Source organism: Archocentrus centrarchus, chromosome 12, assembly GCF_007364275.1.
Source record: "Archocentrus centrarchus isolate MPI-CPG fArcCen1 chromosome 12, fArcCen1, whole genome shotgun sequence".
NCBI lineage: Eukaryota > Metazoa > Chordata > Actinopteri > Cichliformes > Cichlidae > Archocentrus > Archocentrus centrarchus.
The window spans coordinates 22,655,727-22,795,515 of NC_044357.1; the positions used below are offsets into that span (position 1 = coordinate 22,655,727).

General features: G+C 42.0%; 11 protein-coding genes and 1 long non-coding RNA gene across 23 annotated transcripts; 5 read left to right on the plus strand and 7 right to left on the minus strand.

Annotated features, from left to right (window-relative positions):
• Nucleotides 1–8,071: 8,071 nt before the first annotated feature.
• On the minus strand, nt 8,072–9,368 carry LOC115789359 (growth arrest and DNA damage-inducible protein GADD45 gamma-like). Its single transcript, XM_030742741.1, has 3 exons — nt 9,220–9,368; nt 8,899–9,106; nt 8,072–8,780 (listed from the first exon to the last, which is right to left on the minus strand). The coding sequence occupies exons 1-3, from the start codon at nt 9,318–9,320 to the stop codon at nt 8,667–8,669; spliced, it is 423 nt and encodes a 140-aa protein (XP_030598601.1). The 5' UTR covers nt 9,321–9,368; the 3' UTR covers nt 8,072–8,666.
• Nucleotides 9,369–13,008: 3,640 nt separating this feature from the next.
• On the plus strand, nt 13,009–14,569 carry LOC115789279 (growth arrest and DNA damage-inducible protein GADD45 gamma-like). The gene is made up of 3 exons (XM_030742621.1): nt 13,009–13,226; nt 13,342–13,549; nt 13,668–14,569. The coding sequence occupies exons 1-3, from the start codon at nt 13,084–13,086 to the stop codon at nt 13,779–13,781; spliced, it is 465 nt and encodes a 154-aa protein (XP_030598481.1). The 5' UTR covers nt 13,009–13,083; the 3' UTR covers nt 13,782–14,569.
• Nucleotides 14,570–15,545: 976 nt separating this feature from the next.
• On the minus strand, nt 15,546–20,919 carry nim1kb (NIM1 serine/threonine protein kinase). The gene is made up of 4 exons (XM_030742724.1): nt 20,514–20,919; nt 20,000–20,276; nt 17,927–18,195; nt 15,546–16,485 (listed from the first exon to the last, which is right to left on the minus strand). Exons 2-4 carry the CDS (start codon nt 20,262–20,264, stop codon nt 15,727–15,729), a joined length of 1,293 nt encoding a protein of 430 aa, XP_030598584.1. The 5' UTR covers nt 20,265–20,276; nt 20,514–20,919; the 3' UTR covers nt 15,546–15,726.
• A 994-nt stretch (nt 20,920–21,913) lies between these two features.
• On the minus strand, nt 21,914–30,595 carry ccdc152 (coiled-coil domain containing 152). Its single transcript, XM_030743154.1, has 8 exons — nt 30,397–30,595; nt 29,904–30,009; nt 29,229–29,297; nt 28,140–28,204; nt 25,441–25,576; nt 24,765–24,892; nt 24,289–24,384; nt 21,914–22,895 (listed from the first exon to the last, which is right to left on the minus strand). Exons 1-8 carry the CDS (start codon nt 30,457–30,459, stop codon nt 22,767–22,769), a joined length of 792 nt encoding a protein of 263 aa, XP_030599014.1. The 5' UTR covers nt 30,460–30,595; the 3' UTR covers nt 21,914–22,766.
• A 305-nt stretch (nt 30,596–30,900) lies between these two features.
• On the minus strand, nt 30,901–57,640 carry ghrb (growth hormone receptor b). Of its 2 annotated transcripts, none has more exons than XM_030742734.1 (9): nt 57,504–57,640; nt 56,179–56,225; nt 36,674–36,809; nt 35,132–35,310; nt 34,181–34,359; nt 33,887–34,031; nt 33,335–33,425; nt 33,064–33,133; nt 30,901–32,750 (listed from the first exon to the last, which is right to left on the minus strand). In XM_030742734.1, the coding sequence occupies exons 1-9, from the start codon at nt 57,623–57,625 to the stop codon at nt 31,917–31,919; spliced, it is 1,803 nt and encodes a 600-aa protein (XP_030598594.1). In that variant the 5' UTR covers nt 57,626–57,640; the 3' UTR covers nt 30,901–31,916. The 2 variants fall into 2 exon arrangements, with proteins under 2 accessions (XP_030598594.1, XP_030598595.1); XM_030742735.1 differs by lacking the exon at nt 57,504–57,640 and adding an exon at nt 47,943–48,030 and having other exon boundaries at nt 30,902–32,750; nt 56,179–56,347.
• Nucleotides 47,473–51,949, plus strand: LOC115789356 (uncharacterized). Its single transcript, XR_004020689.1, has 3 exons — nt 47,473–47,645; nt 49,103–49,198; nt 49,586–51,949. It is a non-coding gene; the product is annotated as an uncharacterized LOC115789356 (long non-coding RNA).
• A 996-nt stretch (nt 57,641–58,636) lies between the features above and the next one.
• On the plus strand, nt 58,637–80,787 carry LOC115789353 (complement component C7-like). Of its 3 annotated transcripts, XM_030742733.1 has the most exons (18): nt 58,637–58,817; nt 58,986–59,038; nt 59,258–59,333; nt 59,706–59,847; nt 59,960–60,104; nt 60,209–60,347; nt 60,672–60,800; nt 60,923–61,166; nt 61,320–61,433; nt 61,530–61,696; nt 69,814–70,042; nt 70,207–70,378; nt 70,665–70,752; nt 70,851–70,983; nt 72,244–72,435; nt 72,612–72,708; nt 80,231–80,412; nt 80,498–80,787. In XM_030742733.1, exons 1-18 carry the CDS (start codon nt 58,653–58,655, stop codon nt 80,674–80,676), a joined length of 2,646 nt encoding a protein of 881 aa, XP_030598593.1. In that variant the 5' UTR covers nt 58,637–58,652; the 3' UTR covers nt 80,677–80,787. The 3 variants fall into 3 exon arrangements, 1 of the variants encoding a protein (XP_030598593.1); XR_004020687.1 differs by lacking the exons at nt 58,637–58,817; nt 58,986–59,038; nt 59,258–59,333; ... (12 more) ...; nt 72,612–72,708; nt 80,498–80,787 and adding exons at nt 72,761–73,097; nt 73,410–79,718 and having other exon boundaries at nt 80,231–80,370; XR_004020688.1 differs by lacking the exons at nt 58,637–58,817; nt 58,986–59,038; nt 59,258–59,333; ... (13 more) ...; nt 80,231–80,412; nt 80,498–80,787 and adding exons at nt 72,761–73,097; nt 73,410–79,718; nt 80,031–80,224.
• LOC115789352 (uncharacterized) lies at nt 61,703–69,778 on the plus strand. 6 transcript variants are annotated; one of them, XR_004020686.1, is made up of 3 exons: nt 61,703–69,062; nt 69,145–69,208; nt 69,307–69,778. XR_004020686.1 is itself a non-coding variant. In XM_030742732.1 (3 exons), the coding sequence occupies exon 3, from the start codon at nt 62,820–62,822 to the stop codon at nt 68,715–68,717; it is 5,898 nt and encodes a 1,965-aa protein (XP_030598592.1). In that variant the 5' UTR covers nt 61,703–62,111; nt 62,194–62,257; nt 62,356–62,819; the 3' UTR covers nt 68,718–69,350. The 6 variants fall into 6 exon arrangements, 3 of the variants coding, with proteins under 3 accessions (XP_030598592.1, XP_030598590.1, XP_030598591.1); XM_030742732.1 differs by having other exon boundaries at nt 61,703–62,111; nt 62,194–62,257; nt 62,356–69,350; XR_004020684.1 differs by having other exon boundaries at nt 61,703–69,208.
• An 802-nt stretch (nt 80,788–81,589) lies between the features above and the next one.
• c6.2 (complement component 6, duplicate 2) lies at nt 81,590–99,909 on the minus strand. 3 transcript variants are annotated; one of them, XM_030742757.1, is made up of 21 exons: nt 99,450–99,909; nt 99,031–99,203; nt 98,191–98,348; nt 96,528–96,666; nt 89,635–89,760; nt 89,129–89,285; nt 88,394–88,538; nt 88,164–88,305; nt 87,615–87,753; nt 86,779–86,976; nt 86,436–86,679; nt 86,036–86,158; nt 85,770–85,936; nt 85,456–85,681; nt 84,934–85,102; nt 84,729–84,840; nt 84,075–84,207; nt 83,600–83,794; nt 82,607–82,694; nt 82,218–82,462; nt 81,590–82,122 (listed from the first exon to the last, which is right to left on the minus strand). In XM_030742757.1, the coding sequence occupies exons 1-21, from the start codon at nt 99,579–99,581 to the stop codon at nt 81,944–81,946; spliced, it is 3,390 nt and encodes a 1,129-aa protein (XP_030598617.1). In that variant the 5' UTR covers nt 99,582–99,909; the 3' UTR covers nt 81,590–81,943. The 3 variants fall into 3 exon arrangements, with proteins under 3 accessions (XP_030598617.1, XP_030598616.1, XP_030598615.1); XM_030742756.1 differs by lacking the exons at nt 96,528–96,666; nt 98,191–98,348; nt 99,031–99,203; nt 99,450–99,909 and adding an exon at nt 90,066–90,329 and having other exon boundaries at nt 89,129–89,249; nt 89,635–89,806; XM_030742755.1 differs by lacking the exons at nt 96,528–96,666; nt 98,191–98,348; nt 99,031–99,203; nt 99,450–99,909 and adding an exon at nt 90,066–90,329 and having other exon boundaries at nt 89,635–89,806.
• Nucleotides 99,910–101,070: 1,161 nt separating this feature from the next.
• LOC115789585 (E3 ubiquitin-protein ligase RNF180-like) lies at nt 101,071–107,700 on the minus strand. Of its 2 annotated transcripts, none has more exons than XM_030743062.1 (6): nt 107,479–107,700; nt 105,800–105,895; nt 105,165–105,722; nt 103,015–103,231; nt 102,810–102,908; nt 101,071–102,095 (listed from the first exon to the last, which is right to left on the minus strand). In XM_030743062.1, the coding sequence occupies exons 1-6, from the start codon at nt 107,554–107,556 to the stop codon at nt 101,935–101,937; spliced, it is 1,209 nt and encodes a 402-aa protein (XP_030598922.1). In that variant the 5' UTR covers nt 107,557–107,700; the 3' UTR covers nt 101,071–101,934. The 2 variants fall into 2 exon arrangements, with proteins under 2 accessions (XP_030598922.1, XP_030598921.1); XM_030743061.1 differs by having other exon boundaries at nt 105,800–105,898.
• Nucleotides 107,701–109,870: 2,170 nt separating this feature from the next.
• On the plus strand, nt 109,871–111,213 carry LOC115789548 (5-hydroxytryptamine receptor 1A-beta). Its single transcript, XM_030743007.1, has one exon. It carries the CDS (start codon nt 109,963–109,965, stop codon nt 111,211–111,213), a length of 1,251 nt encoding a protein of 416 aa, XP_030598867.1. The 5' UTR covers nt 109,871–109,962.
• Nucleotides 111,214–129,350: 18,137 nt separating this feature from the next.
• Nucleotides 129,351–133,240, minus strand: LOC115789610 (amyloid beta A4 precursor protein-binding family B member 1-interacting protein-like). Its single transcript, XM_030743091.1, has 3 exons — nt 133,103–133,240; nt 130,335–130,763; nt 129,351–130,160 (listed from the first exon to the last, which is right to left on the minus strand). The coding sequence occupies exons 2-3, from the start codon at nt 130,652–130,654 to the stop codon at nt 129,689–129,691; spliced, it is 792 nt and encodes a 263-aa protein (XP_030598951.1). The 5' UTR covers nt 130,655–130,763; nt 133,103–133,240; the 3' UTR covers nt 129,351–129,688.
• Nucleotides 133,241–139,789: the final 6,549 nt, after the last annotated feature.

The window sequence follows — 139,789 nt, forward strand, 5'->3', positions numbered from 1 at the left end:
TTGGAATTAAGGTCAGGAAAAATCAGGATCTGCAGAAACCATCCGACTAAAGTGAAAATCCGATTTGTGCAACTTCGACTTAGGCGACTTTTACTGTATAAAGTGAATGAAAAATATAACTCACCATAACGCTGAATCAGTGTGAATCCTGAGCTTGTTTCTCTGTGACTTATTTTTACTACAGTAGCTTGTGGGTTGGCTGGGTTCGGCCGACACACACCAATACAAGCTCTGATTTCACAGGACAGGGCTGCAGAGCTGCGGTGCTGTGCGCCGGAGAGTCAGCTTGATGGCTGGGTCCGCCTCACTGCTAGCCCCGTGTTGCTAAATAAAAATGGTAAATGGAGTTCTTATATGGTGCTTTTCTACTCTTGTTGAGCACTCAAATATTTAAACGAGCGTTATGTAGGTCAACCAACCGATTTCATGAGACAGACAGAAACTTCTGGGTGTATGGTGACGTATCACGTGACCGTCTTGACACGCCAAGAAGAAGTCATAGAGGGATGTAACAGTGAGAATCCGCCCATTTTTAAAAATAAAACATAATTCAGCCTCACATAAGTAAAACGGAAATAATGTAAGTAATTTATTCTTTAAGTGCGGGCCGGTACCAAATGACCCGCGGACCGGTACCGTTCTGCGGCCCGGGGGTTGGGGACCTCTGTATTAGACTGCTAAAATCTGACTTTAAAAAGAGGATGAGGTTGACTCAGACTGGAATGATAACATCAGCAGCACTTACAGCTGGATTAGAGCAAATTAGTGCTCTGAATTTTACTTTGGTCATTGTTGTGAGGTTTCACACACAAAAGCAGCCTATAAATGGACTCCAGTATGAACATACCTGCTGGTAATGACAGAGAAATGTTGGATAAAGCACTAAAACTTTAGAGATTGCTGTTGTTAGCACACTTCCCTTGTTAGCATGTGTAGTTCCATTTGCTGGCTGCATTGTGCATGTAAATTTTACCCCCAGTTATTTGATTTTAATCCTGAAAAAAAGGGGGAAAAAAACACTGATCTATAGAACTTAACTGCTCAGGAAGCTGTGTCAGATGCTCTAAAGCCTTGGAGTTCTCTTCAACTGCATGCAAAAGGAATCTTTTCCACACATACGCTAATCAATCATGTCGCGTCATAACCAGTTAAAAATCGTCTCTGACTAGTCTGAATTATCAAAAGTCTCCAAACGCCACTTCCCATTGCCGGTAAAACCCTCCATGTCCCTAGAACCAATCAGAATGCAAGATCGGACCATGTGATTTCGAGCATTTTCTCTTCACGTTTCTATATTCATTTAAAAAAAAGATTGTGCAGAGATAAAGTCGTTGCTCTCATGTAACATTTTATTGTTTCACATGCTCATCATATTTGAAATCAGCGAACTCGACCTCCCAAGCGCAAACAAAACACAGCAAAGCAAAGCAGCGTGGAAGAGAGACCGAATGGCTGACTGCTACTAATTACTCTTATCACCAGACTCCACCCAACAGACCCCTGCGGGAAGAGGACTTTCCAGAGGAGACGGGGTCACATCTGCAGACTTGAAGACCCAACAAACCAACTTTACTTCATTACATGACACACCCCACTTACCCTAATCTTGACCCAGCACAACCCACCCAGTGCTCGCCCCAGAGGGTCGTCACACTGGCTGCTTTTAAAGCAAATTCTTACAGCAATATAGACTGTACAGAATACAGATACAGCTAAAAGTGATTTAAAAGGCAAAGAATAACATTACAAATCACAGCGACGAGTAAAATATAGTATTAATTATGAATTAATTCATTATTAATTATAATAAAATGGTCTAGAAATTACTGATAAATAGAATTTCAGTGCTGCAATCACTTGCCCCAAATTTAATGAAAGGCTATGAAAGCACCATGGCTGTGTGTGGCTGTGTGTGGCAGCTTCATTCACCGTAGTGATTATGTCAAACAAACCAAAGGAAACTGAACAGCTCAGAAACGTTCTGGTCTTTAAAATGATGTTTTCTGTTATTTTACCCCTTTAACAGATGTGTTGCAGTATACTTTCATCTTCTTTATTTATTATCTAAATCCAATTTACATGATTATTTACGGTCATTTATTTTAAGACGGGCTTAATAAAGTCCAGGCTGCAGGATATCGGCGTCACTCACGGCGCCCTGTGCTGCAGGAATCACTTTTAACCGCTAGGTGGAGGTATTTCTCTTCACTCAGCCCCTGAATGGAAGAGCGTGGTTATGGTTGTAGTACCACTGTGACGTTACTGGGTGGCATCAGAAGACAGGTCCGTTATATCTGTATGCAGAACCTGAACTATTTAACAGTCTCCGAATGCAGCGGAGACTCTGATGTGCCTTAAGGAACGTCCAGGTGTGTCCTGACATTTTGTGTCAACCTAACATTATTACTGTAACTTCCTAAAAAGAATGAATGATATATTACACATCAAAGGCCCTGACTGTTAGTGAGGAGTTTAAAAAAAAATCGCTTTGTGAGAGGCATTAATTAACGCTAACATGGTGCCAATAAAGCTAAAGAGGCATTTGGAAACTTTGCCAACTGAAAAAGAGCCGTGGCTCTGAACCAGAGGCAGCAGCAGGAGCATTTGTGTGAAAGTGTTGTGTTCAAAAGTGCCTTCATCCAATGATACAGTCCCAGCTGTCACTGACTGTACAGGTACAGTACAGGTGTGGCCTTGAGCACCAACAGTTTGAAAGCCGCTGTCCTACCATCTGCTTTTATGCAGAGTCTTCTGCAGCTTTTATGAGATCAGGAGCCTCACTGGGAACACCAGCCGCACCTCGAGCAGCTACAACACTAAAACACTGGTTATACACGGATGCATCAACAACACAGTGACAAGTATCACAGCATATCAGTCACAGAGGACATTTTGCTGTCCAGATTATGTCGAATAACAAAATGTCCCATTGGTCTTAATCATGACATCACTGGATGCATTTAATGCAAATGAACAATTTTCTTCTTACATGAATTCAGCTGATTAGCAGCATTACAGACGACATACTGAATAAGTGTAAAAATATGGGTTAATTTCAATTCAGCTACTATTTAGTAAAGATTTTGTATCTCCCAGTATGACTAAGGAGCACGTTCCACTGCAGCTACAGCGCGTAATGAAAGTAAAGAGAAAAAGGACTCGATTTGAATCGTTTGTCCCAGTAAAGAACGTTCACCTGACACAGGATCAGTTTAGAGGAGCAAAACAGATGGCTAACGGCCAATATTAACACATTTTTAATGATACTTATATTATTTTAGGGCACAGGCCTGTGATGTACAGATTCTGCTTTCACACCATAACGTGACTAAAGATATCTTTGACTTCAAGAATCTTTAAGTTAATAAAAATGTAATTTTTTTTTAAATAATGCAGATGTAAGTTAAGAACATGCATAAAGGAAGGTTTATTTATGTGGTATGAGTTGCATTAGTTGCATTACTGTCCACCACTCCTAAATATGCAACATCAAGTTTCTTTCAAACTTGAATAAAAAGGAAACAAAGATTTCTGAATGTGAGTTTTGATGAATCCTGCTAAATGCACTGGCTGCTTTTTAATGCACTTGTTTCATCCTGTGATTAACTGACTTGTTTCTGTGGGTATCTGAGGTTAAATCAGTCACACAAAAAGTCTTAAAAAGCATGCAAAAAAAAAATCTTACAACATGAATTTTGACAGCTCCAAAAAGAGAGGCAATATAGCATGCATTTAAATTCTGGTGTTTTATTGCCTTTCTTTACACCAACAGTAATCAATTCACCACAGAGATCATCCTTAAGTACTGAAACAACAAAGTGTCCTCCTCCTATACCTGGGTAATTGAGACACTGAGCTTCTAATAACTACATCTCACCGGCCAATCAGAAACCAGACATTTGTTGTTGCTGAGTAGCACAGGAGGCAGAGCTCGAGCTGCTATTGGCTTAGCTTGGATTTCTTTTAGTGATTCCTGAACAGATGATGTGCCTACAACCATATGGCAGACCTCGGGGTCCTCCTTTGTGCTCTGACTGATGTGACTCCCATCAACTTTAAAGGCCCCACTTTAAAAAACCCTCCACCCTGCAAAACCCCACCCTTCCCTTCCTCTGCTGCTGCTGCTGATCTGCAGGATCAATGGGGGAGTCAACTCTAGTTGAGCTGGCAAAGTGTGCCCTTCGTTTTGTATACAGCCTCCTCCCTCCTCCTCCTCCTCCTCTTTGCCCCTGCAGCCGTGCAGCCTCCCCACTCACAGCGCCAGACTTTGTTTTGTGGTGAAAAAGACCGGCTCAAATGTCCCGTGCAGCCAACAGCAGCTGCTCCTGGACCTCGCCATTCTTCAGCACAAAAGAGGAGAGAGGGCCGAGGTCTCGCTGCACCTTTGTTCAGGGCCCCTCCTGCCGGTCTCTGCTCTTTGTGTCCATTGATGAGGGCGTAGAAGTGTTGGCTGTAGCTTTTTCTCTTTTTTTCTGCCAGAGTTTTGCTTTGGTGAGGGGGTGCAGTGGATGGGGGTGTAGTACAGGCACATTTAGCCATCTGATCTTGCTCCTCTGCACCGTGCAAGGATAAAGGCTGGCGCTGTGTCACTCAAATACGGTCTCTAATCTACATTATTACATAAATTATGATGGCTTTGGACACGTTTCAGTGTTGAAATTCTGCCATATTGTCTGTAAGACTAAACGCATACACAGCAAATGACTGTGTTGAACCAGCAGCAGCTGAGCCAGGCCCTGGAGGGCCTCAACACTCAGCGAAGAAACAGACCCGTGTTTTGGCAACAGCTGGCAGCGCGTCAGCTCTCTGAGTCCACTTTATCTCAACAAGCTGCAACACTGGACGTAAACAGATAATCTCTTTATCTTCATATTTGCTTATAAACACTCTGGTTCCTGTGAAGATAAAAAATTGTCATGCAAACAAACATATTTGCACTCCTTACTGATTTCTAATTAACTTGTAACAATGCTGTTTTTATACTGAAGTTTTCTGTGGTACAAATACAAAAGAGCTTTGGTTTACTTCTTTAGATGGTGATGTTTAAACTGGGTCTTTGTCCGGGATTGAGGACACCAATGAGACAGCACAGCCTTCAGGGGGGTCGGCTAATGTAATTAGTGATTAGACTCATTAGGAGCCGGAGCAGGTCTGAGTGATTGAGATCACAATCAGAAATTAGCATCAGCAGCTGATGACGGGTGGGCGTTTCTGCTTCGTGTTTGCACGTGCACACATCTGAGTGACTGTGCACATCGTTTGACCTGCAGCACGACAGCAGCAGGCCGTGGAAATGATGGAGGAGGAAATTAGCATAGTTTTTAAAAAATGGATTAGCATAATTGTTAGACAGAACTAGATACTGATTTGTGCAACCTCAACACAACTCAGATTATTGATTGTTTTCTGATTGTAAATGCATAAAGCCCTTTATTGTCAGAAAAAAGTAAGAAATATAACTGTATTTGGGACTGCTGAAGCAAAACACCAATAAAAGAGGCAAACACACACACACAAACACACTGAGCCTGCAGCCCGTCATTACCATCTGCTGCAGCTCTCCGGCACAGAAAAGACTTTAGGAGGAGGAGAAGGAAGCTTTTATGTTGAAAGGACACTTGAGAAGCAGCATGTGCCTGCAGCAGCGCAGCTCTTAATGGCCGGGTTGAGACTGAGGGCAGCTGAGGTTGTTTAGGGTTCGCAGAGGCAGACAGAAAAATTCACCCTTAAAGGTGTTCAGAGGTGTATTTTCAACCTTTGCAGCTCCAGCTTGGCTGAAAGTCTCCAGGAATGCTACAAAATCCTGACTCAAGCTCTGTACATGGGGGACACTGGTCCTCATTCAGTGTATCACGACAAAGTAAAAGCACATGTTGTAAAATGTTGAACTATTTTCCTGATGCCCCAAACTGCTGAACTACTTTTAGGTGCTGCTGTTCTCTGACTTCAGATCTGTTTCTGCTGACTGCTCGGCTGGGGGATGTTGTTGTTAGTCAGGATTTGGCTTTGAATGGATGAATGGCAGCAGACTTGTGCCGGGCACAGGGCCTCCTCCTCCTCCTCCTCCTCCTCCTCCTCCTCTCTGCCTTTCTCTCTCTCTGTCATTAAATTGGTCAGCAGATGGAGCGAGTGTTGGGTTGGTTGCTGTGGAAATTTAAAGGGCTGATTATGTTTCAGCTGGCCCATTTTGTGTTCTTTTTTTGACACAAAGGGCTTGTGGCTGTGCGTAGGTGCACATGAGAGTGTGCACCACAGAGTGATGAAGCTACTTAAGGTGCAACCAATTTAGATCAACCGCTTTTCTCCTTCTTTGGTTTAAATGTTCAGTCTTTTAAAACATCACACTACAAAGGTGCAAACCAACAGAAAGGGTAAGGACTTAAGTAGGAATCCTGTGTGTGTGTGTGTGCGCATCACTTTGGGGTGTAGGGGGCTGCAGCAGCTGTTGATGCCACAATAGTTCACACTGACAGGCAGCATGCAGGTCAGAGCGCCTTTAAAATCTGAATCCGAGTGCACAAAAGCTTCTTAAAGGTTCCGAATTGTAAATTTGAGAAAGAGCAGAAAAAGCAGCGTGTGCCCGGAGCAAAAGATCACTTCCATTAAGCTGCAGCCTCTGTGTAGCTGATTTTTTTTTTTTAAAGAGAGCATCATGAAGTACAGGTAGAATGCTGGTGAGAGTAAATTAGTTGAAAATGTTTGCAGTTAGAACACCGAATGACTGAGCCTCAGAAAACACAAGTTCAGTGACTGCAAAGTCTTAAAAACTATGGTTTCTAATTCATGCTACACACATTCACACTATTTACATAAAATAACAGCAACACAAGATGTGACGCATTGATTAGGAAGCTTTTAAGTGGTTAGTGGATAGATTTGGTTACTAGTTTGATGGCGGCACACAGTCAGTCCTTTGGCCCGTGACCTTTGAAATGATGCTCCTGTGAGTCTCCTGAAGCGTCCAATCAGAATTCAGTTTTACAGGTTGTGAACAGTCCCATCCACTTTTCCATAGAATTCAAATTCAGGGTGGAGGAAGGGCATTAATATCTATTTTTAGGGCATTAAATATGTTTTTATTTCATCAAAGCCATTAGTCTCTGAGACACACAGATGTCCTGGCTGTCTCTACGTAACACTCATTAATGGGTTACATTTAAATCGACAGTAGACTGGTTCATCATCAACACTTCATAACAGACAAAGAAAAGAGAAACGTCACAGTTTGAAGCTCTCTCCAGATATACTGTTGTGTTCAAACATGAGCTACTAACAGCTAATCCAGTATATCTGTGTAAAAGACAAAGCAGGAAATAGTAAAAGGTCGGAAATGTGTCAAAGAGAGCAAATCTGAAAAAAAATGACATTTTGATCCATTGTTGAGATGACAGGGTTCAGCTCACCTGATGTCGTGCCCCAAATAGGCTTCGATGTTGGTGATGAAACATTTCCATTAGATTTTCACACAAATTTCACATGAAAGGAAAAATATTTATTCTGGCACAGCGGCTGGATTTGAAGCAGAAACACTGGGCTGTTATTTTAGCTGGAATCATTACCAGGGAGGAAGTGAAAAGAGTGGATTAAAACCACCAACCGTGCCAGGTAACTTTAAACTCACCTCACCTCCTCTAGAGACATCAGTGGATTCTTCTGATTATGATACGTTTTAGAGGTCTAACAGAGTAACATCAGTAATCAGTACACAGAAAGTATCATAGTTCTGCTCCTTTTCCTGCTTTACTGTTTTTTGAATCCATCTCATAACCACCATAAAGAAATGAGAGTGATAACAATGATCTGAGCTATTTATATTCTCATATACGTGGTTTCATTATGTAACAGAAGTTCAAGCAGCACTGATGCAGCACAGAAATGTAAGTTTGCAACAGAAAATGTTTCTTTGTTTCCACTTCAGACAATTGAGACAATAAAAGAAATAAAGAACAGTCAATAAGAAATAAAATACAAATGTTTTATTTGCGAGTTTTCATGTCACATAAATATACAAGAAAACAAATAATTTTATCTTCCATGAAGCTGAATTTTTTTTTTTTATGTTTCACACTTGAAGATATAAAGTCAGATCAATATTTTTTCTTCATTTCAACCTTTTTAATTTTTTTTTCTAAATATTTTTAAAGAATATTTTGTCATTGTTAAATTTCTAAAGTGAAACCTTTAGAGAATTAAGACAATTCTGGAAAGTGGGAAACATTTCCGCTGACTGCAACTGATGTGATGTTGCTCAGCAGAGAGGACGTCATTAAAAAGTCCCTTTTTAAGAAGGCCTCTCTCTCAGCACCGCTTCTTCTCCTGCTGCGCGTGCTTCAACGTGCGACATTTGCTCTGTGGGGCCACAGGACGCAGAACTCGCTTCTCCTTCCTCTCCAAACCTCATCCGCACAAAGAATGAGGGTCGATGTGTCGCTCTTGTGGCATGCCCGACCTCATTCACATAAAGAATGAGAGTCATCTTGGCATGGACGGGACAAGAGGCGACGGTTCACGGGGGCCCCTCGGGCCGGCGCCGTGCTGCCTGGACGGGAAGCCTCCTCAGGAGTATCCAGGGATGAGCAGAAACAGGGTCATCCTGTCCATCAGGATGAGTATTTCCAGACAAGAAGCTTTGCAGCATCTGAGCAAGTGAGCAGCCAGGTCCCAGATCAGCGCTCGGGGAGGCTGATCTCGGGAACCCAGTCGTTCAGACGCCGGCTCTCCTCACAGAACAGGTGCAGCTTCTCCAGAGCAGGGTCCTCCCAAGACCCGTCAGATGGGTTCTGTTCAAACAGGAAGAGGGAGGCAGATTTAGTCACATGTTTCTTTACAAAAAGCACAACAAATGCAGCCTCCAGATTCCTCAGAATGATGCATCCTCATTAACTGAGCTCTACATACCGTGATGAGGACGCAGTGCGCATCTTCAAACTGCTCCGCCTTGCCTCCAACAATCTCAACCAGGCGCTGCACGTCGCTCACTCTGACTATGCTGATGTCGTTGTCGAAGCAGAAGGACTGGATGAGGGTAAAGTGGATCTGGAGGGCGATGTCACACTCGAACTCCTCATCCATGGCCAGGACACAGAAAGACACGCTGTCCGGGTCTCTGTGGACAAACAAAGTTCACGTCCTGTTAGCTGCTGCTGCTGCTCAGTGCTGATGGACTCTAAAGCTGAGAGAGGGTGCTAAAGTCACACTTAAGTCATGCTGTTTACTTACTCAGTCATAATTTTGGCACTCTCATAGACTCCAACAGTGAGTCTCTCCTCGCTCTGAGCACACAGCAGAGCTTCCTTCAGAGCTTTTCCAGCAGGCTGCATGTTATGTTGTATCTCACAGTTCAGCTGAAGGACAGTCAGAAAGTCCAAAGAAGACTGTTTGTGCTGCTTCCAGGAGTCTGCCAGCATTTATACTGCAGACCCGGCACGCGCTGATGCTCTTATTGGCTGACTGCAGCACAATGGCAACAAGAGGCCATCAGCCCCCACCCCACCCCGAGGCACGCGTGCCCATAGAAAAGTCTTAGAAAGTTGGGGGCAGATTTAGTTGAAAGGATCAAATGTAGAAAGTCTGACCTTTGAGTGCTTATTTGAGCTTACAAGAATAATAAAACCTCACAGGAAGACCAGACTGCTGCTGTTCAAGTCTTCAAAGTTCTGGAAGAATAAGAAGCGACTGAAAACTCCACTGAAATACAAAAGCATATTTAAATCTACTTCTCAATGCCACTGCACACTTTCCAAAACTCTCCGTTCATTCACTGAGTCTGGACCGAACTGGTATTTATACAGAACCTTTCTGGTCTTACTGAACACTCAAAGCCCTTTAGACCACAAACCACATTTAACCACACATTCATGCAGTGCTTTAAACACTTTATCTGCCTCACATCCACAGCCGGCTTATAAGCTTCTATAGAAGAACCAGCTAACCTAACATGCATGTCTTTGGAGTGTCTGCATTCAATCTGATCAAGTTAAACTGCTGTTACAAAGACTTCAGATTGAATAGATCTGAGAAAACTTAAATGTTGCTTTTAACTTAACGCTCATTAAAATTAGTTGAAATCACAAAGAAATGAAAGTTTTAATAGTTTGCTGGTTTATTTTCAGGTTTTGTGGACATGAGTGGAAGGCGGGGGCTGACTGGTCTGCTGGTAAAAATGCATCTTAAGATTATCTGCACTCATGAAATATGAAGGCATACAGAAAGAACGTGTGGCACTTCTTTAATGTTTTGCTTCAGTTTATTTTAAAATGATGGTCTTATGCACACAGATACTTCAGGAAACCTACTCGAGGCTTATCCGGTATTTTGCTTTTTGGAGATACCTAAAAGCTAAATATCTGATTCCTAATGGCTGATGCAAACCAAAGATAAACGTATAAAATAAAAATATGAACCTCGTGTCTTTGAAAACGGGCCACAAATGTCTAAATTATAAGTAATTTTGTGGTTAAAACAGTTAAAACTTGCAACACCAGCGGTCTTAATATTTCTTGAAGTCATAGATGGTTTTCTGGAGGAATGAGCTGTCTTACCGACGTTTGATGTCAAAATAATCTAACTATCCACCACCTCCACTGCACTGACTGTCAGGCAGACTTTTAAAAGTCATGACCAGTTTCACAGCATGAACTGTTTATTGTAGATTAGACTGTGGCACGGGCCGCTGCTTTGCATGCGTAAAGACGGGCGCGTGGCATCTGGAGATGCCTGCATGCTTTATCTCTCTGTCTGCATCACTCTCCATAGTAACCGGGAGATACCATCTGTCCCAGGGGGGGAACGTAAAGAGAGGGTGAACAAAAGGAGTCAGGCAGCACCTGCTGGGCGTGATAGACAAATGTTCCACTGCTGCAAAGAGGATTTTCTAAGTCGTGTTAAACAAAATGCAGAAATGTAGGTAGAGAACATCGGTAAGTTAAATATGATCTAAGTGTGTGCATTGCTTTCTAGCTCAAAAAGCGCATTTTATCAATGAAAAACTATATTTACATAAATGTATTTTTACCCTCAAAGCTTAACTCAGCTTTGCAAATACTAGAGGCGACATTTCTGAAAAACTCCGACTTATCTGCCAGCTTTAGACACTTTCCTTCATAACGCAGAGGGTGGGCTCTGTTGAGTCGCCGCAGGTCACCATTAAAGAGCTTTGACCACCAACACCTGTCGCGCGCTGCCGGAGAGGCCTCCATCTGGCAGATGTGCTTCAGCAACAATGGGTCGGTATCGATTTGCACGCGCCTGGCCCGTGGTCATACGAGCTTATCCTTCCGAAAACAGATCAGTGTTTGAGTCTGTATCAGCTGGATCCAAATCAAACTCTGGACCAGATGATGCACAGATGATTTAGCAGCATGAGGGTGTAAATAAATGGCACTGTTGGAGCGATAATCTGCAAATACGCATTTTGTTGTGAAACCAAACACTTGCAGCATTCTCGCCTGTTTGCAGCGCAAAATGAGTGATTTTTATCTGCCTGTAAATGTCGGACATGTTTTGGAGATAAAGCTTTACGCTGCACAAGTTTAAATCATAAGTTTCATATTTGGTATTCTAATTTAATCAAAACTCAGACAACAGACTGGCGAAATGTGGAGAGTTGTCGACAAAAGACAAAAAACAAAGCCCTGGGGAAGAAGTTGACCTAGGTTTGGGGTGGGGGTGGGGGCTCATAGCGACAGTTCTCCATCTGCCACTGTGCCTTCCGCAGAACAATAGTGCTGAATCAATCACCACCGACCTGTGTCTCCTGCACCTCCATCCCCTCTGCGCAATTTACGCAGCATTGGCAGCAGGTCTGACCTGATGCTAGATGTGTTTGGGATTATTATGCAGATGAAATAGCACCAAATAACCACGAGATGTTGAAGAGAAACTGCACAGCAAGGGAAACAAATGAGGCCGTGCGTAAAAGTTTCGTGATGAATAAAGTTAAGGATAATCAGTGCAAGCCGTCAGAGGTAAGGCTAGATTAAAATAAACACAATATATTAAGTTAAAAGTGCCTAATAGGTGGAACAGATGAAATGGAGTCGCGCGTAAAAGTTCGGTTGGGCATTAAAGAGGTCGTCAGGATCACTTAAAAGCATTTAGTGGCCCCAGGAGCCCAAAAACACGTAACAGTGAAATTAACTTTGAGGGTATTTTTGCAGAACTGAGTCCGCGTGGCTCCTGAGCTCATCAGAGTAAACAAATAAAACCCGAGCAAGGATGCTCGGGCCAGCTGATGGCCACGTGGTCCGCGAGGGCCAGCAGTGCAGATTGTGCAGCACGCACAGCGTTCTGGCACGCGCTGTTCATTTGCATTTGTATAGAAGAGCGTGACAATAGAGGAGCTTCTGTGCTTACAATGGGGCGGTTTTATGGCCAGCCTATACTCCACAGATGGCATCATCCACCTGCCCTTTCTCTGCTGCCGAGGATCAACGGGGGGAGGGAGCTAAACACGTTCTCCATCAGAAAAGTCTAAAAAGAAGGAAAGAGCGTTTCTTTGGAGTTTAAAAATGTTAGCGGAGTTCACAGAGGAGTGAAAGTGCGCATAAGTAACATTTACAAACAGGGCTGGAAGAGGCTTCTGAACAGTTTTGAGTAGCAACGTATATTTACAATTTACTTTAGCTTTATTTATTCTAAGTGCAGGTTAAACGGGTGCATGATGCATCTCTGCAACTTGAACAATATGCTGCATTTTAAGTGCGTTGCGCAAAAAGTGCTCTGCAGAGTAATCAAACTTTTATTTAATATAATTAAGCTATTTTTAGCTGCAGCCCAAGCTGCTGCTGCTGTGTGTATGTGTGTGTGTGTGTGTGTTTGGGGGGGGGGGGGGTGTTGGTTGTGAGTGGCTCGATGACCCCCATCAATCTGCCACGAGCCGGGGTGTGACAATAGCATTATCATACCAATACACCATTCAGCTTTAGCCAATCAGGGCGCAGAGCTTTCACTGCGCCGCACGAGCTGCAGAGTATAAAAGAGGGCGACTGCAGCCTTGAAAGCACTCTGCTCTCTCTGCGGATTTACTCTCTTCTCATACTTTCTCAAGTTTTTCCACTGCGGAATATCTTCATAGCCTTCATCATGACTTTTGAGGAGGTCCTGATCCAGAAGCCCACCGAGCGTGCTCAGTGCGCCGGTAAAGCCCTTGAGGAGGTCCTGGTGACCGCCAAAGACAATGACTCCCTCACCGTCGGTGTCTACGAGTGCGCAAAAGTTATGAACCTGTAAGTATGAGACTTTGCTTAAGACCTAAAGTTTATTACGTGCACAATGATTCGAACACTTTGGATTCTGTTGTGGATTGAATCTCATGGATTTTGATTTGTATTGTCTCCACAGAGACCCGGACAGCGTGTCTTTCTGCGTCCTGGCCATGGATGAGGAGTTCGAGTGTGACATCGCCCTCCAGATCCACTTTACCCTCATCCAGTCCTTCTGCTTCGACAACGACATCAGCATAGTCAGAGTGAGCGACGTGCAGCGCCTGGTTGAGATTGTTGGAGGCAAAGCGGAGCAGTTTGAAGATGCGCACTGCGTCCTCATCACGGTATGTAGAGCTCAGTTAATGAGGATGCATCATTCTGAGGAATCTGGAGGCTGCATTTGTTGTGCTTTTTGTAAAGAAACATGTGACTAAATCTGCCTCCCTCTTCCTGTTTGAACAGAACCCATCTGACGGGTCTTGGGAGGACCCTGCTCTGGAGAAGCTGCACCTGTTCTGTGAGGAGAGCCGGCGTCTGAACGACTGGGTTCCCGAGATCAGCCTCCCCGAGCGCTGATCTGGGACCTGGCTGCTCACTTGCTCAGATGCTGCAAAGCTTCTTGTCTGGAAATACTCATCCTGATGGACAGGATGACCCTGTTTCTGCTCATCCCTGGATACTCCTGAGGAGGCTTCCCGTCCAGGCAGCACGGCGCCGGCCCGAGGGGCCCCCGTGAACCGTCGCCTCTTGTCCCGTCCATGCCAAGATGACTCTCATTCTTTATGTGAATGAGGTCGGGCATGCCACAAGAGCGACACATCGACCCTCATTCTTTGTGCGGATGAGGTTTGGAGAGGAAGGAGAAGCGAGTTCTGCGTCCTGTGGCCCCACAGAGCAAATGTCGCACGTTGAAGCACGCGCAGCAGGAGAAGAAGCGGTGCTGAGAGAGAGGCCTTCTTAAAAAGGGACTTTTTAATGACGTCCTCTCTGCTGAGCAACATCACATCAGTTGCAGTCAGCGGAAATGTTTCCCACTTTCCAGAATTGTCTTAATTCTCTAAAGGTTTCACTTTAGAAATTTAACAATGACAAAATATTTTAAACTATATATATAAAAAAACAACAAACGTCTATATTCTAAAGGTTTCACTTTAGAAAATGGCTAAATTAAGTTAACGTTATGAGAATTTGTTAGATTAACCTATAAATATTTTACTATGTAGCCAGTACTGAAAACAAATGTTTAAAAAAATAAGATTTGACTGATATTTTCTGATGTTCTTGAAGCAATGCTGGAAACAAACAGTGTTAATATTATTGGACGCTGTAAGTGGAAAGTGCTCAATAAAACTAAAAAAAAAAAAGAGGTGAATTTTGTGTTGTGTTTTCACTCTCACTCTTTTTTGTGCTTGTTTTGGGTGTTAAATGGGAGGAGCCAGTAACGGGTCAGAGAGGAGGGATGAAACTAACTAAGTTTTAGAGCGCTGCAGCCCTGCCATCTGAGGGAGGGGGGAAAAAACTCAGTCCCTCCTCCTCCAGACTTCATCTGCATGTGTATGGCGCGGAGCACAATAGAGGAGCTCACGGTCTGTCAGCTCCAGCGGTCCGAACAGAGCGCCTATTGTCTACCCTGCAGATGTCTCCCCTGGCCACGCCGCGCCATCTGCCGCTTCCTGCAGGTTGGGGTCGGACAGGGGTGGGAGGGGTCGGGAGGGTTAGTCAGTGTAGTGCCGGAGGGGGCTGGGTGGGTCTGGCTGGTTTGGGCCGGTTTTGAGGTCGGAGTGGGTGGGGTGTGTGTGTGCGTGTGTGTGGGGGGGGGGGTCCTGACTATCATATGCTGTCCTGCCAGCTGCTGTCGGGACTATTATTTACTGGCAGGCACTTGGTGAAACTTTGGTAAACACACCACAAAGACAGGAGATCAGCTGTGTTTGGGTGCAGCAGCAGAGCCACCTGCTCTGCTGCTGCACAATGAAATCTGCATCAGGCATCAGTCCTTTCATACTTTACTCAGATTTTCATAAATAGGCCTTCTTGAGAAGAAAAGCCTATTTAAGTTTTCCCTCTCATTTAATGTATAGAGCAGTGTAATTTGGCGCAATATGGTCCTATTCATTTTTTTATTTTAGTATTTTAAAGTTGTATTCCTTTGTGTGATGAAAATGTGTAATTATCCGACGCAGCTTTGTTGTTCTATATTGTCTGCTGGAACTTATAAAGAACATTTTATAAATCTGATGGGTCTCAACAACATTTAAGTATCGATACATGACCTCTTCAAGTGTGTAAACATCTGTAAAAAAAAGAAATAATGAATGAATGAAAAAGCACGCTGCTTAATTGAGTACTACCTTTGTTTAATGTCATGAGGCACTTCCACATTCATCTCAGCCTATCAGAGAGTTGCATTGGGAAGAAATTTATCAAAAAGCTACAAACTGTAAAAACTAAAAGTCACTTAAAATTTTTCCTATTTGTTGCAAGTTGGTATAAAAGCAGTCTGTATAAAAGCAGTGCTCTGTTATGAAAGCACACAGAACTTGGAGGTGTGCCTGAGCCCTCTGTAGGCCCGGAGCCCCTCCCTCTTGGGGTCCCTCATCATCCCTCGGACCACTGGGAGAGAGTCGCAGCCCCTCTTCTTCTCGGCCTGGTGCAGCAGGATGCGGTAGACCCCAGTGACGGGGCTGCGGCTGTCTTTCAGCTGATTGTTCTGTAGGTGCTCTGCAGTAAAGCCGAGGTTCTCCAGCGAGCTTCTGATCTCCTCCACTTCCTCCTCTAGGCTGCTGCTCTCAAAGTCCATCAGGCTCCTCAGGGTGTTTGTTGATTCACAAGGCAGAAAAGACCAGGGAAACTCTACAGGTAAGAGCCAATCACAGCCCAGCATCTGGTCAATAGCGTATCGCTCGCTGGGGTCTGGCTTCAAGATGCCCTTTATGAGCCTCTGACAGGGGCCCGGCACCCACGGGGGGACAGTGTAATTGCATTCAATGATGCAGCGCCGCAGCTTGCCCATGGTTTCAGCACGGAATGGCATAGAGCCGGTCACCATGAAGAAAAGCACGACTCCCATGGCCCACACATCTACCTGAGGCCCCAGGTAGCACTCGTCCCTGAAGAGCTCCGGCGCAGCGTAGGGCGGCGAGCCGCAGAAGGTGTCCAGGGCGATGTTGTGGTTTGACACCTGCGTGCTGAATCCAAAGTCGGCCACCTTCACGCAGCTGTCGGTGGTGAACAGGACGTTCTCTGCTTTCAGGTCCCGGTGGATGATGTTGACGCTGTGCTGCAGAGCAAAACATAAAGGGAACGTTGGAATGTCAACACATGAAGCAAATCGGAGGTTATTAAAACACATCAACTCTCCTTCTTTGTAATTGGTCACAAACAGTAAAAAAATGAAACACTTAAATCGATGCACCATCTGAGTGAGTCCTTTGAAGCTCATCATCGTTTTGGCTACAAACTGCAAAAATATTGACAGAACATTTCAAGTCATGTTTACACAAAAAGCAATAAAATAAAGAAAGAAAGAAACAATAAGTGTGAACATTTTTTTTAACAGTTTTGCTATCTGTTTTCACCCTGGCCTGAAAACGCATAGTTACAGCAATCTGACAGCAGAAGATTTCTTATCATTATGAAAATTCACTCAGTGCAAACTGGGAAAAAGCTTTGAATGTGATTTTCTCAAAAGACGTAAAGTATGGTGCAGGTATAGCTACATATTCTACTGCGCTACTGAAAAACCTGCAAAACGAAAAATGCATGAATTGTATCAAGGTGTCAGAGACTGTGAGTAGATGCAGCTGGGGTATGAGTATGAGCCTATATGAGTAAATACACTTATGGCATGGCTGAAAAAAATCCTACATGACCTCCTTTTTGAGCTATTGCATTCACAAGATTTTCAGTATACTTGACCTCTTGGCCTTGCAGTCAAGGTTACCAAAATTCAAACTCATGCAAGACATTTAGTAGATACACTATTGCATCAGTTTGAAAATCCTACGCGACTTCTTTCTTATCACTTGACCTCTGATTAAAACTCGTATCCAATTTTTAGCAGATGCACCCGTGGTATCACAATGAAAATCTTACGTCGCCTCATTCGCGAGTTATCGTGTTTACAAAGTTGGGTGTCCACACCGCCCGCCTGCCTGGTGGGGTGATGACAGTACCCCATCAGCCTTTCAGGCTGAGGGGTAAAAATGAAAATAAATTAAATAACAGTTAAAAACATATAAAGCTCTGCTTCGGAGGTAATGGGATCAGCTCTTAGCTGCTCTTTTAGCTGCCAGCTTCCTAGTAATTGCGAGAGTAGTGCAGGTTGTAATCTGGTTTATTCACAGTGAGCCTGCGTCTGCCTTTTGCACGCTCTACCCAGGCAGCTCCCTCACCTTTAAGCCAAACAGAGTACTGCCAGTGGTGAGAATCCATCTGAAGGAGATGATCTCTTTGTGTGTCTCACATGTGAGAAACAACATTTCAGGGAGTTCATGTGTGAAAATGGCTTTAAAGGCCTGTTGCTACTTTATCCCTCGGTAGTTACAGTCACCTTAAAAAGGTGGCACCTGCATTTTAAGATACCTCACCACTGTCAGATCACTTCTGCCACACACTGTTCTAAGATTAGAGCAGGAGAGATTTAAGGATGACATATAACTAAACTGCATGATGGGAAACACAAACAGCATCTCACTCAGAAAGATTTCGACATCACTGACCATGTATTTGATGGCAGAGAGGATCTGGGCAAAAGCGATCTTGCTGTCATTGTCTGATAGTTTTCCTTCATTGCAGATCCTGCTGTGGAGGTCCCCTCCTCCTGCGTACTCCAGCACCAGGTGGAGGCGTCTCGGCGTCTCCACGACCTCGTACAGACGGACCACGTTGGGGTGCTGCATGGCCTCCATGCTGCTGATCTCCCTGGAGAGAAGACGCTGGGCTTCAGCGTCCAGCCTCGTCTTATCCAGGATCTTCAGAGCCACTTTGTCTATGTAGGATTGGACAGAGATCACGCCATGGTAAAATAACTCCAAAGGACTTGTCTGTGACATCAGAAGCTCAAAGTTTACACTGAAACAATTAGTACAGTGACTCCGAACAAGGGGTACAAGCACTCTGGGGGATACTTTTGCAGCACCTTTAGCTACACGGAAAGATTGACTCAACTAAACGTGTCAGTGAGAAGAATGATTAATTAAATTTATAGCATAGAAAAAGATGGTATGAATTATTAAGTAATGATCCAAAAATTAATAAATGGTTAGCTTGTTAAAAATACACCTAAAATCCCAATAGCTGAAACTGTTCAGCTTATAACAGGGTTGGAATTATCTGGTTTAACAGTGATTACCCATTAAATATTAAAAAAAAAAAAAACACTAAAAGGAGTAAATAAAATATTAAATCAGTAAGCTAAACACTACAGATAAATAAGTATAGTATAGTCATGCTTGATATATGGATGGCTAAATGTAGTCCAGGAACAGCTGAAGTAGCTTGAAAACATTTAAAAAGACCTCAAATAGTTACATTTATTGAAAATGATCTAAAAACACTGAAAGTAAAGGTAAAATGTATCATTCACGAGAATAAATAAAGAGAAGAAACTGAAGCACTGAAAGTTTGACTGGGGGGGGAAATAACACTTTAACATTACCCAGTTTTATATAATTGGTATCACCCGCAGACAGATTGACAAAGGTTTGCAAATAACCGTCGTCTAATTTATAAATGCAGACGGATTCCAGCATGTTTCAGCCAATCACAGTCAGTCTGCAGCAATGAGCACAACTCATCTGCAACATACATCTTTGCAGTAGGGGACTCGTCTCAGCTGGTTGCCAGCTGGTTGTATTCTGGTTGTATTCCTATATAATAAAGTTGCCGAGTGTCTTTTTGTGGTTTCAATTTCAGAATTTCTGTTTAATGTGAATTTCCAATTTTTTGCCACTTTATCACAGTTAATTGCAGTTTTACTATCACAAACAGATTTCATGCAACTGCAAACGAAGTCTGTTTTGTTTGCATTTTTCACGACGTCTCGATGCACCAAACTTGCTTTGCAGACAGCAGATGACTGCTTGTGGTCATGGACCCAGTTCTCCTCTTCAAAGATCACAAGTATGTGAGTACACGCTCGCAATATTTTTTATCATGCTGGGGTCTCCAACCACTGTTTCACTTAGTGCGACTGTAGCATTAGAGGAGTCTTTTGATTTGCTGAAGGCCTTTTTGAAGATAAACTATAATATTCTGTTTGTAGCTTCTCAAATGTGAGATTCTCCTCAGTTTAACTTCGCTGTCTCTGGTCAGGTCAACATTCAAAGATAAGCTATCTCAAGCTATGTGAATCTGTAATTGGATGTTTTCAGAATTTTACAGTGTAATTTTAAAAATTTCCTAAACTTAATTATGAAAAGTAGTAGTAAGACAACACGGCTGCATATATTGTGTGAGGAAGCATAGCCAGTCTGGTGCATTAGACTGTCCATTACTGACTTAAATAAAGCAAGCTTTATAGATTTGATTCTCAAATTTGAAAATTGTGCTGGATGAATTTCTCATGCCTGTGTAAGCTGTGTTTGGCTCCCAGTTTCAGGCCTGTTCAGAACTTTACCAGCATCAGATGTGTGCAGTGTTTAAAAGGTTTCTTATGTTATCAAAGGGCTGCAACCAGTTTAATCTTGTATAGCCGCATTCTGTTCGACCTCTTCACAAAGGCAAAGCAAACAGAGGTAAAACTAAAGTTCAATGCGGTAACATTCTCTTCAAGATTCAGCACGTCCAACTACCTCTGGTCAGAGCATGGAAAGCCAGTTTGACCTTGGAGAAGGTCCCGTGGCCGATCTCTCCACGGACCTTGTAGAATCCAACCCTGCGCCCTATAATCAGTTCTTTCATAGTCTTCTCGTCCTTGCACATATCTCTGGTGAGCTTTTCCAAGGGGGTGAGGTTGTCTGCCTCCCCATCCTCGGCCCCAGCTTCGGAGCTGTCCGTCAGGCTATAGCAGCTGTGGTGGAGCCTGGTGCTTGGCACCTGGTACTGGCCTCCAGGCATTTCTGCAGCAGGCTGGGGATAATGGTTAGGCCGTTAACAGGTCATCATATGTAAGTAATATATGTGTACAGATAAGATTTAAGATTATACACTTATTTTTATTGAAGCCACATCACTCAGTTTTAGTAGTAAAATGAACATTAAAAATTTAAATTCTACACATTTTATTGCTGTTTGACTAGAAACATAACCGTGAAATGGCTGCAATAAAACACATACGCAGATAACTAAAATAAAAAGTGTCCTTACCACGTTTCTGCATCAAACGATGCCTTCGGAGTCCACTGTAAATTATATTAAAAGCATTTTATTTTGGCCCAACAGGACCTTGAAAAATGTCTTCAGAGCAACGCCGTCATAGCCTTCTTCTCAGTCCTCTCAATCAGACGGCTGCACACTGATGGCCAAGCACATGCAAGGCAGCGTGGTAGGGGCTGCGTCTCAGCGATTAGTCAAAGGTTCAGTTGGTGAGCGCCACACCCATCACCTCTGCTTATCTTCATCCCCTCTTCATGTCCAAGGAACGAAAGCTTAAGATGATGTAATGTCCCCTAATCCTGCTTTGATTTGAGTCTGTCCCGGTCCTTACATACAAGTAACATCAGTTGGAGGCCAAAAAATATAAAACAGATGACAGATGCGCACAAATAAATCACTTTTACAGTTAATGTGATCAGAATGCAGAATTCAGGTCTAACACAGTACACCTGTGTAGCTGAAATCCCTGTGCTATCTAGGTAACGTTGATCTCTTGGCTTTCGTGAAAATGGAACGTTATGCAATGGCATTAGCAAATGTTCTCATCGAGATTAACTCTGTCCACTTTGGACACTGACAGAACCAAACAGATAATGAGATTAGAGAGGTCAGCACCTCAGCAGGCACGAGCATCTCCATTCAGGTGTGTCATCGCTGTGTGGAGCCGCGGAGGGACTGCAGTCAAAATGCATCAAGCAATTTACAAGATCATAATTTAATCTACTTTTATATGGCAGTGGTGTAGTTCCTGATCAATGCTTGGGCTCTCCATTGGTTTACATAAAACTATTTTAGTATGAATTAATAACACACAGTTTGTTAATGTGCTTAACATCTGCAGGTTATTGGATTTTGTCTCCCTTGGACAGACCTGAGCAACCTTCCACCTTTTTCTAGTATTTGTGCAAAGCTGGATATGCAGTTTGATATGAAGCATACCAACCAGACTGCACATAAAGATGGACACCGCCACAGGTGACATCACCTATTGGTTTGTAAGTGTTATGAATGCTTGAGTTCGCCATTCTGGTTATCACTATTTTTATATGTTGAAACCAGTTGTCACATTGTAGCCACTTGTCATCAGCTTTACACTAAAGTTAAAACTCTGTCATTACTTGTGTCACATAAGTTCTTCATTTATCTGCAGCAGTAAGAGGCAAACTGCACACAGGCCAGAATCAGCTGTTTCCAAAGGCTAACAAAAAAGCAAATAATCACTAACTCAGAATGATCTTACAGTTGAGTGTAAGCCTCCATTTCTACCTGTACCTATTTCTAGAGGTAAATCACTGTGGCAATCACTGTCAAGCGGCTTTGTGTTAATACTTCATGTTTTATTTTTTTAAAGAAGCAATATATTATATATTACTATTTTTGAGTCATGTCCCAAACACTGGTAACAAGGTAGCCACACCCCAAAGTATAACATTCTTTATAATCAATTTTATTCTCCAAAAGGCCACAATTTATAAAACAAGACTTGAAACTGGGGGCCAAGACGATGAACCCATCAGAAAAGCAGCGCTGATTAAGAAGGGATTCAGGTTGTTTTCTCACTTCTATACCTGGACTTCTTTTTACAACCAGAAGAGCTGCGCCCTATTGGTCGTTGAATCAAATGTAGTTTTTTAGGCCTTTCTTCTTATACAGCCTATGAAACAGACAAAATGTTTTCCAGCTGCTGTTAAGATGTGATGTTTTGCATTTTGATCCCAGTATTGTTAAGACAGCATATTTTAAATACTCAAATGCTTATTTTGGTCCAAAAACCATTAAGAGAATTGCTGAATGACCGCATCTGTATGAATATTTCCAATGAACACAAACAAAGAGGCCTCAGGAACTCCAGGTTTGAATTACAACAACCTGGAAAATAAATGCAGGGGGAATAAATAATAGCAATGATTTTTCTGAATGAAAACAGATGAACAGATTTCATCCAGCCAGTTCATTCACAACTGCACTACTCCTTCATGTTCACTTCCCCTCCCTCTCTCCCTCCATCCCTCCCTGCGGGAGGCTAATTGGATTAAATCCTTAGACAGGAATAAATCTACACAGTTTGAATTTACTGTCTGCACACTGGTACCTGTGAGCAGGGCAGCGAATTTGCAACTCTAGTCTAGTGACACTGCAAAAGCAAACCCCTGTTAAAGAGGCACAATTTGAACATTTCAGAACACTCGATGGGATTCATGCACCAACACAGGAGGCTCAGCAGCTCGTCAGCATCTAAACAAACTAAATCTTTCTTCTCTTCAGACGGCTGTCCTGGGTGCTGCCGGCACGCTGATTCTCTTCCAGCTCTTTGATTCTCTGACGCAGAGCAAAAATCTCCTTGTTCTTCTCCTCCTGGAAAAACTGCAGCTTCTGAGAAAAGCACAAGACATGCAACACATTTCTTAAAACACAAAAATCACTGCTGGCCTATGAAACACTTCCTATAAATACTACCATCTATTTATTTATATTTCATGATTTTTTTAATTATTATTTTTTATTGGATCATTTAATGCCTAAAGTTTAAGAAAAAAGGATGGTCATCTCTAGGGTTTACAGAAAACTGTCTAAAAGAAGAAAATATCCAGTGAGCGGCACGTTCTCTGGGTGAAAATGTCTTAGTGATGCCAGATGTCTGATTGGGATGTTCAGACTGCCTCAAGCAGGTATGAAGGCAACAGTAACTCTGAGCGCACACCAAGTCAAACTTTGATGCAGATGGAAGAAGGTCACACAGGTGCCACGCCTGTCATCTAAGAACAGGAACCTGAGGTTATAATTCACCCGCCAAAATTGAGCAGCAGCAGATCGGAAAAATATCGCCCGGCGCGGTGAGTCTCGATTTCTGCTGCACTGGGATGATGGATGGTTCAGAATTTGGCGTAAACAAAACAAAAGCATGGATCCATCCTGCTTTGTATCAACAGTTCAGGCTGCAGGTGGTGATGTAATGGTGTGGGGGAGATTTTTCTTGGCACAATTTGGGCCTCTTAGTACCAACTGAGCACTGTTTATAACACCACAGCCTGCCTGAGTATTGTTGCTCAGTGTGTCCATCCCTTTATGACTGAAGTGTACCCATCTAGGTGCTTCAAGCAGGATAATGCGCCAGTTTAATTTATGCTTCAAAAAAATCATGCAGTTGGTATTTTGTGGCGACTGCCTTGCTGAAGAAAATATCTGAATCTAAACTTTTATTTCCCACAGAGTTTATTTTCTGCAATAACACAGAATCCCCACAGACGAATCCCACTGGCTTTTTGTCCCGGGATCTAGAAAGTTCATAACTCTCTGAAATTATTTGTTTTATAAGTAGACAAACTCAAAAGGTAAATAATGGAAGAAATGAGCACACTCCACACAGAAATACTTGGAAGTTATCAGAGTAATTAGTGCTCTGAGTGGCCAAATAAGAACAGAAAAACAATGTATACAGGTACACAGACTTGTCATTTAGGTGGAAATTACGTCTGTCAAAGCTTTACTGAAGCTGACGAGCTGAAAGAGCGTAACATGAAGTAATCTGATTACTTAAAATGTGGGGACTAACAAGATGAGACTTCTGGGTCAGACCTAATGGACTTTGCTGTACTCTTGGTTGAAGTTTTTATGAGAAGGATGCACTGGTACATCACTGGCAGAAGTCACACAAATGGACTTCTGGAATATAAGTCACACCAAGAGCCTGAGTAACAACTGCAATTTCTTTTTGTTTATCTGAGTTTAAAAACGGGATGTAACAGGTTCTGCGTGGGCTGCTCACCCTCTTAAAAACACTCTGAGGAACAAGGCTGGGGACATGTTGCTGCTGCTGGCTCCACGGAGTTGAACTCTGAACTCTGGCTAACTTTGCACCAAACTGCAAAACACACACACACACACACACACACACACACACACACACACACACACACACACACACACACACACACACACACACACACACAATGAGCTTAAAGCTGAAACTAGCCACTCAAATCCAAAATAAAGTTCATCTTGATTTAAAAAAATTTAGCCTTCTGCTCGCGTCTCTTGAACGAACACCCATGTGATCCACTAATATGATTCATTATTGCAAATTTAACATAAGCTGTTGAATAAGCAGTGCAACATAATTTAAACCTGATTATGAATCACTGTCTATACTTGTTAAGAAAAAAGTTTAGATCAAGAAACAGTGACAGATGTTTATGTAGATCTGCGTTAATCAAACGAAGCATCATAGGTAATTTCATTTACCTCCATCTGTAACTTGAGGAGCTCGCTCTGCCTCTCCCTTTCCTGATCTTTTAGCTTCTTCTTCATGTCCTCCAGATCCAGATCCTTTTTCTCCAGCAGCTTCTTGTATTTGGCATCGTTAGCTTCCACTGAATAAAATAACAATTCTGGCTGATATCAAGCTTGTCAAGCTGGCATTTGCAGGAAAAAACTGAGCTAAGGTAAGAATATATTAGATAAAAACTTCAGGAGATATCTCATTTGCTGTCTGTGTCTTGCTATAGGACTCAAGGACTGTAATTTAAATAAATAATGTGTCAGTATTCCCTGAAACATTGCATACCCCCCCCTCCATGCACTCAGACACTGGGGTGTGCTCCCATTATTCAGATAACAGCTCAAGGCTATCCACTTGTGAGATAACGTATTGGAGGGCTTTGTCCGTCTAAAGCTATAACAATAAAAAGCAATCAAAGCATGAACACTTTAAAATGGAAATAATAGCTTAAGTTTATGTTGCACTGTTCTCTTCATTCTGTGCAGAGGATGTGATGAAGAGGTATCCCAGATATCAGAGAGTGTCTGGAGCTCTTCTGTCTACCTGTACTCATACATTTGTTGGAGCCTGTGAGGGTGCAGTGGGTTCACTGGAACCAAATCACTGCCTGAGTGCATCGAGTACTCTGTGAGGCCTTACACTGATTAAAACACTCCCTGTGGGCATCCTCCACCTCCCGCAGACACTGATGTCTTAGATCCTCTAGCGCCCCCTTGTGTCTCTCTTCTTCTGCTCTCATTTCTCTCACCAGCTGCTGAACTTCAGCCTCTCCAACCTGATAACAACACAGGCCACACAGCAAAGCTGAAATTACTGCTGAACAAAGTGTTAGCACTTTTAAATCTTATTAAGAAGACATCTGCCATGCTACTACAGGCCCATAGCCCGCAGGTGTTTTCACTTGTGATGATTTCCTCTCAACGTGTTGAGTTTGATTGACAGCTTCTTCACTTGTAGGTATATGTTTCAATAAGGGACCTTTTACACAGTTATCATTATTTTTTATTATCATCATCATTAATAATTCATACAGTCATTCACCAAACTCAGAACAGAACCTGGACCCTTGCTCTGGATATGTGTTCAGCATATGTGACCCTGTAGATCCAGTTTAAAAACACAACCACCTTCCAGATACTGAAAATCTGGGTTTAGGCTCTGCGTACCTCACAAACCCATTAATCTTGTTTTGTAGTTATACCAGTCAGGTCTAAACAGTGAATACAGGAAATGCACTATATTGCCAAAAGTATTCACTCATGGCCACAGGTGTATAAAATCAAGCACCTAGGCATGCAGACTGTTTCTACAATCATTAGTGAAAGAATGGGTCGCTCTCAGCATCTCAGTGATTTCCAGCATGGTACCATGATAGGATGATACCTGTGCAACAAGTCCAGTCATGAAGTTTCATCGCTACTAAATATTGCAGTCACCTGTTAGTGGGATTATAACAAAGCGGAAGTGATTGGGAATGACAGCAACTCGGCCACAAAAATCACAGAGCGGGGTCAGAGGATGCTGAGGGTCATTTCTTGAAGACGTTTCACCTCTCATCCGAAAGGCTTCTTCAGTTCTCAACCAAATGGTGGAGAGACCCAGGTATTTAAACCCCTGTGGGCGTAGTCCCCTGGATGTGTTCACGCACATGATCAATAGAGGGTCATAACCACCTCCAGGGGACTACGCCCACAGGGGTTTAAATACCTGGGTCTCTCCACCATTTGGTTGAGAACTGAAGAAGCCTTTCGGATGAGAGGTGAAACGTCTTCAAGAAACAAAAAGAAGTCCAGTCGCCTTTTTCAAGCTCCAGAGACTACTATGACCTGGATGACTGAGAATCTACACAGACATACTGAGGGTCATAGTGCGCAGAGGTCACCAACTTTCTGCAGAGTCGATCACTACAGACCTCCAAACTTCATGTGGCCTTCAGATCAGCTCAAGAACAGTGAAGAATGGGATGTCACTCAAGTTCATATGCGTGTGAAGGCAGACAAGTGAATACTTCTGGCAACATAGTGTCACGGTGCGTGACCGGGCTGTGTGGCTGTGTATGGGGGTGAGGATCCAATTGCAGGACGCAGGAGATGGCAGGTAAGAATGATGGTAAGTGAATGTTTATTGAGGTGGAATGAGCAGTGGTAAAATGAACCAAAAGACAAGGCAAACTGAAGAAATAAACCTAAACTGAGAATAAAACTAGAAACATGAGGGAAACTGAGAGCCAGAGAGCACAACACAGCCAAGGGCAACAACAACGATCTGACAAGAAACAAGATGAAGACTGAGACAATAAATACACAGCAGGGTAATTAGGGAACAGGCAACAGGTGAGGGGCACAGCTGAGACTAATTACACAGAGGAGACAAGGGGAAGCAAAACTAACTCACTCCACTCCGGTCTGCCTCTCAAACGTCTCCGCAAGCCTCAACTGGTCCAAAACTCTGCTGCCCGTATCATCACCAGAACTCCCTCTACCCAACACATTACTCCCATTCTTCAAGAACTTCACTGGCTCCCCATAAACCAGCGTATTCAATACAATTCTCCTACTTACCTACAAATCCCTCCATAATTTTGCACCCCCTTATATTGCCGACCTCATTCATTCTTATGCTCCCGCACGCTCACTTCGTTCTTCCTCTTCCATGCTTCTCATTACACCTTCTGTCCGTCTTTCTACAATCGGGTCCGTTTTGTTATACGGCTGCCCATCACTGGAACTCACTTCCCCTACCCTTGAAGGGCATCAGTAACTTATCCCATTTTAAGTCTCAAAACTCACCTATTCAAACAAACCTTCGGAACCTAACTACATTGGCTATCAGGGATTTCACTCACTGGTTTAATAGGTGTATGTTTTATTTTACTGTGTTATATTTGCTTATTGTTTTTTTATTATGTGTTTTATTGTTTTATGCTACTGTTTTACTCTTGTAAGGCAACCTTGAGTGTCCTGAAAGGCGCCCACAAATAAAATGTATTATTATTATTATTTAAACACAAAGCACCTGGGACAAGGAACTGTCAAAGTAAAACAGGAAACAACTAGTCAAAGTCAGAAATGCAGACCTGACACACTGCACAGGAAATAAACAACACAACAAAACACATTAGACCAGAGACATGACAGAGGGACAGGACAGACACAGGGCTACCACACAGGGAACAGAGAAACACTATGAATAACTATAACTAACAAATATGGAACATTAAACAAACTAAGACTCTAAATGAATAAACTAAGAAACACCATGAAACCGAACCATAAGAAAGAAAACACAAAATGCTGGGCATAGTGTGAGCGCTCACTCACTCCTGCTTCTGTTCTTACCTCTGCTGTTTTCTCATTCTGCTGTTTCAGATCTGCTATATCATTCTGGAGTCTCTCGTTCTCCACTGAAACATGAATAAGATGATGTTGTAACTAGTGTCACAGGTTTTTGCTTCTGTTTATTTTTATGTTAAATGAGAATCCCCTATCAAGATTTATGGTTCAAAAAAAGAAAAAAGAAAGTATGCCCTCTTTATTATATTCTAAGGTTTTACATATCAGCCAAGAGCTATACCTCAGACTCTACGGGCCTCATGGTAAATGGTTTATGACAGTACAATTAGAAAAAGACTGCACAAGTATGGCTTGTTTGTAAGGTTTGCCAGGAGAAAGCTTTGCAAGCTTGCAAACCACCACCATGATGCACAGCGTCACATTTGGTGAAAACCAAACACAGCATATCAGCGCAAACATCTCACACCAGCTGTCAGCACGGTGGTGATGATTTGGGCTTCCTTTGCAGCCACAGGATTGGCCACCTTGCAGTCTCTCTCTGTATACTAAAGTATTCTCCAGTCAAATGTGATGCCATCCGTCTCACAGGTAAAGCTTGGCCGAAACTGGATAATGAAACAGGACAATGAACCCAAGTACAGCAGCAAATCTACAACAGAATGGCTGAAAAATAAAATAAAATATCAAAGCGTTGCAATGGCCCAGTCAAATTCCAGACCACTACCCGATCTTAAGAGAGCCGTGCATACACAAATACCAAAAAATGAATGAACTAATCAATGCTGTGGAGAAGAGTGGGCCAAAATCCCTTCACAACGATGTGACAGACAAACTCAAAGAGAAAATTACTTCAAGTTACTGCTGCTAAAAGCACTTCTACAAACAACTGAAGCATGGGATATCTTTAATTTTTCACACACTGTTTCTACTGTTTGGTTTAGTTTTTGTTATATTAATAATGGCATGATACAATATGTCATATGATGTTCATCTCAGGTTGTATTTACCTCATTTTAAGACCAAGTAAGGACTACATTTTTTTTTTTTTCATGCTGATATGTAAAACCTTAGAACTGATAGAGGGTACTTTACATTGATCCTATATGCGTGTGTTTGCCAGGATATTAGAGATACCTCTGAGGTTACACTGCTCCTGCAGGGTCTGCTGCAGTCTGTTCACTGTGACAAGCAGGCTATCTTTTTCTGAAAGAGGTTCATAAAAACTCTGCGTTTATGTCCCACATACAATTATATTAGTACAATATAAATGAATTTAATAAATTACTGAGAGTTTATTTAACCACATTTCTTTTATGTTTTTCTCCTGGAAGTTAAACTTTTTCCAAATCCATTTTGTTACTGACTCCCATGTATTTAGTTGCAATGCTGGATGCTCATATGAAACATGGCCACAGTGTCAAATGAGGTCAGCATATGTACAAGTAATCCCTGTGAGCTTTTAGGTTACTTGTACAGCTGTCTGAGACAAGCTCTGACACCTCACTTTAGAAAGAACTGAGGGGCTGCACCGAGGCCAGTATCATTGGATAAGGTGATTCACATGAAACTGCTAGTAGTTTCTACTAAATAATGCAAGATGCCATATGGACCCAGATATTACATGCACTTTTTTTGGGGGGGGGGTGGGGGGGTGGTTCTGATTATATTCCCCAAAATATCAACCTGACAACTGTAGACAAAGTTAGGACAGTAATTTCTTGAACAGATAAGGGCAGTCACGAATGCAGAAGCACCACCAGAGGGAGATGTTATTAAAGTGAATCTCAGGCTTTGAATATTAAAACTCACCCTCAATCAGACTCTTCTCCTTGGTCTGATAAAACTTCACCAGTCTGTTGGCATCCTCCAACATGATCTGCAACATGCTGTTTTTGCCATTAACCTCTGTTATGTTCTGTTTAATAAAGGCCAGAAATAATACTTCAATCCACAATCACCACACAGAGATGTATGCGAATTTTATTATAAAGTAGAATCTATATTGAATACATATCACAGTATGTTCAAATGAAGGCTTGTTTATAGTTTAATCCCTTTTTTACTTGTTAGATTTCTTTTTTTAAAAATTTAGCAGGCTAACTGAAATAAAATAAAAAACAATAGCTAACACTAACAAAGCTACTTAAAAAAAAAAACTCCATTTCGTAACTTATTAAAGCTCCTCTATAAATGTCTATAGGTATTTCTCTTTAACATTAGTCTAATATATGACAAGGCAAATAGCAGACAATTAAGTTAGCGAATTAGCGCGTTAGCTCGCTAATAGGCTAACCTAAATTACCTGTTCTAGTTGATAAAACTCCTCCATAAATTTGTCAAGAGTAACGCAGTTTAACTTTGTCATCTTTTAAGTCTAAGAAAGAGCAAATCGGTATAGTAATTTTTTTATCTTTTTTTTTCTTTTAAGTCACACTAGCATTAAGCTAATAGAGCTCCCAGCTTATCTATGCAGTTAGCAGCTTCCTACTTGTAAAGCTAGGTTTCCCAGGACATCTGCAGTTTATTTAAATGTGCGTAAATGAGGCACCACGGTGAGAGTTGTTTTAATGGCTACTTTGCATTTTATTATTCAATTAAAAAAAAAATGGGATTTTAGAAAATTCCTAAGTCAAAATTTTAGGTTATTAAGTTAAAATTTGGGCAATTTAAGCGGCTTATTTTCAGTGGCAAAACACTTCTGTGAAGACCACAGAAAAACAAAATGCAGTTTAAATTAATAAGACACACAAAGACAAAAATTTCTTTCTATATTTTTAATTTGACAATACTTTTGGACAGTTGCAATAACCATACAAATTAACACTGATTACATGCCTTCTGCTTTTTCCTTTTTTTTACCTGCATTAAATGCACATACGCCAGCCAGAAATAAAACAAACAAAAAACATAATGCACTACAAATACAAGTACTGACTGAGCATAAGACTTTCAGTTCATGTCATTTTAGCTTTTAGCTCTTAAAACCTTTCAGTTTTTAAGAGCACAATATGTAATAACATTAAAATCAAAATAAGATAATCTTACATTAAGCTCCCATTTATCCTGTCACAATTAAACCATGCTGTATTATTCTCTTTTACGAATCAATATGTTGACTCAGACTGAGCATTTTAAAAAGCAAAGCTTTACTGGATGCAGTTACATTTGCATTGAGGCAAAGTTGATCTTAAAGCCTAAAGTAAGAAGATAAACAAAAACCTGAATTCCAAAAAAAAGTAGGCACATGATTATTTATTTACTTGTTTCACTTGTTATTAAACAATGCCTGATTTTAATATATCCAGTCTTTTCATATATACAAAATGTACAAGGTTGCTTTAGTCAGTATTTTTCTTATTAATACTGATTAATATGAGAACCTGTAGCATGAAACGTGCCACCCATAGTAAACAATATTGCAGGGAATTGTACGACGACAGTTCTTTTTGTCCTCTTTTAGCTTAAAGCACCAAGTGACAGAAAAACAGCAAAGATTTAAGAAAATGAGACCACCGAGGCTAAAAGACAAAAATTTTGACTAAAACGTATCGAATGCAAACCAAAATAAATAAACATATAGTAGATGTTTAATAGGCAACAGTTTATCAGTCAAAATAGCTCACGGGATATTCTAACCTGTAGTCATCAAAAACTGGTTAATCCTGCTTTAACAAAGGTAGTTCAGCTTTTGCAAACCTGGTTTTTGACTGTTATAAAAATACTGAGGCAGTTTGACTTCAGACTTTCCCTTTTAATGCCTCACTTTTCCACAATCAGAGTAAAAATTTATTTATTTATTTTTTTGCCCATTTCCTTTACAAGTTATGGTGTGATGTTTCCCAGAAAGTCTGGGGACAGGTAGCCGTCTGGTGTCGGCATGTTCTTTGGGATTATCAGATGTGGGGCTGGTGCTGAGTTTGGTGACAGTAAGAGGGTGTTCTGTCTGTCTACACCTTCGACCACCGTGTAAACAGGAGCAGGGGTTAGCGGGGGCGTGGGTGTGGTGTTTGAGTCACAGTGAAGTGACGGAGATGTCTGGCAGGGTTCACTGGATAGCTCTGCGCTTATTTTTCCTGTGTTGATCTCTGAGGTGTAGTCTCTGTGATCTCCGTCCATCACAAGGAGCTGAAACTCCTTTGTTTTCTCTTCCGTAACGTCATCCTCTTTGTCTTTGCGAGGGATCTTCTCCACCTCGGTCTCTTCCTCAGGTAAGAGCAGCACCTTGCCAGATGACCTCACCTCACTCACCTGGGTGTACAGAGCCTCTCTGCCCGAAATGAATGAAGGAAGCTCTGCAGGGCTGGAGCTTTGAACCGGGGAGCTTGGCTCAGACGTTGCTGCGCATGATGTCTCCTGACTGAGGGCCAGGTTTGGGACGAGAGGAAGGAAAGGTGATGGTTCTGGGTCGCAGGGGAGATCCGGCTCGCAGCAGCTAGCACGACCCGAGTCGTCGTCTCTGAAGCCAATTGAGAGTGGAGAGCAGTTGGAAGACAGGGGGTGGTTCATGAGACAGTCTGTGTCCAGGTCTGTCAGTCTGTCATTCTGCTCTTCGATGTCCAGATCAATGAATTCCACCCAGGGGTCGTTGTTGTACAGCTCCGGCCTCAAATCATGGGGACCACCCAGGATTGATGTCAATTCCCGAAGCTTTCCGCTCTGTGGGAAAGTAAATGTACAGATGTACTCAGAGGCTATGGTTAAAATTTATGACCCATCTTTACTGATTTGTACTTTATCATAACTGATAGAAATAAAGACCAAATCCATCAAAAAAAAGACAGAACTGAAAACTTGAGTTAACTAAGAGATACAGGTGTCCTGTGCAGCTTTATCTTATCTATCAATACACTTTTGGTGTCTTCTTTTTGCACGCTATTAATTATAATTTTATTTTTGCACAGCATGAGAGAAAATGTGTGAGTCTCATGGCCAGAGCGTAAGATCTGAAAGAGATGAATGAGGTAGGCACCTTAAGCAGCTCAGGGTCAATTCCTTTAATTTTGGGTCCAGGAACAGGAGGCAAAAGAATAACCATCAACCTTCAGGAATAAATAAGAGAAGAATGTTAAATTCCACTTAATGCATGAACGAAAACAGAAAACATTAAACATTAAACAAGCTTGATGTCAGACCTCATTGTAACAGTACAGGCACAGATCTCCTGCAGCAGACTTTCAAAGTAAAGCAGCCCACACAGTTTCAATTGAGCAAAGAAATCCTGATAACTCAAAAATGCTTACTTTTCTTGCTGTGATATGATAACTAACATCAGGATGCCCACTAAACACAAGGCGCCAAAGATGAGCAAAGCCACCACTGGGAATCTTGAAACTGATGACAAAAAAAAAAAAACCGGAACACAAAAAAAAAAATCAAAACTTCATAGAAAGAGACACGACATTAGATTACAAACAAAAAAATATTCAAGGTGAGGAAAAAAAGAGATCCAGCATGCGCTGCAGATGCTGCTCGACACATTCATTAAAGAATGAGAGATGGAGGTAAACATTTAAATTAGCAACTTAACTAAAATAAGGTGTTTTATTCTTTTTTACAGGCTCAGTCACTGAACTCTTTGATAGCATCTACCATATATTAATTTTACATTTGCAGTAATGATTATGTTGATATTACAGGAATAAAGAGAAAAGGTTTTAATGAATAATTATTAACATTCTGAGTAAGCAAAGGGAGCAAAAATACTCAAATGTTTAATCGTGCTGACGAGGATGACGTGATCGAAACCTGGAAAAAACCTTCTCCACGCGGCTCAAACGCTGCAGTGAGTTCACCTTTTGATGGGATGTGGATGAATATGGATTCGCTGAATTCTCCAAACTTTTTCCCACCGAGCATTTTGCACCGGACCCGAACTTCGTGGTTAATGTTAGTTTGAAGTCCGTAAAGGGAGGAATGTGTGCTCCTCACGGGGCCGACCTGTGGTGGAAACAACAAGGTTCAAAAGCCTGACATGGTGCATCAGCACCTCCTCCTCTCAGACACATTCAGGTTTCCTTGTGAAAAAGGCTGTTATGAAAATCATTCAGTATTCATCAAATCAAATATTCGATTCATGAGACACGTACTGTTTCCCACACATTGGAGCTGCTGTCACGGTGCTGAACTTCATACTGCAGTGTCATCCACCCCATCTCCACATCTGAAGACTGCGGAGGTTTCCAGCTCAACAATATGTCAAAATGAATCCCAGTCAAACTCACATTCAGCAGCGTCCAGTTCAGGCTGACGGGAGGATCCGGTTGCACTGCAGAACAGAAAGTCCCTTTAGAGCAGGTTTTCATCAGTACGAGGGCTGGAGTCAGGAAGTCCTCCACTGCACTGCGTTAATTAATTTATCGAGTAACAACAGACCAATCCTGTCCTTGACTGTCTCTTTCACTGCATACATAAAAGCAAGCAGACATCAGAAGATTGCATCCATATGATTGCAAAGCAACTGTAATAAAGCCCCTTCTTTTCTGGTTTTAAGCCACCTTGAAACAAGATTTCAAAAGCTGACATCAAGCTTTTTCTTCCCATTCAGCCCAAGAAAATCAGTGAAGTCAGCCGCTGATGGCTTGGCTCGCCAACAGTGTTCGGATTCAGACATGTTGAAACAGGAAAGGGTTTTCCTAAACAGTTGGCACAAAGCTGAAGGCACGTCATTGTAGATATCTCTGTGAAAAATAGGCCTGCACTAAACAATACAAAAGGAAAAATGATATCAAAACATCAGTAGATGAAAGTCATCTGTCCTCTCTGGGGGCCTGTGAATGTCTGGTGTTGCGTTCAATGTTTAGATATTTCTATAAAGATCTCAACTAAATGTTGTGGCGTTTCACAAAATAGCTGAAAGCTTTGATCAGCACGACGCCGTTGAAGAAAAGCTGCAGGACAGCGCCAGTCCACATCTCCATCCCCGACTTTCAAACCATTGTGGGAAATATCAAGGCATGTTTTCAATCGCCAAAAATATACTTCCCACATCACTCTTTAATGTGAACATTTTAAGGAGCGCAGTGAGACGGTGGACTCACCGATGTCTTCAACAAAGAAGGTGGTCTCATCATAGACGATGGCTTGATCTGTGGAGCGGAGCTGCACTCTGTAATATGTCCAGATCGTGGTGTGGTTCTCATCGAAAAAGCACTCGTCTGGAGTCTCCGTGCTGTAGTGAGGACATTCGCTCCAATTTTTAGGAGAAGCGTGAGGGGGTCTGAAAGGCGGGTGGCAGGAATCAGCACATCAGTCAGTAAAAAAATCCATAAGCAGCAGTGGAGCAGACAAAGGTGTTGTTCTATGTGATTAGTAATTTCATGGTAATCTGCCAATTAAATTATGAGTTATCCTGTTAAGAAAATGGTGTTTTGCTTGCTGATGAAAACTCTGCAAGTATTGCATACATGTAAAAATACACAGCGTTTATCCTGGTGACTTAGGTCTAGTTTAACTTCACAACTAAGCAACACAACCTACAGTACAAATGGACAAAATGCCAGTAGGTGAAAAAATAAGGATATTCAAAGATTTTATAAAACTAAAAAAAAATCTTTATGAAAGTCTTTCAGGATAAACTTCATCCTGAATTAAATGATCCCTTTAGTTTAATGCTTATTTGATTCTATAGGATAAAAATCCTTTGGGATTGGGTCCAACAGTGGAAAGATTTTTCTATTACAATTTTCTTTTGAGACTTTATGACTTGGGTTTTTGTACTTTGCCATATAGAGAGAACATATACAGAACTTAAGAGAATCAACAAGTAAATCACCACCAGGTGAAAATGAGGTACTTAAAACACAAAGTAAATACTTTGTTTCTTCTTGTGTGATGATCAGAGTTGTGATTAAAGGCTTGGATGGGCTTCAGTGGACGGTTTGGGAATGGTTAGGGATGGACTGGAAATCAATTAGAACTGGGCTTTTCATTATTTATCTTTTTATTAAGTTTTCCATAATGTTTCTCTAGTACCTAAAAAAGAGCTTCTATATTATAATTCTATATTATAGCAAAAGCTGGCAGACAAGACAGGTTAAAGAAAAAAATACAAAGTATACTGGTTGATACTGATTGATACTTTATTGATCCCACAATGGGGAAATCACAGACTGCTCTGCACACTGCTCCAAGTCACACATGTTAAAAGTTACAACAGAAATTTGCCCTAAGCTGGACTTTGCTTTGTCAACAGGGCGGGCAGCTGCACCATATGTCAGATCAGTTTAACATTGTACATATAAGAGGTATAAAGCTGTTGGCCCTGACTGACCTAAGCAGATGAATGATGATGTGTCTATGCAGAAGATGTTTCTATTGTGTTTCTGCTCGTCTGACAGGGTGGAAACACGCCTATCCTAATACTTTAAATCATCCCTCAGGCTAAAAACTAGAATTTCCTCAGATTACATGCGTAGAAACCCAGCCTGAAGCATGCTTTAAAGTCGTGTTAAAGGACCTGTAGATGTGTGCAAACCTGTCCAAAACAGGCACCTATGACCTGCTTTTTTTCCCTCTTTTTTTCTTCAAAATCTTTGCCAAAAAACGTTCTATGTTGGTAATGAAAAAGCTTTTCTACTCACACGTTTATAATGTAAAATAAGCGCAGTGCTTCCGGCTCAGAGAGGTTCTGGAAAGCGCCGACATTCCATCTGCAGCGGAAAGTCGACATGTCAATGGAAACACAGCCAGTGAGGTGTGGAGGTTTCTTGGAGAGAACTGAGGGATACGAGGAGAGAGGGAGAGAGAGGAAGACTACACATTAATTATATTTAATGCAGTAAATATCTGTTTCTCTCTTTTTGCTAGTGTTCTAACATCTCTTTGCTTTTAAGGATTGTAAAGATGCACATCAGTGACAGGATAATAATGGTAATCTAACTCCAGAGGGGAACGCAGCCACAAGGCGGGTATCAGCAGTTTCCTGGAAGTCGTTTTACTGCTCTTTAAGAGAAAGCAGCAGCTAGAGAGTTCACTGCCACGACACTCATGGAATAAGCTTTTTACCCAGAAACACACTTCCACAGAAAGAACCACTGGGATTCAGTTTTACTGCCTGAATAAACTCAAAACACGTGTGGGCAGAGCACATTTTTGCAGTTTCCGTGTGCGATACCCTAGCTCTGTCCCAGATTCCATCTGTGTGAGCGATCACAATACAAAGGTGACTGTCTTTTCCTGTACACAATATTCTTTTTCTCCACCGGTGCTGATCTGCATCCATGAGAAAAAGAAAAAGGAAAAGGTTCAACTGTGAGGTAATCTTTTGACAATTTGCTCAATGCTTTCTGCAACATAGTAACATAACTCCACCTTAAAGATTTGTTTCACCTATACCGATAAAGAAAAATATCTGCTACACTCTTGCGGCATTCAGTTATTGAGCTGTTTTTGTTTTTTATGATATAAATGGGGACTTCCATTGTGGTAGCCATAAAAATTGATTTAGAAAGTGGGCGGTTTCCACAACTATGTGACACACATCAGTAGTTTATTCACCACAAAGCACAAACAACTTGTTTTTCATTTTACAGCATGTGTATATAATTAGATATATTTTGGGGGGATTTGTGTACAGGCATCGCCCAGAAATTTTCAGTATTACCTGCTTTACGTAGCGTTAACTAAAAGTCCACTTACTTTTCCTGAACCTTCACTTTATGTTATGGTATAAATCTATAAAAAGTGGGCTGATAGGTGATGCAGAATCCTGCAGTGAGAGCACCGACTCCCATATCATCATTGGCTGCCTGTTAAAACCAGATTTGAAATCTAAATCTTCCTCCTCACATTCAAAGTCCTGAACCATCAGACCACATCGTATCTCAAACAACTCAAAGTATCATATTATCCCAACAGAGCACTTCCCTCCCAGACTGCAGGCTTACTTGCAGTTCCCTAGAATAAAAGTAGAATGGGACGCAGAGCCTTCAGCTATCAGGTCCTCCTGTGGAAACAGCTCTCGGTTTGGGTTCGAGAGGCTCTACTTTTCAGATGGGCCTTAAAATTATGATCTGGGGGACCTCCCGTTGTTTGCTGGGCTCCTTGCCCCCGCTCTCCTCTGTCCTTGTTGATCACCATATTTTCACGCCTCTTCTCCCCTGTGCTCTCATTTGCTTTGTTCTTGTTCCTTCCTGCAGGTGTCTCTGTTTCCGGAGCTTCGTGTTCCCGGTGTGTGTTTAATGGCCCCTCTAATCTGCCAAATGTCTCCTTTGTGTGCCGTTTGTCATTTCTCTGCACTAAACTCTTCTCACGTTCCCCTCGCTCTCCAACCGCTCGCACCAGATGGCTGCCCCTCCCTGAACCTTCACCGCCGTCGCAAAGCATGGCTCAGAGGGGATCTTCAAATGATTTGGGTTCCCTCTAATATTGTAGGGACTCTGCCTTAAAATAAAAAGCACCTCAGGATGGCGGTTATTGCCTGGCGCTGCTGTTTATGCATTAGAGTTAGTGAAGTGAATACTCGGTTTTGGACCCAGGGCTTTGAGCTTTGGGAGCTCATTGTTCCTTTCAGCTTTGAGGGTGATTCATGTTTAAGTTTTTCTGTCCCTGCCCTCACTGCTTTCCTGATTGTCAGCTGTTCTTATTACTCACCTGTTTTCTGTTAGCCCTAATCTGTCTCAGTATGAAGGGATCCTGTCCTCCGGTGTCCTCTGCCTCTTTACGTCCTGTAGTGTTCGTAGTTCCCTTGAGTTTAGGTTGCGGTTCTATTTTAGCTTTATTTTGGACTCTTGCTGTTAAGAGATTTGTATTGGTCGTAAAATAAATCGGCTCACCTATTTATGAAGTCTGCAAGACATGAATTTACCAATTTTTGGGATGCATAGTATGAAAGGAATATCTTATATGTTGGTGCTATATATTCTGTGTATTTTTTGTGTACATGCCTCCACTGCAGAGCCCTTTTGGATCCACTCCTGTTGTTTCTAAAAGTGCTGGCTGTCGGGCCTGGAGAACAGCAGCAGCAGCCACGGTCAGCTGACGACATCGACATGTCCGATAGATAACACGTGAAACAGACGTTTGAGAACAAGAGGACTCCTTCACAGCTGACAGGCAGCAGATGAATATCTTTGACCTGCTTCACAGAAAAGGGAGTCACGGGTTAAGAATAACCCGTTTACTCGATCCTCTCCTCTTCCTCGAAGCTGTGTCAGGATTAAGAGAATCATCAATATGAGATTCGGCTGTGTGGCTGATACTTGCGGCTCATCTTAGCGAAAACATGGCACATTTTTTTAGTTGATTGTGCTTGAGTGTGAGTCTTCAAATGCATTGCTGTTTTTTGTTTATATTATAGTTACTTTATATTAAACAATGTCTATCAAAGTGCAGGGAGGGGGGCACCAGTGGTGGGAGGCAGAGCAGTGCAGGTATGATGAATTTTCTTTGAAGGGAAAAAAAAATCAAACTTTCTGATGCAACTTTGTTTACCTTTGGGTGAAATTCAACTTTGATCTCTTTCATTGTTAATGATTGACAAGAACTGCGTAGGTGGGGGTGGTGGTGGGGGGGGTGATCTGCAGCGGAGCGAGCATGAATACGTTTTAGAACCACCGTTCTACAGTCAAAGAATGAATGCAAGGTTGATTTTTCTCAGGTTTACTGTGCCGTTTTACACCCCAAAGGAAACTAAAAAGGTAAATGGACTGGTTCTTATAAAGCGCTTTTCTCCTCTAGCTGAGCACTCAAAGTGCTTTATACAACATGTTGCATTTGCACATTCACACACACATTCATGCAGGCACTTCCTTCTACAGCTAAGTGCTTGCTATCTAACATTCACACACATTCATACTCTGACCATTGCATCGAAGTAATCACCAGGGGCGCAGCTATATACTTTCTGAGGTGTATGCGGACACATTTTTAGCCTAATCAGACTTCGTAAACCTGTAGTTACATTTCTCAAGGTGCATGTCATTTTTCTTGAAGGCCTTTCACAGCTCCACTGGTGCTGAAAACTAATGTTTGACTATGGCTTTCTGAATACAAGTGGGGCTGCAACTATCGATTATTTTATTAATCGAGTATTATTCCATCAATTAATCAAGTAATTGGATAAGAAACTATTTTTTGTACTAACAATTCATCTGCACATTTTAACTTCCGTACTGCAGTTTTTCTCTATATTTAAGCTGCCTGACTGTCCAAAAATGACCAAACGAAAAGTGGAAAAAGATCTGAACGCTGACATCGGAGGTAAATCATCTGTGTCTTTTCCTCACTTACGACGCGGGGAAAAGAGCGGATTGGTGGGACAGATACAGGAGATGATGAAGAGGGAGACCTGCACAGGTGAGCTGACAGTGCATCACTGCCTCACACAGCAGGAAACGGTGCGCAGCAAAGTCCTGAAGACAGAAGGCGTCATAAACACCGAAACACAGACAGGGAACTTTATAAGAGGCAGAGGTTTAAATCACAGCAGTTTCAGTCTTTTCTGGAGTAAATAGCTTCTGAATTTGGTGACGTGCCTTATTACACAGGTGCGATGAGCTGCCTGAGGAAGTCTGTCAGTTCATAGAAAGTGAAGGAAACGGCACCAAACCACAATAGTGTGATTACCACCAGATTGTGGTTATAATGATTGTTCTGGTGGCTACAGCTGATGTAGGGAAAAAATAACAGCTGACATTCTCTGCACAGCCAGTAAAACCACACAGACAGTGGAGGTGTGGAAAAAACTTGTCAGCGATGATCCACCCGTGTTAAATCTTGCCTGAAATTTTCATTTGATCTTCGTTTTTCTTCTTACTTCTCCTCATTCGTGCTGGTCATTTCGATTTCTGTAGCCTGGAAATCAAGTGCGCACATGACCTTAGGGACATCAAACGTGCACATTGTGAACTTTCCCTGCATTGTGGTAGACTGTAAATTGCAGTGAAATAATACAGGCGTAAGCAGCAATAAAAGCAGCTCCAGTGTGATAAATGCAGTGACAGCAGAGCTCTGAAAGTGAAGGTGAAATCCTCAGCCCAGCGCGAGGGTGTCTCAGACTGGTGCGGCACCTTGTGATCAACCACTAGTCAGAACACTACACACACACACACACACACACACACACACACACACACACACACACACACACACACACACCATCCGCATCCTCTCAACATTTACTCTGTTCATGTGTGCAGATCACTTATTCATACAAGACTTCTATGACATAACTTACCGACTGTCTTTAAACGGGGACAGGAGGAGGGGAGGTGAAGGAGCGCAGGGGCGCCTAATCAGCGTCACGCCTCTGTTTTGATCATGTCCTATGCACAGCTGTTAATACAGAAAATGCAACTAGAGAAATATTTTCCCACATCGTTTTGGCACCCCCCTCTTGTGCGGCGCCCCTTTTTGCGCCACTGATAAACACATGCAGTTCTGTGAAAACCAAAGCACACCTAAGAGCTGTGGCATTGTGTTAACACACAGCTGAATGCTCCAGACTGGCAAACTGCTAATAACTTCTGCTTTATAGACATGATCGCTAATAATCAGTTAATCGAGTGCATTTGATTAGCAGCGCCTGGGTGCTAAGGGTGTACTTAATTTTTCCCATGACTGTAGTAAGGAGTAAGTAAGTAAGGAGCTCCAGGGGTAATAATTTAATTAAAAATGCAAAATATATATATATATATATTAGGGCTGCATAAAACGATTATTTTAGTAATCGAGTATTCTATCGATTATTCCAGCGATTAATCGAGTAATCGGATAAGAAATACTTTTTTTTATTAACAGTTTATCTGCAGATTTTAACTTCCGTAATGCAGTTTCTCGCCATGTGAACAAACAGCGGTGAATGGAGCAGCTACAAAGTTCTCTTTTCTTCACATTAACACTTGCTGATCAGGTGCTTGATGAAGGACCTTCAGCTGTTTCACAGATTTAATGGTGGTTACTAAAAGAAAAAGCTGCTGTTTTGGACGCTGGAAAAACGTTTCCTTTTTCACTACTTGAGCTCACCGTCACAGCTTCGCCTCTTTGCGCTTGCGCAGTTAAAACCGCTGCCTGCTATGAGTGTTTTGAAAAACTAGTGGCTGCGGGAGCCATGGCGCATGTGTGAGTAATGGTGTAATGCTTTGTATTCACAAGCATTCTCAAAAATACGTTTCTACTGCAGGTCTATATTTAGTCACTAATAAGGGATTAAAGTATAAAAAATATTTTGAAGGAGCCCCTCGGTCCTGGGGGGCGGGCCTTCCGGTACCGAACCATTGCTAGTGCTAATGGCCTGCGCTCGCTAGCAAACCAGTTCTGGTAGCTACAGCTGAAGTAAAGACAAAAATAGCAGCTGAAATTCTCAGCGAGCACAACACACACAGACACACAGAGAGCAGTGGAAGCGTGGAAATGCATGTCAGCGACAGTTGCCACCCGTCCCGTAAAGTACGGAACACGGCATGTTACGGAGCCGTATTCCACGGAGTCCCGTAACATACGGGGTTCTGTATTTTACGAGACAGGTGGCAACTCTAGTGATGATCCACTCTGTGTTAAATTAAATCCATCGCAGCGACGGAGAGCTTTTTAGAATGTGTGCTTGTGTATACGTGAGTGATTCACACTCCAGTCCAGTAGGTGGCGGTAATGCAGTTCTATATTGGTTTGCCAGCCCCCAATAAACCCACAAAAAAACGTCAGCACTAATGCTGCTAATGCTAGTGAGGAGCGCCGCTTACACCGAGACAGCTGAGCGCTGCAGAGTTTAAACGAAGCATCGACACAGTAAATTTGTGTCGATAAATTTTTAGAATCGATTTAATCGAGTTAATCGATGAATCGTTGCAGCCCTAATATATATATATATAAAATCTCGAGGCACATGTAAGCAGGTGACTGAGAAAGAATGGTTTGCGTTAAACACACACACACACACGCACACACACACACAGGCCTTTGACACTGATGTTTGCATACTTTGAGCTCTGTATGGTCAGAATTAAAAGGGGCCATGATGTTTCCTTATCCAAGTGCTTTAAGAGTCTAAAAGTAACCATGAAAGGTTTAAATAATAACCTTGTTTCAATGGGCAGAAAATATGTTGCCCATTCTGGTTAATTAGCAACATTATGTGGATACAAGAACGTATTTATCTTCTAAAATAGGCCTCTTATTAGAATGCCCAGGCAGACTACAAATTAGTCATAATTCATTCAACTCCATCAGCTAAAACAATAAAGTGCTTACAAATTAATGCAACTTTAATTATGATCCAATAAAATGATAAGAGCTGAAATGATTATTCAGTCAGCAGGAATAATATTGCTTTGAAATAATCATTATTTGATTTACTCTTCTGAAAGTGCAGCTTCCCTGCTTTAAATCAACTTACAATAAAAAAAAAGGGATTTTGAAATGTTATTTGGGCAAGTTTAAGATAACATATGGGCTTACTTAGACCAAATAATATAATACTATGAAAAGGTAAACTGAGCCGTTTTATTTTAGAAGCACTTTTGCTTTCGAGACTTACTTTATTTGTATTTACAGCGAGTAAAATCCCTTTTCCACCACTGAGTGACAGTGAAAAAGACGACATGGAAAAAGTGCATTGCTCCAAAGCATCTTACTGCATTACACTCAGTAGATTTTATTATATGCATATTTTGTACAGTTGGACCCTCGCAGGCAGAGAAGTGCTCGACTGCCTTGCAAACTGACAGGTTTCATTTTGGTGCTCGTGCATCAGAGTGCTGCTGTGTTTGCTTAGCAGCAGCCAGGCAGAGTTCACTTGTGGTTTAAGTAAACATGTGAGCAGTGGTTCTGGAGCAGCAGATATCATTAGAGCCACAAAACACACAGCTTCCAAGATGGCAATATCAGCTTACAGCGTGTTCTCATTATAGGGCTTCTCTTACAGATCTGCCACGAACTTACGGGGTAAACATGTTTACTGCATGAGTCCTCCTGGCAGCCTATTTCAGACTAAAACAAAAACACCCTCCTGTGTTTTGCTTTGATAAAGCGTGTTTCCTTTTAACTCTGATTTTGAAGGGAAATAACAGATAAATTAATTTCCTTTAACGGACGGCCTCATATTGTTACCAAATCCACCATTTAATCAGCTGGATGCTACCTATTGACGCTAATTAGTCCATGTTTTTCCTCTTATTGCATCTGTTAACCTCTGCTCAGCATACTGGTGGGAAGCCTTTATTAATGTCTTTCCTGTGAGCAGACAGCGAAAACAGTGATTTAGAGATTCGCATCCTCAGACATCAATAAGTGCACTCTCGGGGGGAAATGCCTTACGCGCCGCATTTAGAAAAGCCATTTCCTTCCTTGGCTGTGAGCCACAAAACTCTCATCGGTGATTAAAGTTCCAGCCTTTTAGTAACCTAACAAGCTTTATGGGCAAATCATGGGCAGGAAAACAGTTCATTCATGCCAAAAGGCAACAATATAACCTCCTAAGAGAGGAAATGCTATTTTATCAACAACGACTGTCCAGAGATTTCTAAGTAATATCCCCTCTGGTGCTCTAGTAGCAAAGAGGAAAAACACTTGTTGACCCCCACAGAGACCGCTCGATTCCTAGAAGTAGTACCTCCCACAGCTGGTGCTTCAATATAGCTGGAAAGTGAGAGGAGTTATTTTTGGCAATGTGTGCTCTAAAAAGAAAAGTACCATTTGTTCCCATGCTGTAATGTGACCCATATGAGTGTACAAATACCCAAATGGAACAAAAAAGGAGAGAAGGAGCACGAGCACCCCTTACAATGTAGCAATGCAAAGGTTTGATTGTATTTAGGCATAAATGCATACTGGTAAAGATCAGAATTTGAGTTAACAGACATTTTGGCTCTTCCTCTGACTTCCTCCTTTGCGCTCATTGTCATCATCATAACTATGTCCATCCAATGACATTTAACTAAAATCTGAAAAAACACAGAACTGGAGCCAATTAAATCCCTTCATTATTTCATTTATAAGGCACTGTTTCATTTAAAAGACAAAAACTGCCTGGTTTTGGTGTGTTATTTGTTTCCCTTCACAGGCTGCCTCAGATATTACAGCCCTTTTTCATCCCCAGGGCGTCAATTAGTGCCATCTTGTCAAAGCCGCTGGCATGGCAGATGCAAAAAGCACAAGTTGTTCTTTTGCATCTGTGCCCTGATGCACCATGTTAGGGTGTAAATGAGAGCAATCGGTCGCTCCCAGCTCATTATTTCTCAACAAACAAGACTACTGTTGTGAAGGGACGTGTTTTAATCCAAACCACAAGCCTTTCCTAATCCCAACCATGTCGATTTTACCACCTAAACCTAACAGAGTTGTTTTTAGTGCCTAAATCTAACCAGTGAGTGTGAGTTAAAGTAAAAAGGGAGGCTTAAACCCCCCACTTAAAACAAAGTGCAAAAATGGACTGGTGCTTATATACTGTAGCACTTTTCTCACTAACTGAGCACTCAAAACGCCTTTTACTGCGAGATTCTTCCACACACACTCATACGAGTTATTTTTTTCTATACCTAAGAGCCTTCCCTAACATTCACACACTCACACAGATGCATCAGGGGCAACTCGGGGTTCGGTATCTTGCTCAAGGACACCGAGGAGCAGACTGGAGGACCCAGGGATCGAACCACCGGCCTTCCAATTATTTAACGAATCGTTATTATTTAACCTCCTGAGCCACAGCCTCTCCAAGCTTATAGCACCTCATATTCTCAAGCAGTTTCTCATCCAAGGACTAACCAGACCCAACCACGCTTAGCTTCTTAGATCAGACGAGCAGGCGTGCTCAGGGTGGTATGGCTGCAAGCCAAATGGTCACAATGCGAACCAGGAGTTTCTGACTGTTAATCCTGTGAGTGACACTGATACTTAGCAAAAGACAGCCAGCTAGCATAGCTACGCTTTCTTTGTTTCCCACTATCTTCTAATAGGTTTTAGCCTGTCTCCATGATAACATAAAACACTGAGCACTCTCTATAAACACACGTGAACATGCAGAATCTGTAGGTAAAGACATTACTTTTGGTACTGAGTAGCCCAATCACATTTGAGCAGGTAAACTGTTGTCTGGAGGGCAAAAAAGGAATTGTGCTATATGGATAAAGTATTGAGCCACACCTCTTAAGAAAGAATGGGTCTTCCTAAAGCGCTCACTGAATTTGAGTGTAGTACTGTAATAGGATGCCCCTGCTGCAACAACTGAAATCTGTTCCCTCCTAAATATTCACAATCAACTGGTGTTATCGCTAAGTGGAAGTGTTTAGGAACCACAGCAACTGAGGATAAAGGAGACAGACCAAGTTAAAGTTACAGGCCAGTGCATAAAAGTCAGCAACACTCTGCTGACTCAGTAACTGCAGAGCTCCAAACTCCTCTGGCATTAATATCAGCACAAGAACCGTATGCTGGGAGCTTCATGCCATGGGTTTCCATTGCAGCACATCACCAAGCACTATCTGGGAGTCTGAGAAATGCCATGAGAACGTTATCTGTCAGAATGGATTCTACCAACTGTAAAGTCTGGTGGAGGATGCATAATGCTAATGGGGCTGATTTCTGGAGTTGATCTTGTCATGTCAACGTCAGTATCTGACCTCAATAATGCTCTGGATGAATGGGTAAATTTCCCACAAACACTCCAAAATCTTGTATAAAGCTTTTCCAAAAGACTGGAAGCTGTTATAGCTGCAAAGTGGGGTCCAGTACCTTTATCCATATAATGTACATTTGCCTAAACACAGTTTCAAGTCTACTGGCTATATTTTGACAATGATTTAGCTTTATTAGATTTCTGTTGATTCTGGAAGTCACTGCTGCACCAGATGTTCCAGACTACTGTCCCACATCCCCAGAGGCAAAGCTGTCAGATGATAGCCAGTAGGTTCTCAGATTACACAGTCAGATCTTGAAGTTTATATATTTGTTCTTTAGATTCCTCCCACTGGGCAAGCAGCCATTAACCATGGTGACACCAGACCAATGAGAATCACTCCACAACAATTTGAGATCACTGGAGTGAATCAGAAATGTACAGGCCACTACAAGTTGGCAAACATGCTACTAAATCTGCATTAAAAAGAACTCTATTCAGCTGAGACCTCGCTGTTTTCAATCAACAAGTTGTCCTCCCTCTCATTTTTTCTACAGCAACAAACACTCCCGTCAAAACACACTGGCCTTGTACAATCCCACCTAAAGGGCATTATGCAAAAAGAGCATAATAGTAAACAGCAGGAGATCATGTTCTCTGTTGTCCACACCTCTGCTAACTTACTGAGAGCATTATGTAACAAGACAAAGCACCGGATGTCCGTGTGTGACATAAATGACCGATAAATACATAGTTTATCAGTGTGGATTAAACACAGTCTGTGTGTCCACATACACAGACTTTCCACTTCCATTTGTGGTGTGTTGGGTAAAACGCCAGGCCTCTAAGAACTGAACAGCTTCCCATTGTTTAACAGTGGAGTGCTCTCTGTTCAGAATTCCTGGGAAGCCACTTCACTAGAAATCTGCTCGCTGCTCGCCGGGGCTCTCTGTGGATGTGTTATGCAACACATTTCATGTCCATTTGAATGCCAAACCTGCCCAGTAAGTATGCAGTTATTAATCTTTTTAAATTACACTAGACTTCTGTGACTAATAAAAGCAGCTTTATCCCATTGATAGCTAATTGTTGTTCCTCACCTTCAGGATGAACTAGATTTTATTCCAAGAAAACAGTTCAATAGCATCCGAAGATCTGGGTGTTAGAAGGCACCAGATTTTCAGAGAATTACAGCTGCAAACACAAGTAAATACACGAGTATATGCTATATAATCACTGTTTTTCTAACCTGTTAAATTCTTCCATAGCATTACAAAAAAAATAAATATTAAAAATCCTACCTGATTCTGAGGCTGACTCCAGCACCAGAGCATTGAAGATGTGAAACGTGAAGAGGAGCATGGTGAGAGTGGGAGCCATGGTGTTGAGCTGTGGAGGAGACATGTGGCTAATGTTAAGTTTGGTGCAGTCCACCCAGCTGAACCACACAGCCCATGGAGGCCCCGCCCACTACTACCATTAAACAAGCTAGACCTAAAGCTCTGCTGAGGCACGAGAGGCAATTCTTTGAGCTTATTTCAGTTTTAGGTTTATTAAAATGCGCTACATCAGGTTCCTGTGCAAAACTCACCACTACTGCCACTCTCAATATGTTTTAAAGCTTTAAAGTGGACTAACTATATTAAGCTTTATGAAACATTTTGTGCACATAATAAGTGATAAAGTTTTATATATATATATATATATAGTGCTTAACAAATTTATTAGACCGCCTGTCATAAAAACAAACAAAAGAAAACAAATATTTTAGAAATCTGTTAAATTGCAATAAAAATAATAATAATAATGTGCTTTACTATTTTTTTCTTGTTTTCTTTTCTTTTTTTTAGAAAACTGTAAATTTGAAAATTATTGGATAAAAACAACAATTAATATATATAAAATATAATTTCAATTAAAGAGCTTGCACAGTCCAGTTCAGTCCAATCCAGTCTAACTTTATTTTTAAAGCACACTATTTAAAAAAAAGAAGAAAAAAGAACTGACCAAAAACAAAAAACATGAGGTTCACACGATGAACATAATGAAAATACAAACAACGCATTACAAAATTTAGGGGATATGGTTCAGAAAGCTTGAGTCCCCTGTTTTTAAGTCTTGTAGTAGGTAACTAGTAACCGGTCTGTGGAATTCACTGACCTTGAAGGGATATTAAGTGCTTTAAGAGGTTAGCAAGATATGATGGCACCATTGCATTAACAGGTTTAGAAACATGCAATAAAACCTTAAAATTAATCCTAAAACACAGGAATCCAGCAGAGGGAGGACAGAACAGTGTCAGATGTCCTTTTGCTTACAGGTTCCAGTACAGAGGCATGCAGCAGCATTTTGGACCAATTGTAGGCGAAAGAGGGAGGCCTGATTTACACCAACCACAATGAAAGGCATTACAATTGTCAAGATGTATTTTAATAAAGCTTATCTTTTCATATCTTTTCAGAATGGATCCTAGCATGGATCAATAGCAGGTGAAGGGAGAAAAGAAGTGGCCCCAGAATCGAACCTTGGGGAACTCCATATGGGAGCAACACTGAGGGTGAAGTACACATACCTTTCTAAAACGTCTCTCGTAAAACTGAACTACTCAAAAGCTGTAACTTTAATTCCCCATGCAGTGCTTGAGGTGATAAATGAGGAAACCGGGATCAACTGTGTCCAAGGTCGCTGTAAGATCAAATAAAAGATCATAAAACATCCTTCTCTTAAAAAAGTGCTGTGAAAAGCTGATAGGTCCTATGGTTACTTTTTAAAAAGAAGAGAGCCATAGTGTTTTAGATGGTCATACTTATCAAATCAATAATAATTCAATGATAAAGAAAAAGGTTGGGAATTTTGATTACATGTTACTACATGTTAAGATCTTTTTTTTTCACGTATTATTCCAACTCCTTTCATTTTCTACTGATTTCTTCTCAATATATAGATGTAGAAACCAAACGAACGGGGATGGCCCCTTCCTGTTCCAACATGACTGCTCAACAGTGCACAAAACAGGTCCATGAAGACATGGACGAGCCAGTTTGGTGTGGAAGAACATGACTGACCTGCACAGAGTCCTGATCTCAACCCAGTAGAACACCTCTGGGATGAATTATAGCAGAGACTGCGAGCCAGGCCTTGTCATCCAACATCAGCCTCTGACCTCCCAAATGCACTTCATGGAGATTGGTAAAAAATTCCCATAAACACTCCTAAACCTGTGGAAAACCTTTCCAGAAGTGTTGAAGCTGCTATAGCTGCAAGGGGTGGGATGACCTCATATTAAACCCTATGGACTAAGAATGGGCTGTCACTCAAGTCCATATGCATGTGAAGGCAGGCGAGTGAAAACTTTTCTAATGTTTCCACTAGGCCTCAGTCACACAGGCAACACCCTCGAAACTACCATTGGAAACTGGCAGTCGAAATCAGGCCTAGAGACCCCCACACAACCTGTCACGAGGGGGAATACATATTTTTCCATAGTGACATTTTTCCTATAGTTTTTCCAAGTTTTTTGCCAAATGCAACCAGGAGGTTTTTGGTGCAGCACCAGTTTCACCTAGCAACAGCCAATAACTTGCAGCAACACTTTCACATTCCCTCTTCATTCACATGTCTGACAGATTTCTGAGATAGCAAGCTATCCCAGTGTCCATGTTGTTAGCTGTATGTTGTTTTTTCACACCACTACATGTTACAGGCACCCTCATCATTTAATATCCCCTCCTGTTTGTGCAGCCCAGCCAATGGAGGCATTTCATGTTCGAGTCAAGGAGAGAATACACTACTGTAAGCGTAATTCTTCTACAGTTCAAATCACACCATTATATAGAGCTCAGAGTGAGACAAAGGGAGCATTTCTCTTCTGCCATCACAGCAGACTCTTCCTAACGTCATGAAATGCAGCAGCTGGTGAGCCGAAATGCCGCTCAGTGACAAGATAACATCACGCAGCTGCAGCTAATTTGTTGATTGTGTGGGAAAATCTTTGTAGATCTGCACTTTCTAAAATACTCAGACCACCCCATCTAGCATCAGCAACCACGCCATGATCAGAGTCAGATCACCTTTCTCCTCCATTCTGTGTGAACTTCAGCAGATCATCTTAACCATGCTTTTGCTAAATGCAATTAGTTGCTGCCATGTGATTGGCTGATGAGATCTGCATCAAAAAGCAGCTAAACAGGTGTACCTAACAAAGTGGCCAGTAAGTGATAAATAGTGATGTTTTAGCTGCTATTTTTCCATACATTCTCTCCAGAAAAATGCATGCTCTTTAATATGTTCAATATCTTTTTTATTATTTTCACATTTGAACACACACATCAGAAAACACAACAGCTGTGCTGCTGGTCCTCACTATTTGAAAGCAGTGAGGACCAGCAGGTTTAAATGAGCACAGAAACATGTTTTATTCATTACCTTTCTTGGTATTCGCATAATTTATCTTTCTTGGAACGGCGTATTTCGAAATAATAAACAGATTTGTTCTGAACGTGACATCCAGCCAATGGTGCTGGATTCCTGCCAGCTCTTGTGAAATCCAACCCTACTACTTCTCTGGGCTTTACGTAGCTCTTGTTTACTGACATCAGTTTGTATTATTTCAGTGCCAAATTATTCTACCCAGAACTCAGGGCGTTCTGTGAGCCTGTGATTAGGGGAGCTAATAAAGGATAAAGGTCTTGTTGGTTAATTAGTTCTAACAAATACTTAATTTTTTTATTTTTTTTTTTAAAAACAATTCATTGTCATTACTATTACAAAACTTTCAACGATAACTTAACCAGTCATTATCTTGTGTACTGACTTAAATACCCATGTTATTGATGTTTTCATACTGAGTGAGCATTTCTTCAATAGTATGTTGCAAATGTGCAATTTAAACTATTCATACACAAACATTTATTAAATTATACATTAAAAATTAAATATTTCTCTGTCTCTTCAAACCTACTGACGCAGATCTTTGGCGTTGCTGCATCTGCACGTCTCTCTGATGTCTCCACTCTTATATTCACTATTTGTTACAGTTCTTTTCAAAGATGTGCAGCAAGGCCGTTAGCTATCATACTTCTTTCAACTAAGCTCACTTTGCAGCACTCACATTCTTATATTTCTCTTTCAGTTTGATTTACAAAGTAACCAATATCAGCTTACCACACATTTACTGTTCAGTATCAGTATGAGGGTGCGTGTGGATTGTGAATTCTTCTTAAATTAAAATATCTATCAGAATTAGACATTTGCTTAATTTATAGTAATAAATATGTTTTATCAAAAAAATCTCAGCCAGACTTCTTAATAGGAATTATGGAAAATTTCAGGTCCCTACTGTCATTAGTTTTCCAAAGGTAGAGCTGTTATTTTATTTTTTTATTTTATTTTATTTTATTTTGAGGGGCCATTACAAAATTTTATTCTTTAAAAAGTCTATGAGCTAGGTCCTTAAAATTTTCTGGCACTGTGGCCCTAAGAATATGGCCTCTCGGGAGCTTGAGTTAACACAGAATGGATGGATGGATGCATCAAGCCCCTAAATTATTTGGATATATGATTGCTAGATTTGGAGACTCATAGAAAACACGCTTCTGCAGGCAGATTCATAACTGCAATAACAATAATTACATAACCTTTCAGTACTAAATGCACACAGCAGTGAAAGCTTTCTGTTTACCTCCGTTTGTCTACATGGAGATAACCTTGTAAAGCCTGAACAGTGAAATAATTTTTTTAAACTGAAGTGTTTATTGAATGTTCTGACAAATATTTGTGCAATTTATTTAGGTTTAGCAGTGGAAAAAAAGAAAAATCACACTGATGATGTAGCGGTCTCAAGAACTCACAAAAACACAAGTCTGAAATATGAAATGACACTTTGCATTAAAGGGTTAAGAACACAGCTCCTTGCATCTTTCGTTTTATTTTTACTCGAGGTTCACTCATGCCATTTCAGACTAAACTTCTCACACAGCTGCAGAGGTCAGAGCCTGTTAGATAAACATATGTGGGATCCGCTAACATATTCAAGGCCAAGACCCAGTTCTACAGAATCTTATGGTAAGCTTAGGACATGTCTTTCAGGGCCCTCATGTTTTCATTAACAGTTTTCTTAATCTGCATTAGCCTTAGTTGTGTCTATTTGTTATTGCCCTGTGTCTAGCAGCTGGAGTAACTGTCATGGGGACAAAGGAGGAAGTCAGGTGACCTTGGAATGCTAAGCTATCAGCTATATGGCAGGTCGTTTTAACATAAAATCCGTTTGTCTGACTATCCGTAATTACATTTTAGATATCTAAAAATGCATTTTGACTATCCAGAATGGTAATTTAAGATATCTGCATTTACACTCTGACTAGTAAGAACAATAATTCACGATATCTTCAATTACATTTTGACGAGACAAAAGCCATTTGAAGGGTCACACATCCGTAATTACAATTCAAGATATCTCAAACATAATTATGACTAGGCAAAATTACATTTTAAGATATCTGAATCCAGAGATTGCGTGTAAGCCCCCTTGTTCTGTACTGAGCTGTCCAAACAATTGCCTGTAGTGTAGAATTTCAGGTGGCTGCAATGACGCTGGCTATTCTGGACAAAACTGTAAGAAAATGCCACAATATAGAAAGAGCTCTTCAGTATGGGATATGCGGAGAACGCAAAGATCGTGCACTTGAAGACTGCTTCAGAAATTTGCAAAGAATCTCTGATTTTATGGCAGGCCGTTTTAACACACTGCCTTATAAACTTTCCGCCAAAATCCTTGTAAATCTTTGACGTTTTGACTCGACAGAATACAAATTCAAGATAACACTAATGTCATTCTGACCAGTCAGAATAACATTACTGAGATCTTAAATATAAAAGCCGTCTAATTCAAGATATCTCTAATTTATTTGGAGATATCTTAAAGGGAATTTTGACTTGTCAAAATTACAGTTCTAGATATCTCTAATCTAGTTTTGCCTAGTCATTATTTGCTTTCAAGATATCTAGAATTTAATTTGCACTAGTCAAAACTATATATCTCCTATCTAAAAATACATTTAAGATATCTTGAATTATGGTGTCATTCAAGATATCTTTAATTAGAATTATGACTAGTCGGAACAAAAGGAGAGATATCTCAAATTTACTTTATGACTAGTCATACTTTAATTGTAGATATTTGAAATATGTGTTTCAATAGTCAGTAATTCATTGTAGAGATCTTGAATTGACAGACAGAATTCAGTAGTTTATATAATTATATATGTTGTGTAACTATACTCTAGGACCTACAAGCCCAATGTGTAGGGACGCAGTGTGAAATGTAAGTAAAAACAGAAAGCATAGATTCCCCTCTTCTTTTAACTACAGTCCATAAACATGTGGGAACCGAGGAGAGCGGCTGCTGGACGTTTTGGACCTCTGTCATACTTTTATTTATTAAATGATGTTCCAGGTGTTTTAAATTGGCAAATGGTCTGGACTGCAGGCATGTCACTTCAATACCTGGACTCTTCTACTACAAAGCCATGCTGCTGTAATAGCTGCAGTGTGTGGTTTAGCATGGTCTTGCTGAAATATGCGAGACCCTTCCTGCTGACCTAAAACCTGTATATACCCTTCAGCATTGATGGTGCCTTTTAGATTTGCAAGCTGTCAACTGTACAGACACTAACGCACCCCCATGCCATCAGAGACACAGTGCTGAAAACAAGCCAGATGGTCCCCGTCCTCTTTAGCCTGGAGGATGCCGCGTCCATGTTTTTCAAAAAATTTCTAATTTTGATTCTTCTGACTACAGAACAGTCTTTTACTTTGCCTCAGTCCATTTTAAATAAGCTTTGACCCAGAGCCAGTGTCCATCTTTACTTCTGAGAAACTGCCTCTCTACAATACTCTTTTTTTTATGCCAATTTGAAACCTAATTAGTTTCAAAATGTTCCTCTACCTCTTTCTTTTTAGCACCACTTACTTTTTTGTGTTGCGCCTATCCCAACTTTTCTAAGAAGTGCTGCTGCCAACAAATTCATAATCAGCTAAATCAGCTAAAATTGTACATTTTCTGTTTAAACATTTAAGTGTTTTTGGAACCTCGTGGCATGCCCCTGTTGAATTCTTGAAGCTAAAGAATTCAGAGTGTTCAGAAAGAAAGAAAGAAAGAAAGAAAGAAAGAAAGAGGAAATGTGAAATATCTCTTGGGTGAAACTACATTGTTTTGTTTTTTTTTAAACCAGGACAGAGGTTTCAGATTTTATGAAAACAAGACACTGAATACGGTGTCAGGCAGGGGAATTCCACCTCCGGTTTAAGACAGAAAAACAAGTCTTTAAAGCTTTGATGTACTTGGTAACTTCAAAAAACATTCAGACATATTCAGATGTGTTTTTAGAGATTTCTGCAAATAAAAAAAAAAAGAATTTTCTCCTTAAGTAATGGCTCAATACTTATTTAAGATTCAGTATTTTACAGAAGCTTGCTTTCCCTGCAGCTTCAAGAACTCTTGGGAAGACTTTCTTAAAATTTTCTTCCTCATGCTCTAAGTCCTCCTAAAGCTCTGTTAGAATGACAGTGGGGTCCTGGGCCATCCCGAGGTCCTATTTGCCAGGTACGCAGGTAAATCAGACATTAAATTTTGCTCCTGGTGGTTCTAAATGTCTTCAGTTTCAGAGTAATTGGAGATGTGTTCACAGGAGCCCTCAGAGCTTTAGAAGTGGTGCTCTGTAGACCTCAGTGATAAACCTGTGGCGAGGTGCAGATCAGAGAGTTCCTTTATGGTTTTTGTCCTGACATGCAGTGTCGATTATAGGAGCTGAAACACACACTTGTGAGTCTTTCTAAACTATCAGGTCTAATCTTTTAAGCTGGCCACAAAGGGAGTCTACAGTAAACAGGCTCTAGACACACCTTTAAAAAAATTACAGAGTCAAAGAGGAAGCATCTGACATCACTTTCCTTTTCAAAATTATATACTGTGCAAAAGTTTTGAGACACCCCTCATTTCTCACATTCATAGACTGAAATTATAATTTTACTACTAATTAGTCACTGACATTAGAATCAACAAATCCTCAGCATAATAAAAAGGAATGCAAAAAAGGTAATGCAGCACATTGTCAGTTAATTTTTTTTCGGTTAATTCATGTTTTGTTTGACAATCCAAATAATCAACTTTTTTAGGTTTTGGAATGATCTAAAACTTGAAAAATATTCAGTTTCCTGTCATATCAGACAGAAACAAGAGAAAATCCACATTAAAAAAAGATTACATAATTAATTTCTTAATGAATTTGCAGTATTTTCTTTAAAAAAAGAAAAACTTAATTATTTTTCATCACAGTCGGGATTCTCTCCTTTTCCCCTCTTCAGTATTACTTAAAAAAATATGAATGAGAGGCTCTGACAGCATTACACACAACACCATCAAGGCCACGCTTGTTCTACCGTGTGTGGGATTATCACATCAACTGGTGGCCAACAGATCCGCGTGGGTTACATGCAGCTGCGTAAACACGCATTTAAAACGTGAGAGAGGTAACTCACCGGAGCCCGCTCCGTCCTGGAGGTCTCGCTGCTTTCCTGGATACAAACTGCAGAAGAAGGAAAAAAAAAAGTAATACACCCAAAAAGAAACGCTGCGGACACTCTGCCACCCAGCCGTGAAGGTTTTATTTTAGTGCAGCATGAGCTGTTTGCGCTGTCAAAGAAAGCCTCGCTGTGTGGCAGCCCGTCAGCAGCAGCTGTGAGGGGTTTATGTTGTTGTGAAGGAAAGAGCAGCGCCATCTGCCGGTGGAGTCTGCGTACAGCAGGAAAACAGCCGGCACAGAGAAGACGCTCACTGGACACTTTATTAGGTACACCGCCCTAGTAGCTCATTTTCTCTCAGAGCCGCCTTAAAAAAAATTGTCACTTTCCTCTCCTAAATGAGTCATTTTACTCTCAATTTGCTGTTTGTTTTTTTTTCCCCTTGTTTGTTTATTTGACCTAAATGTGCCACTTTTTATCCCATATTTTTATTTTTTTTTGTTTCCATTTTTTACTCAATGGGTGCAGAGAGAAACTGGCCAACTTAACAGAAGACTGAAAAAAAAGCTCAGCCACATCTTGGACTACATGTGGAGCAACAGAGCGAATGCTTCCCAACCTGTGGGGTCACATTTCAGGGCTTTTCTAATCAGCTGTCCTTACCCAATCACATGTCAGCTACAGTTTGTTTTTGACTCTGTCCTCAGACCACCCCACTCTCCACTCTGCATAGACACACAGACACACATACTGCACATACTGTCATAAACTCAGTCAATAAAAACTGAGCCTGCTTTGAGCAATATTTGACACTCAGGGGAAGCAGATACAAAATAACGGAACACATTTTCACCCTACTGTAGAACTTGTTAGTTACATATTTAGACTGGTTTCATGCTTTAATCACAGTCACACCAAAAGCAACAGAGAGATGCACACTGAGAAGGAAAAAAAGCACTGCTGCTGGAGAAATAAGTACTATAAAGACCACACCAATCTTCAGAGGGCTGAAAAAGAACCCAAAACATCTGCAGAAACATCTGCAGCGTTCCAAAATTGTTCATGAGTCAATTAAAAAAACAAACAAACAAAAAAACATTGGGGGGTAAAAGAACAAACTATTGCAAATGATCCACAGCACTTCCTGGACAATGTTATCAAGACACAAGTTCAAGTGAGGAACTCAGCACCACAAAACATGAGCCCATACGTGAAGCAGCATGTTTCAGTATCATCATGGTTTGCTTTTGCTCTGATGAAGCAACGAAGAGGTAAAACTGGAGTTCTGCAGTGTGTTCATGTGTTATTGAGTTTTGTTTGTTTGTATTTGTTTTTGTAAATACCCTGAATTCATTCCAGTAGAGATGGTTTGGACATGTGCAGAAGAGGGATGGTGGATATACTGGACAAAGTCTGCTGAAGATGGAGACCTCTGAGAAGATTCATGGATGTCGAAGGAGGTCATGGAGAGGGCTGGTGTGACAGAAGATGATGATACGTCTCATATGAAGCTCTTTGAAATATCTGATGGCGCTTGTTGCTGTTCCCACCCAGCACTGAGAATGAGAATGAGTATTTTGGTCATGTCGACAGTTCAGGCAGGTTGTGCTTGTCTATAACTGTGACTTTAATTGTTAGAAATTCCTGAACACGTGTGGTGATTTGCTGTGTTTATTGCGACATTATAGGATTTCTTATTTTACTAAAGTGTTAACTGATTTCCACCCGGCAGCCATGCTCCACCTACTGGAAGGCTGAATGAATGCAGCTTCGTGGGCAGCTGGGAATAAGGAAGCTCTGCAGTCAGTGTGTGTGTCTGATATACAAAATGAGTCTGTTCCGTTTTCTGACCCGTAGTGAGTACCTGCTTGTGTGAGTGTTCACTTCTGTATCATGTCTGTAAAATTCATATATCCGCAGTAGGGGCTCGACACACAGGGAGCGACGTCGCTCCCTGTGTGTCGAGCCCCGAATCCAGTCAGACCATTCCTGTCGTCAGGTGGTGGTTTTCTAACTGGATGCGATCCGGAGAGGAAGCTTTTGCTGGATTTAGTGCTGATAAAGAAAAGGGGAATTTGGGGGGGTATTTTCTAAAACAAGTGAAAACAAAGTGGCAAAAGAATAAATGGGAAAAGAGAGAAGAGGAACACAGTTTCATGACTGTACATTTTTGATCAAACAATATTTTGATCAATAAGGCAAACAGAGTTAGGATAAAGATGCTCTTTCCTCGTGAATTATGCAACAAAAAAATGTTTTCAAATGTGGGTATAATGTGACCTTTGGCTAAATGATGCTGACGCAGCTTGTGGCGGCCTTATCCAGGATAAACAGTTGTGACATAGCTGCTCCTGTTATACAACGGGACCACAGTTCTTGTTCCCAAAAGCAAACAGGATTATCACATAATAAACACAGAGAGAAAAGAGCAACACAAAGCGTGGCTTAAAAAAAACACATGGAGCGGAACACCAAGTCTCTGTCCATGACTCATGAATCTGGTTGTTCTGATTTCATGCACGGGAATTTCTTCAGTGAGGGAATTCCTGAGCTCAACCAAACCCTCAACCAAACCCTCCCCAGCTGGTTATATAAGCCAGAGTGCTTTTGTGCAAGTCCAGAGAAGAAGGCTGAACTCTGAGGAGCACATCATGAAGGTAAACGCTCATCAGATTTAGATTATACCTCAAAATAACTGGGTGGTATTTTCTGGCTAATCCAGGATAACTAATTTCTGGGGCAACCAAGGTCATTTCTTAATGTAAATAATGAAAAATGAGGCGTTTTTAGATTAAATAAACCTTCTTCCACCTTTCTGTTCACAGTTGAATTTGGCTGCTGCTTTCACATTGTTACTTTCCTTCATCTCACCTATTTGGTAGGTGGCTATCTTACTGTATGGTATAATTCTTCATAGCATTAAATATGTCTCTCTTATCCACATTCCTATTACATAAGGTTGCACTGTTTGTCAGAGGATTATGGTTCTGACCTCTCTTTTCATTATCAAATGTTGTTCTACTATCTGTTAATTCTAAATAGAGTGATATGACATAACTGCTTTGTAATGAATACAATGCCCCATCCTCATCCTCAGGTGTCAGCAGCCTGTAAACTGCAGATGGGGACCTTATGGAGAGTGGTCTGAGTGTGACGGCTGCACGAGTACAAAGGTACATCAGCACGTTTCCCTGTGGTTACAGTGTGTTACTTTTCACACTTAAGCACGCGAGTGCCTGGGTATCGAATCTCCAGCCCCAAATCCAGTCCAGTCTCAACCTAAACCCACAGACTGTATATAAAAGATGGATGTCGCCAACATAATGTCAACCACTAATTTGTGAAGTCATGCTGTGAAACCCCAAGCTGAACGTCATACTGCCATTTTGAAATTGGTACTGCAAGTGGAAATAAAACCCCAACTTGCATGCTTGACTGATTCAGCTTACAGATAAACAGCAACTGTAGGAGGGGCCTATGTGAGATAGCCAATTGGATATTATAAAGAAAAACAGTATTCATGCTTATAATCGCTTCATTTATAGGTGCGATCTCGGCATGTGGAGGTGTACGCTCAGTTTGGCGGTGTGCCGTGCTCAGGAGAGGCCACTCAGACACACATGTGTGCCCCACAGAAAAGATGTCCCCTAGAAACAGGCTGTGGAGACAGGTTTCGCTGTACCTCTGGCAAGTTGCAGAATAAATACATAATATCGCAAATAATTCAAAAGTCTTATTTTTATCTAGTGTCTTGTGTTGCAATGTGGCGAGAAACCTCTTTCCTGAAACTTTCATACAGGTCAGTGTATCAGCCGGTCTCTGGTGTGTAACGGAGACCAGGACTGTGAGGACGGTCTAGACGAGCGAAACTGCAACGAAGGCAACAGCCAGGTCACGTGTGACATCGACAAAACACCTCCCAACTCTGACTTCACAGGTCGAGGGTAAGTAACTACAACTGCCAACCTCGGGGGTGTGATTGTAGCTCAGCATATGATTTTTGGGTAGGAGAATATATAATATAATGTTTTTGTGTCATGTTTTGCAGGTACGATGTGCTAACAGGGAAACTGAGAGCAGGTGTGATCAACACTCAAAGCTTTGGAGGGCAGTGCAGGAAGGTGTTCAGCGGTGACCACAAAGTCCTTTACAGACTGCCACACAGCATCCTCAGATACAACTTCGAGGTTAGTCGAACAAAAACCTGCAGTATTCACAAAAAATATAGGTTGGTGAGCTGAAACCAATAACAGCAGCAGGCTGATTTTATTCACTCTATTCTGATATCAAGTAGTTGCAGGAAAAGGTTCACTAAAAGCAGCACATTTTTTCTGTAGGTTACCATTTGAAGAAAAGTCAGTTGTCTGCAGAAAATTCCTTGGAAATCCAGACTGTAGTTGTTGAGTTGCGAGCTGACTGAACAACACAGAGCTAAAGTGACGAGTTGTCATCACAGCTGCCGCTCTGATTTGAGCAAATCCTGAACTCCGATATCTTTGCCTTTGCTGCAGGTGACGGTGGACAACGAGGACAGCGATGAATCCTATGAGAGCTCTTGGTCCTACGTGCAGCACATCCAGGCCAACGCCTTGGTGGGGCACGACCGTCGCACGTTTCACAAGGAGGTTACTGAGAACAAGGTGTTTATACTCAAACAATTCTCTTATTCCAGTGAGATGAATAAACTGAAGCTTGGCCTACATCAGTCTAGGGGCTCTGTCAGCAGTTTGCTCACATTCTTCCTTCCATATCTATCACCCAGGCCTCCAGACTTATCATCCTGAAGAATAAAGTGGAGCTGGCCCAGTTTCAAAACTCTGCCCCCGAATATCTGACTCTGGCTGAAGGCTTCTGGAAGGCCTTGTCCTCACTGCCCTTCACCTACGACTACTCAGCCTACCGCCAGCTGCTCCAGAAGTACGGCACACACTACCTCTCTGAGGGCTCACTGGGAGGCGAATACCAAGCCTTGTTGGAGTTAGACCGTCAGACACTCGCTTCAACCAGTAAGAGCTTTTGTATTAATGACACCGAACATTTCAAGAAACTTAAAATGATGCAGGTGCGTTATAGATAAAATGGATTCCAAAAACTGTTGTCCTTGTCGAAGACTTAAATTGCTCATAGCCAGTTTTTGATCCTGACTTGTTTGTGTAAAGGTACAACAGATATAGAATACCAGAGGTGCTGGAGGAAAGTGAAGCGCCGTCTCTTCAGGAAGAAGGTCACAAACGTCTGTGAAAAACTGACAAAATCTTTATCGAGCAGCCAGAGTGAGTGAAAGGTTTCACACTAAGAACCACACGTGCTGTCCCACAGAGCGTCAAAGAAACCAAATAAACAAATTAAACTGAACTTGCTCTCTACAGGAAACAGTGTTACCAGGATGCCCATCAAGGTCAACGTGTTTGGAGGAGATCTAGGATTCATTGGTGCTCTGACTGTTCTGGATCTGGAAAACCCAGAAGCTAACGGAGAAGTTTACGATAACTGGGCCTCATCTGTCAAAGACTTCCCCGAAGTCATAAACCAGAAGGTATAACAGTGGGCATGCAAACTTTTTTCTTCTGTCTTTTCTTTGTTTTGTTGTGATACTCCATCCAGTTCAGTGACTCTTTACTTGGAGCTCTAACAGATAGACTTAAAGGACGGGGAAGATCAGGGTTTGGGTTTAGTGAACTGTTTCCACACAGGAATTGACTTTTCTCACATGTAGCACACAACTGGAGACAGTCTGCATCAGATGCTGTAATTGACACCGAATTGTCTTGGAGTGGCCACAGGAGGCGGTGTGTGTGGTGGAGAGGAGGTGAAGGACCAGCAAAAGGGAATTAGGTTTTATGGCCCTCACCTGCTTTCTGTTGGCATGCGTTGCCTCATTTTCGTTTGTTTGGTGTGGCGTGGTGTCCGGTTTCCCCGTGGCTTCTTTTTCCTTGTTGGATGTTTGCTTGGTGAGTTGTCGGTTTGAATTTTTATCTTCGTTTCTTTTGAATTGTATGGATTGTATTTAAGGATTTTATTGTTTATTATTAGTCTTAAGGTGACGGGCAGCCTTATAGATGATCCGTAATATAGCACCCCTCGGTGACGGAACGAGGTACGTTTGCCTTTTGTGATTTAGTTGTTGTGATAATTGTAAGTTTCCTGTTGATGATGTATTGTAAATAAATTGTTTTTTTTGTATCTGTTTTTAAGTTTTCACGGTGCACAATGAAGTGGAAATAAAGAGTTGAAGCACCTGTCGAGACTCCCGTTTATTGACCCAGGGGCAGCTACAGTGAAAACTCGACCATCGGAAGAGTAAGGCTTCAGCTAAGAAAATCAACGTTATTGCACAAGTATTTGATAACGGCGGTCCGGCCCAGTGTACGCCCCTTTCGCGCACCGGCGAGCTCAGCCAATGGACGGTATTTGTTACGCTTCTAGTTCAAGCGAACTGGGTAGCGATACATAAGAGACTGGTGATAAAGCCTATGATTAAGTGCTTAATGTTTAGGGTTTGAATGTGTTTTATAATGTATTCCTTTTCTCCTTTTTGGGGTTGAAGGGTAAAGTTATATTGATTAAAATATTTGTAGTTTATTGTTGTGGTTTAATGTCGAATTTTAGTATTGTTTGGTGAATTTGGAAATTGTAAACTAAAGGGTAAATGAGGTAAAATGTCCGTTAAAAATCAAGTTCTAGATAATACTGCCGACCAACCAAGCAGGTCCAGCTCCCGTCAAAGAGTTTTGACCGAGAAGGGTCAGGAGCTGCGTAGAGAGAGAGCCGAACAACATGAAAGGTCTTTTATGAAGGAATATGATGTGTGGAAACAAACAGCTCGAGATTCCAGGAGGAAATTGAAGCGATTTTGTACAGTGAATGACCTTAATGTAATCCAGCAGAATTTAAAAACTAATTATGATTTAGTATGTCAGTCCTATGAGCCCATCAGGCGTAACTGCACTGCCACACCAGACATTATTAAGAAAATGGATGCTTGTGTTTCTCTCACCACCGAAATCGGCGAACTTGTAGTTAAAAGAAAGGAAACTATTGAAGAAGTTTTTAATGATGAATTGGAGAAAGAACGAGTGAGGATGACCCTAAATAAAGGGGAGTATGGGTCCATTTTTGGAGGTACAGATACAGAGACTGTGATTTCTGAAATGTCGGTAGCTTGTCCTCCTTCCTCCCATTCAGTGGTTTCAAGTAAATTAGCAGAGGCTGAGGCAGAGTTCGCTGTTAAGGTGGAACAGGCAAAGGCGGTGAGAAAAATTCAAGCTCAACAAATGAAAATGTGCAAATTGGAGAATGAATGGAAATTAGAAGAAGCGAAGATGCTGGCTGAAATTAAACAGAAGGAAGTTGAAATGCGTTTCAAACAAGAGGAGGAGAAGCTGCGGTTAAAACAAATAGAAGCAGAAAATGATGTGGAGGTGGCAGTGGCGCGTTTGAGGGCTTATAGGGATTTAGAAGACGGTTTGAGGAATCAGGGAGAAAAGGGTGATCAAGGAGATATCCGGTCTAGTCACCAAGGGAAGGATATCGGGGATCCATCAAATTCAGGGGTTGTACCGCTTCAATCTCAACAGACATTAATCGGAGTTAAAAATCAGGAGACAGCTGACTTAGCTCAAGCCATTGCGGGTTCCTTGAGCATGTGTCACCTGTCTCCCCCCGACTTGGCAACCTTTTCCGGGGACCCCTTGAAATTTATTGACTGGAAGATCTCCTTTATGACTCTTATTGGTAAGAAACCCCTCCCAGTCTGTGAAAAAATGTTATATTTGAAACATTACCTTGTAGGGGAGGCACGCAAGGCTGTGGAGGGATTTTTTTATAGAAATTCTGAGGATGCCTATCACAGTGCTTGGACATTGTTAGAGGAGAGATATGGAAATCCATTTATCGTCCAGAGAGCTCTCCGAGAAAGGCTTATGAAATGGCCTAGGATCAGTGAAAATGATCCCTTGGCCCTTAGAGATTTTGTGGATTTTTTAAAGGGGTGTGCTGAGGCTATGCCTTATGTCAAGGGATTGGACATTTTGAACGATTGTGAGGAAAATCATAAATTGCTTAAGAAGTTACCGGAGTGGATTGTACGTAAATGGGGTAGGTTTGTTGTTGATGAGTTAGATGCATCCGGTAATTATCCAGGCTTTTTGCATTTTGTGGATTTCCTGCAAAAGGAGGTCCGTATTGTATGCAATCCTATTGTTTCCCCTTTCTTATTGAACTCTAAGGCAGCGGAAGATAAGTCAAAGCGAGTCAGTACCTTTAATACGAGCTCTCAAAGTGATGCCCCCCCTTTTGAAACAAATGTAACAAATGGTTCTAAATCAAGAATATCTTGTTTGGTTTGTGAAAATGAAACGCACAGTGTAGCAAGATGTCCCATCTTCGCAGAGAAAACAATTGATGATAAGAGAACCTTTATTCGAGAGAACCGACTCTGTTTTGGTTGTTTGTGGGGGGGGCACGTTATGAGGAATTGCAGGAGGCGGCACACGTGTGCTACTTGTGGACGGCGTCATCCAACCTGTTTGCATAGTGAGAGTGACAATTCGTCTGCCACAGCACTGGAGCCACACCTCTCTCCGGGGGTGGATGACGCCGGTCAGGAGGTACGTAGTGTATCGTCTCATGCTGTGACTAAGGGCCTTCCTTCCACATCTAATATCGTGCCAGTGTTCCTGTCATCGGTGGAAGAACCACGTAGGGAGGTGCTCACTTATACCTTACTTGACCCACAGAGTGATACAACCTTTATCTTGGAGGATTTAGTTAGCAAGTTACATGTAAATATGCAACCAGTACAATTAAAACTGAGCACAATGACAGCTGTTGACACCGTGATTAAAAGTGGGATTTCACATGGTTTGCAAATTAGAGGAGTTCATTCCGAAGCCTATACTAAATTGCCTAAGGTTTATTCGAGGGATTTTATTCCGGTGGATAGATCTCATATTCCAACTGATAGTACCGCTCTGCAGTGGCCTCATTTGAAGCATTTGGCCGGTAAGCTGTTGCCATTGCAAGAATGTGAAGTTGGATTGCTTGTGGGTTATGATTGTACGTCAGCATTGGTACCGTTGGAGGTTGTTAGAGGGGGTGAGAACGAACCCTTCGCGCAAAGAACGGTACTCGGATGGAGTATAACCGGGTCCTCCAACCCACATTTCGATCGGCAAGGAAATCAGAGCTTTGTGCATCGAGTTACGGCAAGAGAGGTGTTCGCACCACCCGGTAGTGATATTCTTAAGGTTCTTGAGTCGGACTTTAATGAGAAGTCCTATAAAGATCAGTGCGTTTCTCAGGAGGATATGCTTTTTATACAACTTCTCCGTGATAATATATGGCAAAGAGAGGATGGACATTATGAGCTCCCCCTGCCTTTTAAGAGTAATATACCCCCCATATTGCCAAATAATAAGGGCGTAGCTATTGCTCGTTTACAGCATTTGAAGAGGAAACTAAGGGCTAATCAGCAGTATTATGATCATTATCAGACCTTTATGGAGGAGATCCTCAAAAGGGGTAATGCAGAGTTAGCCCCCCCACTATGCGAGGGAGAAGTAGTGTGGTATATACCGCATCATGGTGTATACCACTCGCATAATCTGGAGAAGTTGAGGGTGGTTTTTGATTGCTCAGCAAGGTTTCGGGGAGTTTCATTAAATGATGTTCTATTGACTGGTCCTGACTTGATTAACTCTTTGATAGGAGTCCTTTGTCGCTTTCGGAAGGAAAATGTAGCTGTGGTATGCGACATCGAAAGGATGTTTCATCAATTCTTTGTCCCCCCGGCAGCGCGGAACTATTTGAGGTTCCTGTGGTGGGGTGGTGCAGATCTGGAAGCGGAACCGCAAGAATATCGGATGACAGTTCACCCCTTTGGCGCTACTTCATCCCCTGGGTGCGCTAATTTTGGCCTCAAGTATCTGGCCCAGAAACATACGGTGGATTATCCTTTGGCATCGGCTTTCATTGAGAAGAATTTTTATGTAGATGACGGCCTAACTAGTGTTCCTTCTGTTAAGGATGCAGAGGATTTGATTATAGAAGCACGGGAGTTATGTAAGAAAGGGGGCCTACGTCTGCATAAATTTAACTCAAACAGATTGGAGGTACTGGATTGTGTTGACGCTTCTGAGAGAGCGACGAAGGCTGGAAGCTTGCATCTTGGTTTAGATGAGCCGTTAATAGGACGTGCTTTGGGCATCCAGTGGTCAATAGAACAAGATAGTTTTAGTTTTGATGTAAACCTTAAGAATCAGCCTTCTAGTCGTCGTGGCATTCTCTCAGTTATCGCCTCTATATACGATCCGCTCGGGTTTATTTCCCCCGTTACCTTATGCGGAAAGCGTATTCTGCAGGATTTGTGTCGACAGGGTGCTGGATGGGATGAGCCTCTTCCTGAGGATTTAGGCTCTCGATGGGAGGAGTGGAAAGGGGACTTGCCCAAATTGCAAGAAATTATAATACCCAGATGTTATCATCCGCCAGAATTTAAATCTATTGTTCGGATAGAGTTGCATCATTTTTCAGACGCCAGTAGCGTCGGTTATGGCGCATGTTCATATGTGAGGTACATTAATAACGACAGAGAGGTTTACTGTAGCCTAGTGATGGCTAAAGCAAGAGTAGCACCCACGAAGCTCCTGAGTATACCTAGAATGGAGCTTTCTGCTGCTGTGGTTTCCGCCAGAATGAGTGCCATGTTGAGGGTTGAACTGGAAATGAAAATCGATGAGGAATTTTTTTGGACAGATTCCCAAGTGGTATTGGCCTATATTAATAATGACGTGAGAAGGTTTCATGTATTTGTGGCAAATAGACTCCAAGTAATAAAGGGAGAAACAAACTGTAGCCAGTGGCATTTTGTTGATACATCTGAAAATCCAGCTGATCATGCCTCCAGGGGTTTAAATGCTTCTGGCCTTTTATCAACTAACTGGATGATGGGACCAAGTTTTTTGTGGCAGCATGAGCTGAAGTTAACATCCCCTCCTTCCGCTGTGCTGTTGGTGCGTGATCCAGAAGTGAGGGCAGCACAAGTGAATGTGGCGATTACAAGCGATTGCGATGATATGCTTGATAGGTTGAGCCGATTTTCCTCTTGGATACGGCTCCTTAAGGTGGTGGCGAGAATCAGGAGGATGACATCCAGACAAAGGCATGATAGTGATCACATTACGGTAGAGGAAATTGAGAGCGCGACGGAAGTGGTAGTTAGACTTGTCCAGCAACAAGCCTTCTCCGAAGAGAGAAGAACGTTGGAGAAGGGGGATAGTCTTCCCCACTCCAGTCCCCTTTTTCGTTTCAATCCTATTTTGGATAAGGGAATTCTTAGGGTTGGTGGGAGGTTGAGGCAGTCATCTCTCAGTCAAGGGTTGAAACACCCAATTATTCTTCCTAAGAGTTCACACATTACCGAGCTTGTGCTTCTTCATTTTCATGAGAGGATTTGTCACCAAGGTCGAAGCCAGACTCAAATGGAACTTCGAGCAAATGGGTTTTGGGTCATTGGTGGGAGTAAATCCACTGCTAGGTTGATACATCATTGTGTGACTTGTAGGAAGCTTCGACGTCCGGCAGAGGAGCAGCAGATGGCTGAGCTCCCGGAGGCACGGGTGGAGGCCTCAGCACCATTCACATATTGTGGGATGGACGTGTTTGGTCCCTTTATTATTAAAAGGGCACGCACGGAACACAAGAGGTACGGATTGATTTTTACTTGTCTTTCCTCAAGGGCTATTCACATTGAGACGTTGGAAGATTTGTCAACGGATGCGTTTATAAACGCTTTAAGATGTTTTATCAGCCTCAGGGGGGCTGTACGTCAGCTTTATTGTGATCATGGCACAAATTTTGTGGGGGCTAGGAACGAGTTTAAGAAGGCTTTGAAACAGTGTGATCCCAAGAAATTGGAGGCTTATCTGGCAAATAAACAGTGTGAATTCATTTTTAGTGCGCCAGCGGCGAGTCATGCGGGTGGCGTTTGGGAGCGGCAAATTCGAACCGTGCGGAATGTTTTGAATGCCACGCTTTGTGTCTGTCCAGGTAGGCTCGATGATTTCTCACTTCGAACACTCTTTTATGAGGCTATGGCTATAGTGAATAGCCGCCCCTTGAATGTGGACGGTATCAATGATCCCAGATCATTGGAACCTTTGACACCTAATCATCTTATTTTGATGAAGTCTCAGATTGCCCTTCCTCCTGCTGGGAAATTTGTAAGAGAGGATGTATATGCAACGAAACGATGGCGACGAGTGCAATACTTGACTGAGCAATTTTGGGGACGCTGGAAGAGGGAATATTTATTGAATATTTCCCTGCGTCAGAAATGGCATAAGCCTCGGCGCAACCTTAAAACAAACGACATTGTCATCGTCATTGAGGATACACTTCCGAGGAATCAGTGGCAGTTGGGGCGAGTGGTGGAGACCATTCAAGGAACTGATAAGTTGGTTCGTAGGGTTAGGGTTCAAGTCACAGATCGGAGGCTGCATGGGAAATCGGACCCCCTTTTAGGACCGTCATCCTTGAGAGACCCATCCAGAAGTTAGTGTTGTTGCTCGGAAATGAATGATTGGAAAATTTGATTCCTTATTTTAGTTGTGAGACAGTTCGGTGTCAGAGTTTTAACTGTTTGTGAATCATGTATAATTCGATTGATTATGAATTTATCGTGGTATGATTGGGGGGAGTGTAATTGACACCGAATTGTCTTGGAGTGGCCACAGGAGGCGGTGTGTGTGGTGGAGAGGAGGTGAAGGACCAGCAAAAGGGAATTAGGTTTTATGGCCCTCACCTGCTTTCTGTTGGCATGCGTTGCCTCATTTTCGTTTGTTTGGTGTGGCGTGGTGTCCGGTTTCCCCGTGGCTTCTTTTTCCTTGTTGGATGTTTGCTTGGTGAGTTGTCGGTTTGAATTTTTATCTTCGTTTCTTTTGAATTGTATGGATTGTATTTAAGGATTTTATTGTTTATTATTAGTCTTAAGGTGACGGGCAGCCTTATAGATGATCCGTAATATAGCACCCCTCGGTGACGGAACGAGGTACGTTTGCCTTTTGTGATTTAGTTGTTGTGATAATTGTAAGTTTCCTGTTGATGATGTATTGTAAATAAATTGTTTTTTTTGTATCTGTTTTTAAGTTTTCACGGTGCACAATGAAGTGGAAATAAAGAGTTGAAGCACCTGTCGAGACTCCCGTTTATTGACCCAGGGGCAGCTACAGATGCCTTAATCTGCCTGGGTAAAGAGTGCTGTAGGTAGAGCTCACTCACGCACTGTGTATTTTCTGCAGTATTCTCACATCGGCTGGCAGGGTAATGTCTGATCCAACTGAGCTGCTGTAGAAAATAGATGATTGGATGGATGGATTTGTATTCTTAGATACAGTCCTTCCAGATAATATCTAGTAATAATTTATGCTCAGGGCTGCAGTGCAGTGTGGAAATGCTTATAAATTGCTGGTTATGGATTAGGCTTGTCTTCTGTTATACACTTGCAGTAAATGAGATACAATTTGGTTTCTTTCCATGATTAATGATCATCCTCCCTGAAGGGTTTTTGTTTATGTGTCTTTTTAAGTCGCTTCTAATTCATACGTTCTTCCTCCATCCACATGCACATTCACACATTGTAAATCTGTATTTCAGCTGCGACCTCTGTATGAGCTGGTTAAGGAAGTGCAGTGTGCAGGACTGAAGAAGCTCCACCTGAAAAGGGCCACAGAGGAGTACCTGGCAGAGGAGCATCCCTGTCACTGCCGGCCGTGCCAGAACAACGGCCAGCCGCTGCTGACGGGCTCCGAATGTCGCTGCATCTGCCGCCCAGGAACCTCCGGACGAGCATGCGAGAATGGGGCTGTGATCGGAGAACAACCAGGTAGCCAACCGTAAAATACTGAAGTGTCACAAGGTCCAAACTTACCGATGTTTGGAGCTGATTGGATACAAATCTCAAAACAACTGTCGAAGTTTTATGTGCCGTCCAAACTCCTTCCCACACAAGACAGAACAGGAAACTGAACCTGTCCCCATTTCTTTTAGGTGTGATCCACGGTAGCTGGAGCTGCTGGTCTTCCTGGGGATCCTGTTCTGGAGGTCAAAGGTCAAGAACCCGGAGCTGTAACAACCCCGCCCCCAGCAGAGGTGGACGCCATTGCACTGGACTGCAAGTGGAACAGAAACCCTGTGAAGACTCGGATATTCAATACTTACAGTAGGGACATTTTTATTTCATCTATTAGGATAACAAATGTACATTGATCAATATAACGGTCAAAAAAAAATATGTATGTAACAGTTTAAAAAACAAAGATTTTCATTTATTTACATCTTGAGGCTAACAAAGTTCTTTGTGATGTTCTTGATGATTTGGCTCCAGTTATAGATTCTGAAGGGATACAACACAATGAAAACGTCCTTTCACAATATTATAAACTAATCCAGTCTAGTGACATTTGCTTCAGGAATATCAGAGTTAACTGTAAACTGTTTGCTCTTAGGATGATGGAGCCTCAGTGCTTCAGTCTTTCTATGACTCCACCACAAACCTGTGGACCTCCTCCAAACCTCAGGAATGGATTTGTTCAGGTGAGGCTGTGCAGCTGATATTTATGTTAACGTCTGCTGCTGAGACGTATCAGGCTAAGGATGAATGAGCTTCTCTATGATTTATCTATTTTTCTTAGAATCCCAGAGATTTTTACCTGGTTGGAAACACGGTGGAGTACTCCTGCATAGACGGGTATTACCTCAGTGGAAACGCTGTCGCAACATGTGCTGGAAACCAGGAGTGGAGCGCAGAAGCGAGGGTTTGTGAAAGTACGTCTTCACGTTTTGTCTTTCTGTGTCCGATGGTTTCTTTGCAAGCAGGTTATTCCCCAAAACTACTGTGAAAATGTAACTACTGGCCAAGAAGCAAGCAACAAGTTTTTTTTGTGTGCCATCTGGAAATTTAACTAGTACTTGTCAAAGATTTCCCTGAAGTCAGGTATTCTTAAGACTTTGCAAATTCTCCCATATGTATAAGCAGATTCCTTCACATGGAGGAGCCTATCCCAGCTGTCATAGGGCGAGAGGCAGGGTACACCTGTACAGGTCGCCAGCCTGTTGCAGGGCTAAAACAGAGAGACAGACAACCATTCACACCTATGGGCAATTTAGAATCACCAATTCACCTAACCCCAGTAACTGCATGTCTTTGGACTGTGAGAGGAAACTGGGGTACCCAGAGGAAACCCACACAGTCACGGGGAGAACATGCAAACTCCACAAAGAGAGGGGCCCGGGCCAAGGCGGGATCAAACCCAGACCTTCTAGCTGTGAGGCAGCAGTGCTAACCACCATGCCACCATGCTGCCAGGAGGAAGCTAATGCAAATAAATACACTTAAATTGACTGAATTTTTTAAAAAGAGACCCAGTATAACAGAGACTCTAGACTGTAAAAGCGTGATCTGAAACCTGTTATTTTTTTTTATTTTTTTTTTGTAATGGCCAGCAGGGGGCGACTCCTCTGGTTGCAAAATGCCTTCTAGTTGTATAGAAGTGTATGGGAAGACAACCCTCAGTTTCCTTGCTCTGTGAAACCAGTTGAGAAACTTTCTGGTGACTTCATGGGCTCAATGGCTAGTTTAAATTCTTACTGAATAAAAGATGAAGTTAATTTTGTAAATTAGTATAATTACTAGGGCCAAAAAGAAGGATCATCCAGGTCATGCGCATGCTTGTTACCAGAGCTGCTCCTTGCTCATTACGAGTTCAAAATACCAACACACATTGGTGATGGTGAAATCAGCTGCTGTGCCAGCAGATCTCACCTCCTCATACTCCTCGCCTTAAAGTTGTATAACACTTTGACAAAGAGCACTTTTAACACGTCCTGATTTGTATCCACTTCAGTTTGGGGCATAAAGATGTGCTGAACAGGCACCCATAGCAGGAACACAAACCCTACGCAGCCTTTTAAGATGGAATAAAATCATTTCCTTCCAAGTTTTCCCATTGTCAGGAACTATACTGGAATTACAATATTATTGTATTTCTCACTTCCTGATACTCAAGTTTTCTCTTCCTGTTCCAGGCTCCACATGTGAGCTTCTCTCACTCAACAGTTTAGTTATAGCCACACCCACCAAACTGACCTATGACATTGGAGACAGAGTGTTCCTGTCCTGCTCCGAGGGGTCAACGATGGACAGGGAAGTGTCCGAGATTATGTGCAGTCCCAGTCTGCAGTGGTCTCCTTCTCCTGCTGATGTTCATTGTAAAGCGGGTAAAACACATTTCATTTGGTCTGGTTGCTTTTTGGTTGGGGGGGGGCAGGTGAGGTGCACTCAGTCTTTAGGACCCTTTTTTCACTGAATTTGTTTCCTGCTGAGTGGAAAACAGTCATGTGAAGATAATCTAAATGAAACAGCACTAATCCTGCTTTCTCTATCTTTCCCTCAGCCCCCAGAGCGCCCTCTCCTCCTTCCAGCCTGAAGTGTAAACTGTGGGAGACTGTAGGAAAGAATCAGTGCGTCTGCAAAATGCCATATCAGTGCACGTAAGCTGATATCCATTTCTGCTTGTAGCCCATTGTAAATGCTCCATGTATTTACAAAACCTAATTAAAATGCTGCTTATTGCTGTGTGTTCTGCCCAACGCAAAGGTTAAGAAATAGTTCATAATAATTCAGTGATAAAAAATGTCATAATTCATCTGCAGTAATTCATGTTAAAAAAGATGGTCATTTAGTTAAAAAAACTTATATAGTCAGTGTTGGTTATCTGTATTTTATCTTGAAGGTGAATTCTGAGGTAGCAATGCATTGTGGGTAGCGGAAGCAGAGCTTAGTGGAGGAAAAACGTTTGTAGCGAAAAACCTGCCAATCCATGCTTAAACTTCACCTCCTGTGTCCTAAATCTTTATTTGCACCTTCGAAAGCAATGGCTGTAAGTCTGATCTATGTTCTGGTTAATGTTATATGGTTATAAGAGCCGATTTAGAGATCGTTTTGTGAATGTGTTGATACCAGGAATTAGCCTTATCCCAGGGGCTCATTTTGCTTTGTGCTCTGTATATTAGCATAGCAACGATGCTAACGATCTAATTAGCATATGAAAAGATTGCTAAAATGCTGTTGAGCTTTAGTAACAGCCAAAGTTAATTCTTATGCATGCTTTCTGGCACTAGCAATTTTATTTGGTGCATTTATTTCACATAGCAAGAGCTGATGTATATTTTATTTTCTGTTTATATTCTAGTTTCACTCGACCTTGTTCATTGAGCTTTCAAGCCACAATTGTAAAGAATTGTAAGCTGTCAAGAAGACTGTAATAAAGGAGCAAGACGCTCGGTTCCTGGCTCATGAATATCGAGTTTGGCTTGCTGTTGATCTGCGTTAACATACACAGTGTATCCAACACGTAGTGATAACAGTACAGTGAAAAGCCAGATCAGCAGTTGGTGGAAAATAAAACCTACACCACAGCGATGGACAACCCGCATGAGGAGAAGGCAGAAGAAATGGCTAAATCTGAAGCTAAAGCCTCATCTATAGCTAGCTCCAGATCCAAACACTCCAGCTCCAGGCACTCATCCTCCAAGTTATCCTTGAGGTCCAGCGTATTGGAAGCAGCCATCTTTGCACGGGCCTCGGCTGAAGCCACAAACGCTAAAGCCTCCTATAGTAAGAAACAATTAGAAATTAAAAAACAACAGGCAAGTCTAGAACTGGATTTAAAGATGCTGGAGATAGAGAAAAAAGCTGCAGCTGCTACAGCAAAAGCAGAGGTTCTAGAAGCTGCCGCAGCTGCTGAACAAGACAAAGGAGAAAGCGCAAAGAGTGCAGTCCCACCGCAAGTCGTCAGACAGAGAACTATGGAGTATGTGCAACACCAAACTGAGCTGAAGTCACATTCGGCTAAAGGAGAAACACCTCAGGTTGAACCGGCATCAAACGCACCATCGTTCATACCAAGGAGCTCTGGACGAACTCCCTCTCCACCAGTGTTCAAGAAAATGTATGTAAAAGAGGAAGCTTTTAACGCACCAAGAGACTGTGACAAACCAAACAGTTGTAATGCTCCCCACAGCAATTACCCACCTATGGTCAACTTTGCTAAATTTCTTGCACGTAGAGAGTTAATCACAACGGGGCTTTTCAAGTTTGATGACACCCCTGAAAACTTTAGAGCATGGCAGTCATCATTCTTAAATGCAACTGGAGACATTGATCTCACATGTAGCCAGGAGTTGGATCTCCTAGTGAAGTGGCTCGGTAAAGAGTCCTCAGAGCATGTTAAAAGAATCAGAGCTGTCTATACCACTAACCCCAAGGCAGCCCTCCAGTTGTCATGGGACAGGTTAGAAGAATGTTATGCTTCACCAGAAGTAGTAGAAAATGCCTTGTTTAAAAGACTAGACAGCTTCCCTCGCCTAACGAATAGAGATAACGCAAAACTCAGGGAACTAGGAGATCTGCTCCTAGAGCTGGAGGTTGCTAAAGATGAAGCTTATCTCCCAGGCCTCGCCTACCTTGACACGCCACGTGGTGTTAAGCCCATAGTGGAAAAGCTGCCTCCAAACCTACAAGATAAATGGCTTCACACAGGCTCAAAATACAAACAAAAATATGAAGTGGCATTCCCTCCCTTCTCATATTTTGTTAAGTTTGTCCGAGAGGAGGCAAAAGCGAGAAACGACCCAAGTTTTGCAACATGCAGCAGCCAACCCTTCAACAAAAATGAGAGACCACTACTTAGACAAACTAGCTACAAATCTCCTCTAACTGTAAACAGAACAGAGGTTGCTACAACTGCTCCTGCTAGTACCAAAGAGGATGATCTAACACGTTATTGCCCAGTCCACAGGAAAACGCATCCTCTAGCCAAATGTAGAGCCTTCCGGATCAAACCACTGCAAGAAAGACGAAGCATACTTAAAGAACACAAACGGTGTTTTCGTTGTTGTTCCCCCATGCACACAATAAAAGACTGTGACATGAAAGTCAATTGTGAGGAGTGCCAAAGTGAAAAACATTGCTCTGCCATGCATCCTGATATGGTTCAGCAACCCCAGGCAGAAAACAAATCAGAACCAGAGTCTCAGCCCCAAGACAACACGCTACCCGAGGTAACGTCACGGTGCACTAAGATCTGTGGTGAAGGCTGTCCCCCACGTTCTTGCTCTAAGGTATGTCTAGTTCGAGTCTTCCCTAAAGGCCAACCAGAACGCGTCGTCAAAATGTATGCAATCCTTGACGATCAGAGCAATTGCTCACTGGCCCGTCCTGAATTCTTTGAGCTATTTGGAATCAAGGGAAGCCATCTGACGTACCATATGAGAACGTGCGCCGGTCTAACTCAAATGCTCGGTAGGAAAGCAGTGGGGTTCCAAATTGAACCAGTAGGTGAAGGCCCAAGTCTAGACCTCCCTCCTCTCATTGAATGTGATGAGATAGTGTTTAATAGAGATGAAATACCAACGCCTGAAGTAGCTCTTGCCCACCCTCACTTGAAACATCTGGCTCCTCTCATACCTGAGTATGATCCTGACGCCCAGATAGCGGTTTTACTGGGCAGAGACATCATACAAGTCCACAAGGCAAGAAAGCAAATAAACGGACCCCCCAGCGCTCCCTTCGCACAGCGTCTGGACCTGGGTTGGGTAATTGTAGGGGAAGTATGCCTCAACGCTCATAAGCCAACTGTCAATGTCTACAAAACGCACATACTCTCCAACGGACGTCCATCTCTCTTCCCTCCTTGTCCTAACAGCATCAACGTCAAAGAAAAACCATGCTACGGCGGGGAGCACAAGAATAGCGTCTTGAAGCATAGCTCGAAACCTGATGTAGCAGAAGAAAAGCTCGGAGAGAAAGTTTTTGAGCGCACAGATGATGATAACCAGCGTGCCCTGTCTTTCGAGGATGAGACCTTTCTAAGGATAATGGAAAAGGAAGTTCACCAGGATGAAAGTAATAACTGGATTGCTCCTTTACCGTTCAAGTCCCCGCGCTTGCCACTCCCAAATAACCGAGACCAAGCACTGTCTAGACTCAATTCATTGAGACGCAACTTGATCAATAAACCTCAAGTGAAAGAACAGTTCTCAGAGTTTATGGACAAGCTGTTTGAGAACAATCACGCAGAGATCGCTCCACCCATTGTCGACAATACTGAGTGCTGGTACCTGCCCATTTTCGGAGTATATCATCCCCAGAAGCCCGGTCAGATACGGGTAGTTTTTGATTCCAGTGCAGGGCAATGTGGTGTGTCACTCAACTCGGTACTGTTAACGGGCCCAGATCTCAATAATACCCTCCTCGGTGTGCTGATCCGGTTTAGGAAAGAGCTAATTGCAGCTACTGCTGACATCCAGCAAATGTTTTACGGATTCCTAGTCAGACCAGACCACAGAGATTATCTGAGGTTCCTGTGGCATAAGGACAACGACTTGTCAAAAGAGGTGCAGGAGTACCGCATGCGGGTGCATGTTTTTGGCAACAGTCCGTCACCAGCGGTAGCCATCTATTGCCTACGAAGAGCCATCCGGAAAGGCGAGACAAAGTTTGGAGCAGACACAACGCACTTTGTCGAGAGACATTTTTATGTGGACGACGGGTTGATTTCGCTTCCCACTGAGTCTGCAGCCATCGATCTGCTCAAACGCACATGTGCATCCTTAGCTGAGTCCAATCTTAAGCTCCACAAAATCGCCTCAAACAGTGTCTCAGTCATGCAAGCCTTCAATCCAGAAGATCTGGCCTCTGGCATCAAAGAATTGAGTCTCGGTGATGATGCTTTACCGGATCAGAGAAGTCTAGGGATGTGCTGGGACATAAACACTGACTCATTTACATTCAAGGTAGCTGTTAATGACAAACCCCACACCCGCCGCGGGGTCCTCTCGGTGATTAACAGTATCTTTGACCCCTTGGGACTAGCATCTCCAGTGACAATCAAAGGCAGACTTTTGTTACGCAAAATGTCAATTGGAGTTCAAGACTGGGATGCTCCTCTCCCTCAAGACAAAATGGACACATGGGAGATATGGAAAATGTCCCTCCAAGATCTGAGCAGCCTCAGAGTGCCGCGCTGCTACGTACCAGCCGCCCTTTCCAAGTCCACCTACACTGAATTGTGTGTTTTTTGTGACGCATCAAGTTGGGCTATAGCAGCAGTGGCATACTTGAAAACAGTCAATGCAGAGGGTCGATGCGAAGTTGGCTTTGTGCTCGGAAAGGCAAAACTTTCACCACAGCCAGAACCTACAATACCTCGCCTTGAACTCTGTGGGGCAGTTCTAGGAGTGGAGATGGCGGAGCTCATTCTGGAAGAACTTGATCACAAACCAAACGCTGTCAAGTTCTACTGCGACAGCAGAGTGGTTCTTGGGTATGTTTGCAATGATTCGAAACGCTTTTATGTCTACGTACATAATCGAGTTCACCGAATACGCCAGTCTACATCCCCTGAACAGTGGCATTATGTCACATCAGAGCAAAACCCAGCCGATCTAGCTACCCGGTCAGTACCTGCATCCCAGCTCATGGACACCATGTGGTTTAAGGGACCAGACTTCCTTTACAAACTACCTGAACCGGACACGCATGAATCATTCAAGTTGATCGAACCTGAAATGGACGCTGAAATCCGACAAGTTGCTACTTTCGCTACACAGGTTAAGCGGGGCAGACTCACGACAGAACGCTTCCAACGCTTCTCAAACTGGAACTCACTGGTACGCGCCATTGCCTTCTTAATTCACCAAGCTCGTTCTCACTCATCAAGCAACTTTTCCAACCATCCATGCAGAGGCTGGCATGGATGCAGAATTCCACACACTCCAGAGGAGCTGGATGCTGCCAGCAATATCATTCTCCAGTCCGTTCAGAAGGATGCCTTTCTTGATGAATATGCTGCTCTCCAAGCCAATGAAACCGTCCACAGCTCAAGCTCCATTGTGACTCTCGATCCCTGTATAGATGGAGGCCTCATCAAAGTTGGGGGTCGCCTCAAACATGCTTCACTGGACACAGCATCTAAGAATCCAATCATCCTACCAGGCAACCATCACGTGTCAAAGTTGCTTGTCCTTCACTATCACGCTAAGGTTGTGCATCAAGGAAGGCAGTTCACAGAAAGTGCAGTTAGGCAAGCCGGATTGTGGATTGTAGGATGCAAAAGGCTGGTCTCATCTATTATCCACCACTGTGTAACGTGCAAGAAACTCAGAGGAAAACTAGAGACTCAAAAGATGTCAGATCTCCCGCCTGAGAGACTCAACACATGTCCTCCATTTTCGTATGTCGGGTTGGACGTGTTCGGCCCATGGTCAGTGGTCACTCGACGCACGAGAGGTGGCGCAGCACAAAGCAAGAGGTGGGCAATACTTTTTACGTGTATGACCACAAGAGGTGTACACATTGAAGTCATTGAATCTATGGATGCTTGCAGCACCATAAATGCAATACGCAGATTCTTTGCGATACGAGGTCTGGCAAAACAAATGCGATCAGATAGGGGCACCAACTTCATCGCAGCAAGCGTGGAGCTTGGTATGACACAACCAATCAAGAACCCTCCCAACATTGTCAACTATCTCCACGCCAATGGTTGTACATGGGAGTTTAATCCTCCACATGCCTCCCACATGGGGGGTATCTGGGAAAGGATGATTGGGGTAACTCGCAGAATATTGGATTCTATGCTCTTGCTCAACAAACACACCCGTCTAACACACGAAGTGCTTTGTACCCTGATGGCTGAGGTATCATCAATTATCAATGCAAGGCCCTTGGTTCCGATCTCAACAGATCCTTCCTCACCATTCCTACTGTGCCCTGCAATGATGTTGACCCAGAAGCAGCACGTTCCTTCTCCACCGGGAGATTTTTGTGGAAAAGACGTGTTCAAAAACCAGTGGAAACAGGTGCAGGCACTCTCCAATGAGTTCTGGAGTCGCTGGAAGAACGAATATCTCAACACCCTCCAATCAAGGCGCAAGTGGCATAGAACACACCGCAATCTTCAGCCAGGTGACATTGTGCTGTTGAAAAATAATCAAGCACCCAGAAACGAATGGACAATGGCCATCGTCACAACCACTTTTCCAAGCAGCGACGGGAAAGTCAGAAAGGTGGAAGTGAGGACATCATCCCAGGGTGTCTCAAAGACTTATTTGCGCCCCATCTCAGATGTTGTTGTGCTCTTAAAGAATGAAGAGACTGATAAAAAGTAGTGGCATCAGTAATGCCAGGCGGGGAGTGTTCTGCCCAACGCAAAGGTTAAGAAATAGTTCATAATAATTCAGTGATAAAAAATGTCATAATTCATCTGCAGTAATTCATGTTAAAAAAGATGGTCATTTAGTTAAAAAAAACTTATATAGTCAGTGTTGGTTATCTGTATTTTATCTTGAAGGTGAATTCTGAGGTAGCAATGCATTGTGGGTAGCGGAAGCAGAGCTTAGTGGAGGAAAAACGTTTGTAGCGAAAAACCTGCCAATCCATGCTTAAACTTCACCTCCTGTGTCCTAAATCTTTATTTGCACCTTCGAAAGCAATGGCTGTAAGTCTGATCTATGTTCTGGTTAATGTTATATGGTTATAAGAGCCGATTTAGAGATCGTTTTGTGAATGTGTTGATACCAGGAATTAGCCTTATCCCAGGGGCTCATTTTGCTTTGTGCTCTGTATATTAGCATAGCAACGATGCTAACGATCTAATTAGCATATGAAAAGATTGCTAAAATGCTGTTGAGCTTTAGTAACAGCCAAAGTTAATTCTTATGCATGCTTTCTGGCACTAGCAATTTTATTTGGTGCATTTATTTCACATAGCAAGAGCTGATGTATATTTTATTTTCTGTTTATATTCTAGTTTCACTCGACCTTGTTCATTGAGCTTTCAAGCCACAATTGTAAAGAATTGTAAGCTGTCAAGAAGACTGTAATAAAGGAGCAAGACGCTCGGTTCCTGGCTCATGAATATCGAGTTTGGCTTGCTGTTGATCTGCGTTAACATACACAGTGTATCCAACACGTAGTGATAACAGTACACTGTGCATTGTCTTGTTTTAGGAATTCTCTGCAGCTGTGTGCCAGACTGCATGGAAGCCATAATAGGGTACTAGATGTTTGTAAGCTCGGAGCTCTGCGGTGCATCGGGCAGAACTTCGCGTTGGTCAGCGACAGCGAGTGTGGCTGGCCAGAGAAGAGGTTCACATCCTGCAAGGACTGCCTACCGGGGACAATCTGTCAAGGTGAGTCTCCTCTAGAAGATAAAAGCCTAAATGTATGTGGCTGCACCGGGACACTGTATATAATGATTGTGCTTTTCACTTGTAGAATCAGAGAGAAAATGCGTGTGCAGGAACGCATCAGAATGCCCTGAAGACTCTGCTCCACTCTGCGTGAGCTCCGGTGACGGCAGCGCTCACGTGACCATGACTGAATGTGAGGTGGGGGCCAGGCGCTGTGCCGGGGAGCAGGTCAACGTGACCAGCATTGACGCCTGCTCAGAATAAAAAGGGTGTTTTTTTTTTTCCCACTGAGCATTTTGATACTGTACATATACACACAAATTAATTTTAATCCAACGCATTTTGTATATTTGTCAACACAGATAGATGCTTGTTTTTTTATAGCTTGTTTTAGTTAATTTAATAAAACATTTTTTCCTGAATATTTTTTTCATCTTCTTTGTTATCTTCATATACTACAGTGATCACAGTCTATATATTATATGCACTCACCAACAACTTCATTAGGTACACCTGTTTAACTACTCGATGATCTCTGGTGACTGTGGAGGCATATTCCAGAAACCAGTTTGAGATGATTTGCGCTTCGTGATATGGGGCTTTATACTGGAAGCAGTCATCAGAAGATGGGTAGACTGTGGTCATAAAGGGATGGAGATGGCCAGCAACAGTATTCAGGCAGGCTGTGTTATTTAAATGATGCTCAGATGGTACTAAGGGACCCAAAGTGGGCCAAGAAAATGTCCCCCACACCCCTGCACCACCACAAGCAGCCTGAAATGTTGAGACAAAGCAGTCTGGCCATCCTCCTCTGACCTCTGGCATGTTATTCACTTCATATTTTCTCCTTTTCAGACCAAGCTAATTAAACCACAGCGATGACTGTGTGGGAAAATCCCAGTTTGTGAAATACTCAGACCAGCCTGCCTGGCACCAACAAACACGCCACATTCAAAGTCACTTAAATCAACTTTCTTCCCCATTCTGATGCTCGGTTTGAACTTCTGTATGTCTACATGCCTAAATGTATTAAGTTGCTGCCCGATGATTGATTGGCTGATTGACTGATATTTGCATTAATGGGCATTTGAACAGGTGTACAGAATAAAGTGGCTAGTTAGTGTAGATACAGAATAAAAAAAAAAAGCGCTACAGTCAAAATAAAAACAAACAACGCTGCAATTTTATATTTTTATTTTTACACATGAAACATGTTTGCTAAGTATAAAAATACCCAGATTCAGACTTGACTGACAGACTGCTGCTTCCTCCTTCACATGTTGGTCAGATTTGATTTTAAAAGAAAAAGGCCTCATTTGTTATTTAGTATCCAAATATGTCATAAAAGTTGCAACTCTGTAACAAATTTGTTGAGTCTAATTATGGTTGCACACGCATTACTCTTTTGTGTTATTGTCTATAATGTCTTAGCTGTGGCGCACAATAAGGTCTAAAACTATGTGTGTGTGTTGAATGCTGTTCTAACATGAAGAGTGCGGTGAATCCAGCTGTGGAGTATAAGGCAGGATCATCACGGCTGACATTCACCTTCACTGAGAATTTCAAACGCATACTTAGAACACTTGAGTGCAGCCATAGAACAAAGGTCCATGCTGCGAGTCCTCTGGAGCCTGGTCAGCTTTATGCAGAACATGTGGTTTTTCACTTTGGGGCACTCCCGAGCGGGTCTGCACTCACACTTCTTAAACACTGGGGACAGACGTGAGTTAATGTTAGGCCACTTATTTGAGCTCTTGAAGCTTTAATGTGCTTTTAAACTGAACGCCTCATTAGAAGAAACTCACCAGAGCAGGTCTCCCACTCGTAACAGGTGTCAAGATCACAGGCCTCCTGAACAGAGCTCTTAGAGGACATGTTGGCCCTAAACGTGGCCCATTCCAGTTTAGCCAAATCGCCCGCATCACACGCGCCGTGGTTGACGAAGAAGAGCGGATCGCGGTGGCATAGACCGGCGTGGAAGGAGCAGAGCGACATTGGCACAGTGACGCCGATGTCTACGTTCAGGATGCAGAGATTCTCTGGCTGTGAACTGAACACACACACACACGAAACGAGAATTTTTATGTATCTGAATTTGTGGGAAAAATAAAAAATAAAAGGGATTATCATTAAAAAATAACAAGATCTAAAGATTAACCATGGATTAAAGGCTGATGCAATCACAGAAACTCACAGGCAGCTCTCCCGCGGGACGCAGACACAGCGAGAGTTCTGTAGCTTCTGTCCTGGACCACACTGAGTATCAGGAACAAATGGTTCCTCTACACACAGCACATACACAGAAACAGCAGAAACCAGTTTTATTTCATATGATTATTGATAACTGATTATACTACTCAGAAGGCTATACAAGGATCATTTTATTTTATTTCTTTGTTTACTTGGGACACTGCATGCAAATGGACCTCATAAGACATAAATATACCAGATTTACCTGAGCAGCCGCTGTCATCTGAGAACTGAGATTCAAAGATTCTGAGAACAGACCCATAAAACTCAAAAACCTTTAATTACGGCCAATCTGCTGTTCAGACAGCTTACAGTGCTGCTGCTGTTTTTAGACATTCCCGTCCTGACCACTTACACCGGCGGTGTCAAACATACAGCCCGGGGGCCACAACCGTCCTGACAAAAACTCAGAGATATTGTTGAAACTGCAGTTCTTTATCTTGAGACATATCTGAAAACAGGGGAAATAATTTGGTGCTTGTTATATAGCTTATCAGGCAATAATTTTACCAGTCTGGCCCACTTAAAATCAAAGTGGGCTGTGTGGCTTTTACAGTGTTGTTTGTTTAACACCCCGGACATGCACTGTTCTCTCAGTTTTGCCATGTGCAGCTGAGCACACTCCCACCAGTTTTCAGCAGAGGAATCCAAAGTTTCCAGACCCAAAGGCAGCACTTCAAATGAGGAGTGAGATTTGCGCACCTCTCCAGAGGTGCACAAATAGTGTGCACGCTATTTTATTGACCAAAACAGGCCATAACCACCTACTCGGACTGGATGGTGGTATAACCCTTAGAGGGATCTCCAGCCAATCAGACTTCTACCAAATGAATAACACACCTGCACAAAAAGCATTGGATATGCTCTTCCTGATTCCACATCAAATTTCAGAAACTCAAACCAGCCGCTTCATTATTTTCTCAGTGGTGCAGTTTACCGTTAGTGCAGCGTAGCTCAGCAGGTATCTGAGGCTCCCAGGTGAGTTTGTCACCGCACTTGTAGGAGCCTCGTGGCAGCGGCTCCAGGCCCTCCTCATTGCAATTCAAACGTACCACTTCACCCACTCTGTACTCCTCCTTGCTGGGGGACAGACTCGTATCATCAGGTATGTCAGGAGGAAGGCAAATCCTCCCTACAGGTTACAGGAGGACACAGAGGTCAGGGACTACAGATGCAAATTAGCAAATATGCTATAATCTGGCTCATTTACAATCTGTACTAAGTATTGATTGTTTTATTAATGTGCATTGTCCCAAATAAATAAAAAATTAAATTAAAATTAAATTAAATAGGTGCAGCTAAACCTCGAGATGCTCCTCACAGTTTCTTGTGTTAAGAAGGATTAAAAATGGAGATGCTGTGGTGAATCACTAAGATAAGTGTGCACTGGTGTAACAGGAAAACAGACTTACTGATGCATCTCCCACTCGGTTGACTCCAGGTTCCATCAGGAAGGCAGTTGATGTACTGAAAGCCCTCCACCTCAAACCCAGTGAAACACTCAAACTCTTCATCCTCACCAAAGTTATAATACTGCTTTGCTTTCTGATGAATGAAAGAAAAATTATGAATAATCTAAATATAAACCTCCTTCCTTCTTTTTCCTGGTCTTCTCTCTTTCATTGCAGGGTTTTTGTGCACATTACATTCTTTGCTGTGTGACTGTAGCACAATGTAACATTTTACTGTTGTAGGAACTCTGCAACACTGATTTTATTAATGAAATAAGTGAAGAAGAATAACACAGATACAATGTAATCCTTTGAGTTGGCTTCATTTATGTTAATGTTTTTAAGAGAAAGTTTATCGTTCTGTTTCTGTAGGTTCAGGGCTCAGAGTAGAGCAGCTGCTCCTCCACACTGAAAGGAGCCAGCTGAGGCAGTCTGGACATCTGATTAGCCTCTTTATGCCTCCTTATGTGAGGCGTTAAACTGGGAAAAGATCCCGGAGCAGACCCGGGATCTCTTGGCTGGCCTGGGAGCACCTCGGTGTCTCCCTCTGTGGAGCAACAGCTGGAGGTCTGGAGGTAAAGTATATATTATCTGATACATGTCAGCCCGATTTACCCTGAGGAAGCTGTTATCGGGGCTCTTTGGCCGCAGACACCCCTGCACACCGGGCGGCAGCTCGTCCCTCCAGCCTATCGTGAAGTCTTCGTCGTTGTCGCAGGTCTCCTGTCTGAACGAGAAACACAAATCAGAGCGTCAATATACATAATATACTGAAAAATAAAATGAGTGTACATATATTAAACGTTATGGTTCATAGTACTTTGCAAAGATGGAGATGTGACAGGCCTCCTCCTGTCTGTCTGGACCACTGCAGGGCTGGCCTCCTCTGAGGGGGGCGGGGTTATTGCACCGCCTCGTCCGATGTCTCTTCATGGAGGCTCCGCAGCTGCTCCACGCCCCCCAGCAGCTCCACAAACCATCCACCACCTCTGTGGATATAACACAGCAGTGTGGATATTACTAGAACCGGATCAGAATCAGTGCGTCATCTAAACTAAATGTTTTGAGCCTTGTTAGCAGCTCCTGCAGTATTACTGAAAAATCTTCACTTTCTCCACCTCAGAACTTCAGCCAATTTAGTTTCACCAATTAAAGTAACTTAACCTAAATGGACTGTTGGAGGAAACCAACATTAGCACAGGGAGAGCAAACTTTCTTAATAACTCTGAGGCACAACAAAAACTTTAAATTTATTTCCAGAGCCCACACCTGCATTATCTACTCTGCTCATTGCCCAGCAACAATGTTGCCATAACTTAAACCGGCCGAGCACCAACGATACCTGAAGTGTAGTCGGGAGCCCGGATTTCACAGTTGGTGCCGTAGGTGCCAGTCTGGCAAACACACTTGCATTCTGTGCCCGACAGAACTGGCCTGCCGTTGTTGGGACAAGGAGCGCACTTGCATGGATCAAACTCCTCCAGGTACTGCTGCAGGGCCTTCCTCAGGTGCCTCCTCTTTGTGGCAGCGCAAGGAATTCCCTGAACCAGATCTATGAGGGGAAGAAGCTGGACAAAACCCACTCATATATAAGTGCAAGAGTTTTTTCTAGATGGGCATTTCTGTGATGCTTGAGTGAAGAACTCTAGAGTTAACCTCGTAGTCGACAACAGCGGGGTTTTCGAGAACAGACTTGGCCCAGTTCTTGAAGGATATCTTGTCCGGAGCAGCACCCTGCCTTTCCCAGGCCAGAGCTGCTGCCTCTCTGGCTCGACCTCCTTTAACCATTGAGAAAGACTTCTCTGCTGCCTTAATGTATGAGCCTGGACAAAAGAAATGTGCAGGGAATGAGTAAAGAGGACAGCACAGTAGTAACAAATTCAAAGTTCTCCTTTGAGTCAGCAGGACAGAAATACGGTTACCTTCATATTTCTCAGTCATCCTGTTGTTGTTGCATCGATTTTCACGGCTGTATTGGGTGTAGAGGATTACAGTAAAGAAGGTCTGTTGGCCCACACAGTTTATCACGTTCTCCACAGTTTCACCTGTCAAATAGAAAAGAAAAGAGAGCAATAAATGCAGAAATGAAGGAACGGACAACAAGCTAACAATAATGACAAGAACACTAGCAAAAAGCAAAAACTAAAAAAAAAAAAAAAAGTCAGGTGGGACAAAGAGAGCAGTGGTCTATTGCTTCTACCTGCAATGCCTCTCCAGTACACCTGTTGTTACTTTGTGTTGCACCCAAGGGTTAAACTATGGTGAGTGAATGCTGCCCAGGGTGGCATTTTCCACTTTGTCCACCAGGCTGTGCTGTTGTACCTGAACTCTTGAGCTCCTCTCGGCTGTACTGGTACAGCAGGTCATAGTGGCCGCCCAGAGACCCTGAGCTGTAGTAGTGTGTCCCGAAGCGCTGGAAGATTTCCCTGTAGAGGGCGTAGTTGTAGTCAAGAGGAAGAGCGTGGAGGAACTGAAGGAAAGGCAGTGACAGGACGAGGTCCCCTGGGTCCCGAACCTTGAATGTTGACACGGGAAGGACTTGGTGCACTCTGATAAACTTGGAGTCCTACAGAGGAAAATACAGGAAATAAATAATAAGAAGAAAACGACGAGGAGGAAAAGTTCACGTGTGCGTGTTTGTGGGCACTGTGTTTGCCTGACTCACCTTTTTCTTTGAAGCTTCAAAAGCTTCCCTTTTAGAGCTGGAATGTGAGCTAGATGAAGAAGAGAAGAAAAAGATTGGAAAGAAAAACAAGCCTCTAGATTGACCGCTGGGACCAGACGATGAGCTGGATGTCTGAAAATCGATGGGCTCAGTGTGCAGCTGCTTAGGCTCAGTGCTGAAGTCCTCTGGCACTCCGACCTAAACAACCACAACTACACGTGTTAAAAGAAACTCTAATAATAATGGCAGTAGTTTCAAAGAGACAGCAGATAGCATTGTTCTATTACTAAATGGATAAAAAAAAATAGCCTGATTATTAACCTTATGTTGTTAAAACATCAGTTTTGCTTCGTTTCATTTATGCAACTGACATTTGCATAAATGAAATCACACTGACAAAACAGTGTGATATGTTTTACTATGAATTTCAGCTTTCATTTTAATCATGTGCAACAGCAGGAAATGGGTTTTGAGGCACGTTTTCTCTCATTTTCCTTTATGATAAAGCTTATAGTTAGGGCTGGATCAGGTGACCCTGAACCCTCCCTTAGTTATGCTGCAATAGGCCTAGGCTGCTTGGGGGGGGGGTGTTCCCATGATGAGTGTTTCTTTTCATTCACCTCTTTTTACTCTGTTTATACTTTAATCATTAGTTATTATTAATCTCTGCTTCTGTTAGCTTGATCAGGCTGCTGCAGGTTTGCATTAAGTAGCAGTTTGGTAGGATTTGACTCTTTTGTTCCCACTTTAGTGACACAAGTAAAACGGCTTTGTTAACACTTTCTTGACTAATTGTGTAACCTTTGTGAATACAAGACTGCAATAACTATATCTACCTTAATCTTCAAACTCTTAAAGTTGTAAGGAACCCGGTGGTAGAGTAACGTGCTTGGAGGCCTCTCGATGGTGCAGGTTCCTCCCATGAACATGTTGTCCAGCACTGCTCCCCTGGGCTCCTCAGCTAGGATATCAAACCTTCAAAATAATAAATCATGCAAAAGTCATATAAGCAAGAATATGCATTAACGTCTAGAAGTGCATCCACGGGCCGATATCTACATATTTATGTTTGGATTTATTATGTGCTTGCAATGTTTTTGTGATAATTCCAGTTATTATGAACATTTGAATGGTTGCTTTTAAGGTTTTTATTCATCAATGACATTTTAAAATATTATATGTTTCTATATTTATGTATGAACAACAGTTTATCTTTGCAACAGCGTTGCAGCCTCATTCACAACAAGAATCCCAGAAATCCTCCAGTAATTATCTGTTTACCTGGACGCTCAGGAGGAAAGTAATTCATGAACACAGGAGAGAGGAATGCAAGAGGACTGACATTAGTTAGGATCTCAACTGCGACCTTTTGACCTTTAGCTTACCCATTTCCCACCAGGTCAGCCCCCGGAGCCACTCTCTTCTCTACTGGACACACGACTGTGATGTCACCGCACTCCCTCTCGTCAGAGTTATCTCCACAGTCGTTCTGCCTGTTGCATGTTAGTGTTGAGTTAATGCAGCGCCCTGCAGCAGGAAGAATGTGCAGTTGTTTCTGTTACCGTACAACATATTATTTATGTAAAGAGATAATTTATGTAAAAACGCCACCAACCATTATCACACTTGAAGTCGTCTCTGCAGTCGACGGATGCGATCCTGCACTCCGTGGCGGGATAGCACGGCCTCTCCTCTGTCAACTCAGGGCTGCAGTCGGATCCACCAAACTGAGCCGGCCTCTGGACAGACCGGGTCCGAAACTGTGCCAATAACACAAGATAGAGGAAGGTTCCTCCATGATAAGCTAATCTGTTCCTCCATCTCTCAAGCCTAACTCTCAAATTAACAGATTTTTTTGGTTTATGAAGCCATGTAAAATTTCTCCATAGTGTATATCTCTCAACTGGCCTGGGAACGCCCAGCGGTCCCCCTGGATGAGCTGGAGGAGGGGGCTGTGGAGAGGGAGCTGTGGGCTTCTCTGTTTAGGCTGCTGGCCCCTCAACCTGGCCCCAGGTAAGCAGGAACAAATGGATGGATGGATGGATTATGGAGTCACCAGTTCATAATGACAATTCACTCAACCATTTTCTGGTGGGCCGCAGCACCTTTGACTGTTCTAGGATATTTCAGAGCTCTCATGAAGATCTGCAAATTATTGTAATATTTTCTATCTGTGAGCTCTTCCTTCATTTTTTGTCCAGTGCATTTAGGGACAATAATAAAGCTGTTTTTTTAGACTCTTCAAGTCTCAATGCACAACATACTACCACCACCTTATCAGTGGTCTCTGCAAGAAAAATGTGAAGTTCAGAGGAGTGTCACTGTTTTGCAGTGTGACTGAGTTCCTTGCCTGTTTCTTGGCACAGGGCGAGCAGTCGGACCACGGCCCGAACTCTGTCAGGAGGCAGTTGATTGGACAGGCGTGCTGGTTGCAAGCTCTCTGGTCATACCCCGCACACAGCTGATGGCAGCTGCTCTTAAAGAAATAGTCATCATACTGAAACTCCCTGCAAAAAAGTTTGCAAACCTCTTTTAGGTACAACATCTGTGGGCATCATCTGTGTTTCATCACAGCAGCTGAAGGGATTCATTTTTGATTACACTATTGCACAATTACTTTGGCTTTTACAAGTTTGTTTGCAAAAAAAAAAAAAAGTCAATACTTCAAAACGTGACCACCTGTCTGTGTCACTTCATCTGCGTTATATTATAAAGTATTGCATATGAAACTCTGTAATGTCGATACTGCATCTCACCTGAATTTGTTTGGCATCAGACATTTTTATCACCTTGTGTCTATTTTGGCTTCACCATCTGTGCTGTGTATGGTGGCACAGAGGGTCTGTGGTGTCTCACCTCCTTCTTACTTGTGTGCCATGACTGCAGGTGCTGGTGCAGGCAGACCAGGAGCTCCAGGGGTATCGGTCACAGAAACAGGCCAGACCGGCTGATATGCAGCTGAGGAGCAGCAGCAGGACCATGCTGCTGGAGGGATCCATCATGGGAACTCAAAGTGGTTTCACCTCCACTGAAGATGATGTGATTCCCAGCGCATGATTAAAAGCTATCTTCTTTTATTCATTTAGATAAATAGCATATGTGGTGCTTTGCATTTGGACAAAAATACTTTTTAAGGCATATGAAAAACATTTTTCTTTATACACAGTGGTTTGCATAAGGAATTAAAGACATTGCATAAAGATAGCATAACTTTGAATGGAGTAAAAACAATAAAAGTAGTTTAAGCAGGCATATCAAATTATAAGCATGGAGAAAACTCAACTCACCACATGTACTGACGTCCTCTCCAGCAGATGCAATTCTGCACTTAATCTGTTTGGCTGAATATCTGGGCAAAGTGAAGTAAACGATCTCTGCACTGCAGGCAGAGCTGAATCTGACTCCGAGGAGAGCGGGAATATAAAGCCTCCCCCACTGGGATTTCTCTTGGAAACCTGCTCAACTTACTTTGACCAATCAGAGTCCAAAAACATTAAACTACTTAAAAAAAATTAAAAAATAACCACAATAATCAGAGCACATGAAGTTCACATATAACCCTCCCGTCCCTCCTCGTTACGGGAAGTAAAAAGCTCTGGAGTTTCCCAGCTGCTGAGACATAAACCAGATGTTGGGTGCTTGAGACTTGACAGATACAAATAGCGAGGGGGAGGACAACGCTTTCTATGCTTTCTTTAGTTGTCCAAGTGTTTTCACAATCTGGCAGCAAACACAATTCTTGTGCAACACTACAAGAGAAACGAAAACGCAAAAACAAAACTTTATGCAACTTTAGCTGAATGATTGGAGAACTCTGATTCACTACAATTAGTAAATCCCTCAGTCAGAGGCAGCACAAAGTTTGCAGAGGTACTGAATGCTCTACTGTGTCCTTGTAGTTTCATGGATGAAATTGGGGTAAACAATTTAAGCATGTGGAGTGAATTTTTTGATATAACTGAAAAAAAAAAGATTGAATTGACTGAGAAAATTGTCAGCATGCAAGTAAATACTTTCTTCTTGTGTGCTGTTTTCAGACTGCGTGGCGGTGCAGCGTTGGCCTTTCATTGTGGAGTTTGCAGTTGCCCGTTGCCACTGTGGGTTTCTTTCAGGTACTTTCATTTTGTCCCACATTCCAGAGAAACCTATATTTGGTAAATGGTGTGTCCGAATTGGTCGTAGGTCGCCTCTCTCTCTCTCTTGCAGTTGATTGATGACCTTTCCATGACGTCCACGCCTCTCGCCCGGTGTCAGTTGGGACAGCCTCCAACTACCCCGTGACCCAAGCTAAGATCATTATCACTGCAAATTATCACAGTGCTGTTAAAAAGTATCTGCAACCTTCCTGATTTCTTTCTTTTTCTTTGTTTTGCACATTAGACAAAGATAACCTGAGTAAATACAAAATGCAGTTTTTAAATGATCATTTCATTTATTAAAGAGAAAAAGCTCTCCAAACCTACCCCACCCTGTGTGAAAAAGTAATTGCAGTAACTGCAGGCCTCACCTGTCTCAGTTCAGCGTTCATGATTCAACAATAAGAAAGAGATTGGGCAAAAATGGCTACAAGGTGAAAACCACTGCTGAGCAAAAAGAGCACAAAGGCTCGTCTCAGATTTGCCAAAAAACATTTCGATGATCCCCAAGACACAAGTTTAACTTTCTGGAAGGTTTAAATACTGTTACATCAGGTGTAAAATGAACACAGCGTTCCATAAAGAGAACATCAGACCAACAGTCAAACATGGTGGTGGTACTGTGATGGTCTGGGGCCGTTTTGCTGTAACTGATGGAACCATAAATTCTGCTCTCTAACCATTAATTAGCTGTGCTTGCAGGAGCATCTAGCGCCCTCCGACTGTTCAGACTGTGGTCACGGGTCAGTCCAGTTAGGCAGTTATATGTCAGTTTATTCTGATCCTGCCTACATATCACTGCTCATTTTCTTCATTAAAGTGTGGAGCCCTGTGACCTGTCCAGGGTGCACTCCACCTCTCACCATGTGACAGCTGGTCGTCCCTCCACCCTGTGGGCCTATGGTGGTTCCCCCACCTGTTATCTTTACTTTCCACCGTGTTTTTCACAGCCAACCTTAAGACGTCCTCTCTGGCTACAAGGCAGCACTGATGCAGGGATAGTACAGATGGCAGCATGACCGAGTCTTCAGTAAATTAGCCAAAATACTGCAGTCCCACAGGCTGGAAGCAAAGAGAGCCAGCCCAATCACATCCCAGCAGCAGAGCCAAACAGAGAGAGAGGGGGATGTGGCACTGTCTAGTGGCATATGGCATCATAAAATCTTTACTGGTGTATTACATTGATAAAATATGGATAATCGGTTTACTGTGTTACTATGTTTAATCCTCTAATCACATGTATTTTCTTCCATTAGGCTAAGAACATCCAGACTCCAGCTCTGTCACTAATGCAAAAACATGGAGCGATATTTCCCACCCCATTATCTCATTCATAGAAAGAAAGCAAATTAATCTGCTACCCAAAATATTTAAACCTGCTTAGGTTAAACACAATAATATAAAAAAACATCTTGTATATAAAACTTTATTCATATTATAAAATGTCCTATTAGCTGTACATAGGTTTAGCTGTGGTTCTCTACATTGCTGGACACAGTAACTACACACATGTCAAATACATGCCCGAAGAAAATAAAACAAAGCATTCCACAGTTTAAACACCACCAATATTACATTAAAGTAACAAACAGCACAAACACTAAACTACAACACACGTGACACTTACATTCAGTGAGGGAAACGGCTCTACTAGAATTCAGGTGAGTTTTGTGTGTCTTTTTTAATATTTTGTTTCTGTCAAAACTATTCTTTAAGCCCCCTAGAGGCTTCAGTGTGCATTACAGCCCAGAAGACTGAATGAAATACATCCTCGACAGCTTATTCGAGCAACAGGTAGGAAAATTATGAAATGCTATTTTTTTCAGGATATTAGAAGAAATAATTCTTTATGCAAAACTGGATTCAGTGCTCTTGCCGTTTTACTACAATGAAGCAGGAAAATGTAAAAAATAATTAGCTTTTACTTTGTTTTTTAATTTTAAGATGCATTTCTTTGTCACCGTCTGTTGTGGTGAACAGAGAGCTGAGCATGAAAGCAAAGTTTTCAATTTACCGATCGGTCCTACGCTCGCCTACGGTCACGAGCTGTGGTTGAAAAAATGAGATTATGAATACAAGCGGTGGAAATGAGCCTCCTCCAAAAGAGTGTCTGTACTTAGAGAGAGGGCGATGAGCTCAATAATTTGGGAGTAGCCCCGCTGCTCCTCATCATCCAAAGGAGCCAGCTGAGGTGGTTTGGGGATCTAACCAGGATGCTTCCTGGACACCTCATAGGTGAAGTATTGTATGCCCAGGGGCAGACCCAGGACATGTTGGAGTGATTATCTCTCTTCTCTGGCTTGAGAATGCCTGAGTGTCCCCTTGGAAGAGCTAAAGGAGGTGGCCAAGGAGAGGGAGGTCTGGGCATCTCTGCCCCTGTGACCCAAACCCGGGTAAGGGTCAGAAAATAGAAAGATAGATGGATTTTCTTTAAAATGAGAGTGACACGTTGTCATGATTCTTATAGTGTCTAGTATCGGTAACTCTACCCAGGGGGGTGCGGCTAGATCTCATTCGGAAATACAACATCAGCGTCATCATGTATAAATTTCAGGAAAAACCAAAAACAAAAAGGCTGATGACACCTAAAAGGCAAAGTTCAGGTGAAGTGCTGAACAGCTCATTCTTTCCTGGTATAAAGCTGATTGAAGCCTACAAACACATTGCTGAATAAATTCTAAATCCTTTAGTTCGTATAGTAAGAGAAATGCAAATATCATAGGAGCCAGTTATGTTTATGCACCGTGAAACTGTAGATGAATTGTACACCACGCAGGTATTCAGAGACTCACCAGTCTCACACTGTGACACATTCAAACATGGCGGCCTGACACAAGCACACAGAGATAGCTGAAAACGGACTTTGCCTGTGCATAGCCTGAATATGTACATCTGTTAGCTTTCATTATGTAAAAACATAAAGACTGGGAAGAAAATGACAAAAATCTAAGATTTCTCATTTTTAAGCTTTGGTAGACAATAAAAAGACCATCCATAACAAACTTTCTCCTCTGGGCTCTGTTTTCAGGCTTTGGAAAATCTATCCAATGATGACTTTGGCCAATCGTGGGTCTTTGTAGGAGACTGGTGTAAACTAGTACACTCTTGACCACTGGTCAGCTAAGTCAACCAGAGGACTTTCACCTGGGTGATCAGGGTTCATATCCTGTGCTATATTTATATTTTATTCATGATATTTCCCTAATCTATGATATCTCTTTTGTTTCTCCTCTGCTCTCTGTTGCACCGTGTGTGCGTCTGCTCTGCTCTGTCTTGGTGAAACAGGAACACAGAGCAGAGGAGAGAGAGGTGAAGTGAAGTAACATTACTCCGGTTCATTTTAGTTCATCTATGGATGTTCGGTTTGTTTTCAACACTTGCTGGTTGTTAAAAAAAAAAAAAAATCCAAATGGAGCAGGGTGTGGCTGACGGTGGGCACATTTGTTTTATCTGGACATGCTGGTGCTCTAAAACGACAGTGGTTCTGTGTGTCGACAATAGCACCTTTGAAAAGAACCAGAAAAGTATCTCAGCATTTAAAGCCCAACCAGATGGAACCTGAATCTGAGAATAGCAGGTTATATTACCGACTGTCAGCCTACCAGCTCTCAGGTATATACAGCCTACAAGATAAATGTCTTAATAAGATACATTTGAAAAATCAATCCTGAAACCTCAGGCACCAAAGCTGCCTGAACACGTGAGCTGAGAAGTCTGAAACAGTAAATATCAAGATGACAGAGACAAATAGAATCTGGTAACAGATACTACAAGATTACAATTTTAGATATTGGTTAAAAAAAAAGCGTGGAATTAAACAATATTAAAGCATCTCTAAATAAATAGACATTATTGAATAAAACAAACTAAAATTAAAGTCCTTTCCTGTCACGCTCTCAGCCAGACACCATGCAGCAGAGTCCAGGGAAGCGCCTCTTCCTCTGTCTGATCAGCGGGTGAGGAGTCAGGTTCAGTAAGCTGCTGTCATCTGCAACAAACAAACATGTCGTCCTGTTTCCATCAGAGAAAGGCCAGTGTCAGAGGTCGCCTAACCGCTTTACTTCACCCATAAATATCAAGCAGTGAGGTCTATGTTCTAAATGTATATTTTATTTATTTTTTCCTGTTTGGCAGGTCTAGCACTTGAGTTGAAGGCTTCTTTTTTGGTTTCCCTCTCATCCAAAAGGATGATAGGAAGCTGATCAGGTCATATGGTTCAAGGTTTGAATGGCGGTTAAATCACCTGGGAAGGCATCTCAGGACCTCATTATACGTGGTGTTATAGGACACTTCCCACGTTCACTGTTAGTTGTTCCATTTCCAGATATAGTCGTGTTCAGATGTTTACAAAACCTCATCAGTTGGGTGCACAGATTTGAATTTATTTTTGGATTTTCTCTAATCCACACAGGCTCAAATAAATGCAAACACTCACTTAGATCTTTTAAGTGGTGCTCCTGAAGAATCTCAGTGTCCTTTAACTTGACAAAGCCAAGGCCTATTAACTTCTTGTTCGTGATCATGATCGACTACAGCTGGTAGTTTCTCGTTGCCAGCATAAAAAGATTTGTTTGAGAGCACCCACTGGATTGACCCATACTCATAACAATGGGAAAGTCCATGGAATTCAGTGAAGATCTAAGAAGGAGAATTGTAGAGTTACACAAGTTGGGAAGGTCTCCTAGAGCCATTTCTAAACAACTGCAGATTCCAAGATCATCAGTTCAAACAACTGTATGTAAGTACAAGTTATTCAGAAGGGTAACATATTTGCCAAAGTCTGAAAGAAGACCCAAACTGTCACCCTCAGATGAGAGGAACTTGTTTAGGCTGTTCAGGAACCACCAAGCCTCAAGCCTACCATGAACTGGAATCTTTTGGAACACCAGCGTCACTGTCCACAGTGAAGCCAGTTTTACATCACCACGGACTGAGAGGGTGCCAACCAAGAAAGAAGCCCCTGCTCCAAAACTCGACACCTTCAAGCTTCAGTGAAATTTGCAGGCGCTCACACGGCCGAGCCGAATGCCTTCTGGAGAAAACTTTTATGTTCAACTGAGACAAAGATTGGAGGAGTAAAGTTGAGGCTTTCAAACCTAAGAACACTGTACCAACTGTCAAGCATGTTGGTGGTAGCATCATGTTCTGGGCTGTTTTGCTGTCAGTGACATTGCTACACAAAGTGGATGGAATAATGAAGGAGGAGGACTACCTCCAAATTACTCTTCATCTCAAATCAACAGCTAGATGATCGAAACAATTAGATGTTCAGGAAAAAACTATATTCCAACCATAATCCTTCAAAGACTTGCAGCAAATATAAGTTTGTGCACAGCTCTTAAACATTTTGCTGCTCAGCAAAACTTTGAGTCACAAAGACTTTTCTGCTTTTTGTTTTTTACTCATTACAAAAATGACATACCTTGATTTTTCAGAGGCAATGGCATCGTCTCCCTGAGTTTGCTGAGTAGGTTTCGCATCTCTCGCATATCTCTACACACAAAGAATGAGCAGCGTTTTATGAGCAGGTTAAATTATTCTGCACAAAATAAGAATTCATGCTGGTGAAACTTTTTCAGAGTGGACAGAAAACTGCAGGTGCAGTGAGCGTACCTCTCTATATTTTCAATATCATTTCCCACCAGCCACTGCTCCTGAGGAAAGTCGATGGGAGAGGAGGATCGGTCCTCCAGGATGGGAACATCTGAGCTCTCATCCAGCCTGAAATCCACCCTCGGCTCTGAGTCTGTTCCTGCACAGACAGCAGTGCTCAACAAAGAAACCTCATGGACTAAAAACACATTTGTAAAGCTATTCATGATTTTAGGCAATAAAACAAGAAATTCTGGTGCTTCAGCATTCAGCATCTACACGTTCACTTAGGAATTAAATTCCTGTAAAAGTGAAGGAAATGCTTCAGCTTTGTTGACTGGAAATGTTTTTAAAAAGTCAACATTTTTCTTTAAATTATGTTTTTAAAATGTAATGAAAATGAACCCTGCGCTCTGCTGCCCCCTGCTGTACCAACACAGAATGACTCCATTACAATCTAAAATGGGAAGGTTGTGATGTTTATGTATATAATAGTACATGGTATATTATTGCTTTATGCCTTTGGCTGATTTGACTGATGTGGAGCATAATTAATTTTAATACCTCTGAGCAAACCAAACCAGTATTCAACAAATACTGGGTGTCCAAATTAAGCAGCGCTAATGAGATATTAAGAAGCAAATTGGACTTCTGTATATACAATTGATGGGGTTTGAAATCTGCATTATTTTAAATTAAAAATAAATGACAGACTACAAGAAAATACTGCTCACTGTCAGTTGTGAATTTTGTGCCTCAAGACAGTGATAAATTAGCAACAAGATGGAATCAGCCTGCTGTCAGTTATTGATTGAATTTCTTGTCAAGCTCTCAATTAAATAAATCTGTTTGTGAGAATACAGCTGTTAACCAAAATAAATCCACAAAAAAAACAAAAAACAATTCTGCTGCCACACAGAAATTCACATCAACTACTTAAATTCAGAGTCTAGACAGAAATTCATTGATCTGAAAGAGAAATTCTGTGACCTGTGTGATCGAAAGAGGTCACCCAGAAGTTGAGGATCCTGCATGCTCAACCTCTGGAGGACCAGCTGATCGCTGCAGCTACTTGCAACTGGTCGTCAAAAACGAAAAAATTTAAAGGCAATCACCGGGCAACCACCTGATAATTTACTAGCTGCAAGGAGGTTGCCGTCCTATTTCTGCTCCGGTGTGACTGAGCCATGAGCACGAAATGTGAAAATACTGGAAAACAAGAGGCTGCGTCTCTGCCTGGCTACAGCTCAAAACTCCAACAAGACTTAATAATGAAGCTGTTTGCATTTCTCCTGCACACACACTGGAAACAGTAGTAAGTTGTACCAGAAACATCCACTCAGGTCATTTTTGGATTTTAAATGACCTGCACTAAATTTCAGGCTATAAAGTCTGTGTCTCATCAAGCTGATTTTTACTGTGTTTTACTGAGCAGATACAGTATTACTCCTGTAAATAAACACAGCTCAAATAAATAAAAGCATGATATTCATGGTAGCTGCATACTTGAAAGTGGTTAAAATAATAATGATATGCTTGTAATCTGAAAGTGAAAAGTACAAATCAATTGTTAGTAAGACTGAATTTTAAATATGACACTTTTTAATGATCAGACCTGCCCACAGTAAGCTACAATTTTGAAACAGGCTTTTATTTTTATTTAGTAATGCAGCATCATCATCACCCTGCGTGCTCATTCCTGTGACTGTACTTTTTCTGTGTAGCTGCAGCACCCCCAGCAGGCACATGGACTTGAGCATCTCCGTTATGAACATCTCCAGGCAGCACTGCAGCTGAATGAAGAGCCGACAGATCTCGGGATGGATCTCCCCGTCCTCCGGACTGCCGCATTAAGGAGAGGAGAAGAGACACGGAGAGATACAATCAGACACAGAGGCAGGGAATGTGCAGACAGCGTCACAGCTGTCGTTTCAGCCTGTTTTTCCACTAGTTTACTGTTTCTGTGCAACAATCGGGTTGAGGACACTTCACAAACCTATCACACTGCATTATTGTCTTCCATACATGGGTTTATAGCAGCCTCTTTAATCGTATGCACCCCCGCAGCCCTGGCAGATGGACACAACAGCCTTCTCTGACACCTTTTTTTTTTATCCAAACGTGTTCAGTTAAACTGTTTATCCTCATCTTTGCTAAGAATTATTTTTATGTTTGTTCAGACCAACAACTAAAGTTTAATGTTGCAATTTTTTTAAAAATCAAGCTGGTTCAATCATATGCATTTATTTTGACATCTATTTTCTAAGGCTTATACATCACTTTGCAATAACTGTTAGCTTTTCTGCTCAAAGTTGATTCATGAGTTGTAATTGTTCAGCTAAAATACTCAATGCTGAAGGAAACCCTGGAGTTGTATGTAGCATCTGTACTTTAATAAAGAAAATAATAAAAAAATATATATATGTGGTTTCATATGGTAGGATTATCTACCGCTAAAATCTGTCACTAAAGAGAGAGTAGGTGTTAATATTTTACGACTGTATATACCAAACTTTGCTCGTACCCCGAAACAGAGATGACGGCGAGGTCCTGGTGCGCAGCCCGGGCCATGGAGCACCCTTTAGACCGCGTGTGGTGCATTTGAGCCCGCAGAGACGGACAGTCGGCGGAGATCTCCCCGACGGATATGACCTGCTCCCGGTACAGCGCTACGAGGGTGTTGAATTCCTGCACAGTCTTAAAGAACACAAACATCATACCATCAGGAACCACATGACATGACTGGATGTATTTTCAAATAGAATAAATGCAGCCTGAAAGCGGCTCGTTGCAAGGCTTTTTTGTTTTGCGCCACTGCAGCTGCACCTGCACTTGATAAAGTCGGATTTATCCGGCAACATACACGAATCTGTCCTTTGGTGCAGAGCTGAGCTCATGTCAATCATTAACAGACATGATTATGATCCTTATTGCAGTACCCACCATCCTGCTGTCGTCCACGGCCCCCTCCGTGCTCTCTCGGCGCTCCGCCTCCGTCTGCGCCCCTTTACCGAGGGGAAAGATGCTCCCTGTGGACCTTGGGCGCTTTTTCCGCCCGTACGGTGCAGAACACATGCATGCACACCCACGACCGGAGCCGAGCCAGACGCAGCGAGGGATACCCTCTCTTTTGGCTGCTGTGTCCTCTGTGGAGACGAAGACGATGCGCGCAGACGATGCTGGGTGAGGGCTTCTTTTTCTTCTTCTTTTTATTTTTCACCCCTAATGCTTAAAGCCCCCCCGCAACAGTGCGTGACTAATCCCCGGAGCAGGATCAGAAAAGATCCCACAGCAGCTCCCTCCGCATCCCAGCCGAGAGGAGAGTCACCTTCAGCCCCTCCTGAAGGCCGACAGGGAGGCTCCTCCGTCTTCCGCCCCACGCTCACGTGTGCGGAGGATACAGACGGAGCCAACGGCAAAACAAGTCGTCACCCTCCGACTGAAAATTAACTGTTTATGTGCATTCAGGAAAAAAAGAGATGATTACAATTTAAACTGAACCAGTTTTACATCAACCTAATCATTATCAGTCAGGGGCGTGTTCAAAGTGGAATGGGCTGGCAGCAGCACCCTCCCCACCCCCCACCCCCCAACCCCCGAAATATTAAATGTGCCATTTTGCAGATTTAAAATATAAATCTCCCATATTATTATATATCAACTGCTCAACATTATATAAGCAATATAACTCCTCTCTAGCTGCAACATCAAAGTGACATATAAAAAAATACTAATTATTATATAAAAATTTACATAATGTATACATTTTGGCATCACTGTAATGTATATATGATTATGCATATTTAGTACTTTTGCATCAAAATAAACTTAAAATATTTAATGTAAAAGTTTTTGTACTCTAATCAAGCATGACCTACTTGAATAAATATATTTATAAATAAAGATGTTTAATACAAAATAACAGTTGAAAACTTGTGCAGCACCACCTGTTGAGTAATTTGTCTAGAGGCACAAAGTTGCATTCTTCCTGAAAACAGGAAGTGCCTTAAACCTGCATTCTGTCTGAAGGCCACCAGATGGCGATATCTGTGGCTGCAAAAAGACTTTTGGTCCTGTAGAAGTCCGAGGGGTGGCTTCCTGCCTTGACCTCTCTAAACACTTTCCTGCTGAGTTTGTGCGCGCAGTCATTCATTTTGTGTCATATTTAAAAAAAAGTTGCATCTATTTAATCTCTCCAAAAGTTGCATCTATTGCATCTCTCCAATGGGAGCCTGAGGCAGCCCCTAGAAATGTCAGGTCAAAAGTTATGAAATTTGGCACACTTCCTCAGGACAGTCCCATTATCATTTTCACCAAGTTATGTGCCACTACCTTGAGCAGTGTAGCGCCACCATTGGGGCAACGTTGGATTTGCATTTGCGACTGTAACTTGTGACTCCTGTGGTCGATTTTCTATAACGATGTACTGCTGAAGTCCTTCTAGGCTTGTTCAACGCACTGCAATGACAGGGAATGTCTCTGAAATTGCTTAATAAATGAAACATAGTAACATATACAAAGAGAACTGGTCCAAGTGAAAAACATTTTATTGATTTAACAGGTTTGATGTGTGTTCTGTGTTCTAGCTGCTGCAATTCCAGCAGTGTGGAAGAGACTTAGCAGCACATTAGAATCAAGTAGAACAACATTTATATATTTTCTGCATCACCAAATGAATACAGGAACATTCCTGTGACAATGCCACACTGTTTGCACTTCATTAGTGGTTTTAATAAGGTACATCTTAACTTCCACACATTAAATTTAATGGATGAAATGTCTCTCTGCCTCAGGTTGTAGCATCGGCCGTGTATCAGGACAGCTCACAGTACATGACCATATAGTTAATATGCAAATTATAATAACACTTTTGAAAACACAAAGTGCTTCACAGTTTGGATAAAAGCACATTAATGAGGTGTAAGTACCCCAAAGTACAAACACACAGTCAAGAGTTTGTACTTACATTCATTTATAGACTCTTTACTTCCATATAAGCATGTGCTGTGAACTAAAGAAAGGCTCATCCATAAAACTGAGTTTTCAGCCAAACTTGAGGTGACACCTCAAAGCACGGTCGCCTCTGGATTCAAGAACATTGGGTTCAAAATTCAAATTGCCAGCAAGGAAGTCAATGTGATGACCGACCTGAGTGAAGCTGTCACAAGAAGCTCAGTTTTGAGGTTCTGTCCTTCGTTGTGTTAGAAGGAAAAGAAAGAAGCTCATTTTAAAGCAGACTGATCATTTTTAAAGTCATTAGGTAATAATTTAACTCTAATCATACTAGACTCAATACTGTAAACTTTCCCCAACAATTGCACAGATATCGTGCATCATCTGACATGTGATTCAACAAGTGGAACCCATTAAATACACATTACCCAGTTTAAAAAGGAAACAAAAACATGACGGTTAAACCTGCAAAGTCTCAAAAGAAGCACATGGTTAACCAGAGGAAAATCAGAACCAGGAAACACCTCGATGCAAGGATGAAGCCCATCTCACACACCTTGTAGGCAATAGGGTTCGATTCCGATAAGTAAAAATGAAGGACGGGAATGTCGTCGTCTGTGGTTCTTATGATTGGTCCTAAACAACAAAACAGAAAAATTCCAGATAGGAAAACCATACAGTTTTTAAATGGCTCTGTTCAGTTTTCCATCATTTAAGTCAGATCTACTGTTCCAGTGCCGGATGCTCATATTAGACACGGTTAAAGTGTGTGTGTGTGTGTGTGTGTGTGTGTGTGTGTGTGTGTGTGTGTGTGTGTGTGTGTGTGTGTGTGTGTGTGTGTGTGTGTGTGTGTGTGTGTCACGTGACAAGTTCGCATATGAAATATTCTGAATTTCATGTCATTATTTTTCATGTGAACTTGGTGTGCAAAGGCCTTTAGAATAACAATGGAGAGCTGGAAGTTAATATAATAGGTCTACTTTGCTAATACAAAACACAGTTCCAGTGAAAACATGCATGACAACCTTTTAGTTTGAATAAAGACAAATTTATCTACAGTCAGATTGGAAGTGGTCCCATGCCAGAATTTCAAAACTTTAAGCACTGATCCATCTCTCCAACCTCTAATGTTGGAAGTTATCCTTTCACCATAAGAGGCTAAATACCTTTAACTGGAGGAATACTGTGCCTGGACCCATTAGGTTTGCAAACTCTGGACTGTATATAGTTATTTAGCTGTTCACAAACAGCTTTACCAGCTGTGGAAAGATAAAATATCCCACTGAAAATAAAGTGTGGAGATAAAGCAATACCACTTAACACTTTTTAGCCAAATAGAAAGTTTCTCACCTTCGGGCAGAGGCCATTTTTTACAGGGGGAAGTCTCGAAATTCTGCTTGCGAGCCAGGTAGAGGTTTGGGAAAAGGGTCTTTGCTCTCTGATCAAGCTCTGAAGAAAAAAGAGCACATCGTCACATTTGAGTAGATCCATCCATAATGTTTGCCATTATAATCAGAAAGAACGAGCTGATGAATGAATGGGGGAGGGGGTTAACCTTTATGGAAGTGTGTGGATGTGATGAGTGTCCGGCACAGAGGGCAGGTGGCGCTTGCTCCGCTGTTCCTGGCAAGCTTGCGAAGACAAGGCTCGCAGAAGACGTGATCACAGGTCAAACAGCGTGGACTGAGGTAGACATCCAGACACATGGCGCAGGTGAGGTCCTCCGTGTCCCCCACCTCCTCATCCAGCAGTGGACCTCTCACACTTTCAACCTGGACATAAACACATGAGATTTTCTTTTGCTCCCAGCAGTGGAGGGAAATGGGTCAGTAAAGATATGCAGCCAGTGGGGTCAGGTTAACCGGTGATTCCAAACTGTCCTTAGGTGTGAGTGTGAATGGTTGTCTGTCTTTCTGTGTTAGCCCTTCTACAGATTGGCAGCCTGTCCAGGGTGTACCCTGCCTCTTGCCCTGTAGTAGCTGGGATAGACCCCAGAACTCTAGATTGGATAAGCAGAACGAAATGAATGGACTGACGGATGGCTCCAAAAAGCAAGAACACAAACACTCAGGCGACGCTTATCAGACAGCTGCAGTGTCAGCAAGCCTGTCAAATAAAGCCGACACACCCTCAACATTAATGCAGCTGGGGGCAACAAATCATGTTTTTATACCCAATGGATCTTTAATGCTCTAAAGTTGGGAATTTTAAGATAACCTGTAGAGACTGCGCTGCTTTTTGAGCCAGCCTCAAGTGTCAATTAGAGAAACTGCAGTTTTTGGCACTTCGTTTGAGGCTGATATAGTCTCTCGCTCTCTCTCTCTCTCTCTCTCTCTCTCTCTCTCTCTCTCTCTCTCTCTCTCTCTCTCTCTCTCTCTCTCTCTCTCTCTCTCACACACACACACACACACACACACACACACACATTTAAAAGAAAAAAATGAACTGGTCTGCAAATGCCACCAAATCACCAGCTGCTAAACTGTTGCCCCTTGCTGGGTTTGTACCTCATGCATATTGCCGTCTGATTCACTGTTTTTACAGTTTGTGTATTTTATTTGTGTGTTGTATACAGATTGTGTATTTATTTTTATTTCAGTGTATTGTAGCGATTCTCTTAGTTAGAGAGCGTGTTGATGTTGTGGGATTTCGGACTGTTCGGGAGGTTCGTGAAGGCAGCATGGAGAGAGAGAAAAGACCGAGAGCTTGCCTGTGTGTGTGTGTTGCTGTTCCGCTGTTGTAGTTGTGGTTGGCGTGGCTGTGGCCTACAGCAGCCGTTTTTCTGCTAATAAAGACGACCTTTGTTGTGAATATCGCCGACTGTGGAAGTGTGTTTACAACGTTACAGTATTTATTTTGACATTCCCTATAAAAAGGGCTATTCTATTCTATCAGGTTGTAAAAAACAGTTGAGACCATATCACTAATAAATAAACACAAGAACAAGACAACGTGGGCAGTCAGCAAACTCAGTTTAACAGAACAAAGGTGGCACAGATGATACAGCTATTCTCATGAAACGATAAGAAATTTAGTGTCCTCAGAGTTGTGTTACCACCACTTGTGAGTGATTACTGGAGGTAGATGGTAAGCACTGGGAAAATGATTGCTGAATTCCCAGTAACACAACAGGATGGCAAAAACCACCTTGATATTGTTGGGGGTTTACCTTACAGTACAAAGCTCCTTGAAATGACTGTTGTGAATTAGCGCTATATAAATAAAAATTGATTGATTCATTCTGAATGTTAATATTAATTTAATCACACCTTAATAAAAGTTCAAAAATATATCTGCCCACAGATTATGCTAGGCTACATCATTCATTGCTGCATCAAAATGAGGTTAGCCGCGCCTCGGGACTCTCTTGACTGGTTGGCTATAGAGGTCTCACTTCCCCTTCCCAAATTCAGATGTATTCTGAATACTGGAAATACAAAGTGTGGTTTCAGCGAGGGTGTGAGTACAGGAGGCAAAGGGAATTCACCGATTACCTCTACTACTCCCTACTCACTCACAATCAGACATCGCATGGACTTTGCTCTAGGGAGCTGGCAGGTTGAGACTGTTTGCAATAAATACTTAGTACAAACAGATACTTTAAATCTGCTGGAAAAACAGGGAATATACCAGTGGTTCTTCTTCCTGCTCAGAGGCACGGTCAGAGATGCATTTCCTTCTGAGAAACAGGGCTGAATCACAAACCTTGTGGAGAGCTGGAGTCTCAGTTTGCAGGAGCTGCTGACCTTCAGAAACAGATGAATGGCAGGTAAAAGAGGCTGTGTGAAGCTGCTGGCTTGCAGAATATGAGACAGGTGACAATGTAGACTCATCTGTCTCCAATCTCACAGAACCAACAGCAGGGTGAAAATCAGAACCACCTAAAGCTCTCTTCCAAGTGACACCTTCTCCTATGGGAGCTTTTCCATCAGTTTGTGGATGTGAGGCCTCTGCAGGACTCATGTGGGGAATGGCAGCAGCACAGTTATTCTGAGAGCTTTCCAGAGCAGTCCTGTTAAAATCAGACCTCTCTTCTTTATTTTGAGACATGTGTGTTAACAGACCAGCCTGTCCCCTCTCAAGCCTCGTCCTTAAAGGCTGAACAATCAGGACGGAGTGCTCGTGGTCATAATCCAGGCATTTTTTGCATAAGTGAACGGAGGTGTCAGTGCCGCAGGAACACTCACTACGATTTATGAAGTTGAAGCCACCCAGGTGAACCCCACAGTTCTGGCAGTTCAGTTTTCCTGCAGTCCACTGGGCCTAGAAAGACAAAAAGACCATAAAGACACAACTTTCTGAAACTGTTCACACATTATCCCTGAGTCCAACACACTTACTTGGTGAACTGAGGTCAAAATCCACTCCGGCAACGTGTCAACATTGACGTGCCAAATACTGCAAACATCAGCCGAGGCTTCATCTGCAGCTGGAATCTGCTTCAAGGCAAAAAACACACAAACAGCTGGGACAGTTTATTAGAAACAGCTCATCAGACACATGAAAAAGAACGTTTTCACATGACTCTGTGCAGTCCTGTGATGGTGGGGTGATGATTTGGGCTTGTTTTGCAGCCACAGGACCTGAGCATCTTACGGTCATTAAGTCTACTATGAACTCCTCTGTATATGTGTGGGCCAGAACTCAATCAGACCTCAATGAACTGAATCAACTTTGTAAAGAGTGGGTCAAAATTTGTCCACAATGATGCGAGAGACTTTTATCTAAATGACTTTATCAATTCCTTCAAGTTTCTGATACTAAAAGTGATTCTACAAGCTACTGAATCATGGGATGGACACAGTTTTTCACAGGACTGCATAAAACCCTGTGATAACACTTTCACGTGACTACAGTCTCACAAAGGAGTCACAGGCTCCAACAATAGGACATTTGTAAGTTCGCATAGAATGGACTTTAGTTTTCTCCAGTGCATTATAAAAATAAATAAATGAACAAAAGATCCAGGGTATGAATACTTGTTTGTGTTACTCAACTATATGGATATTAAAATTGTTCAGTTTTGATAATAGAAGACATCATACTCAACAAAAATGAGATTTTGACACTTGAGTTGGCTGCAGTTTTTAAACAGAGCATAAATTAGTTTCTCAGCCCTGAAAATTTCACGTGGATATCTCCTGCACTCAAAAATGCTGGAGAAAAAAAGGTAAATACAAAAGCACAAATTTCACACCACCCCTACGTACCTCAAGGTCAGAAAACATAATAAAATATGCTACAGTTATTGTCCACACCCCCCCCCCCCCACACACACACACACACACAAAAATAAATATCCAAACAAACAGACCATCAGCTGACTGAGGGAGTCAAAACAAAACAAAAAACAACAAAGTAACCTTTCTGAGCCCAGCTGATACATATTTATTCAACATTTTAAACCTCACACATTTAGTATGTGTTTATGAAGAAATACTTTTTTGTAAATTGTTCTAAAGCAAAAAAAAAATTATGATTTTCAATCATTTTTATGTAAAAAGGAGTTAAAAGGACAACGTACAAAACTAATTTTCTAAGCGGAAGAAGATGGATGCAGAAAAAAAAAAATTTTAAGACATTTTGAGAAGATTTACTTGAGTAAATTATGTATCAGAATATACTGGCATCATTTCAGCAACAACATGAAGTGTAATACAGCAAAATGTAAGTATAATACTACATCTAAATCTTCACTGACCCATACCACGTTCATGTTAGATTTAACCTCCTTTTGATTTATTGAGCTCTTCTCTTTTTTGTGTTTTATGTTTGTTTTGGTGCATTAATAGTAATTTTCCAATTTTTGGAACAAGAACAGTTTCTTGTCTTGCACAGATGAACTGCTGACTCCATAAATACTCGGCTCAATATCAAAGTACACTGAAGTCATCATCGTCCTTTGTTACTTCTGTTTAAAACAAAAGCTGAACCTCTGGATTCCAGATGTGTAATATTTGAAATATTTTGTGCAGAAACACTAATTTAAAATAAACAAAAAACAAACTGCTTCCATTACCGTTAAACACGCAGAGTCTATGACGCCTTCCTGACACCTCCTGCAGCGCAGCACGCTTCTCTGCAGCGGGTCCTCCATCCGTCAACGGTGACAAAAGCTGCCTGTACACAGTGACAAATTCACCTGCACTGCTGCTGAATCTCAAGTTCATAAAGCAATAAAAACTCTTCTTTGGATGCTCAAACTGCCAATCAGCTGATCATCTGAAATACTCAGCTGCAACATATGGATACAAATGACTGCTTACTTAAAGAGTCCTCCTTATATACTCTTATCTCTTCTGTTACCCAGGTGCGCTATAGGAGTTGTGAAATGCTTCAACATATGCACAGCGATTGATTTCGGGCTCAAAGGTTGGAGGACGGAAATCAATCAGTTCAATCACAGGAAGGATTCGAAGTGTCCTGAGCAGTAGGCCTACACATACAAACAGATATTAATTTTTTACATCTGCTCCACAAGTGTTCCGTTTTGATGGTAAAAAAACTAAAAAGTAAATCATTTTAGTTCTATAATTTCTTAAATGCAACAAAAATGTGGCATCTTTGTGTGGTACTGAAAATGCAGAGTTAAACTACAGACTACAGGTTATTCACACGTGTTAAAAGATGTTAACAATCCCTTTTTATACTTATTATAAATGTTGATAAGCTGATTTACACCCATAGGCTGTCACTGCGCTGTGGCAGCCTGTTGCAGCAGCTCACTGTGATTTATGCTAACGTGAAATGGCTACTTTTTCTTTTTGCAAAGTCCAGTTTTACAAATCTGAATGAAATGATTTTTGCAATCTTGGAAAACTAAACTAAAAACAGGGAATAGCCTTAGTTTTAGTATTTAAGTATTTTAAGTATTCAGTATTTACTGGATCCTTTCTCTTTTTCCAGACCACTTTCTCTAAGCCATCGAGATGGTTGCATGGTAAAATCCCAGGATTTCAGCAGTTACTGAAATCTGGTCATTTTGACCATGTCTGCATGCCTAAATGCACTGAGTTGCTGACATGTGATTGGCTGATTAGCTAACTGCATTGAATCAGTGCAATCCAGTTAAGGACATGTTTTGAAGCAGGTTGTTTAACCTTGAATTTGTGTAACCTGTAAAGGTGACCCAGTGTATATGTTAATTAATTATATATGAATTCTAACACCTGTTAAAGTTCACTGTCCCTCCGGTGTTTATGCTCTGTCACCGATCCTGGCTAAAAAAATCTGTTTACAGGACTTTTAAATTAAATTACAAATTAAAATACAAATTAAATTTGTATTTTAAATTAATGGCATATTTTTTCCAGTTCAAATGAGGGAAAAATACAGCACGGTGGCATGGTGGTTAGCACTACTGCCTCACAGCTAGAATGACATCTAGAAGGTCTGGGTTCGACTCCACCTTAGCCCAGACCTCTCGCTGTGTGGAGTTTGCATGTTCTCCCCGTGTCTGCGTGGGTTTTGTACGGGTACTCTGGTTTCCTCCCACAGTCCAAAGACATGCACTTACTGGGGTTAGGTTAATTGGTGATTCTAAATTGTCCATAGGTGTGAACGTGAGTGTGAATGGTCGTCTGTCTCTCTGTGTTGGCCCTGCAACAGGCTGGTGACCTGTACAGGGTGTACCCTGTGTTATCTGGGATAGACTCCAGCCCCCCTGCTACCGTGAAAAGGATAAGTGGAAGAGAATGGATGGATGGATTTTTCCCAGTTCAAATAAAGGAAAAATTATGGAATTGCTCAAAGATTTTAGACTGTCATAAAAGCCTGAGGAGGTGCAACAAAGTAGTTTAATATACCATGCCATATTTTTCCCCTCAACATTGAGCACTTGAATACATACATTTCAATAATGCATTAATTTGGCATGATCGCCCAACTTTTCAGTTTATTTTTTTTAATCTATTTGGAAGGTGTTCAAAGCTTAAGATAATAGAAATTATATTGCAAATGTTTATTTATTCTGACAGCGGGCCAACGCCAGATGGCAGTGTGACATCTCGGGTTGATCGCAATGCGCTGACCGTGGTGCTGAAAACAGAGACCACTATCAAAATAAATATAAATAAATACGAAGAAGGCATCATATTTCATATCAACTGAGAATGACTTGAAACAACAATTGAAAATGTTTTAAATTAAAAAATACATTTTAACATCTCAGTAAAATGACTAAATCCACTTGTTTCAATAAAGTTGTTATAAATAAATATTAATCCACAAAATGTTTGTTTCATTGCTCCTACACCTTCACTGCCTGCGCTGCAGACTGAACAGACATAACCGTGATTCTGTTGCATCCTCACACAGAAATGACGCATTTTCCATCACTGGTATAAAAACGCAACATCATTCTCCGCCAGCAGCCGAGACTCGCAGTTTACAGCCTCTCTGCACATCTCAGCAGTCCAGCTGCCCGCTATGCGCTCTTCAAGGTGTCCCCCTGTGGTGCGCTCTACAGAGTAGAAACTCTTCAAACACATCAAGTCGGCCAACGATGGAGGGCACAAACAACACGACAGCCTGGCCTCAGTTTGATAACTCTTCAAACAAACCCCCAAAACCCGAAGACGAGGAGGTAAAGCTCAGTTATCAAGTGGTTACATCCTTCCTGCTTGGCGCGCTCATCCTGTGCGCAATATTTGGGAACGCGTGCGTGGTTGCAGCCATCGCGCTGGAGCGCTCTCTCCAGAACGTCGCCAACTATCTGATCGGCTCTCTAGCTGTCACGGACCTGATGGTGTCGGTGCTGGTGCTGCCCATGGCGGCGCTTTACCAGGTCTTAAACCGGTGGACTCTCGGGCAGGTTCCGTGCGACATCTTTATCTCGCTGGATGTGCTATGTTGCACGTCGTCCATCCTGCACCTGTGCGCCATCGCTCTGGACAGATACTGGGCGATAACCGAGCCCATAGACTACATGAAGAAGAGGACGCCGAGGAGAGCCGCGGTCCTCATCAGTGTCACTTGGCTGGTGGGGTTTTCCATCTCTGTGCCGCCGATGCTGATCATGCGCTCCCAACCCAGCAGCCTGGCAGAGGACAGGGCGAACCCCAAGCAGTGTAAGATAAGGCAAGACCCCTGGTACACAATATACTCCACATTCGGGGCTTTTTACATCCCGCTGACACTAATGCTGGTTTTATACGGGCGGATATTCAAAGCGGCACGGTTTCGCATCAGGAGGACGGTGCGTAAAACTGAGAAGAAGAAAGTGTCCGACTCCTGCTTGGCGCTTTCTCCTGCCCTGTTCCATAAAAAGATTCAAGGGGAAGGGCAGGGGAAGAGCTGGAAAAGGAGCGTAGAGCCCCGACCGCTGCCGAGCGTCAACGGCGCAGTGAAGCACGCGGAGGATGGCGAGTCTCTGGAGATTATCGAAGTTCACAGCAACTCCAAAGGCAACCTGCCGCTGCCCAACACCCCGAGCTCCGTACCGCTGTTCGAGAGCAGGCACGAGAAGGCGACGGAGGCGAAGAGGAAGATCGCGCTGGCGCGGGAGCGCAAAACGGTGAAGACTCTCGGCATCATCATGGGCACCTTCATCCTCTGCTGGCTGCCCTTCTTCATCGTCGCCCTTGTCATGCCTTTTTGCCAGGAGTCGTGCTACATGCCCCGCTGGCTGGAGGATGTCATTAACTGGCTGGGCTACTCCAACTCCTTACTCAATCCCATCATTTACGCGTACTTTAACAAAGACTTTCAGAGCGCTTTCAAAAAAATAATCAAGTGTCACTTTTGCCGACCGTGATGGTTCAAGTTTGTGTATGTGCGCGCGTGTTTGCGCGTGCGCGATGCCACCATAGACTCACCGGATCACCGAGGGTCGAACCGAAGACACCCAGGTGAAAGGAGACGAGCCCGTGATACCAACAGCCTACGAATAGTTTATTCTGAAATAAGACACGAGGGCTCATAATGATTATTGTCGCTAATCACCATCGTTAAATATCTCCAGAGATGTTTGTAGCCTATGCATAGATAAAGCTGTGATCGTTTGATTGAAGCTCCGTGTTTCTCATCCTGTTCTTTGATGTCCAATAAAAAATACTTTTTTTCTGAAGTGATTATTTTAAATTCTGGAGTAGAAAAAAAATCTTGAAGTGGTGGGAAACTGTGAAGCTACGTTTCGACCGGCTAACCTGAGATTATCATTATTACGAATGTCTAATCGGAGTGTTATTGGTAAATCATAAATCATGCTGTGGTTCCAGCTTCTTAAATGTGGAAATTTGCTGCTTTCCTCGTGTGTCTGTTTAAAATTTGGGGGCCTTTTGAATCTGATGGTTTCAGTGTGAAGCAATTTTATGAATTATTTCATATAATTTCTTTTAACTTAAATACTCAACAATTTATTTAGTAAATTTATGGGAAAATGATCTATAGATGTATCCCTGCTACACCCTAATTCAAAACTATAATAATGCACAATAATTTGGCAATCAGCAAAACAGAAAGGGACTAATCCGTTTAGTCACTATAAGGTACCTTCAACTTTTTAAGGATTTTCAGTCTATCTCTGGTGATAACTGTCACCTAGCTTCTGCAAACTACCCATGAATATGCATGCAAATGATGATATTAAATATCTACTGCACAGCCCTCAAGCAAGGCTCATAATGAGACACTTTTCCCAACAGAAGCTGTCAGCAGTGAAGGATGTGACTGTGCAGCTTCCACGTGTGGATTTTTTTTTTAGTCTGCCTGTGTGAATGTGGCTAAATGACCTCTGCATCCATCACTGACCTGTTGGAGAGCCACTCATTACAGATTCGTGCCTTAAATCAGAAAATATTAAATAGATGAAGCTGAATTTCTGGGAAATGTGGCCAAAATTAATGCTAAGTATAATTAGAATATTTAAATGGATGAAAGAGTGTCTCTGATTAAAGCCTTTCTTTCTACATGAGGAGGAAATGATTATATATGTGATTCTGACAGGCAGCGAGGAGGAAGACGATCTAAAAATGAACGTTCACATGGGAAAATCTCGAGTTGAGAAGCAGTTGTGTATTTAAATCTGTCAAAAAAGCACCTTACTTCCTCACAGGATTTAATTCCCTTCCACATCAAACATGAGCCCCGAGTCCTGATAGTGTTTTCTCAGCTCCACGCGCACTCTGATCCTGTCACGTCACGCATGCATGGATGTGACATCAAAGGGTTCAACAAGTGAAACAAACGACTCCTTATTGCAGTCTGAAAAAATGTGTTTCACCATTCCACTGGGAGCGGGGGCACTCAAACGGAGAGCATTCTGGATGTGCCATACAGATGGATGGACAAAGAACACACACACACACACACACCAATCATATGTGAGCTTTCACAAATAGATTGCAGCTTAAGTGGAAAAGGTGCTACTTCATAACATATAAGTCCATCTTAAAATGGGCGTGAAGGCGGCGCGCAGATTGATGCTGAAGAGGTGGTCGCCATAGAGACATATGGGGGATGCAAACTCCGGGGATGAGGGGCAATTACCTGATCAAAGGCCTGCTGCGACACAGGAACACGGAGGTGTGTATAAGGGACCCACAGCTGGCTGCTGCCTCACACAATAAGCAGGTGTATTATTTGTTTTTATTGGCTGGTGCATTAAAATCTCACAGTCCTGGAAATCTTTCTCTTTTTTAACACAAGATAAGAAATATTTTCTTTTCCACAAAAGTTGGGAAATCACTTTTACAGAAGCCGAAACATGAAAAACAACTTATCTCAACAAAATAAATACAATAACTCAGAACAAAAGAGCTTGGAAAGGTAAAGTTACATTAAATAAGGAGCTCAGTTAATCAAAATTTAATTACTGTACAATAAGTAGCTTAACACACACACACACACACACACACACACACACACACACACACACACACACACACACACACATAATAGAAGCTGTCTGACAGAGCTACATACACACTCAGCAGTCACTTTTTAAAGTACCCGTTTGGCCCTCCTCTTGCCTTCAGAGCTGCCTTAATTCTTCATGGCATTGGTTCAACAAGGTGCTGGAAACATTCCTCAGAGCGTTTGGTCCACGCTGACATGACAGATGTTGTGGCTGCACATCTGTGATGTGAATCTCCCATTTCACCACATCCTAAAGGTGCTCTCTTGGGCTGAGATCTGGTGACTGTGGAGGCCATCTGAGTACAGTGAGCTCTTTGTCATGTTCAAGAAACCGGTTCGAGATGATCCGACCGTTGTGACATGGTGCGTCATCCAGCACTGGTCATTAAGGGATGGGCATGATCCGCAATAATGCTCAGGTGGGCTGGGGTGTTTAAATGACACACCACAAACTCCAGCCTAAAATGCTGATACAAGGCAGGACGGATCATGTTGTTTACATCAAATTCTGACCCTACCATCTGAATGTTCAGCAGAAATCGAGACTCATCGGACCAGGAAACGTTTTTCCAGTCTTCTCCTGTGTGAATCCTGCTCTCAGTTTCCTGGCAGGAGTGGCACCCCGTGTGGTCTTCTGCTGCTGTATTTTGCTGTATTTATTTTGTTGAAGTCACGACCATGTAGACATGCTCAGATCATCTTGAGCATGTCTACATATCTAAATGCTGCCACATGATTGGCTGATTAGATTTAACAAGCAGTTGAACAGGTGTACCTAACAAAATGGCCGGTGATTGAATGTGTTTTATCCAAACTTCTCAGATGTAGATACTTAAAAAATGTTTAATTTATCCTTTGAAGATAGATAAAATGTATCTATCTTCAAAGGATGTTTTCAAGGAAATTTTCATGATGACTTTGGATGATGTAGAATATTTTCAAGCTCTTCAGAAGTTCATGTGTAGAATTCCTTTTCTGGCCTGATAAACTGATTACAAGAACTGATAATAATTTTCTCTTACATTGAGCCAAAAATTAATAATATGCTTTTATAACTTTTTTTTCTGGGCCTCAGTTTTAATATGTGGGAAAATGCAGTTTTGTAATTTCATGTTTTTATTTTAGTTTGCCACAGCAGACCCTCCAAACTTCCTGTGGGGTTGAAGATGATCCTGAAAGATTACAGCCTGGTTAGCTCCTGAAACACTGCCATTGCCATTAGGACATGTCTTTACATATTTTTCTGGCAATTTTGCAGCCTAAAAATGTAAAATCCTGAAATTGCAGGATTCATAATATATTTATGTTTAACTCTTTTAAGCCAAATTTTAGATTTCTTAAATGCAGGCTAAAGCACAACAGTAAAAATCAGCCAGAAAACAAACAGGACTCAGCTGTTTTGAAAAAGAAAATGGTTATGTATTTTTGTTTTATCTTCTTATCTTTAAATATTTTAACACAAACCTACATAAAGTCCAGAAAAGGAAATATTTTTAGTCTTGCATAATAATCTTTTTCTCCTCCCAGTAAAGCAGCGGATCATTGCGTCCTATCACACAAAGAAAATTACTTCAAAACTGTGTCATCTCCCCCCACCCTCACAAAAATAGAAACCTGCTGAGCAAAGCTTTATTAAACTTTTCCCTGAGCAGTCACTCAAAAAATGTGCAGGACAGAAAGAAAGCCACGAAAACACTGTTTGGATGCTCGTGTGCTCTCCAGCTTGGTTTACTGCGCTTCCTCCAGAGACTGCAGCCAAGTGCACTTGGCTGTAAATCAGCCTGCATACTGGAGGAGGTGAAGAGTGTGGATTAAATTTCATCCATACACTCTTGAACTGTTCAGTCGAGTTTCCCCCGCCGGGCTGCCCGCAGTGTTCTGCTGTCAGAGGAATTACGTTACGGGTTTTCACAACTTCGTATAAACCAAAGGTGGAATTAAGCCTCAGAGTTATCCCGAATTGTTTTTCTCAGAACTGCTGTTAACCAGCTTAGCTCAGAAATCAGAACAGTACTCACAGGAAACAAACATTTATCTTTTTCAGTGTCTTTTCTAGACTTTTAAAGCATTGTTGGAAATCCCGCATGTTCTGTTGCAGAGTTACACTTATAAAGACCAAGTAAATAAATTATGTTTATTGAGTTTATGTTCCAATAGGATGAGTTTTTGTTTGGAAAGCAATAGAAAATCCAAATGTCTATGTTGCTTGCAACCAATGCGTTTAATCACAGATTTAAGGTTTATTTTATTCAAAAAGGGCAAATGCACGATAAGTGACATGAGCACTTGTGTCTACTATGTAAATGCATAAGATTTTACCACACAGGCTAACTGCCATCTGCAACCCTGGCAGGTCGAAGGCGTTTACACACAGTAAAATGTGAAGTAATCATTCTCTGTATGACTTTATAAGTCTTTCCATGCAGGCATTTCAGCCTGGTCTTCTTTACAACGTTGCTTCAGTTCATGGAGGTATTTATACAGAGCTCTCTTAAGGCTCTGCCACAGTGTTTCAATCAGGTTGAGGTCTGAAACATTAGCTAACCAAGGTCTAATAATAAATAAAGCTGTCATTTTGGTCAGCTAGGCACATTTAACATGTGTTCACCCCTCATCCAAGGGCTTGAATTAAACATGGTCTCATCTCCGAGGTGAAGATCTCAACTGTTATTTTTTAGTTAAAATAACTTTGTCATCTTGTCTCTACAGGAGAGTCCATACACCCCTCGGAGGAAGCTTATTTCTGTCACTTGTACTCATTCGGTTGCTACAACTTAGCTCTAATAACTTACTGATGTCTCAATGGAGTGTTTTGAAATTAGCAAAAGAAGTACATTTTATTACTTGTAAATTGTGCTTTTCTTACATTATAAGAATTTTCAAGTTCTTTCTTTATGAATTAATGTTTTCTATCTTTAAGCTTTGTAGCAGAAATGCAAAATAAACATTTTATTGTATTGCAATGGGTTCAAGTAAAAGTCTTACTGCAGCTGTTCAAAGCGTAATCCTGTAATGCAAGAATTAATACTCTCCTGCTTCCTTTATAGCAAAGCGCTGTGTAGTTGCAGAGTTCTGAATGTGTAGCCAGTCTCTCTTTGCCGATCAAACTTCTGTTGGCGGGCTCATGTGAAGCACACATTCCTGGTCATGCACAAGTGTCTCTCCTGGAGCAGTAAGTAAACAAATGAAGCCTCTGCTGTGAAGTCGTGATGGTTCGGTGTGCGGCTCAGGGCTCCTCCAACAGTAATGAAGTCATGACTCATTATGAGTACATCTTTATTAAATTAACTTTGCCAACTGGAGGCTGGAGCAAAGTTTTAATGGATTTAAGTGCTCCAATCCTGCATTTCAACTGAACTGAGGCAAAGGATAAATACTTGGTATTCTATCTAATCTCTTTACCTGATTTATCAAGTCTCAACAGGGTCTTAGAGCTTAAATTTCCCACGTAACAATTAGTGATTTAGGGGGGACGATGGTCTGTGGCTAGTTAATAGCTAATAATATTGTATTATTGCTCTCTCTCTCACTGCTCTCTCCTTTCTCCCCATCTTAGAGCCTGGCCTCCCTCGGTCTGACCCTCCTGAACCTGCAGCAGGTGTCAGCACTGTGACTTTATTTGGTTTCAGACATCAATTTAAGTTTGACATCAAACAGAAGCTCTTTGTTTGTTGTCTTGCTGTTTGATACCCTCTGCAGGTGCACACTCTCATCTCCAGTAGATTGAGCACGCAATGTTAAAAAGTTACTATTATGTGTATGTAGGAAAAGGAATAAGCAATGAAGAGTTGCAATGCAAATCCTAGGCAACTGGAATATCCATCCATCCATCCATCCATCCATCCATCCATCCATCCATCCATTTTCTGCCGCTTGTTTGGGTCTGGGTCATGGATTCAGATTCTAAGCAAAGGTGCCCAGACCTAACTCTCCCCAGCTACCTTCTCCAACAGTTCTGGAGGGACTCTGAGGAGTTCTGAGGTGGGCCTCATCCCAGCTGAATATGCCTAAAACATCTCATCTAGGAGGCATCCAGGAGACATCCTAGTCAGAGCCACCTCAACTGGTGACTTTTGATCCAAAGTGGTAGCGGTTCAACTCTTAGTCCCTCCCAGTTCCTCAGTTCCTCACCATATCTCCGTGTGAGAGCCCACACACCACCCGAAGGAAGCTATTCCACTGCTTGTATCTGCAGTCTCATTTGTCTGGTCACTGCCCACAGCTCTTGGCCATGGATGATGGTGGGATTGTAGACCAACACATAAATCACCAGCTTTGTTTTCATGCTCAGTTCTCTCTTCACCTTAACAGACCAGTACATCATCCTACTCCAGTCCAGACCCCGAGATACCGGAACTCCTACAATATAGGCAGCAACTCATTCCCAACCTGCAGTGGACATGCCACTTTTTTTTCTCACTGAGAACCATGGCCTTAGACTTGGAGCTGCTAATTCTCATATTATCTGCCTGATGAACGCAAACTGCCGAAGTGTGACCTGGAGGTCCGCACTTGATGAAGCTGCAACATGTGCAAAAAGCTAAACCAAGGTTCTGAAGCCACCGAATACAAAAACCTCCTCACTTTGGCTGCACCTAGAAAATGTACCCATAAAATTTATGAACTGAATCTGTGACAAAGAGCATCCCCAGCAAAGTCCAACAACCACCAGGAACAAGTTTAAAAGGGACCAAATAACCCAAATTCCCAAAGCTCCCCATACAGGACACCCCGATGGACATGACTGATTGCCCTCTCCAAGCAAAACAACAAAACAACTTACTTCTGATTGGCTGACCTTGGAACAATAGGTGAGAAGGGTTTCTGCCCTTACAGACTGCCATTCTGGAGAGGAGCTTTTTGTTTTACTTGCAAATGAACTGACTTCATATTTTGAAACCAAAAATAAGTACTGTTCATATTACTGCTAAGATTTTTTGTAAAATTAGTTTTAATTAGCCTTAATTAGCAGATATGTTTGACTGCGCATTGACAGTTTATGGATACAGATCACTAATAAAGCTTGCCAGTGTTGGCTGATGATTTAGGACACCACCTGCTCTTCCAAATATGGTAACTTCAGGCTTAAAAATTAACATGGTGACTAAAACACCAATGTTAGGGAGACGGCAAGGTGGCTCCATCCATCTTTAATATACAGTCTATAGTGTGGATCCAGGAAAGTAAGATTTCCTTTAAAGAACACTTTAATCACCAAGCAAATTAGGAGATGATGATGATGATGATGATGATGATGATGATGATGATGATGATGATGATGGGATGAGAAATACTTTAGTTATTGCATGCTTCTGAAACTCTTCTGTTACAGCAGTTGAAATGATCAACAACAATAATAAAAATAATAGCAACATGCTGATGAATAAATTAAAAATGAACTGCATTTAAAGAATAGAAATTCCACACAGATTGTTGCATTTAATGTCTAATTGTAGGCAGGCAGTGGGAATTTCTCCCACTGTAGTTCTCTCCATACATTCTGGTCCATCTCCAAACAATAAAAGGAAGCTGCAAACGTCAGAGTCACAGCACAGATTTTTTTTTTTCCTTAAGAAGAATGGAAAATTTCTTTTTGATGATCAAAACACAATATCATCTGTGTCACTTGGGAAAGCAATTTCCACACATCCTCATCCTGTGTTATTAAGGACGGATCAATCCATGACATTTTCCATCTGCCCCTTAAATCCGCCTGTATGGACCTTTTGGGACACATATAAACATTATGAAGGTGGAAGTCTGTTTTTATTGCTGAAAACTGAAAACTAAAGAACCCATCTATAGTCAAATCAGGGCAAATCCCTGACTATGTTTTTAATAACTCAGGTTCTAAATAACTTCCACTCACTCTGGTGCCATCCGGTTTGCAAAAACAAGATAGTGATGTCCGAGGTGTTAAACCCGAGGCTTTAAAATTTTAGTGCACAAACTGTGATGTCACAGTGGTACTGTCCACTGTTGTATACAGTCGAGAAACTTAAAGTGCCACAACCTGGACAAACACTGTGAAATAAGTGACTTTGTAGCCAAGGGTAAAATGGACTCAGTGTTTGAAATGCTGGACATCAGCAGGCAAGCCAATCTGATTACAACACACACAGACTGTTATTCAACAGGTGTGAGATCAGCTACACGGTCTTTATTGGTAGCACGGTACATATTTTTGGTGGCTTAAGCAGTTGTTATCATTTTTGCTCGCAGTTGGGGGCAGCTGTGGACACCCTGAAGACTTTTGGTGTCGTTTGAGACCCAAAACATGATTTTTGTGGATCTCAAAGATCAAAATCAAGCATTTCGACTTTGCTAGAGTGTGTCTGCGTACATCTCAGAAAGTAGCTGCGGTCCTGATGGGAGACGTGTAAAGGCACTCTGCAGAATTTGCAAGTGTGAAATATGTGCTCACCATGCTGATTTAATTCAACATACCAATACAGAGAAGCACACACACACACACACACACACACACACACACAAAAAGTGTGCACCGTTCTCTTCTATGAGGCTAAGAAACATGGGTTTCACTGCTCCAAAACACAATGAGGTAAAGCCGTACCGGCTTACTTTCACCCCTGGTCTTGGTCTCTGCTCCTTGTGGTGGTGTTTAAATCCTCCTCGTGTCTAGTTCCTCTACTGTAGGTGTTGTAGTCCGTCAGTGTGTCTGCTTCCCTGTGTTGTATCAAGTCAGCATTTCTCTTTGTCTACTTCCTGTTTTGCTTTGGCGGTCCTTTGTAGCGTTGTGTTCAGTTTTACTCCCCTGGTCTTGTTCAGCTGTGCTCCCTGGTGTGTCTCCCTCATTACCTCGTGTGTATATATTGTCTGTGTCCTCCTGTTTTTTGTTACCTAGTCTCACTCAGGTAGTGGTTCAGTGGACAGGACATGCTAGCTGGGCAAATCTTGGCTTTATTCATGCATGCATGTTCAGCCATAACTGCCTTTGTGAGCTGTGGTGGTTTAATCCCACTGGTTTAATCACTGTTCCTGTGGTGACAGCGTTTTGTTGATTTCACCCTGTGGTCAGGTTGCATGGATATGCTAGTGGACCTCACTTTTATGCCCTTGTGTTCTTGGGGTGCCACCTCAACATTTTGTGGTATAACAGCTTAATAACATATTTCCCACACGTTTTTTTGTAGCACTGGGCCCAGTTGCTGACCATTTGTGCTCAGTACTATTCCATTGAATCATTGAATTCTGTACGCTGAATAATTACTATTTACATATTACAAATGGCTTACTTACTAGTCTGTAATTAGGTGCATTTGCATAGTTATGCAAAAATATACATCTTTTGGATGAAAACAGTCCAACATGTCCAAAAGCAGGTCAAACACCCTAAATCACAGAAAATGTGTATTATAAGATTAACATATCTTGTAGACTAAGAATGTTATAGATACAGTAAGATTAAAATATGCAATTCCTATGATCGTGTATATATAAACACGATCATGTTGTGCTTATGTATACGTTAAAATTTTTTATATGTTTTAGTTTCACACTTTTGTGCATCTTCAATAAACCTGTGGACAAGCTGACAAAGTCTTCAGAGTCTTCAAGCTAGAAAAGAGTTGAGCTGTCTGTCCAGAGATATATACGGCACATATACTGAGGACAGAACATGCCAGCCTGACTGGATTTTCAATATTGACCAAAATAATCGTGATTATTTATCAGACCCAGGACATGCTGGAGAGATTATATCTCTTGGCTGGCCTGGGGTCCCTTTGGATGAGCTGGAGGAGGGGGCTGTAGAGAGGGAGGTCTGGGCTTCTCTGCTTAAGCTGCTGCCCCCGCAACCAGGCCCCGAATAAGTGGGAGAAAATGGATGGATGGATGATTGTGATTATGATTTTTTTTTTTCCATAATTGAGCAGCCCCAGTCTTAAGGCTCTTTATATTGTAAAGACCCTACAGTTTTACTCTAGGAAAAATGTTTGCTTGGACTCATTGATGAAGTGAATGCAATTGGATGGTCACAGGTGAGGTTTTGACCATAACTCATATGAAGACCATATGATGAGTGGAAACACATGGATTTCAGCTGCAACTTGCCTGTGGTAAAATGCAAGGTAGTGATTCCATCTTAAACATATTCTGCATATTGTTAAATGAAATGTGTGTCAGTGTTTGTCAGGTATCCTGTTTGAAGAAAACACTTTGAAGCCACTGAATGCATGTACGTGAACACCTTTACATGAGGAAAAACTGATTTCAGCAAAACAAAAGCTATTTTATTCTCTCTTACTCTGCACAAGCCATAAAAGTGGTGCATGGTACCTAAAATATGAGAATAATGACTCCATGCCCCAGTATGAAGGCCATACATGAATATAAAATAGTCTCAGTATAAGTAATAAAAGTAAAAATAGTGACAATACAAATAAAACAGATGAACAATAAGAGTAGATATGTCCCCATATATGTAATGATAAATGAAAGTAGCACTGACTCATCAGAGGCCCCTGGGATCAGTACCAGTAACTAGCCATGGGGAAAGTAGTGTAAAGTATAATGAATGAGTGCCCCCTGGCAGTGGAAGAGTGGCCCTCACAGTACATAGTATGGAATAATGATGTCCCATATACTGGGCGGGGAAAGTCGCGCCCAGTATATGACGCAATGAGTGTGTGGCTGCTGCTAGTGAGAAAGGCCCAGCCAGTATACAGTACAAGTTATTGAATGGGCCTCTGATTGCAGTAAGGAAAGTATATATGATAAATGAAAGTAGTAAAAAGTATCCCTACACATGAATAAGTGAGACCTGCACACATGAACGCAGTAAACCTTGAGACGGTGCATTGTGTGTGTGTGTTTGGGGGGAGGGCATCCACCTCCGCATACACCTCAGAAAGTACATAGCTGCTCCCCTGATTCTGGGTCCATCATTCAGGCTATCTGCTAATTGTAGCTTGTAAGTCGAGGGTGTACTTCAGGAAAATCTGTGACCAGTGGCTGTTCAAAGTACATTCCCCATGCGTAATATTTTCTGGCATTAATTGATCATTGACCTTATTTAACTTACTAAGATGAATATTTTATAACTAATTTAACTCTTCTCTTCTTTTAGACCTCATTAGAAGCACTGGAAGTGACATAATAACTCTCAGGAAAGCAGACGCTACAGATTCCAGTTATTGGATCAAATGATAAAATTACGTGCTTGAGGAAATGGTTTGAACCCACTGAAAATTTGCTTTAATTTACAGTCTTCACTGAAAAGTGTCATCTGCGCAGATTTAGAGATGGACAACATCATATTTGTGGATCTCGTGAGGCAACACTTTAACATTAAACTTCGACACTGAGTTATTAAAAGTGATGCTCCAATGAGACGAGGTGAACATAATCCCCCCTTTCCATCACCACCTCTCATGAGAACACATCATCGGAGCGTTATTTCTAACTTACTGAGACATTCAACACTGCTTTAGATTTTTAGATTTTTAGATTAAACACTGATTTAATATTCAGTGTCTGCTGATGACACCGTGGACAAATAGAAGTACTTCAAGCACTTCTTTTCTTGGATTAAGAGGGAATTCACCTCCTGCTTGCAAATGGACAATGGACTAGATTAAAAAGTAATACAGAGAGAGTTTCTGTAATTGAGATACATCGAGGCCTAATAAGTATCATTGTGGCCTCAGAGCAAAAGAGCCTGTGTTTGAATTATATGGAGAGAAAATAATGAGCATTAATTTAACCTTTTTGTAAAATCTTTTTATACCTTTAAACCGTTTTTATAGTTGAACTGTTTTTATAGTTGGCTACGTACCACAGGCCTTTAAGGTGGCAGTAATTAAACTATTACTTAAGAAGTCATCACTTGACCCAGCTGCCTTAGCTAATTATAGGCCAATCTCCAACCTTCCTTTTCTCTCAAAGATTGTTGAAAGAGTAGTTGTAAAACAGCTAACTGATCATCTGCAGAGGAACGGTTTATTTGAAGAGTTTCAGTCAGGTTTCAGAATTCATCACAGTACAGAAACAGCATTAGTGAAGGTTACCAATGATCTTCTTACAGCCTCTGACAGTGGACTCATCTCTGTTCTTGTCCTGTTGGACCTCAGTGCAGCTTTTGATACTGTTGACCATAACATTTTATTACAGAGATTAGAGCATACTATAGGTATTAAAGGTACTGCACTGCAGTGGTTTGAATCATATTTATCAAATAGACTCCAATTTGTTCATGTAAATGGGGAGTCTTCTTCACACACTAAGGTTAATTATGGAGTTCCACAGGGTTCTGTGCTAGGACCAATTCTATTTACATTATACATGCTTCCCTTAGGCAGGATTGTTATGAAGTATAGCATGCATTTTCATTGCTATACAGATGATACTCAGCTTTATCTATCAATGAAGCCAGATGACACACTTAGTTAATTAGTTAAACTGCAGGAATGTTTTAAAGACATAAAGGCCTGGATGACCTCTAATTTCCTGCTTCTAAATTCAGATAAAAATGAAGTTCTTGTACTCAGCCCCACAAATCTTAGAAACATGGTGTCAAACCAGATACTTACTCTGGATGGCATTACTTTGGCCTCCAGTAACACTGTGAGAAATCTTGGAGTCATTTTTGACCAGGATATGTCCTTCAATGCACATATTAAACAAATATGTAGGACCACTTTTTTGCATTTGTGCAATATTTCTAAAATTAGAAACATCCTTTCTCAGAGTGATGCTGAAAAGCTATTTCATAAAAAAGGGAGTTTTTCCTTCCCACTGTCACCAAATGCTTGCTCATAGGGGCTTGTTTTCTGTGTAATTATTGTAGGTTCTTTTCCTTACAATTCAAAGTGCCTTGAGGCAACTGTTTGTTGTGATTTGTCGCTATATAAATAAAATTGAATTGAATTGAATTTGAATTGATATTTGAAATTTTTAGTTTTAATAATCATCGATATGTATGGAGAGTAGAGAGGTGCAACAGTGAGTCTCTACAGCCATCTGTAAAACGTGATCTGTCACAGTTTGGGGCTGTATTTTAGCCAGTCTTGGTATGCTGAATGACTGAAGGGTGCCCACTACCATGCGAAACTCATACAGTTTGTAATAAATCAAAGCCAGAACGCAAACTTATCACTCTAACCTGTTTATCCTATCCATTTTACTGAGTTGGTGCCATAGCAGCACTCATTGTTTGCTCAGTTGGGAGGTATTTCCTGAGCTGGTTTTCATGGCAGTGTCCCTCCCTGTTTCACACTAGTCTTTGCATTCTTTGTGTTTCCTCTGCTCTCTCTCACTGTATCATTTGCTTTTCCTTCACTTGCCATTTTAAATTACTTTGAAAAATTCAGACACTAATTTTAAATCATTTCTTCAACACAGACAGTTGCTCAGCTCTTAACAAATTGAATTAGTGCTCTTCCCTAGTGGCTAAACTTGCCCAAATGAGCACAGATTAAAAAGCCCTGTTGACACAAAGATAAGATCTGACTGTTGTTTCTATGGTAATCTCAGTGTCCACCTTAACAGGATGAACTTTTCTTCAGTATTTCAATATGTTTTTACCAATCAACCTCTCCTTTATAATTCAACACTAGTTTGCAAAGTCATGAGGGAAGAAGTTTTAGTTGGGGTGAAAACTGAGACCTTGTGTGAGATGTGTCATTAGTCATTTCTGCATCCAAGTTTGCTCGTGAGGTCGCGGTCTCCATACTAAAAGCCAGTTAATTCAATCTGTGCATGTGCTTCTGCAATGTCTCGTAATTGGTTGTAAGCTGAGGAGGAAAGACATTTGTAACAATATACAGCAGAGGCAATTAAATAAAAAGAGGAAATGTCAGGCAATGATGAATATGAATGTGTTTGTGTTCTGGATGAATTGAATATTAATCTGAGTTTTTCATTTTGAAATGTTACATATCCACTTTAAGAACCCTTAAAAGAGGTTCATGCAGCAGGGGAAATTATACATGAGTATGTATATATATATATAACTGCTATCATTACAGAAAGCTTATGTTAAATTTTTAAATGCAAATGATACAAGTACAGTTTAATGGAATCTGCATTTTCCATGTAAAGATCTTCATAGAACCACTTTGTAATTCATTCACTCAAGCAACAGATGGAGCAGTATTGACCACCAGGCTGTAACCTCCCCAGCTCCCTTTGAGTTTTCCTCTTTGTTCTCTTTTTTTCTTTAACTTGTTGGTTTGTTTCATTCTCATTTGCTGGTTTAGGTTCAGGTAGTAAAACCAACTTTATTTAGGTTTAAGAAATGATGAATGTGATTCAGGTTAAGTTAATGTAGCCTTCCCGGTCTAAAGTAAAACTAATGCCAAAGTGCCTCAAACCTGCACGCTTTCTACTGGCTACTGAGGGGCAATGACTCTAAAGTCAGATTGCATAGAAATCTATGAGAAAATGATTTATGACCCCATTGAACATTTTCCTGATTAATTAAATGCTAGCCTTCACATGCATTTGAATTGAGTGACATCCAATTCTTAATCCATAGATTTTAATATGATGTGGGCGCACCCTTTGCAACTATAACAGCTTCAGCTTTTCTGGGAAGTCTTTCCACAGGTTTAAAAGTGTTTATGGGAATTTTTGCCCATTCTTTCAGATGCACATCTGTGAGGTCAGACACTGATGTTGGAGAGAAGGCCTGGCTCACAGTCTCCACCCTAATTCATCCCAAAGGTGTTCTATCAGGCTGAGGTCAGGACTCTGCAGGCCAGTCAAGTTCTTCCACACCAAACTCCCTCATCCATGTCTTTATGGAGCTGCTTTGTGCACTGGTGTGCAGTCATGTTGGAACAGGAAGGGGCCATCCCCAAACTGTTCTCACAAAGTTGGGAGCATCAGATTGTCCCAAATGTCTTGGTATGCTGAAGCATTAAGACTTCCTTTCACTGGAACTAAGTGAAACTTTACCAAACTTTACACTTGGCACAATGCAGTCCAACAGGTACTGTTCTCCTGGCATCCACCAAACCCTGACTCACCCATTGGATTGTGCTTGGTGATCTAAGGCTTGGATACAGCTGCTAAGCCGTGGAAACCCATTTCATGAAGCTCTCTACATGCTGTTCTTGAGCTAATCTGAAGGCCACATGAAGTTTGGAGGTCTGTAGCGACTGACTCTGCCGAAAGTTATTGACCTCTGCGCACGATGCGCCTCAGCATCTGCTGACCCCACTGGGATTTTACATGGCCTACCACTTTGTGACCTCAGTCTTTTCTCACTGTTCCCTTCCTTAAGAATCGCTTCTTGACAGCCATCCTTCCACTGAGACCATTTCTGATGAAGCTTTGGTGAACAGTAAATTGGTCAACTGGAAGGTTAGATGTATCTCTCTGGTCTTGTGTCAGGTCCTTGTTTTATTTTTTCTTATTTCTTAATATGATTTTTCCTAACTAAATATTTTGTCTGAACCAGCTTCTCAAAACTTTAGAAGTTGTAATTGTTTTTGACTGTACATGTTGACATCAGTAGGTCCCAGGACTGCCCGTTGGTTATTTCTCACGCTGATTACACTGTGTCCTTGTTGTTATGTACCTAACAATAGTGTTGGTGTGGAGCAGACCTGAGTGATAGTCGACCATCTGCTGGTTCATTAATCTGACCTAAAATCCCAATAAATGACTGTTTGTCCGAAAAGCCCTTGATTCAGTGTGCACATTCTTGGCAATTACATCTAGCCTCTTCTCATTTTCTAATGTCTACAGTCACGCTGAGAGCAAATGGCTATTGCTCACACTGCCCTCAGGGTCGACCTCTCTTTTGTTTTATCCAAAAAAAAACCTGTATGTGAAACAGCTCTGCAGGAAGTATTGAGTTTTTCTGACAACAGCAATTAAAAAATAGGTAGGCTAATTGGAAACGAAGGTCGTGGGTTTGAATCCACCATCTGGCCTTTCTGTGTGGAGGTTACACGTTCTCCTCATGTCTGCGTGAGTTCTCTTTGAATACCACGGCTTCCTCCCACAGTCCAAAGGCATGCTGTTGGTGCGGTTAGTTTTGTTGAGGGTGTGCCCTGCAGCTGGTATAGGCTCCAGCCCTCCCACGACCCTGAAAAGGATAAGCAGAAGAAGATGGATGGATGGATGGATGGATGGATGGGTGGATGGATGGATGGATGGATGGATCACTCCCTGTGCAGACAAAGTAAAGCAAAATTAAGTGAAGCCGCATTTTTGTGGAACTAGTGCTTTTTTCTGTAACTTTTATTTAAATTTTTTTCACCACAGAGCAAATTATATTGTTAAAAAAATTAAGAATAACATTTGCTGTTTCAGCTGTATGCATTAGTAATAACTAAAATAAGTGAGATAGAAATTTATGAAAGTATGCATCTAACTGTTGATTTTGCTGGTTAAAAAGCCAAGTGTTGCCATCAGCTTCTGTTACCTTGTAGTTAAGTAGCTAATGAAGATTATGTAACGGTGACTTTACTGAAAAGACTGACTTTGATTAATAATAACTAATGATTAAATGCAGAGTGGTGTATAAACACAGAGTGAAAAGAGATGAGGGAAGAGGAAGCATTCAGTGCATCATGGGAATCCCCCAGCAGCCTAGGCCTATTGCAACATGACTCAGGGAGGGTTCAGGGTCACCTGATCCAGCCCTAACTAAGAGCTTGATCAAAAATGAAAGTTTTAAGCCTAGTCTTAAAAATAGAGAGGGCATCAGTCTCCAGAATCCAAACTGGGAGCTGGTTCCACAGATTACTCTTAAGTATCCTAGGAACCACAAGTAAGCCAACAGTCTGAGAGCGAAGTGCTCTGTTGGGCTGATACGGTACTGTTTAAGATAAGATTGGGCCTGATTATTCAAGACCTTGTATGTGAGGAGAAGAACTTTAAATCCAGTTCTGGATTTAACAGGGAGCCAATGAAGAGAAGCCAATATGGGAAAACATCAATCAAGGCTAACATTATGACAACTGACTGGTGAAGTGAATAACACTGATTATCGCTTCATCACGGCACCTGTTAGTGGGTGGGATATATCAGGGAGCAAGTGAATATTTTGTCCTCAAAACAGAAACAGGAAAAATGGGCAATGAGCATCTCCAAAACTGCAGCATGTGAGCATCTGACCTGGACCACGAAGCAATGGAAGAAGGTGGCGTGGTCTGATGAATCATGTTTTCTTTTACATCACGTGGATGACCGAGTGCATGTGCATCATTTTCCTGGGAACTAGGATGCATTATAGGGAAAAGAAGGCAGTGTGATGCTTTGGGCGATGTTCCACTGGGAAACGTTGGATCCTGCCATCCACGTGAATGTTGACATTTACCACCTAGCTAAGCATTGGTGCAGACCATATATGCTCTTTCATGGAAATGGTATTCCCTGATGGCTGTGGCCTCTTTCAGCAGGATAATGCATCCTGCCACAAAGCCAAAATGGTTCAGGAATGGTTTGAGGAGCACAACAATAAGTTTGAGTTGTTAACGTGGCCTTCAAATTTCCCAGCTCTCAATCAAATGGAGCATCTGTGGGATATGCTGGACAACAAGTCCGATCCATGGAGGCCCCACCTCCCAGCTTGCATGACTCAAAGGATGTGTTGTTAACATCTTGGTGGCAGATACCACAGCACACCTCCTGGGGTCTAATGGAGTCCAATTCCTGACAGGTCAGGGCTGTTTGAGCAGCGAGTGGGGACTAACACAATATTAGGCAGGTGGTCACAATGCTATGCTTGATTGGTGTGTATATAATGTATATTAGCTAATACTAATTTCCCAGTAAAATGAGGCCCACATAAAAGATTAAATTCAAAACCATCATGTTATGATGCCAAAAAGACTGGAAGCTTATCTTAAATGTCCTAACCAACTCCCTGGGTGTATATTCAGAAAATATGACTTTTAAAGTAATCCTATTGTGTGAAGGACATCCCCACCAGGGTTAAACTTTTAATTTGTGGCAGCTGTTGTTGTGAAAAGTTTAAATAGGTAGAGTGTGTCCAAACTTTTAACCAGTACTGGAAATAAAACAGAATTTATTTTATTATTATTTTTTTTTTTACCTCTCAAACAGAGTTCAGAATAGATATGAAGTTAAAACAAACAAACAAACAAAACAGCTTTAAGCTTCTGTGAGCTGTATTTAAGAGACAGCCCCCACAATCAATGATTAAAGTCGAGGTGTTTTTATTTAAACTGCAGTTTTACTGCACAGCCTTTTTTTGTCAATAAATCATTTCAGTGGCTGACAAAATTCAAACTTCGTGTTTTTAAGTTTTGAAAAGTTAACTTGTCATAATTTTCTTTGCCTGATACAATTATATATACACACAGTGCAGGAAACATCTAGTAATCATCCCTGTATGATCATCACAGAGACGAAGATCAGGCATGTTCTGTGAGGGTTCAAAGAGACGAGTGTTCAAACAGGATGACTGTGGACTGGCTGGAGAGGCGGGAAAGCCTGGAGTGCCTGAAGGCTCCGATTCGAGAGTAAACATCTACATCTGAGCAGGCACCCCATGACAGGTGAGGGCTGGGCGGGGTGGTGTGGATGACAGGCACAGGGAGAGGAAGTGACAGGACAGGAGGTGTTGGAGGGAGAGAATCTGGAGGGTGGAGAGGTGGACGTGGTAGGACAGGAGGTGGAGGGAGTGGCAGTGGAGGGGGTGCTGGTGAGGGCACCGACGGGGGCAGCACTGGGGTGATGACAGCAGGTGTCACCGAGGTTATGGTTTGGATTGGTGCAGTATTTTCAGGCACTGCCCCATTCTTCTCTGGCAGCTCCTGACAAGGTGTGGGGTGTTTGAGTGTGTAGGTGCCAGAGTGGTAGAAGCTGGAGTACTCCAAAGCATGCCTCGCCCTCGCCATCCTCAGCCTGCAGAACACAACACCAAGTAAATGTAGCGGTAAAACTGGGAATCCAGGTTTCTCCACTGGATTACACAGACATGTTTGTGCCTCAGTTGGCTCAAGAGTCAGAGTGCATGCCAAGAAAGCCAATCAGACATTAATTTGCCTTTTTCCTACATGATATTACTCATGTACACACCTGTGTCTCAGCTGTAAGAGTCTGTACAGCAGCAACAGGATTACTGCTCCTGCCAGAGTCAGCAGAAGAATAGCCACTCTCAGATCTAAGCTCCAGCAGGATCTCCCAGCAGGTCCCGATGAGCTGCAGTTCCTGAAGCTTTGCGGAGTCTGCGGCTGGAGAGGCTCCTCCATCCCCCGCTTTGGATTGATGATGGCCCTGACCAAGATGGGCTGGATGGAGTTCAGCAGGATTGGGTGTCGGCTCCTGAATATCTGAGACTCAGGCTGGGGAGGGATTTGGAGAGAAGTGCCGCTGGTGACCGGATGACCAAGCTGCATCGCTGCCCGTTTGATGCAGTGAGAAGTGGCGGAGCGCTGTTCAGTAAATCAATTCTCCATCCTCTCTCGGAAACATGGGTGTCTCCCCAGGAAGAGGCTTTTAGTATCTCTGGAACATAAAATAAACTTCCTCTTTATGTTTGTTCTATGTGATATGTTTAAGGCAGTTCACTGCTATTCTAAGATATTTTCAGACAATGGCAGGAGAATTCTTTCCAAGCACTCGCCACAGTTGCCTTTTTTCACATGTGTAACACAGGCTCATTACTGGAAATAATCCATTTGGTTTGGGAGAGGGTGCTGCCTGGATAAGAAGCAGGACACAAGACACCCACTCGCTCGCTGTGAACCCACCAGACTGTTACCACAATATCCCAATCACAGGCTTTATAGTGCCGGGTTAAAGACTATTATATGTCCAATTAAACCCTTTAACACTTATAAAATACATTTTGTCTGTGCAGCTGAAAAAGCTGTTACTTCACTAAATATCCAAAATCTGACTGGTTTAAGTTTTTATTTTTACTGAAGTCCAAAGTTACAGAATTGCAGTCCAATTTGTTTGGATCAGCTAACTGCTAACCTCTGTTCATGCTCATTAGTAATTTCATGGATGCTACACTTAATGATAATATCAGGTATCGACTGCTGATCACTTTAACTATGGATAAGACTTGCATGTCGTTAGCCTAATAGCATAATGGCCTAAGTCATATTTTGGCCAAAATTGAGATCTCTATCTAAATGAATCTACACTGTTAGCAGAGCAGAATTAGGTAGGTATCTCAAAATATGCCAAAATATGACTTAGGCCATTATGCTATTAGGCTAACGATGTGTGTTTCTTTGAACTAAAGAAGCATTTAGACACAGAAAATGTGAGTTATGTCAGACTTTACAAGCTGAAAAATTTAAAGCCCCTGAAACAAGTTGTAGAGAAGAATTCAGCATACCATCACTCATAATTATGAAGGAGTATAATAGCTCCTCTAACCAAAGCAATCAAAAAGTTTTCAGTGTAGCACTGTATACTTCGTTGTGAGCAATTTCACATAGCAACAGCAAGCAACCTCCTACAACCATTCACCAATGGGCAAATTAGCATTTTTTCTAGCAACCAGTTGTTACCCGTTGTCAGCCTGTCTATATGACTGAATGACTGGCGTAGAGACTAAAGCTACCCTCTCTTTAATCCAGCTTTCTTCTGATTGGTTGGTCCTCACAAACAGAAGGTTTAAACAGCAGGTGGGTGGGGGCTCAGTGTGGACCTTTACACTCCCGTCATTATTAGAAAGTGTAACCATATTTTATATGATATAGTATATTTAATATGTTACATCAGAGACATTATGCCCATTGGCCACTTTATTAGGTACAAATAAGTTCTGTTCAGCTGCTTATTATCACTAATCTAATCAGCCAATCACATAGCAGCAATATGACCTGCTGAAGTTCAAACCAAGCATCAGAAAAGGGAAGAAAGGCGGGCAGATTCCCACAAAACCATTTCTAGTGTTTACCGAGAGAAATTATCCAGTGAGCAGTGAAATATGCATTCTTGATGCTAGAGGTTAGAGGAGAATGACCAGACTGCTTGGAGCTAATTGGAAAGCAACAATGATTCAAGTAACCACTCATTACAACCAAGGTATGCAAAAGAATATCTTTGAACACACAACACTTCAAACCTTGAAGCAGCTGGGCCACAGCAGCAGGAGACCACACTGGGTGCTGTTCCTGTCAGCTAAGAACAGGAAACTGAGGCTGCAGTTGGCATGGGCTCACAAAAAGTGGACAATAGAAGATTGGAAAAACACGGCCTGGTCTGATGAGTCTTAATTTCTGTTGCGGCATTCGTGTGGTAGGGTCAGAATGTGGCGTAAACAACATGAAAGTATGGACCCATCCTGCCTTGCATCAATGGTTGAGGTTGCTTGCAGTGGTGTAATGCTGCGGGGGATATTTTCTTTGCACACTTTGGGCCCCTTGGTACCAACTGAGTGCTGTTTATACCCCCACAGTCTGCCTGAATATTGTTGCTGACCATGTCCATCCCTTTATGACCACAGTGCACACATCTTCTGATGGATGTTTCCAGCATTATAATGCTCCATGTGTCAAATCATCTCAAACTGTTTTTTCTTAACATGACAGTGAGTTCACTGTACTCAGATCTCAATCCAATACAGCACCTTTGGGATGTGATGGAGCAGGAGATTCTATACATGCAGTTCTCCCTGAACACTGATATGAAAAATTAATTCAGATAAAACTTAACAACCATGTCTTTAGAGAAATTAATTGATGTCATTGCTTATATTTGGTTAAATATTCAACTGAGAAATATTCAAAACATAAGAAATAAAAACATTCATAAAGAAAACCTTAAAACTGCAACTGCCTAAACTCCTGTTTGTCTTAAATTTTTACAAGAAATCTTAAACTTACGTCATTCGGATGCGACTGCGTTGTGGGGAAAATTCGTTAGAAAATGCAGAAAAATTTTTAAAAACCTGAACACAACAAGAGCTCCGGTAAAAAAAAAAAAAACTGCGCAGCTTTCCAGGACCTGATGCCGAATCCTGAGTTCACACTGGTAGAGAGGAAGCCAGTGAACACAGCAGGAAGCTGTGCACTTCCCTGACACACAATGCAAAAATGTGATTGGAGGGCACTTCCTATTACCATGGTTACAGGAAACTAGTCAAGGAAATCTTTTTTTCAAGGACTTCAGTTTGAGTCTTATGGACAAAGCAGATGACAAATGATCTGCTGAGGAGATGCGATATTTTATATTTAAAATGCTATAAAAAGCACCACACATCATCCAACCATGTAACAAGAAAAAAAGCAAGCCTCTTATCTGGGCATGCAACCTGATCCAGCAAAGAAATCCTGTCTTAAAAGGGTTTACAGGCCCTCTATAGTTTGATAAATAAGAGAACAAAATACCCAATAGAGTAGAGGAAACACATATATACTACCTGACCCCTAAATCTGAGGTTTATCTGGCTAAGAAAGAACAAAATTAACAAAAGCAGCTTCAGAGGGAAAGTGCTGCTGAAGCAGCCCACATTATCCCGGCCGTGCCACAGCGGGTCAACAGATGCAGAGAGATGGTGGCCGCCATGAAAGGCTACCTGCTATCTGATTGAGCCTTTATTCAGGGGACGAATAAATGACACGCAGGCACAGAAAGAGGCCCGCCCCGGCACAAGTCCAGCTCTCATTTATCTGTCTAATAAGTTTTGATGCCGGGCCAAGCCGAAAGGGAGAAACTCTTAGCTCTCGCTCAATATCCCTGCCTGGCAACCTCACAATCCTCTGATATTGAAGCAGGGAGTAATATTAAAAGATCTGTTATCAGACGCCCAGCTGTAGTTCAGTGAGGAAGTGATCCGCCCAGACAACCTGCCAGAAAAGGGTTCTGTTTCTTAAAATCATCAAGACGATAAGAGACAAACGTGTCTTCATTCTGATGTCTTCATTTAGTATATTTATTTGTAATGTCTCTTTAATGGTGGATTAATTGTGGGAAAGACTTTGGGGGTGCATAAAGGCAGAAAATAGACAAAATAAAATAAACACTTCACATGCATCAGCCAAATATCTGACAATCCCCCATGAGCAGCGCATGGCAAAAGTGGGGAGGAAGAACTGCAGCAAAACAAGGTTTGGGGAGGAATCCATTTGCTCCAACTGTCTGGAGGATAAGGGAAGAGAGAAGACGGAAAAGAGGAAGTTAGAGAGACATCAGACAGAGATGGAAGCGAGGCACCAATAATCCTTTCTGCTGCTTTCACAATCCTGTTCGGTTTGTGTCTTTCCTCAGATCTGCTGTTTCTAAAACTGAAAGTGGTGGTTATGCTTTTATTATCACTCCACTGTCTTCAGTTTTTGGAGAAGGTTGTGTCTTCTTGACGACTTCTTGCTTTATCCCATTTATCAGAGATGCCCTGATGGTCAGTGGTGGGGTCACTGGGGCCTGTTCAAAGTGAGGTTGTGTGTTGTGTCAGCTGCTCCACCTCATTTATGTATATTTTCTCATCCCCGTTGCCCATGAGGGCCATCAGTAAACTTCAGTATATGGCTGGTGTAGAAGAGTTATGCATCAATAATGTGAACAGTAGTGGGCTTTGTAATGATAGCTACAGCACAAAATGGAGGACTTATTTACAATAAAGTCAGTTGAAGATAAATGCAAACAAAAGAATGGAGCTGAAATAATGATGTTGGTTATGATGGCTGCTGATGGTGCCGGAGACAGTGATGAAAATAAAAATGAAAGGTGATGTGAATGCAGAGGAGAGAATCCTTCAGTTAATGATCCCAGAGATGTAAATGTATTCATGAGCTCTTAATGTGAAGGGCTAATGTGGCCGAGTGTTCTGACAGGCTGACGAGCCGACAGACGGTTGAAGTAGGAGCTCGGTGATTGGACTTTTTTTTTCCTGTGTGCATGACTAAAGACTCCCAGGGAGCTGTTAAGTGCTCTTTGACTGGCCGCGGTTAAACCACGGTGTTAAACACAAGCATGTTCGCCACGTCCTGCTCTTTGTAGCAGCTTTCATGAGTGTGACAGTGTGTGGGGGAGCTTGTCTTCTTAAAGAATCCCATAATGAACTGTATACAGAGATGTATTATGAATCATGAGTCATCTCTGCTTGGCTGTACTGTGGTATAGAAGTCCAGAGAATGTGGCTTTGACCTCTAATATTTCTGCTCTTTCTGAAAGTTGATACGAAAAATATGTAAACTTTTTAATATATAGTTCATTTTAAATAGGAATCTTTGGTAACACCTATAAATAAGGTTTATTAACAGTGACAGTCTCTCAGACTGAAAAATGAAGAGGCTTCAAGCTGCTCTAAACATTCAATTTCATACATTTTTTCTACTTTTGGATCTTTATGATGTCACAAAAAGAGGATATCTACCCCGCCCACTTCCCAACATTCCTCACTGTTTGTGAGGAGTAGAAAGTTGGCTGAAAGAGAGGGTAGCTTTGGGCCGCAGTCACACAGGCGTAGAGACGGGTTGGATTGTATGGAGGACACTGAAGTGTTTGCAAACACTACTGAAACTGTGAAGAGTGTGATGCAAACCAGAAAGGGAAAAATTGTGCCTTTTGAGATGTGTTAATTTTAGCAGTGAGGCAAGTTTCACTACTGTTCTGTGGTTAATGAGTGTTTGCAGACAAATCTGCATCGTCCATTGCAAACTATCGCCGATTGCGGCAAACTGCTTGCTACCGAAGCAAAAGGGAAAGTTTTGGGTGAAGCACTGTCTATGAAATCTGCAGCAGCCACTCACCAACCGGTTGCAGTATACACATTTTCCCCCGGGGGGGGGGGGGGGTCACTGGCCAATGTCTAGGCCTGTGAGAGGGAGGTCTTAAATAGAGAAATGCTAAAAAGACCTTGTGCCAGGTAGAAAATAATCCAAAGCTTTGTATGCTGAGAAATCAGGATTATTTTAAACTCTAAATTATGCAAAGCTACTCTAGTAGCTGGAAATGAGAATAGTTCACTTTTAGTGGCTGTGCTAGGTTTTTTCTTAACTCGGGGCCTTCTCTCGGGTTGAGGATCTTGGTTCGTGTCTGCTGTATTTCTCTGGGAAATGTTAAGGCTATGTCCACATGTATTTTTCAAAATGTGAATGTTCCATTTTTGTTTCAAAATACGATCTCCGTCCACATGAAAATGTAGGAAACGATGTCAAGAGCATGCCAAAGCAACCGGTGGCATTAAAACCCTAACTGCATAGAAATGTTGGCCAATCAGAAGGAGCACAGTCTGGCATCAATAAAGGAGATAAAGGCACACACCTTTGACTTTGCAAGGTTTTTACTGTCCACATGTAAATACAGAAACAGAGTTTCTGAAAACACACAACAAAACAAGGTCTTAGTTTAAGCTTTTTTTTTCTTTTCTTTTAATGGTTTTTTAATCTCATGGAAGATGCAGATGAAGGTGAAATATAATACCTGCAAATCTGTTTTGTAGCATTAAATATTAAGTCTTTGAAGCAGCATGCAGCGTGCAGTTCAGCGTACACGGCAATTTAAAAGTTTTACTTCTCCGCAAAAACAAAAAAACTGCAACGTTTGAATCCGATAACTGAAGCAGCTGCTGGACTGTGACGGCTCAGATGCCAGATGAATAATATGCTAAGCACAACATTTAGCTAATATACATCAGAATGCTTAGTATGTCCTCTGGGATGAATTTAAGATTTAGGGGTAACACACTGACTAGAACAAGCTGCTTTTTCAAAACAGTCATTTTTTGTAAGCTGGATTTACAGTAGATACAATGTTTACTAGTAACGTGGCACAGCCCTAAAGAGCAATGATGTTCCAGAGTGGCTGTGCATACGTCTGTCCACCTAATCAAAAATCTTTTGTTTGTTTGTTTTCCCAATAGCACAAAATAACCTGAATTAATAACTGCAAACTGCATAACTAAACATAATTATCTGAAATTTCAACTTTAGCTCCACCTGGTAATTTTTACTTCTGTTTTATTTTATTTTTTTTGTACCAGACTGAAGACATGTTTTCAATGCTGGTAAGCTGAGCTGTTAAGGTTTTACCTGAGGGGCTCAATGGTATGAACAGGTTAACAAACAGTTTCAGGAACTTCACTCAGGTAAGTTTTCTCAAACTTCAGGTAAGAATTTTTGCCTCTTTTCCGCAGGGTTACTCTTCCAGTTTCCTTGAGCTGCAGAACAGGCCGGTCTAGCACTGAAACAGTGAGGCAGGTGTTCAGGTAAGTTTCCTTATAGACATACTGACGGGGAATTCACATGGAGCAGAACAGCAGGCAGTGAACAGCGAGGAGAGGGTAAGCTGTTGGTCGGTGTAGACAGGAAACAGGTGAGCCTGGTTGAGTCCACACCAGAAAGTGATCAGCATATGATCTGTGGTTATCACTTCAACTGGAACTTTATTTTTGTGGTGAGCTGGATCCTCAGTGCTAATGTCAGCGAATCAAGAACAATCACAGTCTAGCAGAACACTATGAACACTAGTTTTTAATCATAGTTTCTCTGCTAAACCCCATCCAGAGTTCAACCAACACATTTTTAAAGAAAAAACAAAAAAAACAGCATCTCTGGAGCTTAAAATCCTGTCAGTGAACATCTCAGCACTGACTGAGTGCAGGACTGAACTCTTGATCTGTCTAATATGTCACAGTCTGATGTACTCATCAGGCTAACTCTGCACGTGCCAATTCAAAGCAGAGCACTAACTGTTTAATTGATGTGCAAAGTGTTGTTGTTAATGGCTCGATGCCTCCCAGCCCTCACGCTCCTCCTGCCTCCACATCTGACACTCAGTCAGTCTGCGTCCTGGTGGCTATCTGCTCTCCCACATGTGTGTCTGTGGCCTCGGGGCCTCGTGCTGTCAGATCAGCTTTCCACGGCAGACAGCACAAGGTCATCAGATGACGACCCTCAGCCGGGGCTGCCCCCCGGCCACTCAGCTGTCCAGATTCATTTTCAGCCATGCTCACCAGCCATCAGGGTGGCACCGCTGTTGGGATGGACCCTCATCCATATACGCAAACGCATACAAAAATGCCCACCTTAAAGTATGACTCCTGACATCAGTTTAATCTCCAAGCAGTCAGTGCAGACGCGGCTCAGTTTCAGGAGCTGAAGGTGGGAATGTATTGTTAATTATCTTGTACACAGCTGTACCTACATAACAAAGTGATGTCAGATATTTATTTAATCTGTTACATAACACATAAAAAAGCAGACAATCTTAATTTAAAAAAAAGAATTTGCTCAAAAAAGGGAAATACTTTGTTACAAACCTAATTCCAAAAATGTTGGAACGTTGTGTAAAATGTAAATACAGAATGCAATTTGCAAACCCATATTTTATTCACAATAGAACAGAAAACACATCAAATGTACCATTTTAAGAAAAAAAAATATTAGCTCATTTTGAACTTGACAGCAGCGACACGTCTCAGAAAAGTTGGGTGGAGGAGTTAAAAAAACAAAAAAAAAAAACAGCTGTAGAAACAGTTTGGCAGGAGGCCGGCAACATGACTGGAACATCTCAGAGTTTGTCAGAAGTAAAGCTGACCAGAGGTTCAATAATCCGCAAAACGCCGTCTACAAACTTCAGAATAATGTTCATCTACAGAGATCATCAAAAATTCTGAGAATCTTGAGGAAGAGTTTGTTTTGTGGGTTTTTTTTGGTCAGCGGTGGTTTCTGCCTCGGAGCTCTCCCATGGTTGCCATTTTTGCCCTCTGCCTTCATGAACTCTGACCTTCACTGAGGCCAGTGAGGCCTGTAGCTCTTTAGGTGCTGTTCTGGGTTCTTGTAGGACCTCCTGGATGAGTCACCTATGCAATTGGAGTAATTTTGGTAGGCCAACCACTCCCGGGAAGGTTCACCGCTATTCCAAGTTTTCTCCATGTGGTTTGCTGGAGTCCCAAAGCATTACAATTAGCTTGGTAACCCAGTGAGGTTTATATGGACATGGGCCATCCTCTCTGACACAAAGGGAGATATGACCACCTCAAATAACAACAAATAAACACATGAAAAAAGAAACATATTAAAACAAAACAAAACTTTTAAGAATTAAAGATCATATTTGTATCATATTTTCAAGTTTTTGCAAATATAAAGATTTAGAAGCAATCATTTATCAGCAGATTGCTCAGTTACTTTCCTGCATGTGAAAATTGAATTGCTGTACGAGAATTATTACATTGGTTTGATTTAACCTTCTGAAGGTGAAGGTCTCTCAAATCCATTGTGATGTTGTACAGAAGCAAAATTACAAAAATTGAGGCCGCTGTGCAAAACCTCATGAACCTGGCTGCGTATTATGGATGCACGCTTCGGTCACGCAGACATCAGCACACTGAAGAGTCTGTCTGTGATCAGGGAGCCCTGACCCTCTCCCCTTCAGCGTTTGAGAAACGCTGCACAAGAAGAAAATGATTAAAGGGAAATGAAGTGAGAAATATTGTCCTAAGTTTACAGTAATGGATCACTATATTAAAAAGTGAAATGCACGAATGATGAAAATATAATAAACATGTTTTCATGTATCATTTACCAAAAAAACATAAAAACAAGACGTGATTGAATAAAAGCGTAAGT

Coding starts and splice junctions, on each gene's coding strand:
- LOC115789353 (XM_030742733.1), top strand. CDS start 58,653: ATGAATCTGGTTGTTCTGATTTCATGCACGGGAATTTCTTCAGTGAGG. Junction 61,697..69,813: donor CCGAAGTCATAAACCAGAAG/GTATAACAGTGG, acceptor TCTGTATTTCAG/CTGCGACCTCTGTATGAGCT. Junction 72,709..80,230: donor AAAATGCCATATCAGTGCAC/GTAAGCTGATAT, acceptor GTCTTGTTTTAG/GAATTCTCTGCAGCTGTGTG.
- ccdc152 (XM_030743154.1), bottom strand. CDS start 30,459: ATGACAAAGTTAAACTGCGTTACTCTTGACAAATTTATGGAGGAGTTT. Junction 28,205..29,228: donor GGAGCAGTGTAACCTCAGAG/GTATCTCTAATA, acceptor TTCATGTTTCAG/TGGAGAACGAGAGACTCCAG. Junction 24,893..25,440: donor CAGGGAGTGTTTTAATCAGT/GTAAGGCCTCAC, acceptor TATTTTATTCAG/TGGAAGCTAACGATGCCAAA.
- c6.2 (XM_030742757.1), bottom strand. CDS start 99,581: ATGTGTTCTGCACCGTACGGGCGGAAAAAGCGCCCAAGGTCCACAGGG. Junction 88,539..89,128: donor CGCCCTGTGCCAAGAAACAG/GCAAGGAACTCA, acceptor TTATTGGCACAG/TTTCGGACCCGGTCTGTCCA. Junction 85,103..85,455: donor GGCTCCCGACTACACTTCAG/GTATCGTTGGTG, acceptor TTATATCCACAG/AGGTGGTGGATGGTTTGTGG.
- nim1kb (XM_030742724.1), bottom strand. CDS start 20,264: ATGCCTGGAGGCCAGTACCAGGTGCCAAGCACCAGGCTCCACCACAGC. Junction 18,196..19,999: donor TTTCCATGCTCTGACCAGAG/GTAGTTGGACGT, acceptor AATCCTACATAG/ACAAAGTGGCTCTGAAGATC. Junction 16,486..17,926: donor TCTCTGCCATCAAATACATG/GTCAGTGATGTC, acceptor TTTGCTCTGCAG/CACAGCGTCAACATCATCCA.
- LOC115789610 (XM_030743091.1), bottom strand. CDS start 130,654: ATGCAGCTTGGTCATCCGGTCACCAGCGGCACTTCTCTCCAAATCCCT. Junction 130,161..130,334: donor CTCTTACAGCTGAGACACAG/GTGTGTACATGA, acceptor TGTGTTCTGCAG/GCTGAGGATGGCGAGGGCGA.
- LOC115789279 (XM_030742621.1), top strand. CDS start 13,084: ATGACTTTTGAGGAGGTCCTGATCCAGAAGCCCACCGAGCGTGCTCAG. Junction 13,227..13,341: donor TGCGCAAAAGTTATGAACCT/GTAAGTATGAGA, acceptor TTGTCTCCACAG/AGACCCGGACAGCGTGTCTT. Junction 13,550..13,667: donor CGCACTGCGTCCTCATCACG/GTATGTAGAGCT, acceptor CTGTTTGAACAG/AACCCATCTGACGGGTCTTG.
- LOC115789585 (XM_030743061.1), bottom strand. CDS start 107,556: ATGGAGGACCCGCTGCAGAGAAGCGTGCTGCGCTGCAGGAGGTGTCAG. Junction 103,232..105,164: donor AGACTCCAGCTCTCCACAAG/GTTTGTGATTCA, acceptor GTTTATGTCCAG/GTTGAAAGTGTGAGAGGTCC. Junction 102,096..102,809: donor AAAATGGCCTCTGCCCGAAG/GTGAGAAACTTT, acceptor TTTGTTGTTTAG/GACCAATCATAAGAACCACA.
- LOC115789352 (XM_030742730.1), top strand. CDS start 62,820: ATGTCCGTTAAAAATCAAGTTCTAGATAATACTGCCGACCAACCAAGC.
- LOC115789359 (XM_030742741.1), bottom strand. CDS start 9,320: ATGCAGCCTGCTGGAAAAGCTCTGAAGGAAGCTCTGCTGTGTGCTCAG. Junction 9,107..9,219: donor AGTGCCAAAATTATGACTGA/GTAAGTAAACAG, acceptor GTTTGTCCACAG/AGACCCGGACAGCGTGTCTT. Junction 8,781..8,898: donor CGCACTGCGTCCTCATCACG/GTATGTAGAGCT, acceptor CTGTTTGAACAG/AACCCATCTGACGGGTCTTG.
- LOC115789548 (XM_030743007.1), top strand. CDS start 109,963: ATGGAGGGCACAAACAACACGACAGCCTGGCCTCAGTTTGATAACTCT.
- ghrb (XM_030742734.1), bottom strand. CDS start 57,625: ATGACCTCCTTCGACATCCATGAATCTTCTCAGAGGTCTCCATCTTCA. Junction 36,810..56,178: donor CCAGGACGGAGCGGGCTCCG/GTGAGTTACCTC, acceptor CGTATCCCTCAG/TTCTCTCCAAGAAACCTCCA. Junction 34,032..34,180: donor GCTCCAATGTGTGGGAAACA/GTACGTGTCTCA, acceptor TTTCCACCACAG/GTCGGCCCCGTGAGGAGCAC.